Source organism: Rhinopithecus roxellana, chromosome 1, assembly GCF_007565055.1.
Source record: "Rhinopithecus roxellana isolate Shanxi Qingling chromosome 1, ASM756505v1, whole genome shotgun sequence".
NCBI lineage: Eukaryota > Metazoa > Chordata > Mammalia > Primates > Cercopithecidae > Rhinopithecus > Rhinopithecus roxellana.
In genome coordinates, this window is record NC_044549.1 from 123,732,361 (window position 1) to 123,874,317 (window position 141,957).

The following is a 141,957-nucleotide window of genomic DNA, read 5'->3' on the forward strand; positions in this document are numbered from 1 at the left end:
TTCTACTAAAAATACAGAAATTAGCTGGGCGTGGTAGCAGGTGCCTGTAATCCCAGCTAATTGGGAGGCTGAGGCAGGAAACTCACTTGAACCCAGGAGGCAGAGTTTGCAGTCAGTTGATATTGTACCACTGCACTTTAGCCTGGGCAACAAAGCGAGACTGTCTCAAAAAAATATAACATAACAAAACATAACATAAGATGGTTTTTAGTGTCCTGGTAAACAAAATCCTGGAGCGGGGGCGTTATTTTTATTTTTATTTACTTATTTATTTTCAAGTCAAGGTTTCACTGTGTCACCCAGGCTGGAGTACAGTGATGCTATCATGGCTCACTGCAGCCTTGACCTCTTGGGCTCAAGCGATCCTCCTACCTTAGCCTCCCAAGTAGCTGGGACTCCAAGCTTGTGCCATCATGCCCAGCTAATTATATGTTACCTTTTTTTTTTTTTTTTTTTGGTGGAGACGGGGTCTCACTACGTTGCCTGGGCTGCTCTGAACTCCTGGGCTAAAGTGATTAGAGGGAGGGTTTTAGAATGCACACATTTGTATAAAGAACTTAGATGAGGAGAGCGCACATGCTTAGAAAATTGTGGAAACTGCAAAGCTGTGTGTAGGTATAGAGGTGGGTAGGGGAAGAGGGTACAGGAGCAGGGAATATCAGGATCCAAAAATATACTGTAAGGTTGAAATGAAGGCTGAATCTAAGTTTCCCACTTACACAAATATGAGTGGGACAGCTAAAAGTAACTGAGGATAGCTTAGTGAATAGCACAAGTGTAATGTGACTGACAAGAACAAACAAACAAGCTAATTTGACCTCAGGCTGAATTAGAGGAACTTAGGACCTAAGAACTCATTTTCTCTAGAATAAGGGTAGTGGTGATCCACCAACTCTGCACCAGTAGCCTACAGCTGGGTGCTCTGTTCCATGTTAGGGACACATGCTCCAAGGAACACAGACCAGAATGCATTTAGAGGATAGTGGTCAGTGTGATGAAGGCCTTGAACCCTGCCACATGAGAAACAGCTGTAGGAAATGGGACATTGTCCTGAGAAAGAAAAATCTTGGTGGTGATAGCAGTCTTTGGCTATCTGAGGTGATGTCATGTGGAAGAGGAATGAGTTGCCCAGAGAGATTTCTTGCTGTCACTGACAGTGTTCACAATTTTTTTTTTTTTGGATGGGCACTTGCTGAAGCTATTTCAGAGGGAAATTAAATATCAGATGAAAAGTTTGATGAATGACTCTGAGTTCCCTTTTAACTCTGAGATCCTGTGAATCTGGCTGTGTGACCATGAGTTGGTCACTGAACTTGGAACCTTAGTTCTTCATCTGTAAAATAATAGAGTAGACTAAGGATTCTTTAGCGCTGAACACAATCTACTGAGTTGCTGCCCAGAGAAGCTAGGTGGTATTACATATTCCCAATCTTCAGCTGTGACTCCTGCAGTTAGGGTGCTTTGGTTGTAAGCAACAGAAACTGACTGTTTAAAGAAAAAAAAAAAAAAAAGAGTTTGTTGGAAAGAAGTGGGAAATTCATATAATCTATGAAATGACTGAAGAACAAGACTTGAAGAAGGCAGAAACTAGAGCGTCCTCCCCTGGTATGCCATGGGGGTGCATTGGCTGTGATAGATTTTTCCCTTATTCTTAGGTCACTATTCAACATTCAAAGTCCAGATGACAGAGTCAGTCCCTTGGACCTAACTTGGCCTCAAGCCTGCTCCTCGGCAGGAAGGTCAGGACACCTTGATTGTCGGCCCAAGGTCATTCCCCAAGATGAAATCAAAAGCTATTACTAGAACAAGACCAAATAACATGTCCCCTACAACCTCCACCCTTTTCTCTCCCATTTATGATAGCACATCAGACTCAAGAGAGTGAGCAGCATTATGGTGGAAATAATCTTCAATCTATTTCAACTTACCTTTAAAAGCGAAAAATGCACTCATCTGGATGCTCACATTTTTACCAGTAGTAGCCCACGTGACATGTCATAACTGGGTGCTGAAATGCTGACAAGTCTGAGAACACGACTCCCCTAGGAGACAGACACGCTGATGGGCTTGTGCATTCACAAACAGATATCGGATGCCTACTATGTGTCAAGGCCTGTGCTAGACACCGAGACTCATTAAGTCAGTGCAAAAAATGGAAAGGTTAAATGTTTGCCCCCGGGTAAACGCAAAGGGCAAGTGCATTGCATCAGGGTTAAACAGGGTGGGGTTGGCCAAGGAGGGATTCCTTTCAGGCTCGGACCTCGCAGCCCAAACGTGGCCCGCCCTAGCCCCACCCCCGAGTGACCCCACACTCCAGCCGTCCAATCCCGTCGCCACCCTGTCCAGTCTCCACCACGGGAGGCTCCACTCCGGGTTCAGGCCGCCTGGGGCGTTTGCATTCCTCTGTGGGAGATGGCGCCTCCCAGAATGAGAACATTTGTGTCCCGGGCCAGCAGGTGTTACCTGAGTAAGATTGAGATTCTCTCACCAGGCGACAAGGCTTGTTGTGCCCGAGACAGGCACAGCTCAGATTCCCTCCCCGTGGTAATTAACCCAGGGAAAAATGTAACCAATCCCCGAGACTCGGGCCTCCAGCCAGCCGCCCGCTGGCTCCGTCCTTCCCCACGCGAGGGCCAAGCCTGGAAGGATTGCGCGGGGCGGGGGGCGGTGAGGGCGGCGGGGGGCGGTGAGGGCGGCGGGTGGAGGTGGGAGGGCTTGAGATGGATCCCGGCTGGGAGGACGTCCCAGGACCCCTGCCGGGCGGCGGGCTAGAAGCGTGAGGCGAAGGTCATGGAAAGCCCGCGGGCACCCACCGCGGGGGTGCGGCCCGGGCGTCCCGGGCGCCGCGGCGATTTACCGCGCCTGGAGGTCACCGCTCCGCATCCCAGGGCGGGGCAGGAGGCTGGGTCCTGCTGATCCCAGAAGACATAGCAGCACGGAGACACTAATCCGCTGTTTTTACACATAAACACTTCACACGAGAGAGATTACGTACCTCACATTGCAGTCATAGAGGGATCTGTGGGTGTTAGAGGCTTTCAGCTGCTGCTCTCGGGTGCATTGTGGGACAGAGCTTAGCAGGGAGGGAGCAGAAGCCGCGGCAGCCTCGCGGGTTCTAATCTCCCACCTGCCGCTCGCCCTAGATCATGGGGTCTCCCTGGACCTCAGTTTTCTCATCTGCGCAGTGGGTTAAGCTAAAACCTGTGCATCTCTTTGCCTTTTAAGGATAAAACTGAGACTCCAAAGAGTGTTTGGAAAAAACACGTCAGGAGTGTGCAAGGGTTTCTTTGAACTGTGGATCTCATATCCCTGTCTGGCCTGCACATTTGCTCACCAAGGAATGCCAATTTCGTGGTTTTTTTTTTTTAAATGGTGGTAATTGACTTGAAGGAAACCAACCTAATTGCTTGGCTGGATGACTGTAGAGAGGCAGGGGATAACCAGGTGGAAGAGGGCTGCTGCTTTGCAGAGATTCTCTCAGGGAAAGAAGGAATGGGACTAAGGCCTGGAGTGTGATTTTTTTTTTTTTAATTTTTTTGTAAAGATTCCTGTGATCAGAACCACTCTTGAGTCTGCTGAGTAGAGTAGTAGACCGGAAATCATTTTGAACCAAACCTCTCATTTAACAAATAAGGAAAGCGAGGCCCAGATAGGAGAAAGTGACTTACCCAAGGGCACACAGCTGTTGGCCAGAGGCAGCTCTGGGATTACTTTGAGGCTGATTGAAACTACCTTCCCTGACCTGGACTTTAATCTCATCTCCCCCAGGCTCCACTCCATGTGAAACCAGGTTTTAGGATTTGGGCCTTTCCCTCAAAGAATTCATGGAGTTGTTTACTACATCCAAAGCATTTTGAATTCCTCTGGTTAAAGGTACTCTCTATCACTATGTCTCTCAAATGAGGCAAGGCAGGAGGTTTCAGGGGTTAAGGAGTGAGTACTCACTGGTGTGGAATTTAGCAGAGGTGAGATTTTCATGGGCACTGTGTACTTTATCAGTTTACAACTTGCTGTTAATAGAGGCCATTAATCACAGCCAACTGCAGCTGGCTTAGCCTGGGACAGGGACTGTCCAGCCATGATTAGGAGGGGCAGGCGCAGGCAGGAGTGACCAGGGAAGGACCTCCTACATTTACCCTTGAGGCCCGAAAATCAGTCCTAGGAAGAAGACAGTGGAATAAGTGCTCCCAACATGAAGACACTGGCACATATAAATGGTGTCTCACTGTCTCCGGCTGAGTCCTTCCAAATGACCCAAACTGAGTAAAATGCCTAACACAGTGTCTGGCACACATTAGGTGCTTAATGAATACTCTGGAATTTGAAAGGCCTTGCCCCAAACATCAAGATAACATTTTATTCCCACGTTACAAGCATGGAAACAGAGGAATAGAAAGGTTAAATTATTTCACCCAAGTTATAGAGTAAGGAAGTGGCAGAGCTGGGATTCAAACTCAGACCCTCTGGCTCCAGAGTACATCCTCTGAGCCACCCAGCAGGGATGGGCCTGGGAAGAACTTACTAACAGCCTAGTTGTCAGCCTCAGACTCCATCCACCCAAAATATCCTCCCTCCCTCTAGCTGGGTGTGTGCAGCTCTTGCTGGAGAAGGGGTGACCAAGATGACCTCTGGAGGCCCTTGCAGATTTACAATCCTCCAATCCCCCCCTGGAGAATTCCTCCCTCTCAGACTTCACTTGCTTCTCTTTCTGTACTGTCCAACAGGCCGGTCTGGGCCTCCTGACTGAGTTCAGCTGTCACTGTGGGACAGAAGAGGAGTGTGCAAACCCTGTAGGATTAGGGTTGCTGATGAGGCAACCATCAGAAGACATCACTTGACAGGGCCTCTCTATTTCATGAGTCATGAGGGCTGAGCATGGAGCCCTCTTCCTGCTCCTCCAGAAGCCCTGGCCTCCCCGTGACCCAGCCCTTCTTGTTTCCACCTGATGCTTCTCTCACAGCTGCCATGATTTCATAATCTTTTGTTATAACCTTCCACGTCATCCCTCCATCATCTGATCTCAGCTCACACAGAGGGCTAGGAGGTACAAAAGTCCACTTCCTGTTTCTCAGCTGGATGATCCCTCCTCCATGCCCAACTGAGAGCTCTTCTTACAAATCTCCATAGAAGGGGGTTCTTCATGTTTCTTGTCAATGTTTTTCAGTGTTGACAACTTATAAGTCTGGGGCATTTGGTGAAATGGAATTTCTGGGGGAAGGCTTTCAGGGATTTGTTGGGGCATATATAAGGATTTAAAGTATTCAGATAATCTAGCTCAGGGGTCTGCAAACTTTTCCTGTAAAGGCCTAGATAGTGAATAATTTAGGCAGGTTATACAAGTTCTGTGGCAACGACTCAGTTCTGCTGTTAGAACACAAAAGCGGCCACAGGTGATAGGTAAATAAATGAATGTGACTTTTTCCAATAAAACTTTATTTACAAAACTAGACTGTAGACCAGGTTAGGCTTGTGAGCCATATAGTTTGCTGGTCTCTGATAGAAGTGGTTTAAGGTTGGGGACTGGGTGGGCACCCCAGTAGGCAGCAGTGGGCAATTTCTGTGTAATGCCGTTGGCTGGACCTGCACAAGCATGGGACACCTCCCTCACCCCTCCCACCAGAGGTCATCGGTGGACAGAGGCCACTGGGAAGTACTAATCAAGGGTCAAGATTGCTCTTCTGTAATGGAGCTGTGGGGTGCTGTGTCAAAAGGGAGGAGGAGACCCATCGGTCATTTTTTTTTTAGAAGGCGCCTAACTCTGCCACCCAGGCTGGAGTGCAGTGGAGTGATCTCGGTTCACTGCAACCTCCACTTCCTGGGTTCAAGCAATTCTCCTGCCTCAGCCTTCCAAGTAGCTGGATTATGGGCATTTGCCACCATGCCTGGCTAATTTTTGTATTTTTAGTAGAAATAGGGTTTTGCCATGTTGGCCAGGCTGGTCTCGAACCTGTGACTTCAGGTGATCTGCTGGCCTTGGCCTCCCAAAATGCTGGGATTACAGGCTTGAGCCACCACACCTGGCCCCCACAGGTCTTCTGACCACTGTATTCAGTCCTGATCTGCCCAGCCTTCTCCCTAAGGAAGGAGACCCACACAAATCTCAATGACGAATGCGTTTATCTTCTCCGGCTGGAGCAGCAGCAGCAGCTTACTAGGCCTTTTGGATGCACTTCGGAAGAAATCCGGAAGCAGAACCTCATTAGATTGTGTGTGGCTGGTGAGGTGGTTTTTGCTCAGGACAGGGTGCCCAACAGCTCTGAGAGGTCTTTGGTGAGGAGGGGCCTCAAGGAATTACCTCAGATGTAATGGACTTATTTCATTTCCTCTGGGGCATCCCTCTTTCTTCCACCTCTAAGCCTCTGCATATACTGTTTCCTCTGCTGCTTCTTCCATCTTCTCCACTTAGCTAAGTCCTTCTCATCCTGTCGGCTCCTCCAGGAAGCCTCCTCAGATTGCTCTCCTCCCTCAGTTCGGTTGATCTTCCTGTATGTGCTCCCATTGAGCTCTGATTCATAGTCTCCCACTAAAGCCTTTGTTATGCTTCTCTGTGATCACTTGTTTCACCTGTATCTTCCACTAGAATGTAAGTTAGACTGAAAACTCTGTGAGGACAAGGACCCCAGCATCTTGCACAATATCTGGTCTACATAAGTAGCTCAATAAATATGTATTAAATGAATTAATGAATTTCTCTCACGTCAGTGGGCAGAACTTTCCTTTAACTATTGTGAAAATGAATGCGTCCATCACATTCTCTGTAAACTTCTCAAGAAGTTTGAGAGAGTAAAGATCCTTTCCTGTGGTTATAGAACCAACCTTTCCCTTTCAGCTTCTGTTCCTATTAGTATGTGTGCCGCATGTTCCAAGAATTGTTTGAACAGAGGCAGACACCTTGTTTCAGTGGGCCTTCATTTGGAGAGGAAAGTGATGGGAGGAATATTTTCCTGGACTCCTCCTGGCAGGGGAACTTCCTGTCTCCCTTTATTCTTAGGCACCATATTATTTCTCCGTGACTTAGTTCCCCTTCATAAGTATGAAGGTATACCCAGAGCTCTAGGAGGCCAAGGGAGGAGGATCACTTGAGTCCAGGAGTTCGAGGTTGCAGTAAGCGATGATGACTGTGCCACAGCACTCCAGCCTGGGTGACAAAGTGAGACCTTGTCTCTAAAAATAAATACATACATATACACGTACATACATACATACAAAATAAGTACAAAGGTACAGTGTTTTGTGTGCGTGTGTGTGTGTCTGTGTGTGTTGTTGTGTGAAGGAACCCTTGGTAGAGTGAGTATTTACCTTGGGAGTCGTTTGAGGGGTTTTCTTTTGAAGGGGGTGTTCCTGAGCTCATTGTGTTCTTCAGAAAATTCCAACTGTAACTGGGATTAGGATTTTTACACCACTGCAAATTAACTGCAGACCACCCCCAACCCTCCTCTCCCACCAGCTGGGGAACATGGACTGGGCTTGCAGCCTAAGGGTTCTGATAATACCCCTTGGACTCAGCAACTGTCTCCCAAGGAGCAGCAAGAACCTTCCAGATGTCATCATACCAACCTTCCCAATTTCCCCAGAAAGGAGGAGAGGCGCCCAGATGTGTGTTGCAGAGTCAGGGAAACTGAAACACAAGTTGAAGAAAATCAGGTGAAAGGAGCCAGTGAGAATTTGAATTCAAATAGCAGCCCACCCTCCCTTCTGTGCACCGCCTTGCTCTAGCCGCACTGCTGTGTTCCTCAGCGCCCTCAATGGGGCCACTGGAGGTGATAGCTCTGCTGCCCCCAGGCTGGTCAGTGCCCAACTTGTGGGTGGACAGGGGGTGGGGAGAGGAGGAAGGAAAGATGCGTTTCCAGCCTGTTCAGGCATCCTCCATGCCCTTCTCTCCTTATCTCTTTGGAAAACCTGTATTGATCTATTTTCACCCTTTTCTTTGGGGCCAGCCATAAATGGCCCCAATCACAGCCCTTGGGTAGTGTCAGACCTGTGACTCAGGAGTTGTTGATTCTCTTGATTTCAGGATTTTGGGACTTTGGTGGGATAATCTTTGAGGAATTCTTGGGGGGCAGCTGGAATGAGCCTGCTTGGAAGCTCAGCTAGGCCTTGGTTATGAGCAAAGCATGTTTATGGGATATTAAAAATAGATTGCAAGCAAATATATGCATCTCTTTCTATTCCTGGCCCTTTGTCTCTGGTCTCTGGCCTCTCACCTCCTGGGGTGGCCCTCAGTACAGGGGTTTGATTTGCCCAGGTCCCCTTTAGACTGTAGAGCTTCCGCAACCCCCTGCCCTTAAGACTTGCCCTCCTTACCCATAGTTCCAGGTTCTTCTCACCTCCTCTCCTCACCATAGTGTCCCTGGCAGAAAAGCTAACAATTAACTGAAGGTAATTAATAGCCTGGGCAGCTCATTCATTGCTAGAGCTGGAGAGGTACTAAATCTTCTCCAGCCAGTCAAGGGCAACCTCCTGTAGGTCATTTAGTAGGGGAGGTCCGTGTCAAGTTCTGAGACTGGCCTTGCTGGGTGAGAAGCCTCACCCTAGCACCTGTAGTCCTGAGCTGGCCACTCTCTGACTGTCCTGTCCACACCCCTCTCCATTCCTCAGGCAGTCATTCGGTAAACATGTGATATGTTTAGTCTGCTCAGGTCTCTGCCCTTAAAGATCCCATCTCCTGGCAAAACACCCAGGGCTGAGTAATTCCTGGGCAGAACCCAGGCTGAGGTGCTGTGGGGATAACCAGAGGGAGAAGGAGACACCGTCCTCTCCTTAGGGAGCTCACAGGGATTGTGTATTGAGTGTGCGGGGGGGTGGGGTGGGGAGGGGAATGGATAAGACATGCAGGCCTGGTCTCTGGAAGGCATTCATGTGATGCTGGAATGGCAGCAGATGGAGGAGGAGATAGAGAGGAGAGGGCAGGAGGAAACTGAGTCAAGAATAGTTAACCACGGAAGGTTTCTGGCAGAGACAGTTCTTTAATAAGCTTTGAAGAATGGCACTTGACAAAAAGAAAGAGATCCAGATTCAGAGCAGATTAAGTGACTTTAAAATAGGCTCAGAGGCAGCAAAGGGGACCTTCTATTGGAAGGACTACAATAAGGCTCTTGCAGGTATGCTGGGCTAGAATAAAATTCTAGTATCACCAGAATTTTCTCTCTCCAGATTAGACCTAGGAGAAGAATGATGAGGCAAGAAAGGTGTCACATTTCAGGGCAGGACTTACAATCTTAAGACTAAATTGTCTGGTGCCTAGACGTGTGTGTATGTGTCATATGTATGCATGTGTTTACACACATGTTAGACAACCAAATGTGTGAAGTTCTTCTATGGGTGAGGCAGTGGAGAAAGCAAGGAGTGTGTGCACATATATGTCATAGGTAGCAAGGTGAGCTGTGTATGGGGGTGAGCGTAGGCTGTGGCCAGAGCTATGAGACAACCTGTGAACATGTGTGAATCCCTGCTGAAGACAGGGATGGTGTGTGATGGCCTGGTGAGGGAAGATCACTAATTTAAAAAGAAGATGACAAAGCCAGGCACGGTAGTGCACACCTGTAATTCCAGCCCTTTGGATGACTGAGGTAGGCGGATCACATCAGGAGTTCAAGACCAGCTTGACCAACATGGTGAAATCCGTCTCTACTAACAATACAAAAATTAGCCAGTTGTGGTGGCACATATCTATAATCCCAGCTACTCAGGAGGCTGAGGCAGGAGAATTGCTTGAACCCTGGAGGCAGAGGTTGCAGTGAGCTGAGATTATGCCATTGCACTCCAGCCTGGGTGACAGAGTGAGACTGTCTCAAAAAAAAAAAAAAAGAAGAAGATGACATGGGTCAGAAGAGGGGCATCCCTGTATCTCTGTGCCCCCCTTTCTTGTGATCCCCTCTCTTTTTCTCCTTCAGACCCTAGCTATGGTCTGCTCTCTGGTTGTCCCTGAGGTGCATTCATGCCCTGCCATGCACCTCCATGTGCACTATTCTCCTCCTTCAGCTTTGCTCTTACATACACATGCCCCTTGGTATGGTTTGAATGCCCCCTCCAAAACTAATGTTGAAATGTAATTGTCATTGTGGTGGTATTAGGAGGTGGGGCCTTTAAGAGGTGATCAAGTCATGAGGACTCTGCCCTCATGGGAGAATTAATGCCATTATCTTGGGAATGGGTTAGTTATCATGGACGTGGGATCCTGATAGAAAGGATAAGTTTATCCCCCTTTCTCTTTCTGTCTCATGCACTCTTCTGCTTTCTGCCTTCCATCATGAGATGACATTCACCAGATGTTGGCGCCATGCTCTTGGACTTCCCAACCTCCAGAATGACGAACCAAATAAATTTTTATCATTCATAAATTACACAGCCTGTGATGTTCTGTTACAGCAGCATAAAACAGACTTAGACCCTCTTCAAACCCAATATCTCCACCCTCCCTCATCCATTTCTACCCTGTCCCAGAATCACCAGGCTACAAAAGAGGAGGAAGTCAGATATAGACCTTCGATTATTGGTGCCCAGGGAAGAGCACAAGCTAACAACTCCATGGCTCCCAGTATTTCTGATGTGAAGTCCATCCCTACCATGCCAGTGAATCAATGTCATTGGTGGACTGATCTCAGAGGAGCACCTACACTAACATTAGCCACAGAAAAGCCCAGGTTCCATTTCTCTCTTCTTTTGGCCCCAGCCTCCATCTTCCATGTGACTCTCCCATCTCCTCCATGTGACTCTCCCATCTCCTCCCTCTCTTTGGCCCTGTGATTATCCAGGCTGCTGCCTGAGTATGTCCTTCTCATCTCCATATTTCCTTCCCCTCCACCTCCATCACCACTTTTCCACCACTTTCCCACTTTGTCTGTGGCTGCAATTCCTCTCTGGCCTCAGCTGCAACCAACCTGTCACTTTGCTGTGGAGTCAGAGAATTGCTAGAGAGAAGTGGAGAGGGTGGGCGAGAGAGAGTTGGCTTAGGGGGCACAGCAGACACAGCTTCTCAAGATGTTTAGGTTTCATTCCTTCATCAAATATTGCTGAACTGAGCTCAACACAGGAAACTCATCAGTGCATAAAATACACATACAATTCTTGCCCCATAGAGTATTCAGTTTAGTAGATTAGACAAATTCTTAAAAAAATAACTACTCAGTTACATAATGATAAACTGTGACAAGTCAGTAAGTCCTTAGAATCTACCTACAAGTACATCTAGAATCTGACCTGCTCACCATCTCCACTGTGACACCGTTGTCCGAAGTGTCATCCTCTCTCATTTAGATTATTGCAGGGGCTGCATATCTGGGTCTCCGACTTTCCACCCCTTTTTCCCTTCAGTCTATTTTCAACCCAGCAGCCAGGCCAGTCTCTTAAAAACATGAGTTACAAATTGTGATCCCTCTGCTCAAAACATTGCAACTGCTTCCCATCTTATTCAGAGTAAAAGCCAAGGTCATTAGTATGGCCTTATAGCCCAATGTGATCACTGGCCCCTTTGCTCTCTGATAATTCTCCTCCCACTTCCCCTCTGCTCCCTCCACTCCAGGCTCATGGCCTCCAGGTGGTAAAAGTGGAATTTAAACCTGGGTCGATCCGGTTCAAAAGTCCATGCTTCTTCCACTAATAATATTGTCATCCCTTCTTACAAATAAGGAAACAGACATTCAGTGAGTTTAAGACTAGGCTGTAGTCACATGACTAGGAAATGTCAGCATAATTGTAAATCCTGAGATAGTCTCCATGACATTTCTTCCAGAGGATCATAAATGTCCCCCAGTGTGGACCAGGATATGATATTGTTGACAGTTCAGGTCCCTTCCACTGTACCAAATTCCTCATAATTCTCATTTCTACCATAGCTTGTGGTCTTGGTCCTTTTAGCTTATGGTCAGTTTAGAGTGATCTCAGAAAGTCAACCAGGAAATGAAAATTTCTCTTCCTTTACATTCTCATGCTACCAGAATGTAAGGGCAGTGTTTTTCATCCCCACGAGTTTTTAAAATAAAGTAGAGGGTAGCACCTGGGAAGTCTGCTCCCAGCCTCTTGTAGAGAGGGCACTCAGGGCACTCTAGGAGATTCAGGAGATGCCAATGAAAGCTTTCATGGTATCATCAGTGGAGCCATCATGAGAGGACAGCAAAAAGCTCTTTAGACAAGAAAGCCCCAGGAGAGAACCAGCAGGCTCAGGACACCATTTTCCACTCATGTGGGTCAGATCACACCCATGCAATAAGAAGAAACGGGAAAGAAAGTCTCAGAGAATTTTCTTCAGCATGGAGATGAACACCAGTGTTAACTATCTTCAGGATGGACACAAGACTGAACCAAGAATGGATCTCAGGTCTTCAGGTTCTCAGTTCGTGAAGCCACCGTACTGGCGCGCTGTCAAGCGGTTCCTGATCGAGTTCCTCCAGGAACACAAATCATTCACCAGGCAGCAAAGCCCTTTTCCACCCTAGGCATTAGTGAGATCCAGCTGGCTCAGTCAATCTCCCAGGAGCAAGCATCTAACAACCTAGGCTGACAGGTGGCCCCCTGGGATATTGTCTAAGTTAGCCCAGGGACCGCCTGGGACACTTTCCAGAATTAACTGCAGGGAGAGTAGGAGGAATGGGAGTTTCAGAAAAAGGGAAGCTGGGACATAAGAGGGAGAAGCATGCTCTGGCTGCCTGAAATCACTGGTTGATGCTGTCTGGGCATTTGGACAGAACAGCACCAAAGCTTGTCACTGAGCTAAACAAACCAAAGGGTTTGTCGTCTTTTCTCTGACTGGTACTCATGGCATTCCTCCGGTGGAATTCTGTTCTCCTCCTCCTCCTCCTCCTCCTTCTCCTTCTCCTTCTCCTTCTTCTTCCTCTTCTTCTTTACGTTTGTCTTTCTCTCTCTTTCTTCCACATGCTGTCTCTCCTTCCTTCCATCCATCCCTTACTCCCTTCTTTTTTCTTCCATCTTTTCTGGTTCTCTAGAAGGAGGGAGGAACAGAACAGGGTTAGTGTCATGCACATCTCGGTTTCTTGTTTTATAAATGGAGGAGCCCAAATTTTGAGAGGCCAGGAGACTTGTGTGCCAGTTCCATTTCCAGATCCGCCACTGCATTCATCAGTGCTTACTCTGTCACCTAAACTTACTTTACCTCTCATGTCCCAGGTTTCCTATGTGTAAAGCAGGGATAAGAATCCCACCTTACAGGGGGGTTGTGGGATTGAAGGTCTCCATACAAGTAAAAGCCCAGCATGGCACCTGGCACTTAACCAGGGCATAAAGCCCAGGTAAAGGGCTTCACGTTCACCTGAACTCTGTCATTCACTGGATTCTGACAGTGGCACAAAACTTCCAGAACATGGGATTTAATTTTTAGAAAAAAAACTCCAAATTTATTTGGGGCGATGTTTGAGAAATTAAATGAGTAGGGATTAGTTGTGGTAAAAACATTTGGGAAGTCAAAAAAAGATGCAAATTTAAAACAGAAAGACCTCATGGAGCAAGGTTTTCCACATTGCATAGAGCCAAATGCCTTGCGTATCACCAAACATACCCCAAATCCTGGTTCTAACTTTAGAGTGACTGATGTTACTCCAGCACTCAATGGTTATTTCCTTTTGCTGCTCTTTTGTACTTGTGTTTGGAAATATTTAAATATTTGAGGAAGTTTTAACACTTTGCATCGCAAATTCTGATTGAATCCTTGAAGCACCAGTTGTTCTTTTCAAACGAAAGTCAATAGAGAAGTGAGTTTGGCTTTCTACCGTGGAGCCCTTTGAGTCTTCAGTTGTTAACCAATTCTCCATTGCTGTTCAGGAACTGGGAGGGTGGACAACTTTCGTAAGCCATTTCGTGACTGTAAAACACTGTGGTAATGCAAAAGTCAGGACTGAGGAAAGAGAGAGTTTCTTTATTAATCCTACATCATGACCCTACTCTCAGCCCCTAGCTTTAAGGACCAGCCATGGTATTTCTGTTTGTTTGTTTGTTTGTTTGTTTGTTTGTTTGTTTGTTTTAGATGGAGTCTTGCTCTGTCACACAGTGGTGCGATCTAGGCTCACTGCAACCTCCACCTTCCGGGTTCAAGTGATTCTCCTGCCTCAGTCTCCCAAGCAGCTGGGATTACAGGCACCCACCACCATGACTTAGTAATTTTGTATTTTTAGTGGAGACAAGGTTTCACCGTGTTGGCTAGGTTGGTCTCAAACTCCTGGCCTCAGGTGATCCACCCGCCTCGGCCTCCCAAAGTGCTGGGATTACAGGCGTGAGCCACTGAGCCCAGCTCAGCCACATTTCTAACTTGGCTCCTAAAGTGTGTAATTCCATTCTCACTCAGAATCTCATTGTTCTCTTTTATGTGGAACCTCTCTCTTCCGTGTCTTCCAGTTTTATTATACAAAGCCTTAATAGACATCTTCTCCCCTCTCATAGTTACAGTTACAGAAGAGTCTCCAAATATCTCCAGACTTAAAATCAAGTTGTGGTGGTAAAGAATCTATTCTTCCTCACCCTCCCCTACTCCCTCTTAAATCAGAGTCAGGTAAACTATTTGCAGATTCTCTCAGGCCTTGTTCATTTAATAAATGAATGCCAAGCACTATTCTCAAAGTCAGTGAACAAGACAGAACCCCTCTCATGGGGCTTGCAATCTAAGTTGCATTTTACGTGGGGAGAGAGCCCATAAACCAATACATGCCCTAAAGATGGATGAGCTAATTGCAATGACAATAAGTGCTAGTTACTTTGCATTGGACAAAGGTCACGTTAAACCAATCTGAAGATGAGTCAGCTAGGCAGAAGCTATAGCATGCACAAACACCTCTCTACAATCCACAGTGGAAATGGTAAAATGGAGTGAGATAATTAAAGAGAGAATTGCACAGTGCCAAGTGCCTTGCACAGTCACCCGCTGTAGATCCATGATACCTGTGAGCTTCCATTTCTGCTTGTCATAGATAGGACTGGCTGTCGGAGCCAACCATAGCAATGACAGATACACTTAATGGTGACCTGATAGTGGAGATCGTGTCTCCTCAATCAGAGGACTGAGGTTTTGCCTCTGCCATCCTAGGTGGAAGCCTGAGGCTAAGCCTCCTGTGGGCAGGAACTGTCTCCTCACTAGCCCTCAGGGGAGGGTCCTGTCCCCATGTTTCTTAGGCAGGGGAGTGTCAGCCTTTTCCTCCCCATGGCTGGGCTTCCCAAGGACTTGAGGTGCCAAGCAAGTCCCAGCCACTCCCTGCCCAGCCCTCAGCCTGTTCTGCCCATGGTGTTCTGCTTCCACGGCCAAGCCACTGGGCAGGGATGGGGTTTCAGCCTGATCTTTACCACCAGCTGTGTGTGGCTGGGCTGCTGGGAATTTGGGAAATTGGTGCCAGAAAGAGGACAGATGATCCAGGGAAGGAGCCACGCTGGAGTCAGGGGGATTGTGTCACATTGTTGCATCCCCAGGGTCCCTTTCTGGGCTGGCCAGGGAGAATGAGAAAAGTTATGTCCCTGGAGATAAGTTATGTCCCCATCAGCCTCAATTTCCACCTCAGGTAAATCAGTCCCAATTTCCACCTCAGGTAAATCAGTCCACAGGCATTAAGCTTTCCCTGAGCGTGTGCCCCAGGCTTCAGCACAGGGGTTGGGAGTCCCTCTCCCTGCCCTTGGGAGCCCCCAGTCTGATGTAGGAGACATGGCCCCTCACTTGGGAGAGACAGGTCCTGACTTCAGAATTTTTTCTTCTCCAATCCAACCAATGCATACCACCCATGGGCTCTTTCTAGAATACAAATATGTCATTTCTCTGCCTGAGAGCCTCCCATGACTCCTCATCCACTCCAAAATAAATGCCAAACTCCATAGCAAAGTACAAATGACACTTTATGGCTTGCCTGGATGTGGGCGGTCCTGTTGGTAATGGGCTCTTTCCTGGCATGTCAAGAAATTTGACCCGCTTGAAGCTTGTTTTCGGGAATCTGCTAAACACATGTTTAGCCAGGACTCTCTTTTACTTAAAGGGAACTCTTCCTTGCAGGGTGGGGATGGGAAAGGGCCAATACAGCTTCTGAGCATCTCCCAACTCGAGGCTCGGGAGAAACTGCCCTGTCATAAAGCTTCTGTGGTCAGAGCCGTGTCTTGGGGTGTGGTGGGCTGTGGAAAGGTGAAATACAAGGAGAGGCAATTCTGGCTCTTGGGAAATTCCCAGGACTCAGAAGGAGACAGAGTATGTCTGCAAGACAGACTGAGACCTGAAAACGGAGGTGAATTAATGCAGTCACATGGAAATGCCACTTAATATGGTGATCACAGGAGGGCAGGGAGGTCAGCACTCCAGGCAGGAGGGAGAACGCAGTGGGGATGAGAGGGCAGCCTGCCTGAGTTGGAGGGAACACGCTGGGAGGTCAGCGGCGAGGGTGTTGGTTGGTGAAATGCTCTGGATGCCGGGAAGAGTTCAGATTTGTCATAAGCCAGCCTCCATGCATGAGCAGGAGAGTGCCCTCTTCAGCAGGGAAGAGCGACGCCACTCCAAATCCAGCCCAATGGAGTCTGTTTCTAGTATGAGTCTGCGTTAGGCTGTCCAGCTTGGGGCTTCCAGGAGACAGCTTCAGGACTCAGGTCTCCTGGCTCCCTTGCCCCAGTCTGCCTCAGGGTCTCCCAACTCAAGGTGGTTGGCTCCTCCAAACTGCCTCACTGCTACTTATGCAGCATTCTAGCTCCTTCTGGACTCTCTTTCTGCACCAGAAACAGAGTTTTCAGTCCTGGGTTCTCGGATTTGCTCAGGGTGGTGACTTAACTGAGAGCTGAGTAAGGATTCCAGGGGACTGCCCAGGTGGGTTCTGCAGTCCCACCCCTCCTCATCTCCTACCAGCATAAAGCCTCTTGCTGCGAGGCCCAGGGCCACTAGGAGAAGCAGCAGCTGGTGGTTGTCAGAGGCACACGGCACGGCTGCTCTGAGTTGTGGGGCAGCAGCCCCAGGCTCCTCACCACTCTTGGGAGAGATGGGTAGAAGGGCATCTTTTTCCCAGCTACCTCCTTCCTCTCTGCCAGTCACTAGGCCAGTCCTCCAAGCCATTGTGAGCTGGAGCCGCTGTGCGGAGAGAGCCAGGGCCTGGAAGGGGTGAAGCAGAGCCTCCTCTAACCTCCTGCAGACCTGCCTCCCTTGCTGGGCTCCTGCCCTAGACAGGGCCTGTCATGGGAAAGGGGAGGGGGTACTCCTTGAAGAGCCCCAACACTATATACAAATGAGTTATCCACACAGTCATAGATGGAATGAAAGAAGAGAATACTCATTTTATAACTTTAACCACAAATTGTGTTTATTCCTGGTAAACACTATTACCCTACTGGTGGGCATCAGGAATGAACTATTTTAACTCATAGACACAAAATGCCTTGCAATATAATCATGCTTTTCATAGATTATTACAGGATTTGTAAAAGTTTTAAGTGGTTTAATGTAAATATTTTAAATGTACTACCCATTATTTCTAGTCCTATTTTCTTCTTTTAAAAAAAATACTAGAAGTCTCAAAAATTGCAAGTGGCCAGGTCCTTCTCAACTTCTGATAGGCCCTGTTAGATCTTTTGAGGATAACATTGATGATTAAAAGAATATAGCCATGAAGCCTGCAAAATGTGAGACTATGTCTATTTTTAAAGAATCCGATATCTAGGGCAGGAGGCAGAAGTGTAGTACAGTCAGATGGTCTGGTTTACATCTTTACTCAGTCACTTACTAGCTGTGTAACAGTGGAAACATTATTTAGTTGCTCTTAGCTTCAACCTCCTTCTCTTTAAAATGGGGATATGTTTCTACGTCATAGGGTGTTATGTGGGCTAAATGAAATAACCCATGTAGAAAACCTCACACAGTAGGTTGGGGACCAGTGAGTGCTGTGATTTGCTTGATTATATGAAAATAGGCAAGTGTCCCTGCAAAACAAAAATGCAACGTTAGAAAGCTGAGTGGGTTTGCATCTGTTTAGCTGGAGTGGTTTATTTACCTCCTCACCACCTGATGGAGATTTGAAGGGAGCAGCTTTCTGGAATGACTTAGGGTTTGGTGCTTCATTCCCACCAGGAGGCGAATCTGGCTGCAAAGCACTTCACTGTGTGCCTTCCAGGAGGAAATCACTTCTTTCCAGGCCCCAGTGTCCGTATCTGAAAAGAAGGGAGTTGGATTGGATCCATAGGACATTAGTCATTAAGAGAGTAGACTTGGCACTGGACGGCCTTGGTCCACAGCCTGGCTCTGCCACTCACCAGCTGTGTGACCTTGAGCAAGTTACATAATCTCTCTGTATCTCAGTTTCCCCTTCTGTAAAATGGGCTTAGTGATCGATTCTGCCTTTTGGATTTATTGTGAGGGATTAAATGAGTTAATATAGTTAAAGATTCAAAAGAATATCTGGCATGTAGCAAGAACTCTATCAGGTTTAAATACTATTATTGTTATTGCTATAATTTTGTTGTTGTTATTAGATATCCTCAATGGTCCTGTCCAGCTCTGATATTCTGTGAGAGTCTACACTGCCTCAATAGACTGAAGCCTGTTGTGGCTCAACTATTCCTGGAAAGTGGAGTGGGAACTTCTCCCCAGCCTCTCCTTGTTGAGGGTCCAAAGGACCCCCTCCTGTAGCCCTTGGGCTAGCTGAGCCTGCTGGACTAGCCCTTTCCAGATTAGGGATTGGCTCCTGACTCGTTTCTCCGTCACTGAAAGCCAGCTTTGAAAGCATGAAATTGCCCTTGGGGTCTCCAAGGTCTTCTTTCCCATGAGGCTACATGAGATTCATTACACTGCAGGTGGGGTGAGAAAGACATGAACTAAGGCTGACACATGGGCTGGACTGGAGATAGGGAGGAATACTGGCCAGGCAGGCAGCTGGGGGACAGAGTGGATGGTTCAAGGGAGCAGGTGGACTGGAGGGCAGCCATGACAGTGGACAAGGAGGATGGTGGGAAGCACAGGAGGGGTGTCGTTTGTCCACTGGTTCTCCCAGCTCCATCTTCCTGAGTAGGAACTGTGGTGAAATAGAATCTTATGCCCTAGCTCCAGGCCTAGAGAAGGCCCCTAGGCTCTGAAGCCATCTCCACAGGGCAGCTCGTGGTCATCTACCTTTCACAAAGACCCGCTCTGTTGGTGGTGTGTGGTGTATGTGTATGTTTGTGTGTGAGCATGTTTGCATGTCTTTGGTTAGAACCCTCCTCTGCTAACTCATCTACATGGACCCCATCGGGTGTGATAGAGGACACCCTCCTCTGGAGAGCACCCTTAGTGACTCACCCAGCTGGGACAGAATCAGTTTTACACCAAGCCCAGAGGCAATGGATGCCTGTGAATGAATTAAACTCTCTCCTGGGTCACATGGACTGCTCTTCAAGTCCACAGGGCCTTGCCCATTCAGTCAGAGGACTGTGGAAGGTTCAAGTTGGCCAGGATCTCAGAGACTATCTTATCCAACCCATGCCATCAGGAGTAAAAGGGTCCCAAGAGAGGCCTTTATGGGGCCTGAGCCTCTTGGTACCTGCAATATAATGCATTTCATTCTTGTGGGGGCAGGAGAGCATTAATGAATTGTGACCGTATCCCTACCCAAAGTCCCTGAGCCCTTTCCATAAGGCATTGAGGAACAATGAATAATGCACACAAATTCACTGCCCAGAGTTCTTTTGACGTGGATATTCCCCTAATCGATGAAGGTAAGGTCTTGTCTTTTTTTTTTTTTTTTTTTTTTTTTTTTTTTTTTTGAGACAGAGTCCCGCTCTGTTGCCAGGCTGGCGTACAGTGATGCAATCTTGGCTCACTGCAACCTCCGCCTCCTGGGTTCAAGTGATTCTCCTGCCTCAGCCTCCGAAGTAGCTAAGACTACAGGCATGTGCCACCACAACCAGTTGATTTTTGTATCTTTAGTAGAGATGGGGTTTCACCATGTTGGCCAGGATGGTCTCAATCTCCTGACTTTGTAATCCACCCGCCTCATCCTCCCAAAGTGGTGGGATTACAGGCCTGAGTCATTGTGCCTGGCCAGGTCCTGTCTCTTTATCTCCCAAAGGAAAGGAAATGTCTATCAGGAGGTGTAATAAGATTATACCCTGGGAAGTGGTGGTGGTGGTGGATGGCTAGAGATCCAGACATAGCTAAATATTGTTGGACATTACATTTGATGGAGGATAAAGTGGGGAGAGTGGTAAAAACTGTGTAACTCATCTTAGTTCCTTGGAGTCATGAAATTTCCATTTTATTGCAGTGATATGGATCCAAGTATGACAGAGCACAGAGATGAGTGGGTCCCCTAATGTGGGCTGCTGTTAAAACATGGAAAATGGGGTGGATATAGTGGCTCACACTTGCCATTCCAGCACTTTGGGAGGCCGATGAGGGAGGATCATTTGAGCCCAGGAGTTTGAGACCAGCCTGGGCAACATGGCAAGATCTCATCTCTATTTAGAAAACAACAACAACAACAACATGGAAAATGGAGGCCAGGTAGCAGGGCACACCTTGACTCGTGGATCTGCAGGCCGTCGCCAGACTTCAGGGAAGAGCACAGGGGCTATCTACGGGGGCAACAGAGGCACCTGAAATGCTGAAGGGCTCTGCACTGGGCCATGTTCACAGCCTCCTCCTTCCCTTTCCTGGGATGATGCAGCATTGCAGCTCAGGAGGAATCTGGAGCTCAGGGCTCCACCATGAGAAAGAACACCCTGGGGTGTTCTCCTGGGACTGCACTCCTGGACCCTTGCATCTCTGCAGCCAGAATGAGTTCTTTTAAAAGGCAGATTGAATTCTGTCACCTCTCCACCTTAAACAAACCTTAGTAACCCTTACAATAAAAATCAAAACTCTTCAATGGCCCCCAAAGCCTACCTGTCCAAACTCAACTCTCACTGCCACTCTTTCCCTTGCTGTCCAAGGTCCAGCCAACCCCTCACACTTTCCATTGTCTCCTTCAGAGCCCCCACATCTGCCTGCCCCATTAGACTGCAAACTTCATGATGGGAGGGCCCTGTCATTCGCTTACGTTTGTATTCCCAGGGCTTAACACAGTGCCAGAGCCAGGGCTCAACCCAAGGTAGGTGTTCAACACACATTTGTTGAACAAATGAAAGACCAGCCCTGACACTCAGAAACACACAGGGAGGACACACAAATGCATGTGTGTGTGCATGCACGGACACATATACACACACTTGTGCAAAAGAGGTCAAACACGTCCCCTCTAGGAGCACATCCAGAGGTAGCGCCTGTAGAAATCGGCAAGATGCTAATGAATACGTGTAAATATTCAGTGTCCTCCCTTGGAGGACATTCACCCTATTTCCCTTCTACTTCACCTGAATCCTGGGTCAGCCTTGCTTATGGGTGGCAGCAAAGCAGTTCTCTGTCCTTAAGGAGACAGAATGTGGCTCTTTAAAAGCACACCAAGTGGCCTTATCTCCTGGGCCTCACCTACCCTTCACTCTCCCTAAGAAAATCTGTTACCAGCCTTGTATTTCCAATTTCCACTTGCCATCCATCTGCCAACCATCTGCCCTGCCAACTTCAGCCCCCAACCCTGCTGGTCAGGTCACCCCTTCTATTCCTTGAAAAGCTCCTGAGCAAGCTCACCTTCTCCAGCGGGCCTCCTGATTTCACAGTTCCCAGGGTCTCCTCCTTCCTGTTCACTCGGTGGACTCTGTGTCTGTGACTCCATTAGTGACTGCCTTCCCTCCCACTCTCAAAGTTTGCTGCCTCTTTGGTACCACTTTGAGATGTGATTCCCAAGAGGGCAGCGGCTTGATGTATCTGTGTGACTTATGGTGTCAAAGGTCCCAAGGGACCAGCTTAGCTGAAAAGTTAAGGGTTTGGATGATGAAAATGTCCTTGCTAAACAGGGTCATATAAATGAGGCATCATGGGGCAAATTTATACTAAGCCAGTCTGGTTAAGAGCTTAAAGCTCTGCAAAGCGAGGAGTTGGATGGACTGATGTCACAGGACCCTTCCATCTCTGACCTCCTCTGAGCTAGAGTGTTAGCCCTGGGGGGCCTTACCCTGCCAAGCCTGGACTGGAGGAGGAGGAGGAGGAGGCGGGGTGAGTGGGAGGGGCGGAGAGAGCAGAGGCGCCTGCAGCAACTGACACCTGCTCCAGCCCTGCCTGTCTACTACCAGTCGATCCAGAGCCTCCAGCAAGCAGCAGCTGGAAACGGGGAAGAGGGAGCAGACAGGAAGCGGGAGGCCAGCTGCACACCCAGGTAAGTGGGCACTCACACCTGGCTGCCAACCCAGGCCAGGATAGGGCCGGATGGAGACACTAACCTGCTGTCCAGTTTTTCTATGCAGGAAGGGGCAGGCAGTGGGTAGGACATCTGCCTGGTGAACATTCCCTGGCTGGCCGTTCTCACGCTGGAGTGCACCTGTATCCCCTCTAAGCGACTCCAGGATATCTGGAAGAGAGCATTTCAGTGTGTCCTGTCTGGGTGGTTCTGTCCTGGCTCTAATTTTCTGGACACGGCTTGACTTTGAGTGTGATACGATGACCAGATTAAAAATATCACTAGCAGTCCAGAATAAGGACCTCAGGCTGGGACTTGTTATATTTTGGTTAGTAACATGGTCAAAGCAGTTGAGAGAACCCCATTTGGCTCTTCCTGTCTCAATTTCTACCAGTTGAGAGGTAGCAGGGACCAGCTGGAGGTAGCAGGGACCTGGATCTGCAGGATGGATCCGGGGAGGGTAGGGAAAAAGGGTAGGGAGCCATAGATCCTGGAGAGGGGCCAGGGAGACACTGCCCCGGGATCCAGTGCTGAGAGTGTTGCTGGGACAGCTGAAGTGAGGACACAAGCTGCCATTTGCTTTTGGGAATAATTGGACTTCTTAAATGTGGGAATAAATTATGGAGGAGAGAATTAACTTCCTTTCTCATTTCTTCCAACTGAGACCACATCCCTCTAGTCTCCAACTCAACAGATCTCTTCCCCCATGTCATTGACTTTGTACCAAATCTGGCTTATTTTAGAAGATGGTGGAGCACCAGAAGTGGATGGCTTAATGTCACACCCCTAAGATCCCCCAAGGGCTTTGCTTCTTTTGCCCTCCTCAGCTGGGAGCTGTAGGCAGGAGGCTGGAGGGAGAAGAGTGGTATCATTGTTATCCTTCTTCATGTGTGACCAATAGCTGAGTAACAGGATGATAGCTGCTCATGGTGATGATGTGTGTGACGATGGGGATGATGACTCAGATAGCTGTGTTGAACTCAGACTACTCCAGTGTGGGGTCACCGACTGCTGCCAGTGCACTTGCCAGGAGGCTGCACTGAGGGGTGGGTGGGATGGGGGCCCCTACAGCCCTCCCCCTGGCCATGGCCAGCTGGGTCCTCATCCGTTGGTGACTGCCTTCCCTCCCACCCTTCCTCGTGACTCCCTTCGGCGTAGCCCCTGTGGCACCTGTGACCGCTCCAGAACGCAGTTGGCATACCATGGCATTCCAGCACGCTAGGGTGCAGTGGCTGGGCTGGTGAGGGACCGCCAGGGGCCAGAAGTGCCAGTAGGTGGGCCATTGTGAAATGGAACGATCTCCATGGGAGAGAGGAATTCGCTCTGTCATGTGTGATTCTATATTAATGACAGGGCTTTTTGGGCAGAAAATGGAGTCCCCAAAATGGAACCGCTTGGCCGTGAGCCAATCGCACAGAGGGTGGGACTGCTGGAGAACTCTTTCAAGACATCTCCCCACCCCAATTTATGGCTCTCATCCCATCCCAGAGCCAACCCCCTTCTTCTCCTGTGTGGGACTCCCCATTGGCCATAACAGATGTATGCAATTAAGAGGAAATCGGGAGAGATGGTGGTGGTGACAGAATGGAAAATACTCCTGTTCACCTGACACTATAATTCACTGGCTTCAGAGGGGAGCAGATGGATTTATGGGGATCCTATGGGCCTGGGCCAAGAAGAACTTAAGAGCAGCAAAGTTGAGGACTCTCCCCTGCAGACCTTGTGACCGGAAGGATTCTAGATTGGTGGAACGTGGGAGGTAGAGGACTTCGGGGTCCTGCCAGAAAATTTCAGAGTTGGGGAAGGAGCCGGGAGTCCCAAAGAATGTCCTTGGAGAATTCTCATTCCAAAGTCAACGGGGCAAGCTGTTACACAGCTGGAAGGGTCCTGAATGGGTCTGATTTCCTCAGGTTTGGGAAGGTTGTGTCTCACCCTCTGGGCAGGGTCATGCTATCAACTGGGTAGCATCCTACCCACTCCCTGGTCTCTGGGAAACTGGTTTTGCAGGGGACAGGGAATTGCAGGAAACTAATCAGTGCCATTAGTGGGTTAGAAAAGCTCTTGGGGGTGGCAGCTTTTTCTAGCTCCCACCCCAGACATTGGCTTATGCACTGATGGTGTGGGAGGGGTGCGGTGAGACCAGACTGGATCTCTCAAAAGCAATTCCATTTCTGTTCTCAGGAAAATAGAACTTCTACCCTGAGAGGAGTCAAAGAGGAGGTAGAACTATGGCAGGTAAGAGAACAAACCTCCCCTCCCCAACCCTCCCTGGCAATCCTTACCAGGACAGAGAGGAGAGAAGTGGTAGGGATCAGAGATTTCTGGGAATGTGCCCATCTTGTTTGTTGTTGTTGTTGTTGCTGTTGTTTTTGAGACAGAGTCTCACTCTGTTGCCCAAGCTGGAGTGCAGTGGCACAGTCTTGGCTCACTGGAACCTCTGACTCCTGGGTTCAAGTGATTCTCCTGCCTCAGCCTCCTGAGTAGCTGGGATTACAGGCATGTGCCACCATGCCTGGCTAATTTTTGTATTTTTAGTAGAGATGGCATTTTACCATGTTGGCCAGGCTGGTCTCAAACACCTGATCTCAGGCAATCTGCCCGCCTTGGCCTCCCAAAGTGCTGGGATTATAGGCATGAGCCATTGTGCTGGACCTTTTTTTTTTTAAGAGTCTTGGCTTTGGATTTCAATTTGTTTTCCTGAATAAGGGGTGCAGAGCCCCCACATGAGCTCCTGCTTCCTGAAAAGGAGCCCTTTCCCACTCTCTCTTCCAAGCTTTTCTCCAGTGACACACTCAGGGTCTTCCCAGGGTGCCCCACCCACTTCCTAGGGGCTCCATTCACATTGCCTGAGGGGTGCCACCAGATTCCCACTAGAGAATTAAAAAGCACTGTGCCCAGGCGGGAGGTAGGACAAAAATCCTGCCCCAACAGTAGGAGCAAGAAGGGGCTTCTTGCTCCTTGGGTGAGTGGATGGATGCCCATTCTGTTGAAGGGTCACCCAATAGGGAGAAGGCAGAAGGCCCATCTCCCTCTCTCCTGCATTCTCCAGGAAAGTTCCGGAAGTCCCATATCCCTGGGGTGAGCATCTGGCAGCTGGTGGAGGAGATCCCTGAAGGCTGCAGCACACCGGACTTTGAGCAGAAGCCCGTCACCTTGGCTCTGCCAGAGGGTGAGAGCCCAGAGGGCAGCTGTGGAGGGGAAGCAAGATTCCTGCTCTCCTACCTCCCAGGGGAGAGGGCTAGGGCACACACCTTCCTGGACACCCAGGCCCTACATTCAGCACCAGGCCATAGCCTGTCTCCCTCCTATCCTTAAGGGGGTACATGCTTACCTGGAACCCTAGAAGTGACAAGGGGCCTGGGGAAAAGAGTGGATAAAGAGAATGAAGAGACAACACGTTACTCTAGTGTGAGAAATATCTGGGGGGCAAAGATGGAAAAATGCTAAATTGGGGAGCAGGGAGAGGTTGTGGTGTTTTCTGGTCCCTCTCTCCTCTCCTCAAAGCCACTGCTGCAGATAGGCACTGTTAATACAGTTAATGTGATTCCTCCCAATCCTCGCTACCAGGCAGCAGCACCTGCAGTGGCTCACAGGCTGGGCTCAGGAAGGCCCTTCTAGAAGGCCACATAAGAAAGTGCCCAGAAAAGTGGTGGGAACAAAGGCTTATTGGGGAAAAAGTGGGAACTGGTGTTCTTTCCCCAACATACATCCCTGCAATAAATTTTAGTTCATAGCATCCTCATAATAAGAAAAAGAATGGTATTTTATTTTTCTTTTTTCCATTATTATTATTATTATTATTATTATTATTATTATTATTTGAGATGGAGTTTTGCTCTTGTTGCCCAGGCTGGAGTGCAATAGCTCGATCTCAGCTCACTGCAACCTCCGCCTCCTGGGTTTAAGTGATTCTCCTGCCTTGGCCTCCCAAGTAGCTGGGATTACAGGCATGGGCCACCATGCCTGGCTAATTTTTTGGTATTTTTAGTAGAGACAGGGTTTCTCCATGTTGGTCAGGCTGGTCGCAAACTCCCGACCTCAGGTGATCCGCCTGCCTTGGCCTCCCAAAGTGCTGGGATTACAGGCGTGAGCCACCACACCTGGCCAAAGAATGGTATTTTATTTTTCTAAATCTGGAACAAAGTAATGAGAAATTGGGACGGGCCCTTGGGCCTTCGGTCTATATTGCTCTCTACTAAGATGTTCCTGGTGGGAGGCTGAGGGATTCTTTGAGGGCAGGCAGTTCCCAGGCCTCCATGCCAGGCATGGAGCTTGGGGTCTTTTCTGAGGTTGGAACCTATGTCTCAGCACCAGCTCCTTTGGGCACCAAATAGCCATTCCTTCCCGTGGTTGTGATTCCTCCTCCCTCTAGAGAGTAGAAAGGGGAAGGGAACCCACAAAAAATCTCTCTTTTTTTTGAGACGGTGTCTCACTCTGTCACCTAGGCTGGAGTGCAGTGGCGTGATCTCCGCTCACTACAACTTCTGCTTCCAAGGTTCAAGCAATTTTCCTGCCTCAGCCTCCCAAGTAGATGGGATTACAGGCACGCACCACCACGCCTGGCTAATTTTTGTATTTTTAGTAGAGATGGGGTTTCACCATGTTGGCCAGACTGCTCTCGAACTCCTGACTTCAGGCGATTCGCCCACCTTGGCCTCCCAAAGTGCTGGGATTACAGGTGTAAGCCCCTGCGCCCGGCCGGAACTCACAAAATCTCATTCCCTTCCCAGTCTTGGCAGAGCCTTCAGACTCCTTGCTTACCCACTCTCAAGAAAAGCCCCTCTCCCCTAAAGCCCTGCTGGCCTCCCCTTTCACCAGGGCCAGTCCACCTATCTCTTTCCCTCAAGCAGCCCAAGCTTCCACAATACAGAAAGAGGAAGGACTGCCCTCTAGGTGCCTGGAATCTGCTTTCCACCTGCGTGTTCTGACTCCTGAGTCAAGGGGACCAAGGCCTGGCACCCTTTTTGGAAGGGGCTGTTGAAATACCTAGATGAGGAAGATGATGTAAATTAGAATTTAAATAAAGTATACAGTCACCTTCTCCCAACTTGTCAGTCTTCCTGCTCATCTCTTCCTGCTGCAGGGAAAAATGCTATCTTTCGGGCTGTGGTCTGTGGGGAGCCCAGGCCCGAGGTGCATTGGCAGAACTCCAAAGGTGACCTCAGTGACTCCAGCAAGTACAAGATCTCCTCCAGCCCTGGCAGCAAGGAGCACGTGCTGCAGGTAATAACCATAGCTCTTCCCCCGACCAGGGTCTGTTCATCTTTTCCCATCCCCTTGAAGATCTCTTTGGCAGCCTCCAGTCCCTAGAGGAGTAAGACATACTCCTTGTTGAAGTTGAATCCATTCAACTCCATCTTGTGACTCAAAGTTGACTGAGCCAAGAATGGATCTGGCAGGCTCACAGATACCTCTGCTGATAACTGGGGAGGTGGTGTAGTTTGGAGCTTAAGAGCTCAAGCTCTGAAGTCAGACTGCTGGGGTTAGAATCCCAGGCCCACTACCTTGGCTTTGGAAAGTCACTTTACTCTTTCTATTTCTGTCTCCTCATTTGTAAAAATGGGGTAATAACAGGACATGCTTTAAGGAGTTGTTATGAGTTGTTGTTGTTGTTGAGACAGATCTCGCTCTGTTGCCTAGGCTGAAGTGCAATGGCATGATCTCGGCTCACTGCAACCTCCGCCTCCCAGGTTCAAGCGATTCTCCTGCTTCGGCCTCCCAAGTAGCTGGGATTACAGGCATGCACCTTCACACCCAGCTGATTTTTGTATTTTTAGTAGAGATGGGGTTTCACCATGTTGGCGAGGCTAGTCTTGAACTCCTGACCAACGGTGATCCGTCTGCCTCGGCCTCCCAAAGTGCTGGGATTACAGAATGAGCCACTGTGCCAGGCCAGGAGCTGCCATGAGGATGAAAGTTTTATGTAAAGTGTCTAGCTAGTGCCTGGCCTATAGTGAGTACTCAATCAATCTTGGCTAATCTGAGCAATACTATAAATACTAACCATGGGATACCTACTATGTGCCAGGCCCTACTATGTCCCAGGGGCTAAACATTTGACATAGATTATATTTAATTCTAATTATTCACCACTTTTTTGAGGAATTATATTCCCATCTTACAAATGAAGAAACTGAAGTTGAGAGAAGTTAGATAACTTGCCCAAGGTCCCACAGCCAGTAATACAGGACAGAGAGTTTTCAGGCCTAGATCCATCTGACCCCAAAATCACACTCTTTCTACTATGCTACATTGCCTCTGATGGCAAAGAATTGGTACATCCGGCCGGGCGCGGTGGCTAACGCCTGTAATCCCAGCACTTTGGGAGGCCGAGGCGGGCGGATCACAAGGTCAGGAGATCGAGACCACGGTGAAACCCCATCTCTACTAAAAATACAAAAAATTAGCCGGGCGCGGTGGCGGCGGGCGCCTGTAGTCCCAGCTACTAGGGAGGCTGAGGCAGGAGAATGGCGTGAACCCAGGAGGCGGAGCTTGCAGTGAGCCAAGATCGCGCCACTGTACTCCAGCCTGGTGGACAGAGTGAGACTCCGTCTCAAAAAAAAAAAAAAAAGAATTGGTACATCCACCCTCTGTCCCGAACCAGGTTTTTGTTTTGGGATCTGTCTTTCCTGATGAAGACTGTGGGCTCCATAAGGACTAGGACCATGTCTTAATCACTTTATACCCCCAACACATAGCTGTGTCTAGTAAATGGAGGAAGGGGACATGGTAGCCCTGCTCCTCTGCCCTTGGCCTTTCTGCAGATCAGCAAGCTGACAGGTGAGGACACGGATCTGTACCGCTGCACAGCAGTAAATATGTACGGAGAGGCCACGTGCTCAGCGAGACTCACTGTCATTGAAGGTGGGCTTTTCCCTGAGTTTGTCTCATCAGTGCACAGGGCAGAGAGCCCACAGAGGAATCAGAGGCCCCGTGGCTAGTGAGGGAGGGGAGCAGAGGGGAGGGAGGCCCACTGAGGCTGCCGCCGCTGCTGCAGCCCCACCTTGTGCTGGGCCCCCGGCTTCATCCACATGCACACTGAAGTCTGCATGTGTTTAAAAAGGCACACCTTGGCGGATGCTCTGAAGGATATTCTCTTGGCCCAGTAAATGAGCAGGACCTGAAAGCTGGCTTCTAGTCCCAGAGCTTCTGCTAACTCATTGAATGGGCTTTATTTTCCTCTCTGGGTCTCAGTTTCTCCACTGTGCAAAGGATATTTGGATATTTTGGACAGGCCTATGCCAGAGTTAACAAACAGGTCACGCAAAGGCCAAATTCTCCCTCAGATGTGTATTTGGGTGTGTGTGGTGTTTGAAATTTTAAAAATTGTCAACCTGTAGTAATTAAAAGGTAGATATCTCTTGAGGAAGCGGGTCTAGTCTTGCCATTGATTATGCTTACAATTCATCTGCCTACAAGTAACAGAAAATCCTACTAAGAGTAGCCTAAGAAAGATATTTCATTCCTTCACAAAAGAAGTTTTGCAAGTGGTGTCCAGGGCTGATACCACAGCTCAGGGCTGCCATCAGACAGCTGATTCCTTTGGTCCCACTGCTCTGCCATCCTTAGCAGATTGGCTTATCACCTCATGGCCATAAGAGGGCTATGGCAGATCCAAACCTATATTCAAGGTAGGAAGGTGGAAGAGGTGGCCCAGGTCCATCTACCTCTCTTATTTTTATTTTTATATTTTTGAGATGGAGTCTTGCTCCATCACACAGGCTGGAGTGCAGTGGCGCAATCTTGGCTCACTGCAACCTCTGCCTCCCAGGTTCAAGCCACTCTCCAGCCTCAGCCCCCGAGTAGCTGGGATTACAGGTGTGCGCCACCACGCCTGGCTAATTTTTGTGTTTTTAGTTGAAACAGGGTTTCACCATATTGGCCAGGCTGTTCTCAAACTCCTGACCTCAGGTGACCCGCCCGCCTCAGCCTGCCAAAGTGCTGGGATTATAAGCATGAGCCACTGCGCCCGGCCTTTTATTTGTTATTTTTTGAGACCTGTTGCCCAGGCTGGAGTGCAGTGGTGTGATTATGGCTCACTGCAGCCTTGACATCCCAGGCCCAAGTGATCCTCCGACCTCAGCTTCCCAAGTAGCTGGGACTACATCCATGCGTCATCACACCCAGCTAATTTTTTGATTTTTTTTTTTTTTTTTGGAGAGGTGGGATCTCCCTATGTTGCCCACGCTGGTCTGGAACTCTTGGGCTCAAGCTGTCCTCCCACTTTGGCCTCCCAAAGTGCTGGGATTATAGGTGTGAAACACCACGACCAGCCCATCCACTCTTTTTATAGAGGAAACAAAGGCTTTCTCAGGAATTCCTGGAGCTCACTGGTCAGGACGGTGTCACATGAGCACTGCTAGTTGCAAGGGAAGCTGGGAAGGCTAGTGTTTAGCTTTTTCAGCCTCTCTAGTGGAAGCAGATGATGAGGATTACAAATGGCTGCAGGATTAGCCAAACAGCAGTGTCTGACCTATTTGGCAATATTGGGCCTATACCCTGATATGGCAGCTCCCAGGTGGAGTAAAAGAGCAGCTGCCCCTTTAGATATTCTTGAGTTTGTTGTGGTTGCCAATGTCTGCTTCATGCATTTCTGCTGCCTCCCTGGCCCCTGTGGACACATGACTGGGCCTCCCCTGCATGAGATGATGCTTAGGTTGGTCCCCTTGGTCATGGGTAAGGCTCTGGGGTAAAAAAGCTTATGATGGACAGACCGTTTATCCTCCTCCATCCCTCTTGCTGGGATCATCCATGCCTTAGAGGACAGTGGGGAGAGCAGGGCTCTGGGACTCCATCAGTTTCTCAGGAAGACCATCAACGTGTCTTACTTCTCTCCCTGCTTGTCCACATTGACTCCTTCCTCTCCTCCCTGGATGATCCAGTTGGCTTTCGGAAGAATCGGAAGAGGCACAAGGAACCACAGGAAGGTAGGTAGATTTGTCAGAAATCTCCTTGGGGCCTGTGGGGGATAGACTACTCCTTTCCTAGTGTTCCCTGCGTGGTTGAGCCACACCATGCACACCTTGTGGGTCACCACCAGTCTTCAGGAGAGCCCCTTCCAAAGGCTTGGTTGTCAGCATGGGCACACAGAAAAGCCCTGCATCAACCCTCAGGCATCCCACCTAGGACTGAGGCCTCATTCCTGCTCCTTTTCCAGACCTCAGGAAGGAGCTGATGGACTTCCGGAAGTTGCTGAAAAAGAGGTGGGTTTGGGCCTGTCCATGAGGGATTTTGGAGGCTCCCACAGTATTCACTCCCTGCTATTTCCGTAAGTAAGCCGGGCTTGGGCCGCACCTCCACCCAACACAGCAGGGAGCTAGACTGCCTGTAGCAGATGGGAGGATGGGAAGGGGACTGAATTGGGAATTCTGGATCTAGCTCTGCCATTTCAAAGCTCTATATCCTTGAGTTAATCATCTCTCCTCTGATTTCCTCATTTGCAAAATGTGGTGGTCCACTGGAAAAATGATGTAACTTTTTTTTTTTTAAAGCAACAGAACAATGCAACACCCACTTTCCCCAGACATCTTACTCAGAAATCTACAATACAGGTTGTTCGGAGCGTTTCTCCTGAAAGTTGTGGGGTGAGACTGAGGCTCGCCCCACCCATCTCTGAATCCTTCGGGCCCCAACAGTGGTCAGTCCCAGAGATTCCAGGCTCTGTATTTCCTCGAGTGCAGATAGAGCAGCTTCCTAGAACTACTTGGGGCACCAGAGCCAGGTGGCCAACAAAGGAGCAGGGGTTCCTCTGGCCTCTGACCAGCTGGCCTTGCTCCCCAGGGCCCCACCAGCCCCTGAGAAAAAGATAGACCTTGAGCAGGTATGGCAGCTGCTGATGACGGCAGACAGGAAGGACTACGAGCAGATCTGCATGAAGTACGGTATCGTCGACTACCGTGGCATGCTGCGCAGGCTACAGGAGATGAAGAAGGAGCAGGAGGACAAGATGGCACAGGTGCCTCACCCCATGCCCACCCCTCACTCCATGCCCACCCCACACACTCTGGAGCTTTGGAAGAGTTAGGGCCTCTGTATCTTGGTTTCTTCTGTAAAATGGGAATTATAGTCATGCTTACCTCGTAAGGTTATTGGGAAGATAATGAGAGAATGTACTTAAAGTACTTAGCTTAGTGTCTGATACATGGTAAGGGCTTGATTTTTGCTATCATTATCATTGTCACCAAATTGGGGGGCGGTACCTGGTTGGTTTTTTTTTTTATTTTAATTTTTTATTTTTTGAGATGGAGTCTCACTCTGTTGCCCAGGCTGGAGTGCAGTGGCACAATCTCGGCTCACTGCAAGCTCCGCCTCCCAGGCTCACGCCATTCTCCTGCCTCAGCCTTCTGAGTAGCTGGGACTACAGGTGCCTGCTACCACGCCTGGCTAACTTTTTGTATTTTTAGTAGAGATGGGGTTTCACCGTGTTAGCCAGGATGGTCTCGATCTCATGAACTTGTGATCTGTCCGCCTCGGCCTCCCAAAGTGCTGGGATTACAGGCGTGAGCCACCGCGCCCAGCTACCTGGTTTATTTCTAAAGGCTTTCATGGAAGGGAATTTTACAGTTCCCATTAGCACTCTGATCCCAGAATCTTATCAGCTGTACAGGGATTTCTTCCCTGTGTCTAACTTAACTATAGCATAAGTCTAATTTTACTTCTGAAAATGGAAAAGAACTCGTTTTCATTATCCTGAGAATAGTATCTTGTCCCGAAAATAGTATCCTATCCCCTTGAAGGATAAGTTTCCTTAAACCTAAACTCGGGTCTCGGCCTTCTCTCCTCAAAGCTTTCTCATTGGCTTTGACACAGGACCCAGCACAGAGCTTTGCACACAGTAGGTGTTCAACTAATGTTTGTTAGAAGTACAGATGAATGGAAAAGCCCTACTGTGTTCTAGCACCTGGGCACCTGGGGTCTTTTCTTGGTTGTCTTCTTGATCTGATCTCTCATCTTGGAGAATTTCCTTCCTTGAGGGGCTTACTTTTCCCCACTTGTAAAAGGGGCCAATGCATGCTCATCTGGGATGCTGTGGGCCTGGGATGGTACCAGGGCCTATGAGGGTTTGGAGTACCCCAAAGAGAGAGCTTCATGAACTCTCCTGGTGGGTTTGTCTGCTTTGTAGTACATCAATGCCATCTCCAGCTTAAGACACATCAGGGTCACCAAGGATGGGATTGCAAAGTTTGACCTGGAGCTGGATCTCAAGGATTCTCAGAGCAAGATTTACCTGTATAAGGTGAGGCTGGAGGGGTTATGGGTGGGGGGATCTGGCAGGGATGCTGCAGGTCTAGTGGGGAGGGAACTGTGGGTACCCTGGATTCCTCCATGGGAACAACCAGAGCACACAAGTGGTGAGCCCCTCATCCCATGGAGTTCCTAGTTGGAGTTGGGCCAAACCCTGGTGTAGACCATCCATCCACAAGGACTTCTTAGCTCACACTGAGCAACCAGTCTCTCCAGCTGGGCCTGTGACTCTCTGTAAATTGTGTCTAACACCAGAGCATGGGGGTGAAAAGAGGGTTCTGAGAAAGTGCACCCCTTTCCATCTGAGCTTTCTTTCCAGAGGCTTCATACATCCCTACCTGGGCTCTAGGAGTAGTTACCTGCCAACCAGATGGGGGCAGCGGCAGGTGGGGAGGAGCTGGTAAAATTTGGCTAGTTCTATAGCCAGACTCATCCAGCTTCATCACTTATAAGCTGTGTGACCTCAGACAAGATACTTATCTTCCCTGTGCCTCAGTTTCCTCACTTGTGAACTGGGGATAATACAGGACCTGCCTCATGGTGTACTGCAGGGCTAAATGACATCATGCATGACTTGCCCCTCTCCTCACCTCTCTGCTCATTCCTACTTCTCTTCCCCTTGTCCCTCTGTTCCTGCCCCACTGGCCTTGTCCCTGTTCCTTTGCCCCAGCTGTTCCCCAGCTTGGCATGCTCATCCCTGATATCAACAGGGCTAATTCCTTCATGGCAGAGAGACTTCCCTTGGCCACTCCGTGTGATTCCACTATGTCCCTCCAGCCCCGTCCTGGCACTCAGGAGCCCTGGACCCATATCTACCTTTTTGTTCCCTGGTTCTCTCTTCTCTTTCTTTCTCTCTCTCTCTTCCTTCTTTCCTTCCTTCCTTCCTTTTTTTCTTTTCCTTCTTTCTTTCTTTCTTTCTTTTTTTCTTTCTTTCTTTCTTTCTTTCTCTCTCTCTCTCTTTCCCTCCCTCCCTCCCTCCCTCCCTCCCTCCCTCCCTTCCTTCCTTCCTTCCTTCCTTCCTTCCTTCCTTCCTTCCTTCCTTCCTTTCTTCCCTCTCTTTCTCTCTCTTTCTTTCCTTCTACAGAGTCTTACTCTGTTGCCCAGGCTGGAGTGCAGTGGTGCAATCTCAGCTCACTGCAACCTCTCCCTCCCAGGTTCAAGCAATTCTCCTGCCTCGGACTCCCGAGTAGCTGGGATTACAGGTGTTTGTCACCACACCCAGCTAATTTTTTGTATTTTCAGTACAGATGGGGTTTCACCATGTTTTCCAGGCTGGTCTTGAACTCCTGACCTCAAGTGATTCACCCGCCTCAGCCTCCCAAAGTGCTGGGATTACATGCATGAGCCATCATGCCCAGCCAGTTCTATTTCTTTTTTTTTTTTTTTTTTTTTTTTTTTTTTTTTTTTTTTTTTTTTTTTGAGACGGAGTCTTGCTCTGTCACCCAGGCTGGAGTGCTGTGGCCGGATCTCAGCTCACTGCAAGCTCCGCCTCCCGGGTTCACGCCATTCTCCTGCCTCAGCCGCCCGGGTAGCTGGGACTACAGGCGCCGCCACCTCGCCCGGCTAGTTTTTTGTAGTTTTTAGTAGAGACGGGGTTTCACCGTGTTAGCCAGGATGGTTTCGATCTCCTGACCTCGTGATCCGCCCGTCTCGGCCTCCCAAAGTGCTGGGATTACAGGCTTGAGCCACCGCGCCCGGCAGTTCTATTTCTTTCTAACATAAATTATTTACTTATTTATGATATTTATTATTTATATTTTTCCCCCATAGGATTTTAGCTAGTGAGAGCAGGAATCTTTTTTTAGGCATTGATGTCTCCTAAGTACCTAAAACAGTGCCTGACACACAGTGGGCCCCTAATAAGTATTAGCTGTTATTAATATTCAGCAAGTAGCAAACCTGTCTAGGGCTTAAAGTAGGTATGCATATAGATTACTGGGTTTGTAGAGCCTTATGGATATCTGATGGTATTCTCTGCAAGTTCCCGTTGGTGAATAAGTTGAGCTGGCGCCCGTGGGCTATTGGTGTTGTGTCCAACCTCCCCTGCTATCCTCGCAGGGCTGCTGGGGAGTAACTCTACTCACAGCCTGAGCTGGAATGTCAGCAACTTCAGGTGCCCCTTTGTATAACACTTGCAGACTTTTCACTCCATGGACATTCCTAGAGCATGGATTCCCATCCAGCTCACAATCCCTGTTCCCATGTCCTCCAGGCCCTGCTGTCCACCCCATCCCAGCTCCTCTATGGTTCCAGGAATCTGTTGTCTGGTGACTGGGCCTGTGGGAGAAAACTGCTGGTTATAGCCAGAATGGGACTGGGGCAGGAAGCACTGAGGACCTCGCTGAGGCCCGCCTCCTCTTCCTTTTCTGGCCTTAGGATGGTGAGATGATCCCCTATGGCTTCAACAACCAGACTAAGCACTGTCTGCGCCGGCTGGGAAAGCGCTATGAGTTCCAGATCCAAGACCTGAGGCCTGAGGACTCTGGCATTTACCAGGTCAAGGTGGAGGATGCTGTGGTCTTCTCCACAGAACTGGAGGCCAGTGGTGAGTGGTCTACACTGCTGAAGTTGGAGTCGGGGAGATCTGTGAGAAGTGGAGTCCATGTTGGTGCAATGTGTGTGTCGGGGGGTAAATGTGACATGGCGCCAGCTGCAAAGACAATTGGGAGACGGACACATACCTAGATGGCCAAATTTTGATGCTTTCTGTTTTCCAAAGCCTTGGTGCAAGTTATCTCTCCTGGTGCTGAGCTGGGTTCTCCTGAATTACCGTCACAGACGTAGAACACATGTGTCATGCCTCTGCTCAGACCTTCTGCAGCCACCAATTATTTTCAGATCAGATCCAGACTAATTGCACAGCCTCTAGAACTCCTTTCTGTCGCATGTCCTCATCTCCCACAAAGCCCTAGCAAGAATCTCTGGGTTAGGCATCCTCGCGCTCCATACAGACCTTTCCTTTTCTGCTTCCTGTATTCCTTCCCCATCTAGGAACTGCCACTCCTCCTTCATCAAACTCTGTCCCATCCCCATGAGTACCTGTGTCCACATCACTCTCAGAGCACCTGCCAGCTCAAGGGGGTTCTTGAAAGGACAAGGAGAGACCTGGGGAAGGAAGCATGTCATAAGAACACAGCTAAATCAAGGTTGGGGGAGAGAAAAGGGGGTTATGTGTCCCAGCAGCGGGGAGGTGCCCAGATGGGGCTTTGGAAAGCCTGAAAACAGTGCAGTTTGGGAAAAGGAGTGTGGGTTTGGGAGTCAGCCAGACCCGGGTGTGAATCTTGGTTTCTCTTAACTGCATAAGACTGGAGCAAGTTGTTTAACTTTTTAAGCCTCAGTTTGCTCACCTGTAAAAAGAAATTAATAATACTTACCTGGGGGTAAGCAATTATTACTTGGATGAATAAGGTAAAGGATGAATAAGATAAAGTACTGTCACTTAGCATAGTGGTTTCCTTCATGCATTCACCTTGTCCCCAAATATAACTTTTGGCTTTAGAAGTGTGGAATCCCAGAGCTGAAAATAAGCCTCATTGCTCATAATTCTAACCCCTCATTTTATGTGGGGAAATTGATACCTGAGGTCCGGAGGAGACCTATCCCAGGTAACACAGGGAGTCTGCGGCTGAGCTGGTCTAAGCCAGGATTTCTGAACGGCCAGCCTTGCCGCCTCAGGTCACACTGTGTCATACCATGAAGCTGATATCCCCATTCCTGCTTCCCTGACAGCCATACCCCCAAGAGTGGTGGTCCCACTGGCGGAGACCCATTGTGAGGAGCACGGTGACGCAGTCTTCAAATGTACCTTCTCCAGCCCCTGCCCTAGTGCAGCCTGGCATTTCCGGCACCGGCTACTCCACGCCAGTGACAAATATGAAGTGTCTGTGTCCCCCAACGGGCTGACCCACCAGCTGGTGGTGAGGGGGGCCCGTTTCTCAGACATGGGCCCCTACTCGCTGGGCACTGGGCCCTACACTTCCAGCGCCTGGCTGGTGGTTGAAGGTGAGTGTTTCACCTCTGTCTTTCTCTGCCTCCAGGGAAGACCTCGGGACTGCGGAGGCATGAGGAAGGCGAGGCAGTGGGATTTCTTTTGGTCAGCCATTTGCTCTGGAATGATTCCCTTGTTCAGAGAGAATAAGGAAGGCTCCTTAGATTATTCTCCACCCACTGCTGTGCAGACCTTCATGGCCAACCCAACCCTTCTCAGCTGTGCCTGCTCCACTGGGTCTGTTGGAATTACTCTGGGGCACAGATGGCTCTAGGGTCCTAGGCAGCCTTGGGACAGTGGCCCAGGTTCAGTCTGGATGAGAAGCCCCTGCACCAGACCAAAGAGCACTCTCAAACCTCCCTGGAGATTGAAATTTGGGTTCAAGATGTTCCCAGGAAAGTGTAAATTGGACATAAGTAAGGCAGGTGATAGAGCAAGTCGATATTTTAAAAACCATGCACCTGCTGCGGCAGTTTGATAAACAAATGACTTTTGGCTTATACGTTTTCTCCAAAATCCTCATGAAGCCTGTAGCAGGGTGGCCTGTGGATATGGGACTGGGAGAGGTGGTGATGGGATTCACCCATCCATCCCTGGAACACCCTGGCTGCCTTGCCAGGTGGTCAGCTTGCTTCTCTCCTGGGGAAGCCCAGGTCAGGCAAGCAGCTGGGCTCAGGCAGGTGCTTTGGCCGGATTTAACAGGAGTTTTGGTATTTTCTCTTGTCTCTCCATGTGGGCACTGATCTTCCACATGAATAACCCCTCACTGAAGCTGGGAAGGATAAAGACCTTCAGTCCACAAGTGCTGACCACCAACTACAGAGGCGAGGAGCCCAGGCCTCAGGAGCAGAAGAGTCTGGGAGCATCAACAGCCAGGGAGAGAAATTCGGAGAGCAGGACCCCAGTGGGGGCGCCCTTGAGGGGGCAGGGATGTCTTCTGGGTTCCAGCACATAGCCAGCCCAGACAGGGATGGCCGTGGCAGACATGGCTACTCCTTGATGGAGGACAAGGGGGCAGCTGACTCAGCCTGGGGCCCTGGACAGGAAGGCGAAGGCTTTCTAGAAGCAGAGGGAAGCAGAGTCACTCTTCCCAGGGAAAGGCAATCTGGCAGAGAGGGAGGCTGGGCTGAAAGCCTTGCAGAGAGGCCCCATCTACAGGGAGAGAGCTCAGAATCAGGGTTGGGCCTCCCAGAAAAACAACAGCAGGATCGTGGCAGAGACAGCAATGGTGATGAATGCTGGAGAACAGCAGGAGGCTGGGAGGCTGAGTCCAGTCTGCTTCGGGCTGGAGGACTGGGGAGCAGCAGGGAAGGAAAGGAGCACAGAGGGGATAGTGGAAGACAACTGGATAGGCACGCCCCGGAGCAACTGTGGGATGCTCAACTGAGACCTGAGAGAGGAAATAGTGACCTGCAGGGCTACCAGTCTGATCCTGTAGGGTCCTGGCCAAGAGGAAAGCAGATAAAGATTTCACAGGGTGACAGCTTGGCTGAGATGGAGAGAGAGGATGCTCCAAGTAGGGAAAGAGGGAGAGGAGTAGTAGTGTGGGGTAGTGGGACTGGCCTGGGAGAAGCTGGAGACAGCAATGGGGCGGGAGGTCCTGGCACCCTGGAGTTTACTGGAGGAAGAGGTTCTGGCTCCAAGGCAGGTATGGGCCCTGAATCCTGGGGTTCTCAGGGAGGTAGAGATACTGACTATGGGGAAGCCTGGGGCTACTGGGGGTCAGGAGAGTTTCTAGGACAGACATTTGGAGGCAAGGACTTCCAGGAACCATCAATATCAGGTGGTAGAAAATTCCTTCTGGGAGATGGGAGTCCTGAGATCAAAGCTGAAGACTCACTGCAGGAGGCAGATGGTCTGTGCAGGGGGGAATCTGTAGTTGGAGGAAGTGCCTACAAAACTGGCCCTGGAGGCCCAGGAGACCCCAGAGGCTGTGAAGGTGGCCTACAGAAGCTCAGGGGAAGGGATGGCCAGGAACCAACTTGGGCCTCAGGTGAGATAGGGGATGACCCCAGAAGCTTCCAGTCTTCCCAGGAGTGGACAGCAGATCCCAGAGCAGCAGGAGGTGTTGGCAGAATACAACCTAAGGGCACAAGTCCTTGGGAAGACACACCATCTAGCCTCAGAAAAACTGGAGCCCACTATGGGTCTGGAGTGCTGGGACCCAGTGGAGGGCAAGAGGGTATGGGTGGTACCCAGGTGGCTGGACTGACAGAGTCTGGTCAGGGGGTGGATGCCAGAAGCCGTGGGCTAAGTAGGTCTCCAGGCGTGGGTGCTCAGGGATCTGGGGGGATACTAGGAGATACGGAAGTATTAAGAGGTCCTGGGTCAATAGGGTCTGAACCAGATTTCTGGAATGGGTCAGGGAGCTCCAGAGTAAAAGGACCCAGAGGCTATAAGGATGACTTGGAAGGTCCTGGGAGAATGGAATCTAGGTACGAGGGTGGCTTAGGATATTCTAGGGGAATAGGCCCTAAAAGCAGGGCTGGTTATAGCTATGGCTCAGGGGTTCCAGGAGAAATGGGGTCTGGCCACGGTGCTGGTTGTAGAGTTTCCCCTAGGGCACCTGCGGGAATGGAGTCTGAGGAAGGGGGTGCGTACAGGAGTGGCTCCGGAGTGCCTGGGGGAGTGTGGTCAGGAAACGAAGATTCTGGCCCTGCAGGAGGAGGGTCTGGGAGAGTTGCCAGTCTTAAGAATGGCTCAGGTGGTCCTGATGGAGCACCCGTGGGTGACATCAGGAATTGGGCCTCTGCACGCCAGGGCGGCATGGGCCGTAGGGGAGGGCACCATTCAGATGGCGGCCTAGGGAGTCCTGAGATGACGGGGTCTGTGGGTAGAGGTGGTCTCAAGGCCCCTGGAGTGGTGGAGACTGTTGGGATGGGATGTGTGGAAGCAGAACCAGAGAGCTCTGAAAGAATAAGGCCTTGGAGTCAGACTGGCTTCAGAGCCTCAGAGGCCCTGGGGGCCTTTGGAGAAGGAGGCTATGAAGATGGCTCTGGGGGTCCAGAAGCCATGGAACCAAGGTCTCTGAGGGCAGGGAGCAAAGTGGGTGAGGGGGATGGGACAAGATGCCCTGGTGCTAGGGCCTCTGGAGCTGGAACTGGTTACAGGGATGATACCAGGCACCCTGAGGCACTAGCACCTCACACCGGGGCTGCTTCTGAGAGCCAGTGGGCTTATGGGGCTGACAATGTGCTGGGTTATGAAGATGGATCAGAACTTCCAGGGCCTCAGGGAACTGGGGTCAGAACAGCCTATGGAGGAGGGTCAAGGGGCCTTGGGCGTAGGAGTACAGGGCCAGGGGGTGAGGCAGGCTTTAGAGATAGTTCAGGGGACCTCCAAGGAATGGGATCAGCAGATGGGCCGGGTTGTAGGAAGGGTATTGGGAGTTCGGGGGAAATGGGGTCAGTGGATAAGGAAGGTTACAGGGAAGATTTGGGGACTCCTGAGAATATGGGTTCGGGGAGCAAGGCTGCTTATAGGGATGGTGTAGGGGGTTCTGGGGCAATGGGGTCAATGGATGAAGCAGATTATAGGAAAGATTTAGGGGCTCCTGAAGGAATAAGTTCAGGGAGCAAGGCAGATTATAGGGGTGGTTTACAGGGTTCCAGGGAAATGGGTTCAGAGAGCAACGCAGATTATAGGGGTGGTTTAAAGGGTTCCAGGGAAATGGGGCCAATGGATGAAGCAGATTATAGGAAAGATTCGGGGGTTCCTGAGGGAATGGGTGCAGATTATAGGGGTGGTTTAAGGGGTCCTGGGGAGATGGGGTCAGTGGATGAGTCAGGTCATAGGAATGGGATTGGAGGTTATGGGGAGATGGGGTCGGGTTATAGGGAGGATGTGGGGGCTCCTGAGGGAATGGGCACAGGGAGCAAGGCAGGTTATAGCAATGGCTTAAGGGGTTCTGGAGAAATGAGGTCAGTGGATGAGGCAGATTATAGGAAAAATTTGGGAGCTCCTGAGGGAATGGATTCAGGGAGCAAGGCAGGTTACAGGGGTGGTTTAAGGGGTTCTGGGAAAATGGGGTTAATGGACGAGGCAGGCTCTAGGAAAGATTTGGGGGTTTCTGAGGGAGTGGGTTCAGGGAGTAAGGCAGGTTTTAGGGATGGTTTAGGGGGTTCTGGGGAAATGGGGTCAGTGGATGAGGCAGGTTACAGGAAGGATTTGGGGGCTCCTAAGGGAATGGGTTCAGGGAGTAAGGCAGGTTTTAGGGATGGTGTAGGGGGTTCTGGGGAAATGGGGTCAGTGGATGAGGCAGGCTACAGGAAGGATTTGGGGGCTCCTAAGGGAATGGGTTCAGGGAGTAAGGCAGGTTTTAGGGATGGTGTAGGGGGTTCTGGGGAAATGGGGTCAGTGGATGAGGCAGGCTACAGGAAGGATTTGGGGACCCCTAAGGGAATGGGTTCAGGGAGCAAGGCAGTTTTTAGGGATGGTTTAGGGGGTTCTGGGGAAATGGGGTCAGTGGATGAGGCAGGCTACAGGAAGGATTTGGGGACCCCTAAGGGAATGGGTTCAGGGAGCAAGGCAGGTTTCAGGGATGGTTTAGGGGGTTCTGGGGAAATAGGGTCAGTGGATGAGGCAGGCTACACGAAGGATTTGGGGGCTCCTAAGGGAACGGGTTCAGGGAGTAAGGCAGGTTTTAGGGATGGTTTAGGGGGTTCTGGGGAAATGGGGTCAGTGGATGAAGCAGGCTACAGGAAGGATTTGGGGACCCCTAAGGGAATGGGTTCAGGGAGCAAGGCAGGTTTCAGGGATGGTTTAGGGGGTTCTGGGGAAATGGGGTCAGTGGATGAGGCAGGCTACAGGAAGGATTTGGGGGCTCCTAAGGGAATGGGTTCAGGGAGTAAGGCAGGTTTTAGGGATGGTTTAGGGGGTTCTGGGGAAATGGGGTCAGTGGATGAGGCAGGCTACAGGAAGGATTTGGGGGTTCCTAAGGGAACGGGTTCAGGGAGCAAGGCAGGTTTTAGGGATGGTTTAGGGGGTTCTGGGGAAATGGGGTCAGTGGATGAGGCAGGCTATAGGAAGGATTTGGGGGCTCCTAAGGGAATGGGTTCAGGGAGCAAGGCAGGTTTCAGGGATGGTTTAGGGGGTTCTGGGGAAATGGGGTCAGTGGATGAGGCAGGCTACAGGAAGGATTTGGGGGTTCCTAAGGGAACGGGTTCAGGGAGCAAGGCAGGTTTTAGGGATGGTTTAGGGGGTTCTGGGGAAATGGGGTCAGTGGATGAGGCAGGCTATAGGAAGGATTTGGGGGCTCCTAAGGGAATGGGTTCAGGGAGCAAGGCAGGTTTCAGGGATGGTTTAGGGGGTTCTGGGGAAATGGGATCAGTGGATGAGGCAGGCTACAGGAAGGATTTGGGGGCTCCTAAGGGAGTGGGTTCAGGGAGCAAGGCAGGTTTTAGGGATGGTTTAGGGGTTTCTGGGGAAATGGGGTCAGTGGATGAGGCAGGTTATAGGAAGGATTTGGGGGCTCCTAAGGGAATGGATTCAGGGAGTTATATAGATTACAGGAATGGTTTAGGCGGTTCCGGAAAAATTAGTTCAGGTGGGGAGGCAGGTTATAAGAATGTTTTAGGGGGTTCTGGGAGGATTCCATTAGGGAGTGAGGCAGGTTCTAGGGGTAGTTTGGAGGATTCTGGGTACATTTTGTCAAGGAGTGAGGCAGGTTGTGGGCAAGGCTTTGGGGGAACTGGTGGCATGGGGTCAGGGAGTGAGGTCAGTTATAGGGGAGGCTCAGGAGGATCTGGGGAAATGGGGCCAGAGGGTGAGATGGGTTATGGAGATGGTTCAGGGAGGCTTGGAGTACCAGGCTCACTAGCTGGAATGGGACATGAGGCTGGACCCAGAGGCCACAAAGCCATGGGGCACAGGTCAGGATATTGGGTAGCATCAGAGGGTGGCACGAGCTGCAAGGATGGTCCAGAGAGAGCCAGGGAAACAGGGCTTGTGGATGGGGCAGGACCTGGGGTGGAATCTGGGATGGCTGGAATGCTGGGCACTGCAGGTGGCATGGCACACAGAGACAGCTCCAGGGGCCCAGGGGTGCTGGGGTCTCAGGGAGGGCCGCAGACTCTTTCAGATGAGAGAGGCTCCACCAAAGATCTTGGGGGCTATGGAACCTCAGGGATCCCTGAAGCCTTGGAGGCTGCTGGTGCCAAGGGAAAACTAGATGTCAAAGAATGGCAAGATAGTTCTGGGACTCCAGGGTCTTCTAGGGACAGAGGGGCTCCCAGGGCAAAGGATAGGTCTCCAGACCAAGCAGGGATTATGGGGTCTTCTGGGTTTCTTGATGGCAAGGGGGCAGTAGAAGGTGAAACCTGGGCAGGAATGGCTGCTCTGGGGTCTGGACATGAAAAGGACATCTGGAAAGCAGGCCCAGGAATGACAGACAGGGGTAGAGTTGCTGGCCAGGGGAGATTGGCATCTCAGAGAGGCAGGGACTCACTTTTGGGAGGAAGAAGGATAGGCTCAGGGAGCTCAGCAGGGACAGGCCAGGATCTGGACAGCAGCTCTATGCCTGGGGAAAGGGGCAAGTCAACATCAGGGCCTGCTGATGGACTAGGAATGAGCAATGCCTGGGCTCCTGATTGGGAAAACCAGGGGTTTAGCCGAGGCAGCATAGGTGCTGGGAAGCAGCCCGCAGGCTCCAGAGCTTCTGGTTCTCTGCGGGAAAAAGATGCCGCTTTTGGTGGGATCCATGAAGGGCCAGGGGGCTTTAAGGGCAGGGAGGGTGCACCAGGCCAAGAGGCGGCTGGTGGATGCCGAAGCCCATGGTCCCTGGATAGCAAAGGTTCAGGTCCTAGAAGGGGCAGTTCTGGTGGTGCAGAGGACTCAGGTATCCTGGGCAAAGGGAATTCTACTGAGCAGGGAAATGCTGTCATCCCAAAACCTGGGGAGTCAGGACCTCAGGGAGCCTGGAATGGCTTAGATGGTCCCTTTGGCAGAAGAGCCTCTGGAGATAGGTCAGGAGGGACCCAGGACCTGAGCTCTCAGCTAGGCAAGGGACAGAGAGGAGGAAAGATGTCCCTCGGGGGGCAGGGGTCCCTGGAGGCTAAGAATGGTGAGGTCCAGGGTCCTGGGGCCCTAAAGGAGGATGAGGTGCAGGGAGCAGAAGAGACTGGGAGGTCAGACAGGAGCTCACTCAGGAGCAGGTCTCAGGCACAGTCAGGGGCTGAGGTGGGAGGAGGAAAGAGAAGGGGAGCAGATGAGGCTGGAAGCATGGGATGGCAGTCTATGGGGGAGAACCGGGGGTGCCTCGAGGAGATGCTAAATGAAGATCAGAGCCGGGAGCCCCCCGGTCACCTTGGTAGCAGGAGAGGTGGCAAAGATGGCAGGTTGGACATCTATGGAGAGAGGAGAGATGCTACCCGAAGTTCCACATCCAGATACAAGCCTGACACTGGCAGTTTCTCCAAGGAGACCCGAGGTAGGTGCTTCTCTGCTGAGCTGGCTCCCATGGGCTAGAGACAGTGGGGAGCTCCCTGGCCAGTGGGATGCTTGGGTCTGTCCCAGTTCTGCCTCCGGCCCCAGGATTTTGTCCCTGCCAGTACTCCCCATTCTCAGGAACCTTTTGCATAGTTAGGAAGCAACCTCTTCCTCTTTATGAAGATGGGGTCCAGCCTGTGAGAGGCTCAGAGTTCTCCTAGGAGACCTCTTTGCTCTTGAAACCTTATGTCCACAGCACCAGAGTTGTTGACCCAACTCTCTGTGGGTTACCAGACTTCTCACCTGGGTGACTTGCAGCGGCGGGAGGAAGGGGGCCTTCGTATACTTTACACCCCAGGTCTCCTGGACCAGCCTAGGTCCTGCTGAGAAAAGCAGCAATGCATGAGCTCCTGTCTGGGAAGACCAGGGCATTGGCACCAAGGCAGCATAGATGCTGGGAACCAGCCCTGCTGACACCAGCCGTGCCCAGTTGGCAGGACCATGGTGGCCTTGCAGGGCACAGCGCAGGCCATGGCCTGGGAGGCTCAGCTCTGGCGACCCCCTCTGTGTCTCTCCAGGCCCCATAGGCCACTTCTCCCAGGGCTTGGCTGACATGAAGGTGCAGCAGGGGGAGGCTGCCACACTCTCCTGTACCCTCACCAGTGACCTGGGACCTGGCACCTGGTTTAAGGATGGCGTCAAGGTACTGCCTCCCCTCACAGCTTCTCTTTACCAGCAGGAGGGACAGAGGTAAAGCAGAGAACAAGAAGAGGGTAGAGGCTTTGAAAGAAAGATTTTTCATTCTTCATTTTACTAATGTATCTACCTCAGGAGAAGTTTAAATAGCCAATAACTTAGTGTGTTTAAAATAAAATTGGATTTTTAAATGATGTGTATCCTATGCCCTGCAGCACACCCCTTGTTCTTCCACCATCCAAAATGCCTCTTCTATACCCATACCTGCTGAATCCTACCCATCCTTCAAGGGTTTATATAAATGCCATCTCCTCGTCCCTACCAGAAGGGGTCCCTCGTACCCCTGCACAACCTCCCTGTTCTCCATTAAAGCTGTCACCCCAAGAGAAACATCAAAGTGACTCAGGGCGTGGGGCTCAGTATCAGCTGGGTCTGGCTTCAGATCCCGGCTCTGCCACTACCAGTTTTGTGACCTCAAGCAAGCTGGTAAACAGTCTGGCTTCCTCATCTATGAAGTGAGAATAATAATAGCACTTACTTCATAAGGTTGTTACGACAATTAAATAAGGTGCTAAGCACAGAGAGCATTGGCACACAGTAAGCATTCCATTCACACAGCTGTTATCAGGATCCTGGCGTCTGTAAAGGGCTCTGGTTAGCTGGCCTGGAGGAGCTGGGATGGGAATGGGGTGACCTTCTCCTGCTGTGGCCCTGTCTCCAGCTCACCGCCCAGGATGGAGTCATCTTTAAGCAAGATGGTCTCGTGCACAGCCTCTTCATCGCGCGTGTGCAGGGGACCCAAGCCGGGAGGTACACCTTTGTAGCTGGTGACCAGCAGAGCGAGGCCACTCTGACCGTCCAGGGTAAGACCTAGCCCTGCCCTGCCCTGCCCTGTCCCACAGTCTCTTTGTACCAGGTGATATGCCTTGCTTTAAAACACCTGAATTTGTGGCTACTCTGCAGCCAGTATCTAATCTCATCCCCAGAGAAGATGATTTAAAAAGCCGACTCATACTCTGCCTGTTCCAGCATCTTAGCTCTTTCCTTATCAGGAAGTCCTTGATGAGATCTAAGCCTGGTCTCTCCCACTGCAGATGAAGCCCCTTCCCTTTGTGGCAGGGCAGGAGATTCCTTAATCTTCCCCCAGACTTCCTTCTCTGGGTCCTCCTTTCCGCATTCCCCGGTGCCCAGTGCTCTGGTCTTTGACTCTCTTGTTGTATTTCTAGATTCCCCTACCATTGCTCCCGATGTGACAGAGAAACTGAGAGAGCCACTGGTGGTCAAGGCTGGGAAGCCGGTGACAGTGAAGATCCCCTTCCAGAGCCACCTCCCCGTTCAGGCTGCCTGGAGAAAGGACGGGGCCAAGGTGGTGGGCAGTGGTGACAAGGAGGCCCAGGTGGACCTGGGGGACGGCTACACGCGGCTGTGCCTCCCCAGCACAGGCAGGAAGGACAGCGGCCAGTACAGTGTGACGCTGAGGAGTGAGGGAGGCTCTGTGCAGGCTGAGCTCACCCTGCAAGTCATAGGTACGAACCCCGTCTTCCCCCAACCAAGGCCTGAGAGTCCCCAGGGTTCTGGGCCCTCCCTGCCATCAAGGGCAGGCCTGGGGTGTGATCTCTGGTGGCTCTGATCCTCATTTGCATGCTGTTTAAGATCCAGACCTACCCCTAACTCTGCTCAGACTGCTTAGGAAGAAGCAGTTGAGATCAACACAGTGCTGGGCTCCTGCTGGGGGGGAGCCGATTACGCTTCTCTGACCCCAATGCACTGGGCCCTCAGGAAGCTGCTGGGTAGGATGGTGGTCCCCAGCCCTGAGTGGTGCCAGCAAGGTAGGACTGCTGTGAGCCGAGCAGGTGCCCATACCAGCCCCCGGACGGTGGAGCTGGGAGGGGCTGGTGCATTCCATGGCACATCCCTCGGTGCACGTATGTGTTGGGGGTGGGGACATCTGAAGAATGTGTGGCCCTCTGGGTAATGCCCAAGGCTCTCTGGAGGGTCTGCCCCATTGCAGGCTTATCCACTGATGAGTGGCGAAGGGGGGCGGGGGGTGGCGCCGTTCCCATCTAGCTCCTCTGACCCCTCCTCTTCCTCTCCTCTCTGTGGGTCCCCAGACAAGCCTGATCCCCCACAAGGCCCCATGGAGGTTCAGGATTGCCACAGGGCTGGTGTCTGCCTCCGCTGGCGGCCCCCAAGGGATGATGGGGGCCAGCCTGTAGAGTGCTACTTGGTGGAGAGACGGCAGGCTGGCAGGAGCACTTGGCTGAAGGTGGGTGAGGCCCCTGCTGACAGCACCACCTTCACGGATGCCCATGTGGAGCCAGGCAGGAAGTATGCCTTCCGAGTGCGGGCTGTGACCTCGGAGGGGGCTGGCGAGGCCCTGGAGTCTGAGGAGACATTGGTGGCTCCTGAGGGTGAGAGAAAAGGCTGGGGCTGGGGGTAGGGGAAGCTCCTGGGCTCCCCACTGTGCCAAGGAGGGCAGGCTGTCCCAGAGGCTGAATGACACCAGCCTGTGCTCAGGGCTTCGGAGGCCCTTCTATAGCACTGTGGAGACTCCTTCCCTCAGCTGCATTTGGGATCTGGCACCCAGATGAGGAAGTGTTTTAGAGTCTCCGGGAGTGAGGGTATGGGCCAGCAAAGCCTACTGTCTCGGGCCCCAGAGAGAGAGGGGCATCCATCTCCAACATCCTATCAGGGGACCGGAGGCGGAGGGGCCTCAGGGCTGGCTCTAGGCTCCGAGGCCACGGTGCCACGGTGCCTTCTCTGTCTTTTCATTCCTTCCCTTGAATAGCCGGAACACTGACCTAGGGTGGGCTGGCTCAGCCCCGACACTCGCTAGGACAGGGAGGAGTGTGGCCTGCCCCAGATGCCCGTGCCTCCTACCCCCAGGGGCTCCCCGTGAGTCGGCACCTTTCAAGGCCTCTGGCTGACTGGAATCTTCCTTGCTCCTAGCTCTCCCCAAGGCCCCTTCCGCGCCAGCCATCCTGTCAGCCTCCAGCCAGGGCATCACACTGACATGGACGGCACCTAGGGGCCCTGGCAGCGCCCACATCCTGGGCTACCTGATCGAGAGGCGTAAGAAGGGGAGCAACACCTGGACAGCAGTGAACGACCAGCCGGTGCCTGGTGAGCATTGTCCTGGCTTCCAGATCTTCCTTAGACCGCTCCTGGCTCCAGGATGCCAGGAACTTGTCAGTTCAGATTGGTTTAATACAGTGGTTCTCATCTAGGGTGGTTTGGCAGTATCTGGAGATATTTTTCATGGTCACAACTGAGTGGAGGGTAGATGTTACTGGCATCTAGTGCAAAGAGGTCAGGTATGCTGTTAAACGTCCTACAGTACACAGGACAGAACCCACCCCCTCCTCTCAAAAAACCCAAAGAAGTATCTGGCAAAAAAAAAAAAAAAAAAAATGTCAATCATGCTGAGGTCAAGAAGCCCTGATTCAGAAATCCCAGCTGGGAGCCAGAGATGAAGCTGTTAGCCCTGGCCCCTCTACTTCTTGCCTTGACCTTGGACAGTTCACTTCCTCTCTAGATCTGAATTTCCACATCCATGAAGTGGAGAGGAGGGTCCCCTGCCCCACTAAGTAGTTTCCTAAGAAACAAACTGCATTCTGAGATCAGAAAGAACTTGGAAAAGCCAAAGGGCTGGGCAGATGCGAGAGGTCTTCTGGTAACCCTTAGCATTTCTTTGCTCTGCGTGTGTGCTGCAGAACTCCAGGTTTGAGGAGGGAAGAACGGGCTCAGAACAGCTTGCCAGGAGACCTGGGTTCAAGTCATGGCTCTGCTACTTAGAAGCTGAGGCCTGTCAGGGCTTCAGTTTCCTTACCTCTGGAAAGAGAGATGAGCAAAGGGCAGCCTTACAATTTCACTATTTAGTTATCCTGCTTTATTTAAATATAACAGCAACTCTGTGAGGCAGAGACAACCAGGGAGATTAAGGCACTTGCCCAAGAACATCCAGCAAGTTAGTGGTGGAACCAGACAGGGATCTGAGGCCCCTGATGCCCTGAGCAGTGCTCTTTCCACTTTGGAGGGAACTGAGTCACAGCGCATGGAGGGCTGTAGGGAGGAATGTGTTGGGACCCCAGGCTTGGTCTCCTTCAGAACTTGGAGGCACCCAAGCTATCTCCCCATGTCTAGCCCCATCCGGGTGGGACTCACATGAGCGGGCTGTTCACAGAGAGGAGGTGGACGGTGGCGGACGTGCGGCAGGGCTGTCAGTACGAGTTCCGGGTCACAGCTGTAGCTCCCTCAGGCCCTGGAGAGCCTGGACCCCCATCAGATGCCGTCTTTGCTCGGGACCCCATGAGTAAGTAAGGAACCAACCCAGGATGGGGGTGGGGGTGAGCACAGGATAGCCCTGAAGCTGGGTGGGACTTGACGGGAGGTCACAGGTCGGGGCAGTCCTGAAGGACATGGTCAGGAGGGCTGAGATATAAAAATCAAAAGGCCTCTCGGGTGAGCCACATCTTAGGGGCCCTATATTGAGATCAAATAGGCCCAGAAGCCAGGCAGTGGTATTAGAAGATTCCTTCCCTGTCAAGCATAATGGTTCATACTTGTAATCCTAGCACTTTGGGAGGCAGAGGCAGGAGGATTGCTTGAGCCCTCCCAGGAGCTGGAGGCTGTAGTGAACTATGATTGCACCACTGCACTCCAGCCTGCATGACAGAGGGAGACCCTGTCTCAAAAAATAATAATAATAATAAAACAAAATAAAAAGGGGGAGTTCTTTTCAGGATCACTTCACTCACTCTTTGGCCTCTAGGCAGGCCAGCCCCCAATCTGGCCCACCTGCTCCAGTCCCATAAGCATTCACTCACCCCTGTGTGCCCATCAGGCAGGGTGGAGAGCAGGTGACAGGGGAAGCTCAGCATCAATTCTCTATCGAATGAATATTTGCCCATCACCTACTAAATGGCCAGCATTGTGCCAGGAAGTAGGTGAATCAATCCTGGTCTCTGCCCTTGAGAAACTTACAGTCTGAGATAGCGTTTCCTACCTCAGACCTGTGGTCTTGAGAATGTGGAGTGTATCGAGAGATGCCAACAGACATTCTGAGAACAACAGGAACAGCAAAAAATGTCTTTGATCAAAGATGTGTATGATGTGAGCCTATGATGTTTCCAAGTCTTGCAGGGGGAAAAACCTGTCTAACCTTGATCCAAATCTAGCTTTTTCACAAAATACCTATTAAAAGCATCTCTCCAAGGCATACAGCTTAGAAAATGCTGCTCTGTATTTCTCATCCCCTAATGAGCTTGCCTACACCAAGTCCTCTGGGGAGCAGCACATTTCTGGCACTTGCTGGATGGGCCAGGTGGTCAACACCTGGAGAGCATCTCTGTGCCCCACAGAGCCTAGCCCATTGCAGGTGTTCAGGCTGTTTGAATGAACCCAACAAGACCGGAACATTCTGTAAGTTTCATTGTTCAAGTGGTATCTGAGTTTTAGTCCTAGGAAGGGCAGGGTGTGGAATGGAGGGATGGGGGAGGAAAGCTGGCCCATGCAACTTACTCCTTGCAAATGGACCAAGGTTGTCCTGTCTTTTCTCTTTCTTTTCTTTTCTTCTCTGTTCTTTTCTTTTCTTTCTTTCTCTCTTTCTTTCCCTTTCTCTCTCTATCTCTTTCTTTCTTTATCTCTCTCACACTCTCTTTCTCTCTTTCTCTCTCTCACACTCTCTCTTTCTTTCTCTCTTTCTTTCTCTATTTCTTTCTCTCTTTCTTTCTCTCTTTCTTTCTTTCTTTCTTTCTTTCTTTCTTTCTTTCTTTCTTTCTTTCTTTCTTTCTTTCTTTCTTTCTTTCTTTTCTCTCTGACAGGATCTCACTCTTTTACCTAGGCTGGAATGCAGTGATGCAATCTTGGCTCATTGTAGCCTTGAACTCCTGGCCTCAAGCAATCCTCCTGCCTCAGCCTCCTAAGCAGCTGGAACTATGAGCGTGTGCCACCACACCCTGCTAATTTATGTTTTTGTAGAGACAGGGTCTTGCTGGTCTTGAACTCCTGGTCTCAAGCTATCCTCCTGCCTCAGCCTCCTAAAGTGCTGTGATTACAGGCATGAGCCATGGACCCATAGCCTGTTAATCTCTCCTATCAGTGGTGGAAAGTAGAGACAATGGATAGGATAAGCAGTGTCTAACAGCAGCCACAGCAATCACTACATTTGCTGGATTCTTGCTGCTAAGCAAGGCCTATGGCCCAGCAACATCATCTTATTAGAATTTATGAGAAATGCTGAATCTCAGGCCTCACTCCAGACCTACTGAATAAGGGTCTGTAGTTTTACCAAAATCCCCAGGTAACTTCTATACTAATTAAAGTTTGAGAAGCACTGCCCTAGCCTAGTGGTTTTCAAACTTCATTGCATATTTAGAAACACCTGGAAAACTCTTAAAAATGTTGATGCCTAGACTGCACCCCAGACTAATTAAATCAGAATCTCTGAGGTGGCATCTAGGTGCCGGTATTTTTAAGCTCACCAGGCGGTTCCACACTCATTGTGCTTTTTGCTTGTTCTAAAACCTCTGTGGGTAGGTGGGGCTATTATTATTGTTCTCATGTAACAAGTGGAGAACAAGAAGCCTGCACTGAGTACCCAAAAGGCAGAGTCTTGACTCTAAGAGTTTAGAGTTCAGAATAAAAACATGTAGAAGTCCAGTCTTACAGGATAATGGAACCCAAGAGGTCATCAACTAAAATATCGGTTTTCTGGAATTACAGAAGGATAGTTAGGAGAAGGCATTTGGCAGGTTGGTGAATGAATGAGGGAAAGGAGTTGGGGGAGGCTTCCTGGGAGAGGTGGCCTGGGATCTGTGTGCATAACGGAGACAAAGTGCTGGTTACAGTAAGAATTTGGAACAAGGTAGGTGCTTCAGGAAGAATCTAAAGGCAGAATTGCTAAGTGGAAAAACTTCCCAGTCTCCCACAAGGAAGGCTAATCAATATCCACACTGAGTGGCCTCCCTCAGGAGACGCCATTCCTGACGCTCCCATGCTGCCTGGCAGGACCCCCTGGGCCGGTGAGGAATCTCCAAGTCACAGACACATCGAACACCAGCCTCACTCTGAGCTGGGCTGGGCCAGACACCAACGACGGGGACGAAGCCCAGGGGTACGTGGTGGAGCTGTGTGGCTCAGACAGTCTCCAGTGGTTCCCGTGCCATGCGGGCACCGTGCCAGTCACCAGCTACACAGCCAAGGGCCTTCGGCCTGGAGAGGGCTACTTTGTGCGGGTGACAGCAGTTAATGAAGGAGGTCAGAGCCAGCCCACTGCCCTGGACACATTAGTGCAAGCCATGCCTGTTACTGGTGAGTGCTGCCTCCTTCCCCGACCTCTGAGCCCTGCAAGCCCCTCCTGAGAGAGGGCCCCTGAGTAGCCGCCATGCACTTGCTAAGCCAGGATCTCCACCCTCAGTTTCAGGAAGTAACATTTATTGAGCACCTACTAGGTGCTAGGCACTGGGCTAGGCAGTCCCTTCTTAGAAATGTTCTCATTACGACTCATAACTATACTACAACATTAATGTTTCTATTCTGAAGTTACAGAGAAGGAAACTGAGGTTCAAAGTACTTTGCCCACGTTGTCACCAATGGTATGTGGTAGAGCCAGGATTTAAACCTGGAGACTCCAAAGTTGATGTTGTCTGGGAGAGAGAGTGGCTGCTTCCTGCGCATGGCCTTAGAAGGCCTAAGTGCAGCTCAGCTCCCGTGGTTCACGTTCAGAATGGGACATGCCCAGCTCCCTGTTATTATTGAAAAGAGGATTGTCTTTCCCTTTGGGCTTTAACCACTACAAGCACCTGACCTGCCTTTGACCCAAGCTGTCACTGGGCCACCCCAGCTGACCCTAGTCATCACTGTGACAGTAAGGAGACACAAACACAGCACACGGAGTCCAGAGTCCCAGGATCTTGTCCTGGCTTTCTCCCGAACAAGGTGTGACCTCAGGCAAGTCACTTCCTGTCTTAGATTGGTGTCTATTTCATCTGCAAAGCATAAGTGCTCTGCCACATATCAGCATCTTCCTCTTTTCCAGCCTAGTCCACCCCTCTCCCTGCAGGGTCCCTTTCTCAGCTCCTGTCCTTCCCCTGCTAGCATCTCCCCACCAGCCCCTGGGGTCCCCCCTGAAGATTCTGCTCCCTGTTGCACTCCAGTCCTTTAGAGGCCCCAGTGTGTTGGGATCTCAGCATCCCAACTGGCCCAGTCTTCCCCTCCAGCCCTGCCTTGCTGGGGACCTGGGGCTGGGGTCCAACTGCGAGGCAGGAGGGAGGTAACCAGTCCTCTTGTGTGTTTCAGTCTGTCCCAAGTTCCTTGTGGACTCCAGCACCAAGGACTTGCTGACGGTCAAGGTCGGGGACACTGTTCGTGTGCCCATCTCCTTTGAAGTGAGTATACCTACAGGGGTGTGGGGAGGGAAGCCCAGAGAGGCCAAGGGGGCCAGACTCAGCCCTGTGGCTCTCTTTTCTTGCCTGTTCCTTTCTGGCCCCTAGTCAGTGCCCTGGGCTTGTGGAAATCAGGCCAGAGACATGAGGAAGGAAGGATTCAGGTCCTCCTTGAAGGTACCGCCCTCACTTGGCCACTGGGATGGCCATTCTGCTCCAGGCCTGCAAATCCCTCTGGTGGTAGCTTTCTGCTACTGCACCTCCAAATTAAGGCTCTTCCGGTTCTCCACCTCTCCTAGTTCAGGAATTCAGAGAGCCGGCCGTGCCGATGGTCCCCTTTGGCTTCACAATGTATTTTTGTGCAATCACATGACCTACATTTGACTCAGGGTGACCCTTAACCAACACTAACACCACTTGACTTTGTAACAGTAGGGTGGTGGCTAAAAGTACAAACTGCCTGGATTCAAATTTTGACGTCATCACTCACAGCCGTTTGACTTTGGACAAATTTATTTATTTATTTATTTATTTATTTATTTATTTATTTAGAGATGGAGTCTCACTCTGTTGCCCAGGCTGGAGTGCAGTGGCGAGATCTCGGCTTATTGCAACCTCCATCTCCCGGGTTCAAGCGATTCTCCTGCTTCAGCCTCCGGAGTAGCTGGGATTACATGCGCCTGCCGTCACACCTGGCTAATTTTTGTATTTTTAGTAGAGCTGGGTTTCGCCATGTTGGCCAGGCTGGTCTTGAACTCCTGACCTCAGGCGATCCACTCGCCTCGGCCTCCCAAAGTGCTGGGATTACAAGTGTGAGCCACTGTGCCCAGCCAGGACAAATATCTTAATGTCTCTGTGTTTTACCTTCCTCATCTGTCAAAAGAGGATAATAATAGTAACCTATCTCAAAGGTCCGAGGGTTCAAGGAATTAATATATTGAAAGTGTATATGTAGGGCCTGGCATATGGCAGCACCCAATATGTCCTAATATTATTATTGTTTAAAATCATCATCATCTGTGTAGGAAGCTCATAGCACACAGAGCCAGATTCAAACCAGTCTATCTTACTCTAAATGACTTGTTCTTAACCACAATAATGACAGTGATAATGATGACAAAAATATTTAATGCACATTGAGTAATTATCATGTACTGGGTCTTGTTCTCTCTGCTTTCCATGTATTTATTATTAACGCTTTAAATTCTCAGAACAATCCTGTAAGTTCAGTTAGTTACTATCAGTGTCTTCATTTGACTCTGGTACCTACCGTGCCCTGTACTGAGGGCCCCGTAGGGAACTGGCGGCACGGTCACCAAGCAGCTGGGCTGGCCTTCCCACCCTGCTCAGGGTCACCACAGTTCAAGGCCAGGACACCGAAATCTTCCTCCTAGACTTTTGCCAAATTATCTCCTATGTGGGTGCCAGGGTAGTTAACACTCCCCTCCCCACACATCCCTTCTCATTCCCATCCCACCCCCTGCCATGTGACTCCAGAACTCATTATGCTTTCCTGCTCAGAATCTGACAACAGTGGCTCCTGGCTTACAGGATAACATCCAGATGTCTGTATAGGTGTGATGTGGAGGGCACTTTGCATTTTTGCCAAACCTCCTTGTCCAACTTCCTTTCCTGTTCCATTGCCCCCCTACCAACCCCATCTGCCAACCTCACACTTTGTCACCACCCCTCTTTCCCACCTGTGTTTTCTTGTCGACATTCTGTGTTTTCTTGCCAACTTTCTCCTTGTACAAGGCTGTTCTCACCACTTCTACCTTCAGCCTAGCTTAAATGCCATCACCTCCATGAAACTGCCAGCTGCCCTTCTCAACTTTTCCTTCCTCTCCTTTCTCAGGCCGTGCCCATGCCTGAGGTGACCTGGCTGAAGGACGGCTTGCCCTTGCCCAAAAGAAGTGTGACCGTCACTAAGGATGGCCTCACCCAGCTTCTGATCCCTGTGGCTGGCCTCTCGGACAGTGGTCTCTACACTGTAGTGCTGAGGACCCTGCAGGGGAAGGAGGTTGCCCACAGCTTCCGTATCAGGGTGGCAGGTGAGGCAGGCCTGGCTCTGGGCTCTGGACGCTGGCTTGGCCACTCACCAAGGCAAGGAGATGTCCACTGGTCTGGTCATAGGTCTCAGCCACTCTACCAGGGCTAGGTATGCAAGGTGACCATTCTCCACCTTTCCTCTGTGCTTGATGATAGAAAGTAGAAAGGACCCCGGAAGCTCCCCGGGTACTTCCATTGTCCTTCTGCCTCAGGAGCCTAGAGACAGTCATGTCATGTCTCCTCTCCAACCTCAGTTATCCTTCCCTTTGAGTCAGTGAGCAGAGGCAGTCACCACTGTTACATCACTCCAAAGACCCAGGGGACAAAATTGTTTGCAGCCAGTTGCACAGAATAAAGGCTTTCCTCCCCACCTCTGGCTCCAAACAGCTCCTGCCCTGGAGGAGCATCTGGATATCCAGAAATGATCAAATAGACTAACAGTGGGGGCTCTGTAATGCAGCCTCATGAGAGCCCTGCCTCTGTCCAAAAATGCATGTCTTGTCCTGTGTCATTTTACTTAAAAACTGAAGTGAATTATAATTACTCTTTTGGGGAGATTTTCTACCCTCTAGAGATAACTGTGGACCTCTGGCCAAGCTCACTCTGGCCCCAGCTACCTGTGTGGCAAGACTGCATTCCCCAGGACCCTCAGAAGACTTGGGACCTGGAGGGGGCTGGCAGCGGCCCTGCTGGGTCCCCTCCACGTGACCTCCCTCTGCTGTCTGTCTTGAAGCATGTCCGCAGGCACCTGGGCCCATCCACCTACAGGAGAACGTGCCTGGGACGGTGACGGCTGAGTGGGAGCCCTCTCCGGACGAGGCCTGGGGTGTCCCGCTACACTATGCAGTGTTCACGCGCTCCTCAGCACATGGCCCTTGGCGTGAGGCAGCCGACCGCATCCACACCAACCGCTTCACCCTCCTGGGCGTCCTCCCTGGCTACGAGTACCACTTCAGAGTGGTGGCCAAGAATGAGCTGGGGGCCAGCAAACCCTCCTACACCAGCCAGCCCTGGTGCATCCCCCGGCAGCGCGGTAAGCAGCCCCTGAGAGGGAGGAGCAGGCAGGGTGGGGTTGTGCTCTGCAGTGCAGCGGGATGCACCCAAGCATGGCAGGTGCACAAGATAGGGACTGTGGCAGAAATGGCCTGGAGCATGCCAAATAACAGCCAGCATCCCTGAGCTGCTGCTCCTCCCTCTCCTGCCTCACATCTACCTGTACTGACATCCTCTGCACCCCTGACCTCCGTGGGGAGAATGAGATTGGTGTGGGTGTTTGGGTGTCTGAAGTGCCTTTGGGAGGATTTTCAAAAGCAGCCACAGACAATAAGCAAATAGAGGTTAACATTTCTCTGAAAACAAACTATATTTTACAGCAAGGTAGATGTGGACCTTAAGATAAGTCACTTGAAAAGCAGGCTGTAAAATCAAATGAAGGTTTCTTTTTCATAAAATACAGAAATGTCAGGAAAGCTCTACACCAAAATGTCAGCTATGGTCATCTATAGGTAGTGAGATTATGACTGGTTTTTATTCTTTCTCCTTTGATTCTCAGTGTATTCTCATTATCCACAGTGAATGCGTGTTAGCTACAAAAAAAAATCCATACGTAAAGAAAAAAAAAAATCCATAAAGAATTTTAGGAAAAGGATAGAATGAGGCAAGCCTTGGGGTCCAAGTTTGCAGGCAAGGTGCGGCAGGAAATCCCATGTAAGGCCTACATGGTAGCATCTTGAGCTCTCTACCCAGACTCGAGTCTCAGCCAGGCCTTCCTCACTTTCTCACCCTCCTCCCTCTCACCCTGGCTTTCACCACAGACAAGTTCACAGTGAAGGCTCAGAGCTACCGGGAGCCGGACCTGAGCCAGAAGCCCCGGTTCCTGGTGGGCCTGCGGTCCCATCTGCTGCCCCAGGGCTGCGAGTGCTGCATGAGCTGCGCTGTGCAGGGCTCGCCCCGGCCCCACGTCACCTGGTTCAAGAACGACCGCAGCCTGGAAGGAAACCCCGCAGTATACAGCACTGACCTGATGGGCGTGTGCTCCCTCACCATCCCCAGCGTATCCCTGAAGGACAGCGGCGAGTACAAGGCTGTGGCCGAGAACACGCTGGGCCAGGCAGTCAGTACTGCCACCCTCATTGTCATAGGTAATGGTGGCTGCCCTGGCAGTGGGACAGGAAGGAAAGCCAGGAGAGCAGTCACCTGCCTGCCTTCAGGGAGCCTCCGGGGGACGCCTAGAGGGATTCAGTGGGGAGTCAGGAGACCAGGACTCTCTGCCTGACCCTATGGCATAACTTTCAGCTATTTAACCTACCAACACAGGCCCGCATGTGGTCTCGATTTGCCCACTTTAAAAAAAAATTATTATTATTATTATTATTATTATTATTATTATTGAGATGGAGTTTTGTTCTTATTGCCCAGGTTAGAGTGCAATGGTGTGATCTCGGCTCACTTGCAGCCTCCACTTCCTGGGTTCAAAAGATTCTCCTGCCTCAGCCTCCTGAGTAGCTGGGATTACAGGCATCTGCCACCACACCAGGCTAATTTTTTTGTATTTTTAGTAGAAGCAAGTTTTCGCCATGTTGGCCAGGCTGGTCTCAAACTCCTGACCTCAGGTGATCCACCTGTCTCAGCCTCCCAAAGAGCTAGGATTAGAGGCATGAGCCACTGTGCCCGGCCGATTTGCCCACTTTTAAATTGAGGTATTTGAACTTGGTGAGCAACTCTTGATTGAAAGGCTGTGTACTGCCCACCTAAGCTTCCCAGTGGGGCCACACGACACATTGCAGGCTGAGAAATGAACAGGCGTCCGTATTGTTCTTTGTTAAATATGTCGAGATATGGACATTTAGTGCCTAGAAAGCCATGCTTATTCTCCCATTGGTAGTCTCCTTTTCAGTAGTGCAGATAATATATGTTAATAAAGTTTTTCCTTCAATAGCACTTAAAACACCTTATATTTTGAATAGTAATAAAAGGCAAGCCTCAGGTGACCTTTGTGGAAAAATGACCCCTCTGCACTGGAGCGGAGTATCTCTCCTCTCTGTAGCACCTGTGCTTAGGCATTAGGAAGCCACTCTCGAAGCACCCCAGCTTGTGTACACATGTAGTCCTGGAACAAAGCTGGCATTGGGTGTGGCTATTGTTTCCCGAGGGGCCAGCAAAGGGCTTCGCCCAAGCTCAGAGAGCACATGGTGGCTCCGGATTTGAATTCACACCCCCTGACGGCAGAGCCTGTAGCCTAAGCACCATGCTGAGTTTTCTTCACCACTGAACAGGTGCAGGGCAGGATGGCTGCCCCTCTGGACCAACTGGAATATCCTGTGTCTTGCAGAACCCAGCGCCTAGCCTCACCTCACCCTGGGATGGTCCTGGACCCTTGAAGCTTCACTTCCGACACCTGCACTGGCCTGGGAAGCCAATCCCAAGGATGGAGGCTGTGCCCAGAGCCCCAGGAAGACAGGAGTGAGAAGACTCCTGGTGAGGTTTTGGCCAGGAGGACATGAAGTCCTTGGGGAAGAAAAACAAGGGAGGAGGCCATTCTGCCTCCTGGCTCCAAGCTAAGTCACTAAACAGAATGACAGTGAACCTCCTGGATCCTCACCATATGGGTTTCTTTCTTCTTCGCTTCAGGAGATCCAGAGGGCACCTGCCTGCAGGATGGGCCGGCTCCTTATTTTCCTGGGCTGAGCCCCTTGGAGGGAGGGTGGGCACAGCTGGGCCTGCTGTGACCACAGGGAGGGAAGAGGAGAGGAGGTCAGAGGACCTGGGTGAGGACTGGGGCATCAAGGGTGTGTGTGTGGTGGGGACAGGGGTGCGGCATGTGCTTTGTGTACATTTCTTCATTAAAACATTAGGCTAATACGGGCAGATCATTTGCAAATTTACTTGGGGTGGGTGTGTTGGAGGAAAGATTTCCAAAGCAGAGCCTTTATTCCAGGCTTCAGTTGGGAGGATGGGTGGGTTCTGGACGGAGGAGAGAATGGGCTCAGAATTGGACTCTTCTCCTACAGCCCAGGCCTGCATAGTTGATTGCAAGGGTGAGAAAGCCAAGAAAGGTTAGAGGGTAATAGAGATTCTTCTCTTCCTCCTGGCCCGTGTTTCCTGCACTCCTCTGACTGGCAGAAATCCTGTGAGCAGCAGGGCTGGAGGCCTCCCCAGGTGTTATATGTGTGGAGACCACAGGGCTGGGGTTACCTAGGACTGTCCTATGTCTGTCACTCCCTAGGACTAGAAAGAGTCTGAGTTGGGGAGAATCCTACTCCAGGATCTGAGCCCCTGTTAGAAGGGAAGAAAGAGGCCATCAAGTGCATGAGGGTGTGACTCACTCAAGGCTGCATGGGCCTCCTCACCTTCTCCACAGCCCCCACTGCACCATGTCACAGGAGGGATGGGATGGCTCCCTTTCCCAGGTGGGTCACCCCACCACTGCCCCCAGAACCCTTGCACTCCATTATCCTCAAGTCGTGGCCCCCAAACTCTCAGGCTCGCCAGAAGTATTCCAGAGTTTCCAGGAGCCAAAAGAAAGGAAGGAGCCCCGGGGAAGGCTGAGCCCCACTCTCTCCCAGGGCATCAGCTCTGAGGTCACCAGCAGGTGACCCGATGAGCTAGAACACTGTCTGCCCTTCACTCCCTCTGCTCAGATCCTGGCTTCTGCTTCCCTCAGTCTCCCTTTGCCACCAATTGCAGGTCAGATGCATGAAGGAAGGAGGGTGAATCACGGGAGGAGGGGTTAATGCCAAAAATCCGTTTCTGAAGAGTGAGAATATGTGACCAAGGGAAGGTTCTCTGAACTGGAGAGAGAACTGTTCACCCAAAACAGACCAAGAGTGTCCCCCAGAGGCAGGGGCACAGACCAGACGCCTTTTACAGCTCATTCCTTCCCCCACCAAAGAAACCTGCATAAGCTGTTTTCCTTGGAATTTCTCTTGTTATGCTCTACCTTGCTATCACAGCAGGCCAACAGCATGGCCATGGGAAAAGAAGGAGGTGATTAGAAACTGAGAGGCAGCGGCTGGACACCTCAGCCTGTGTGGGGCTATTCTCATGAGTGCTTTCCATGCTGCGCAGTCCTGGAGTTGAAGCAGGGCAGGGCCTCAGGCCAATAGTCTGTGGTTTCAGAGATGCAGGGAAGAAGTCGTTTGCACAGAGAGGGTGACCCAGTGCCTGTGGCTTGCCTAGCTCTGAGCAGACACTCATATTAAGGATGAGAAGAGAGACCTTTCTGCACCTCTAAGGGTGGGGTACAAGGAACTGACCTTTCGAAGCAATATAAGGACAAAAGACTATAACCCATGATGGCTTCATGAGACACTTTCATTTATTTGATGAGCCTGGATCAGGCACTGTGGAGGCAGAGATGAAGGTGACTCAGATATGAGTTCTGTCGCCAAGGGACCCGTGGTAGGGAGGCAAGACTTGTATACCAAGAACCATTATCCAAGGTAGCCGGTGATGCATACTCTAAGAAAGGCACCAATAAAGTCCAGAGGAGTTCAGAGGAGGAGAGATGCTGCAGGCTGAGAACCTCAAGGAGGGCTACCTAAAGTGGTAACATACTTGAGGGAAAAGTAGCAAGTGGACAGGCAGGAATGGGCAAGGGTGTATCGGGGTGAAGAACAACATGAGCAAAGGCAAGGAGGTGTGAAGCAAAAATTGGGTTAAAGGACTGGGAAGTGGTTCAGTTTGGACAACTTAGGGTGACCTATGTAGCTATCACAGCCCTTTGGTCTAATGCCAAAGAGAAACATTCCTGGACCAAATTTACAGGTGTATGTGTGCTCTGGGCACCAACCATGATGGAGGCAGAGTTTCTACTCTCACAGGACTGGGACAATGGAAAGCAGTGGTCTTTTTTGGCAGTGGACAGCAGAATGCCAATATCCTGGGGCAGGCCAGGTTAGGTGTCCCTGGGAGGGGCTAGCATACTTCTGTAACTGGGGTGGGATATGAAGGCAAAAGGAACAGTCATGGCACTTTCATTCATTTCCACACAAAGCCAAAAAAAGTCCTTGCCAATCAAGTATAGAATCTGAGTGTATCTCAAAATATTAAGAGCTATTTATGACAAACCCACAGACAATATCATACTGAATGGGCAAAAACTGGAAGCATTCCCTTTGAAAACCGGCACAAGACAAGGATGCCCTCTCTCACCACTCCTATTCAACATAGTGTTGGAAGTTCTGGCCAGGGCAATCAGGCAAGAGAAAGAAATAAAGGGTATTCAATTAGGAAAAGAAGAAGTCAAATTGTCCCTGTTTGCAGATGACATGATTGTATATTTAGAAAACCCCATTGCCTCAGTCCAAAATCTCCTTAAGCTGATAAGCAACTTCAGCAAAGTCTCAGCATACAAAATCAATGTGCAAAAATCACAAGCATTCCTACACACCAACAATAGAGAGCCAAATCATGAGAGAATTCCCATTCACAATCTCTTCAAAAAGAATAAAATACCTAGGAATCCAATTTGCAAGGGATGTGAAGGACCTCTTCAAGGAGAACTACAAACCACTGCTCAATGAAATAAAAGATGACACAAACTACTCATGGACGTCAAAAGACGACACTGCTCATGGATAGGAAGAGTCAATATTGTGAAGATGACTGTACTGCCCAAGGTAATTTATAAATTCAATGCCATCCCCATCAAGCTACCAATGACTTTCTTCACAGAATTGGAAAAAAATACTTTAAAGTTCATATGGAACCAAAAAAGAGCCCGAATATCCAAGACAATACTAAGCAAAAAGAACAGAGCTGGAAGAATAATGCTACCTGACTTCAAACTATACTACAAGGCTACAGTAACCAAAACAGCATGGTACTGGTACCAAAACAGACATACAGACCAATGGAACAGAACAGAGGCCTCAGAAATAGCACCACACATCTACAACCATCTGATCCTTGACAAACCTGACAAAAACAAGAAATAGGGAAAGGATTCCCTATTTAATAAATGGTGCTGGGAAAACTGGCTAGCCAAATGTAGAAAGCTGAAACTGGATCCCTTCCTTACACCTTATATAAAAATTAATTCAAGATGGATTAAAGACTTAAATGTTAGACCTAAAACCAAGAAACCCTGGAAGAAAACCTAGGCAATACCATTCAGGACATAGGCATGGGCAAATATTTCATGACTAAAACACCAAAAGCAACAGCAACAAAAGCCAAAGTAGACAAATGGGATCTAATTAAACTAAAGAGCTTCTGCACAGCAAAAGAAACTACCATCAGAGTGAAGGGGCAACCTATAGAATGGGAAGAAATTTTTGCAATCTACCCATCTGACAAAGGGCTAATATCCAGAATCTACAAAGAACTTAAACAAATTTACAAGAAAAAAACAAGCAAGCCCATCAAAAAGTGGGCAAAGGATATGAACAGACACTTCTCAAAAGAAGACATTCATGCAGCCAACAGACACGTGAAAAAATGCTCATCATCACTGGTCATCAGAGAAATGCAAATTGAAACCACAATGAGATAACATTTCATACCAGTTAAAATGGCGATAATTAAAAAGTCAGGAAACAACAGATGCTGGACAGGATGTGGATAAATTGAAATGCTTTTACACTGTTGGTGGGAGTGTAAATTAGTTTAGCCATTGTGGAAGACAGTGTGGTGATTCCTCAAATATCTAGAACTAGAAATACCATTTGATCCAGTGATCCCATTACTGGGTATATACCCAAAGGATTATAAGTCATGCTACTATAAAGACACATACACACGTATGTTTATTGCAGCACTGTTCACAATAGCAAAGACTTGGAACCAACCCAAATGTCCATCAATAATAGACTGGATTAAGAAAATGTGGCACATACACACTATGGAATACTATGCAGCCATAAAAAAGGATGAGTACATGTCCTTTGCGGGGACATGGATGAAGCTGGAAACCATCATCCTCAGCAAACTATCACAAGGACACAGAAAACCAAACACTGCATGTTCTCACTCACAGGTAGAAATTGAACAATGAAAACACTTGGACACAGGGTGGGGAACATCACACACTGGGGCCTGTTGGGGAGTGGGGGACCGGGGGAGGGATAGCATTAGGAGAAATACCTAATGTAAATGACGAGTTGATGGGTGCAGCAAACCAACATGGCGCATGTATACCTATGTAACAAACCTGCACGTTGTGCACATGTATCCTAGAACTTAAAGTGTAATTAAAAATAAAAAAGAATCTGACCATATGTTTAAGGGTTTAAAGACTAGTTCCACTGCTAACTAGTTGTGCAAGATCTTTAACCTATTTATGTCTTGTTCCTCATTTGTAAATTAAGAATAGCAGTTGCCTAATCCAAGGTCACAAAGATTTTTCTCCTGTTTTCTTCTAGAAGTGTTATGGTTTTACTTCTTGCATTTCATTCTATGCATTTTAAGTTAATTTTTGTATGTGATGTGAGGTATTAAGAGTCAAGCTGTGTTTTTCTCTTAGAGTTTCTTTTTCTCCATTGAATTACCTTGGAATGCTTGTTGAAAGTCAATTAACCATATATGTGTGGGTCGACTTTTAGACTATTACTTATTCCTCTTCTATTTTCTGGAAAAGTTTGCATAGAGTTGATGTTACATCTTCGTTAAATGTTTGGTAGAATTCACCAATAAAGCCACTGGATGTGGAGTTTTGTTTGTGGGAAGGATTTGACCTCAGACTCAATTTTTTCAGCAAATACATAGGGCTATCCAAGCTACCAATGACTTCCTGAATGACCTTTGATAATTTGCGACTTTTAAAGAATTTGTCAATTTCATCTACATTGTTGAATTTGTTGGTACAAAGTTGTTTATAATATTCCCTTACAGTCATTTTGCTATCTGTAGGCTCTCTAGTGATATCCTCTTTCATTCTTCATGGTAGAAACATGTGTCTTCTTTTTATTCTTAATCTGTTACCTCATTATCTTTTCTCACTTAATTATCTTTTGACTTGTAATTTTTGTTGAAAAGTCTGCTATCATTCTTATCTTTGTTGTTAGGTACAAAGAACGCTTTTCTCTGCTTTTAATATTTTCTCCTTATCAGCAATTTAATTACAATATATCTTGGAGGGATTTTCTTTATGATTATTCAACGTGGGGGGTTGTTGAAAGTCAATTGACCATATGTGTGGGTCTACTTTTAAAATCTTTATTACTTACTCCTCTTCTATTTTCTGGAAAAGTTTGTATAGAGTTGATGTTATATCTTCCTTAAATGCTTGGTAGAATTTACTGATAAACCACTGGGCCTCGAGTTTTCTTTGTGGGAAGGATTTGTGGGTTGTAATTTTCATCAAATTTAGAAATGTTTGGCTATTATTTATCCAAATATTTTTCTGTACCTCTAATTTTGTGGCTCCAATTTCACTTATGTTACAATGCTTGACATTTGAACACAACTCATTAGGGCTGTATTCTTTTTGTTTGTTTTTCATTCTATTTTTCTCCGTGCTTCAATAGCTATGTATTGAAGTTCATTGAATTTTTTTCTTCTGCAGTGTCTAAACTACTGGTGATCCCGTTTTGTATGTTTTTCATTTCAGATATTGTATCCTTTAAATCTCTAGAAGTTCTAGAGTTGGTCTTTGTTCTGGCACATAGTTAAGCTTCTTGGAATCAGTTTATTCCTTTTAAGGCTTATTTCACCAAAGGTCCTATTTCGTGTCCCTCTACCCCTTTCATTAAAATTGATAAATTCGAAAGTGTTGATGATGGCACAACACTCACTTGACACTCAGGATTTGTGCTACCAGTTTATTTTTAGCCTCTGAGGATTTTCCTTTCTTTCTTGTAATCTCAGCTATGCATTTAAAATTATGTTTAAAAATATTTTATCTAGCATTTTTAGGTGTTTTGCAGCACTGGGTTTTCAGGATTTTTTTTTTTTTTCCATTATATTGCTAGAAATAGAAGACTCCTAACCTATCATGTTTGTTAACTTAACCTATGGTGCTTTTTAGTAAACAAGAAACATTAATTTGGATGTAGCAAAATCCATTATTCTTTTCTTTATAGTGTGTGTGTGTGTGTGTGTGTGTGTGTGTGTGTGTGTGTGTGTGTGTGCTGCGGGAGAGTTTTGTTTAAGAAATTCTTCCCAAGCCAAAAGTCACAAAGATATCCCACTACATTTCCTTCAGTTGGCTGTATTACCTTGACATTAAGGTCTTTAATTCATTTGTTCACCTTCATAAATGGATTGAAGTAGAAGCTATCTTTCTTTCTCTCCATTTAGTGATCTAGTTTTCCTAATGCATTCAATAGTCTCTTCTTTTACCACTGGGGAAAGTTCTAGTATATAATTTTGTATGTTTCTGGTCTCTGTATTCTGTTATTTGGTCCATTTCCTGTTTCCACACCAGTAGCATAGTGGTGTAATTTTTAGTATGACTTCATATCTGGTGGATTAGATCCCTCTTTTGGATTTTCTTTTACAAAATTAGCATGGCTATTTGTAGAACTTTATTTTTCAATATAGACTTTAGCATAAGTTTGGGTTTTAAAAAATACTGCTGGAATTTTCATTGAGATTAATCAAAGGGGATAATGGACAAATTTACAATATTCAGTTATTCTACCCATGAGTGAGATTTAACCTTTTCACTTATTCAAGTATTTAAAAAGACTTTATTAAATGTCTTTTATTAAATGTCTTTATTAAATTTTACATTTTCCCTAAGAATGTGATGTGCATCCTTTGTTAGAGTCATTCCTAGCTACTTTGTAGCTTTTGTAACTACTATGAATGACATTCTATTGTCCACTCTATTTTTTAGTTGGTTATTGATGGTGTAAAACAATGACATTGATTTTTTTTAAGTTAATCTTATATTCACCAATTTTGCTGAACTTATTCATTATAATAGTTTGTTAAATCTTTTCAGTGTCTAAATATTTTATCATATCATCTGCAAATAATGCAGTTTTATTTCTTCTCTTCCTGTTTTTTACACCCTAATTTTCTTCACCTGTTGCATTGACTACTGCTTCCAACACTGTAATGAACTGTTGCATGGATAACAGGCATCCCTGTATCGTTTACCATGTTAAAGGAATGCATCTACCGTTTCATTATTTGTCTTTTCTGCATCTTTGTCTGTCTGTCCAACTAGAACATTAGTTCCGTGAGAGTAGGTACTGGATCTTATTTGTTCTTGGCATCTCAACTTTTTGCTCAGTCCCTGGCATACAGTGAGCTCAAATATTTTTATTCCTTCTCAAGATATGATACCTCCCAATCTCTCAAAAGGCCCACATGCAGAGACAGCATTACTCACGTATCTTACCCTCTCTTGGCTCCAATTTATAAAAAGGAGAGAGGGTTTACAGAGAGACTATTAGGCAAATGTACAGAAAGTGAAATAAACGTTTGATGTAAGTGCCATTTTTAGTCGTATTTGGCTGAGGAAATCTACCAAATGCCATATGGATGGAGAGACTTTATTCAAACAAATAAAAAATGAAATGCTTAGTTTAAAGGTAAAATGATGATGGTTTTTGAGTAAGGAGGGAAATGGTATGTGGATAATTGATCAACTAGTTGGGAAAAAATTAATTGGATGCTTACCTCATACCATACACCATAATACATTTCAAACGGATTAAAGAGAGTTATAAAACATACACATATAAAAGTAAAAGAAAAAATGTAAGTTATTATTTATTTCATTTGGTGCTGGGAAAGGGCTTTCTGAGCCCTTTACATCAAAGAGGAAAACTTTTTGTAGAGTTGACTACGTAACAAAATAACTTTTGAATTTTAAAATGATCATAAACAAAGTTAAAAGGGAAATGAAAAATTGGTTTAAAATTTTTACAACATATATAGCAGTCAAATTTTGATAATAAATAAAGAGTTATAAGTCAACAAGAAAAGGACAACAGTGTAATAGACAATTGTACAAAAAGGAATCATGCAGTTTATAAAAATTATGAGCAGTGTATTGCAATTATGTGCCACTTGTCACCCATCAGTTTAGCAAGAGTTAAAGAATTATAATAACTAATTTTTCAGTGTATCACAATATAAACTTTCATATACTGCTGTTCTATAAATTAATAGAATGTTTCTGCACGAAAATTAGTTAATATATACCAAAAGCCTTATCATGTAGAGATCTCTTGGTAATCCAATAATTTAACTTCTCTGAATGTATTATTATGAGGGCAAAATAGAGACTGTTTCAGAAAACAGAGCTGAGAGAATTAACCAATAAACTGAATAATTTTCATTCATTAGCTTCAGATGGAAGGAAAATGATTCTAGCGATAAGCTCTGAGAAACAAGAAAGAATGATCAGTATAGACATTTTAAAATAAAAAAGATATATAAAATGTCCATACATCTGGAAATTCAAAAGCATGCCATTGAACAATTAATTACACAAAGAAAAAATCATAATAAAAAAGAAGAAAATACATAGAACTAAATAATAATGTTTAAAGCTACATATCAAAATTTATAGAATCCAGTGAAAATAAAATGTAGAAGAAAATCTGTAACCTATATGCTTACTCTGAAAAAGAATGGAAAGGTTCAATATTAATAAGATAAGGATCCCCGTCAGAGACAACTGTCCAGACTCCCACAGACTGCTGTGATCATGTGACCGAGCTCTGGTCAAGGGATAAGGGCAGAAGCAATGTGAATAACGCTACTTCCTGTACAAGCATCCATTCTTTCTCTCCTCCTTCAGCTACCAGCTGAATGCAAAGCATCTTTCGTAGGACTCTGCAACCCAGACTACAGCTGGAGCCAATTGATGAAAGTGTCTCCAGTTCCTGAGTGACTTTGGGTGGAGCAAGGTCCTCCATGGCAACCTACACTGGACTGAGAAATGAAAAATAAACTTTAACTGCATTAGGTTACGGAGATTTGGAGGTTGTTACAGCAATTAGCCTATTCTGACTAACATAGAAAATAACTTTTTAAAAATGAAAAAAAGCAAAATAAATTTAAAAGAACTTAGAAGAAAACAATAAAGGGCAGCAATTAATGATTTTTAAACACATTACATAGTGGGTAATCAAACTCAATATTGTCTTTTTGAAGTGGCTATTAGTATTAACAAATGTGTCATGATTAATCAAAGAAAAAAGAGATGTCAAATATTATTAAGAATGAAAAAGAGGACCCTTACAGATTCAGAAGAAATAAAAGATACTATTTAAAACAACAGGTTAATGCAGTTGAAAAGGTCAATGGCATGTGTAAATTTCTAGAAAAAAATCATTTACCAAAACAGATTCAAGAAAAGATAGAAAACCCAAATAGGCCGGGCGCAGTGGCGCAAGCCTGTAATCCCAGCACTTTGGGAGGCCGAGACGGGCGGATCACGAGGTCAGGAGATCGAGACCATCCTGGCTAACCCGGTGAAACCCCGTCTCTACTAAAAAATATATATATACAAAAAATTAGCCGGGCGAGATGGCGGGCGCCTGTAGTCCCAGCTACTCGGAAGGCTGAGGCGAGAGAATGGCGTAAACCCGGGAGGCGGAGCTTGCAGTGAGCTGAGATCCGGCCACTGCACTCCAGCCTGGGCGACAGAGCGAGACTCCGTCTCAAAAAAAAAAAAAGAAAAGAAAAGAAAACCCAAATAATCCTATATTATCAAATAAATCCCATTGGTAGTTAAGCATTTTCTCACAAAGAAAACACAGCCCAAAAATCTGATAGGTGGAAAGTTCTTCCAAATGTTTGAGGAACATTTACAATCTTTACAAACTTTTCCAGTCTATTCAGTTCCTGTTATGGACTGAATGTTTATGTCCTGCCAACATATACATGTTGAAGCCCTAACCCTCAGTGCGATGGTATTTGGAGTTGAGGCCTTTGGGAGGTAATGAGGGTGGGCCCCTCATGTTGGGATTAATGTCCTTATAAGAAGAGACACTAGAGAGCTTTCTCTCCCTCTCCGTGTGCACACACCAAGGAAAAGCCAGGTGAGTACACAGCAGGAAGCGTGCCATCTGCAAGCCAGGAGGGCCTTCACCAGGAGTGGAATCAGCTGGCACCGTGATCTTGGACTTCCTGGCCAAGAACCAAGATAAATTTCTGTTGTTGAAGCCACCCAATCTATAATAGTTTGTTGTGGCACCCTGAGCTGACTAATATACTCCTCAATTTATTAAATGAAATTAGCCTAGTATTGACACTAGAATCACAAGGAGAGCACAAAGGAGGAAATTTACAGGCTATCTAATTTAGTAACATAGATGCAAAATCTTTAACAAAATTCTTAACAAATGTCAGTGAATTGAATTCAGCAAGAAGGAAACATGTTTAACATTACGACCAAGATAGATTTATACCAGAGTTGCAAAATGGGGTTAATATTGGAAAAATGATTAATACAATTCACCACATTGATAAAGGGAAAAAACCATACAATCACCTCAGTAGATGTAGATAAAGGATTCAATAAAATTCAACATTCAGTGAGAGGTAGTAGAGTGTTATAAGAGGGACTCTGGAGCCAAACTGCCTGGTTTTGAATGCTGATTATACTATTAAGAAACTTTATAACCTTCAGCAAGCTATTTAATCTCTCTGAGCTTCAGTTTCGTTTCTTGTCTGTACAGATAAAATTAATAATAACTTCTTCATAGTTATTATCTATGAAGTTGTGAGGATTAAATAATTTACATATGTAAAGCATTTAGAACAATCTTTTCTGGTAATACATGTTTGCGTTTACATTTGTGATTTTTAAAAAGTGTTAGTTAACTAGAAAAAGAAGGAAGCATCCATAACCCTGGAAAGAGCATCTAGAAAGACCTGCAGGAAACATCATAATTAATGTTGGAATGCTGAAAACATTCTCTTTAAAATCAGAAGCAAGACAAATTGTTACTGTCATCATTTACAGAAATTATCATTGTACTGGGGCTACTAGTCAGTGCAGTGAACATGTAAGAATTGGAAAGAGAGAACCAAAGCTGGCGTTACTGCAGATGATATAATTGCCAACATAAAACTGCCAAATAATCTACAAATTATGAAAATTAATAAAAGAATTTAACAAAAGTTCTGAATAAAATAATCTACATTAAAAAATTATTTGTATTTCCATGAACAGCTATGGTCAATTAGAAAATGTTACTTTAAACAAATATCGTTTTGGATAGCAACAAACATATGGAACACCCAGAAACAGATCTAAGAAAAAGTGTGCAAAAACTCCATGAAGAAATTATGAAATTTTATTGAAACAAATTTTAAAAAGGCATAAATAAATGAACATGCTATGTTCCAGGATAGGAAGATAATATTTCAAAGATGTTAATTGAGTCTGTAGATTCAATGCATTTCAATAAAAATCCCAACAGGGTTTTTCATGCAAATTGACAAAGTGATTATAAAATTGATGTGAATGAGCCAAGAATCAAAAACAGGGAAGACATTGCTGAAGAAGAAAAAGGAAGGGAGAAAATGTGCCCTATTAGATATCGAGACTTATTATCTCTATAGTAATTAAAACAGTATGATATTGGTGTATCAATAGACACATAGAATAGTAGAAAACAATAAACCCATGCCTATTTGGAAACTTAATTTATGACACAGTGATTATTACAGGTCAACAGTTTAAGGATAAACTGTTTAATACATTGTTCTGGGACAATTGGTTATCCAAGTGAAATTGAATCGCTACCTTATACCATACACAAAAATGAATTCCAGATGCATTAAACATTTATATGCAGGTGGCAAAACTATAAATCTTAGAAGATGCTATAGGAAAATATCTCTGTTCTTCTCAGGTAGAGAAGGATTTCTGAACAAGATTCCAAAAGCAAAGCCATAAAGGAGATTATAAATTTGACTATATTGAAATTAGACATGTATTTTCATCAAAAGACAATAAAGAATGTCAAAGAATATGCCACAGGGCAGGAGAAATATTTGCCACAGAAATATCTGTCAAATTATTGTACATAATTAATATTCATAAGAAATCCTTCAAATCATTGAGAAAAAAATCTCAAGAGAAAAACTGGCAAAAAATAAAGACATTTCAAACAAGAGATAATACAAATATTGGCCAATAAACTTGTGAAAAGATACTTAGCATCATTTGTAACTCTAGAAGTGCATATTTAAGCCACAATTGTGTAATAGTTCATCTCTATTCCATTGGTAAAACTTAATAGTCTGTTACAAGTTTTGGTAAAACTGAAAAAATGAGAACTCTCACCCACTGATAGGAGTGCTGATAGGAGTGTAAACTGGAGAAAGTCTGCCATTACCTGATCAGGTTGACCATGGGAGTTATGTCTTTTTTTTTCTTTTTTTTTAAACGGAGTCTAGCTCTGTCACCCAGGCTGGAGTGCAGTGGCTCAATCGCTGCCCACTGCAAACTCCACCTACCGGGTTCAAGTGATTCTCCTGCCTTAGCCTCCCGAGTAGCTGGGATTACAGGCGCCCACCACCATGCCCAGCTGATTTCTGTATTTTTAGTAGAGATGGAGTTTCACTGTGTTGGCCAGGCTGTTTTCGAACTCCTGACCTCATGATTCACCCGCCTTGGCCTCCCAAAGTGCTGGAATTACAAGCGTGAGCCACTGTGCCCGGCCAGGAATTATGTCTTTTGACCCAGCAACTCCAATTATATGTCTATATAAGCTAGATGATAAACTTTTGCATATGTGTCTTGTGTAAAAGAATGTTCATAACAGCACTGTGGATAGTCAATAGCCACAAGCTAGACATAACCCAATATCCTCCATGGTAGGATAGATAAAAACATAAAATATAATAAAGTTCTGAAAAAGAATGAGCAACTGCTTTATTCATCAATGTGAATGTATCACAAAAACAACTTGATTGAGAGAAACAAATAACATAAACTACAAACAGTCCAAGCCCATTGTATAAAGGTCAAAACTAAGTAAAACTAAACATAGTAAAACCATGCATGCAGGATGGATGCATGCATAGGCGGTACAGCTATAAAGAAAAGCAAATGAGTAATTAAGGTAGGTGTCAGGATAGTGGTTGCTCCTGAGGGGGAAAGATAGGCAAGGAACTAAGGGGAGGCCTTTAGGGAACTGGCAATGGTCTATTTCTTAATTTCTTAATATGGGTAATGTAACATGGAGTTTATTATCATTCTTTAAGCCAAAAAAATACTTGTTAATAAATTCTCATATGGATGATATATTTAACAATAAAATAAGTAAAAGTAATAAACGATTGCACAAAACATTTCTCTCCCTCCCTCCTTTCTCTCTTCACCTTTCCTGACTCCCCTTAACTGAATTAGATATATAATATATGATAGTTGAAAGAGTGCTGTTGAGTATATTAATTTAGATTCCAAATCTAAATTTACTCGATTTGATTGCAGATGTATTTGAGTCATGTGTTTTCTGTTCCTAATTTTAGACTCTGCACAGGATAAAAGTTGTTACACCTGCACTGACATATAAAAGATAATACTGCATTACTGGGAACCGTCTGCGGTGGTGAACAATGATGACCCTACATCATCCGATGCGCAACGCCTCACTCCCAGCCACGGTGTTCACCTGACGCTCGCCCTCCTGGCTCCGCCCACTCCATCTCTACCCGGAGGGCGCAAGCCCAGCCTTCCCTCTCTTTCCTTTCATTGGCCAGTGGAGCCTGGCAGCAGCTAACCAGAAGCCGGTTGTTCTGACGACCCTCGCGCCTCCTTCTGGGGCTTCGCAGCTTGGGCTCACCAAGGCCGGGTGTGGGGTGCCAGGCCTGTGCCTTAGGTTCCTGGAGCTTGGTGTTGTGGGGAGCACTGAGTGGGGAGGATGTAGTTTCTGGCTCCAGACTAGAGTATCCCTCTGCCCCTGTGCAAACAAGAAAGAGGATCACCGTCATCTCTGTCCTCTCTCTCCCCCACCCTCCAAATCCTAAAGACTCAAAGAACGGATCCTCCTTGTGGGGAAGTCACTATTTTCTTTGGACAAGGAACCGCTCCGGGCCTCAATGTTCTCCTCTTGTAAGATTGAGCCATCCCTCCCTTACCTGCCACTTGCCACGGTTGGGTCGATGAAGTAACTTGGTGGATGTGGAGTGAATGAGAAACCTGGTGTCAAACCACCCACAGCTAGGTAAACTTCTGGGGATTTCAAAGAATTGACATCTTTCATTACGCTTGGGTACTGTATCCAGTCGCATTGTGTTAGGCAAGCTGTTCCTGGCGCGCCTGTACCTCTCTGAGCCCAGCTAGTGGTCTTGGTCACCTTTGTTCCAGCCTCAATGGTCTCCTTATTGTCCCTCTCCCTGGAACCTTCTTCCTCCAGATACCTGCAGGGCTCACTCCCACGCTTCCTTCAGGCCTGTGTCACAAAGCACCTTCTCCATAAGGCCTTTTCTAACCACCTTATCTAAGATGGCAACCTCCCTCCCTGTCATCAATTTCCGTCCATTTTCCTTGCTTTATCTTTCTCCAAAGCACAATATCACTGTATGACACACTGATTTTATTGGTTTGCCTTGTATCTGTACCACTCCTATGAGAATGTAAGATTCCTTACCTGCCACTTGCTTTTTTACAGACTTGGTTTTCTTCTTTTAGGTTCACTGCTCTATTTCCAGGCCTAAAATAGTACCTGGCACAAAACCGATACTCAAAGACTTGATAAATAATGAATAAGGTAGTGTTTTAGTCTGTTTTCTGTTGCTTATAAACGAATGCCTGACACTGGGTAATTTATAAGAAAGAAAACTTATTTCCTACAATTATAGAGGCTGAGAAGCCCATGGTCGAGGGGCTGCATCTGGTGAGGGCCTTATTGCTGGTGGGTGCTCGGTAGAGTCCTGGGCCCAGGGCATCCCATGGCAAGGGGACTGAGCATGCTAGCTCAGGTCTCTCCTCCTCTTCTTATAAAGCCACCAGCCCTGCTCCTGTGATAACGCATTCACCCACCAACCTATGAATGGGCTAACCCATGCATGAGGGCAGAGTCCTCATGACCCGGCCACGTCTCACAGGCCTCACTTCTCCATACTGCCACCTTGGGGATTAAGTTTCAATATAAGTCTTGGAAGGGATGAACATTCAAACCATCGTGGGCTGTAATTCAATTATGGGCTTTGGAGTTCGACTAATGTCTCAACTCAATAAACTGACCAGATATGTGATGTTGAGCAAGTGCCTTGAGCTCTCTGAACCTCGCCTTCCTTATCAGCAAAATGAGGACAAAACAGCACTCCTTTCAGAATTGTGAGAAATAAAGGTATGTAAAATGCCTCCCATCGGGGCAGGCAGGAGAATGTGAGGTGAGCCTGTTGTGACTATAAATGATTAGGAATGCAGCAATGGTGCAGGATGCTTCTCAAGTGGGAGAGTGACCCCTGCTTTGTTGGGCTACGGGGCCCTGGCCTGAGAGTCCTGGAGCAGGAACCGGATGAGCTTTGGATGGTACAGGCCCAGCTGGGGCTGAAGCTCTGAGAAACAGGGGTACCCAAGCAGGCACTGGTCAAAGCCCCTGAGAGAGATTTGCCTAGGCACTGTGGGGCAGGGTGGAGGTGCAGGGCCAGCTGGCCATGCTGCAGGGGAGACAACAGGCTTGCCTGGAGCAGGGACCTGAGGATGCTCAGCCGAGGACTGGACTGGGTCTAGGCATCAGGCTCCTGTCTTGTGTGACTTGTTTAGACCCTGGCCACCAGCCTCCGGGAGACCCAGGAGATGCTCCAAGCCCTGGAGAGAGGAGTATAGGAGGCACAGGAGCCAGCTGGGGCAGAGGCTGGGGGATGTAGCCCAGAGCACCTTGGAGGTGGAGAGGGTGTGGACCAGGTGAGCCGCTCTCCCAAGCTCTGCAGCTACAGCTGGACAGGAACCAGCGGGAGCTGAGGGAGGTGAGAGTATGGCAGAGCTGACAAGTGGAGGCTCTGGGGTGTAGCAGCTAGAGAACATCTGGTGAGAACAGGGGTGGTCAGTCGGACTGCATGGGGAGTCAGAAGGGTAGCCCTGCTCTGCGGGGAGGCCTTGGGCACCTCACTTAGCCACCCTGAGCCCTGGGCTTTCCTTAAATGAGATGAGTTGCTGTCCTGCCTGCTGCGCAAGGTTGTGAGGATGAACTTGTTTCGAGCACTCCTAATACCGGGTGATGTGTAACTGGCTCCCGCTGGATCTCCTTTGTTGTCCTGCTGATACTGGTGAATACCAGCAGGCCCCTGGGTTTTGTAGGGAGGAGTATTGATGTAGTAGAGGAGACCCCACTGTCTCACCTCTTCCCTTGTGGATGTTTTCTGAGCCCCAAAGCCTCAGGGTTTCCCAAGTATTATTCTCATTAATGTATCCATTCCCTCATTCAGTAGTGATGGAGTGCTTACTATGTGCCACGTATCATCTGGGTGCTAAGAGAACACAATATGGCCTAGAGTAGCCCCCAGTTTAGGGGACACTGGCCAGCGGCCAGGCAGTTGCATTATTAGCAGGTCAGTCCTAGCTTAGATAAGCACAGGGTGCCATGGGGGTGCTTCAGTGGGATACCCAACTCAGCCTAGAGGAATCAAGGAAGGATTCATGGAGGAAGTGGCACCTGAGCAGCATCCCCAAGGACAAATCAGAAATTAGAGTGTCATAAAGGCAAGGAGGAAGTTCAAGATAGAGGAGCCATTGAGAAGTGGGTGTTCTGGGAGAGAAGGAGGTAAAGTTCATGGTTCTTTGTGATTGGCTGTCAGCTGAGAAGAGCCACTCCCTGAGAGATGGGAAAGGTAGAGATGAGGTCATTTTAAACACGGCATGTTGACTGGTGGGAAGTTGAGTCGGGGATTGGGGTTGGAGATGTGCATTTGGGAGACATCACCATCCCTTTAGTTAGGAGCACGTGGGAGGGGTTGAGGTCGCCCCAGGATAGGGTGCCAACTGAGAATGGGGTGAGCTGACGGTGGACTCCAAGGTGGACAGAGGGTTCAGAAGCAGCCAGGGACCAAGCAGCAAGGCTGGTGGGAGGGACACCATAGAGTGCCAAGGTGGGAGGATCTGCAGAACTGAGTGAGACGTTCTGGGCAGAGAAGGAGGCGTGAAAGCCAAAGCGTGGGGGAGATGGTACTGCCTCCTCGGAGCACTGGAGACTCTGCCCACAAGGGCAGACCTTGGGAGGAAGTGGCTGCTGGTGGGCCCAGCTCACAGAGCCCCATGCCCTCCAGCTCCCAGGCCCCTGCTACAGAAGCTGTAGGCCAATAAGCTGGCCCGGGAGCAGCAGACACAGCTTGCCCTGCAGGGCCACTGGATGCAGAGTGCAGAGCTGGGCAGCAGGGCCATCATCCTGGAGACCTCTCCAACCACCCTGTGTGGTGCCTGACACAGGTTGGGGGTGCTGCTAGGATGTAGAGACAGGGAAGGGATGGTGAGGAAGCCAGGCAGGGAGAGAAGTCTGAAGGGGCTGCAGGGAGGGAACAGCAGCAAGCAGCCAATTTCTCATGGCCACTTCATCACCCACACCGCATTGTCCTCATCTGTCGAATGAGGTAATAATACCTGTATCTTGGAGTTGTTGGGATTAAATGAGGAAATATGTGTGGGAAGTGCTTAGTATCTAGTAGGCATTCAATTGCCGTCAGGCTACTAACAGGCTACTAGTATCAGGCTATTTATAATAGCAGTAATAACAGGCTTCAATGCCAGGTTGCTAGGAATTTAAATTCCCAAGGGAGCAAGACATTGGTCTTGGAGAACAGAACCCAAGGGGGAGGAGGGCTTTGCTCCTGTCTCTTGCCTGGAGGAATCCAGTCCTTCAGTCCTACCCTACCTGCTAATCGACAACACTGTGTCTCAAAGGACCCAACTATGCTGGGAGGTGGGTCAGGGACTCTCCTGCCTCCATGGGGACCTTTCCTGTAGCACCCAGGACCACAGACAGTGCAAGAACCCTGGGCCAGGACACCTGACCTCCAACCTCAGCTTTGAGAGGCTGGCAAGTCCCCACTTCATCTGTGCCTCTGTTCACTTCTCTGTGCATGAGAAGGCTGGCCTAGGTGACCCCCAGGCTTCCTTCCTGCTTGTTCTGTGCTGCTGATACTCTCTGGCCACAGTGGGGCTGGGCCTCCTCCCTCCTCCTGGCATTCTACATGTGTCCACTCCCCAGGTTTGCGCTCTGCTGCCCAGGAGAGGAGAGCACGGCCTGGGCTGGGGGTGGCAATGTGTCAGGCACCTTCCCAGGATGCCTGTGATGTGGATAACAGCGGGCTGAAGCCAGGGCTGGAGGAGGACCCCAAGCAGCAGCCTCTCCCCTCCTCTATGGGAGGCAGAAGAGGCAGAGCTCCTGTCTTTAGGTGGACGGGGGTGCAGGGGGTACAAAATGGGTGAAAATAAGTGTGGGGCCAGATGCCATGAGCAGGTGGTGATGGACAGTTGTAGCAGGCTGCACACTGAAGTGCTTAAGCATCTGGAGCATCTGCTGCATGCCATGTGCAGCACCGGACCCAGGGTGCGGCAACATGCTCCCCGTGAGGCTTCCCAGAGGACTGACTGTACCAGTCAAAGTAGTGCATGTTCCATAGAAAGTGCTGGGTGCCGTTGGGCCATATAACACAGGGACCCGAGCAGGCCTGGACTGAGGCCTGGCGGGGCAGAGGCTTCCAGGCTAAGTGGTGAGGGGAGAGCATTCCAGGGCAGAAACGCCTCTGCAGTGGGAGGCCCGGGAGAACACCTCTGACAGCCAGAAGGAAGCTCGAGGGGACTGGAGTCCACGGTGCATGGGGAGTGAGAGGAGGGTTTTGAAGGTTACCTTCCAAGGGGGAAGCCAGGGGCCTTCAGGAATTGTCAGAGGTGCTTCCTGGAGGAGGAGAGGTGGGGCACAAAGAGGGTGTCATGGAGCCTTGACCTGCAGTCTGTGAGGGCCCATTTCAGACACCACAGTCAGAACTCAGAGTTTCATTTAATACCTTCCTGTGGGAGCTGCAGCCACCCAGCCAAGCCCAGCCCTGCAGGCAGCAGCCTGGACCTGTGAACCCAGGGCCCAGCTACAGCTCAGGAATGCATGGGATTGCCTGGCGTGACTCCCTCAGGGTAGAGAAGGCCCCCACAGAGAAAGGGCCTTGCCCTGAGTCCCACAGTGAGTTAGTGCCAGATCTGGGTTTAAAACCAAACTCCTAGTTTACATTCTCCCCACTCTCCCCATCCAAGGCTGGCGCTTGTCCTGGGATTGAGGCTGTGGACTCCACTGGCCTCTGCTGTGGGAAGCTCTGGGCTTCCTGGATGTGTGGTTCAGTGCAGTGTCATGTTTACTAGTTGCATAGCCTTGGGCAAGTGACTTAACATCTGAAGGCCAGCTCCTCGTCTGTAACACGGAGATAATAGTAGGCCCTCCCCTAGAGTGCTGTGAGGGTTCAAGGTCACTCCGCATCATGGGGCTGCTGTTATTTCCAGATCTCTTCTCACACCCCAGGTGGAGGTCAGCATGGCGTGGCTCTCCGGCACACCCAATAAGCAGCTGTGAACACTGCGGCTGAATCAGTGGGGCCAGCAACATAAGGGCCAAAAGTCCCAAGGAGAGCAAAGCTGGGGTTGAGTGGTTGGACAGAGATGGAGGGAGCAGGAGAGGCCTGGATCCCTTCCTTCCCAAGTCCCTGGAGTCAGCCTGCCATCCCAGATATGACCACCAGGTGGCACCACAGGCTTTGCGGAGGGGCTGGAGCCTGGGCGAGGACAGTGGGCCCTTTGAGACCTCTGGGGACAACCTGGGGTAGGGAACAGGTGAGTGGGGTGGAAAGTGGGCTGGGGCTGGAGTGGTGGGCGCCGGCAGGCCAGGTCTCTCTGGGGAAGACAGCATGCTGTCCCCAGGAGGCCTGCACCTGGCCCCAAGTGAGGGGTGCCTCCTTCGCCTCCTCACTGTCCTGCATGGTCCTCAGCCTGGGGTCTTCTGGAGGTCAGGACTCAGGCTCTGGGTATCACAGAGGGTCTGCATAGTCGGTGGGGTGGGCCCTGGGAAGCCCCGGGGTGTGTGTGAGGGAGGGGCTAACTGGCCCTCGGTGCCCCAGCCTGGCGCCACCGCTCTCTCCCGTGCCCCTGGCCCGCTTGGCCTCCTTACCCCACTCGCCCTACCCACCGCCGCGCAGCCGCCCCTCTTTCCACTTCCTTCCCTCACGTATGCTGGCAGGATTCTAGACTCCCTCCTCCTCGGCCCCTGCGGGACCCTGGGGACAGAGCGAGTGGAACAGAGGCCGGGCCCACACATCAGGCCTCACCTCTTCTTCCCAGGATGCACAGCTGGGAGTCTCCCTGAGAGTCAAGGAGAGCATGGCAGTTCCCTCAGGACATGGCTCAGATGACCGGGACAGGACTGCAGAGTGTCCAATCAAGGGACAGGGGCTGGAACAGAGGACACTGAGGCCAGGAGCTGGCACTGGGCTCGCTAGCAAGACGCTCCCTGGAAGATGGCGTCGGACCCTTTCCCTCCACCCTGCAGCCCTCGACAGGGGAGCCTCTGGCGGTGGCCAGGAGAGAGGCGAGCGGCCTCAGGGGCGCGGCCTTGGCTGCTGACAGCGCTGTCGCACTACTAGGACATGTGTACTGGGTAAGGCACCTGGAATGTGGGGCAGAGGCTCACTGAGAGGCCCCGAGGGAAGGGACAGGCACTCTCCTAAGCAGTTGGCAGCCGCTCACGCTGCAGAAGCCGCCAGGCTGGAAGAGACCGGCATCCAACTGCTGGGGAGGGCTCCTCCGAACCCTGAGAGATGGAGTGAGATGGAGTGATCAAGGAGTGATGGAGTGAAATGGAATGATGGAGTGAGATGGAGTGATGGAGTGAGATGGAGTGATGGTGTGACGGAGTGAGATGGAATGATGGAGTGATAGAGTGAGATGGAGTGATGGTGTGATGGAGTGAGATGGAATGATGGAGTGATAGAGTGAGATGGAGTGGAGTGATGGGGTGAAATGGAGTGATGGAGTGATGGAGTGAGATGGAGTGATGAAGTGATGTGCGGATGGAGTGAGAGATGGAGTGATGTGGTTGAGAAGTGGCGTGATAGAGGATGGAGATGAGTGATGGAGCTGGCTGGAGTGCTGGAAGCTGGCGTGATGGAGTGACGCTGGGAGGTGGAGTGGCGCTGGCGTTGGTGGGGTGAGCGTGTGGGTGGCTGGAGTGCTGGCGTCGCTGGCGTGCTGGTGCGCTGGCGTGCTGGCGTGCGCTGGCGTGCTGGCGTGCTGGAGCGCGCTGGCGGGCTGGCGTCCGCTGCCGTGCTGGCGTGCGCTGGTGCTGGCGTGCTGGCGTGCGCTGCCGTGCTGGGTGCCCTGCGTGCGGTGCGCTGGCGTGCTGCGTGCGCTGCGTGCTGCTGCTGGCTTGCGCTGGCGTGCTCGCGTGCGCTGGCGTGCTGGTGTGCTGCGTGCGCTGGCTGCTGGCGTGCTCGCGTGCGCTGGCGTGGCGTGCTGGGTGCCCTGGCGTGCTGGGTGCGCTGGCGTGCTGCCGTGCTGGCGTGGCGTGCTGGCGTCCGCTGGCGTGCTGGCGTGCTGGCGTCCGCTGGCGTGCTGGCGTGCGCTGGCGTGCTGGCGTGCTGGCGTCCGCTGGCGTGCTGGCGTGCGCTGGCGTGCTGGCGTGCTGGCGTCCGCTGGCGTGCTGGCGTGCTGGCGTCCGGCGTGCTGGCGTGCTGGCGTCCGCTGGCGTGCTGGCGTGCGCTGGCGTGCTGGCGTGCGCTGGCGTGCTGGCGTCCGCTGGCGTTGGCGTGCGCTGGCGTGCTGGCTGCGCTGGCGTGCGGCGGCGCTGGCGTGCGCTGGCGTGCTGGCGTGCGCTGGCGTGCTGGCGTCCGCTGGCGTGCTGGCGTCCGCTGGCGTGCTGGCGTGCGCTGGCGTGCTGGCGTGCTGGCGTGCGCTGGCGTGCGCTGGCGTGCTGGCGTGCGCTGGCGTGCTGGCGTCCGCTGGCGTGCTGGCGTCCGCTGGCGTGCTGGCGTGCGCTGGCGTGCTGGCGTGCTGGCGTGCGCTGGCGGCTGGCTCCGCTGCCGTGCTGGCGTGCGCTGGCGTGCTGGCGTGCGCTGGCGTGCTGGTGTGCTGGCGTGCGCTGGCGTGCTGGCGTGCGCTGCGCTGGCGTGCTGGCGTGCGCTGCCGTGCTGGGTGCTGGCGTGGCTGCCTGCTGGTGTGCTGGCGTGCTGCCGTGCGCTGGCGTGCTGGCGTGCGCTGGCGTGCTGGTGTGCTGGCGTGCGCTGGCGTGCTGGTGTGCTGGCGTGCGCTGGCGTGCGCTGGCGTGGGGCTGGCGTGCGCTGGCGCGTGCTGCGGGCTGGCGTGGCTGGCGTGCTGGCGTGCGCTGGCGTGCTGGCGTGCTGGTTGGCGTGCTGGCGTCTGGGTGCTGGCGTGCGATGCAGTGCTGGAGTGAGCTGGCGTGATGGCGTGCTGGTGCTGCGTGCTGGCGTGAGATGCATGATGGAGTGATGGCGTGATGGAGTGATGGAGTGATGAGTGATGGAGTGAGATGGTGAGTGGAGTGAGGAGTGTGGAGTGATGGAGTGAGATGCAGTGATGGAGTGAGATGGAGTGATGGAGTGATGGAGTGAGATGGAGTGATGGAGTGAGATGGAGTGATGGAGTGAGATGGAGTGATGGAGTGGATGAGATGGAGTGATGGTGAGATGGAGTGATGGAGTGAGATGGAGTGATGGAGTGATGGAGTGAGATGGAGTGATGGAGTGAGATGGAGTGATGGAGTGAGATGGAGTGATGGAGTGCTGCAGTGAGATGGAGTGATGGAGTGAGATGGAGTGATGGAGTGAGATGGAGTGATGGAGTGCTGCAGTGAGATGGAGTGATGGAGTGAGATGGAGTGATGGAGTGAGATGCAGTGATGGAGTGAGATGGAGTGATGCAGTGATGGAGTGATGGAGTGAGATGGAGTGATGGAGTGAGATGGAGTGATGGAGTGAGATGGAGTGATGGAGTGATGGAGTGATGGAGTGAGATGGAGTGATGGAGTGAGATGGAGTGATGGAGTGCTGCAGTGATGGAGTGATGGAGTGAGATGCAGTGATGGAGTGAGATGGAATGATGGAGTGCTGCAGTGAGATGGAGTGATGGAGTGAGATGGAGTGATGGAGTGAGATGGAGTGATGGAGTGCTGCAGTGAGATGGAGTGATGGAGTGAGATGAAGTGATGGAGTGAGATGGAATGATGGAGTGCTGCAGTGAGATGGAGTGATGGAGTGAGATGGAGTGACGGAGTGAGATGCAGTGATGGAGTGAGATGGAGTGATGCAGTGATGGAGTGATGGAGTGAGATGGAGTGATAGAGCGCTGCAGTGAGATGGAGTGATGGAGTGCTTGTCTCACCCACTCAGGCTGCTGCCTGCTGTCTCCAATCTCCACTTTTGGGGAGTAGGGTGCCCAGCAAAGCCCCGACCCCTACAGCAAAGCCAAGCCTTACCAGCCTGCACTCCCACCCCCAATGGTTCTCTGTGGAGCTGCGGTCCCTGTGTGGACATCCGCCCTCACCCAGGAAGCTCAGCCCTGACCCTCTGTTCCCGTCCTCTTCTCAATCCATGAGTGTTTCACAGCCCCAGGGACCTGTTCCCTAGTCTTAAGGTCTCCAGGGCACCCTCACAGCTCATGGCTGGGCTGTGGAGGAGACAGATCCTAAGGCAGAAGCCCATCCTCCTTGGCTACTTCCCTGTTCTGAGGGCCACTTGTATATTAGCTGAGGAGCAGTTCTACCATCCACAGTGCAGTGGACTTTGGGCGCCTCCACCTGGGGCTGAGTACCCACCACCGCTCTGCTGTCCCATTCGTCTCTGATGTTGTCTTCAGCCGGTGCAGTTTACTCGTAGCCCAAAAGCTGGAAAAATGTGTGTGTTGGCCTGGGAGCAGTGGGCACTGGGCAAGGTGTGGGGGCAGAGCTGGAGGGATGCAGGGCTGCAGTGGGGGGCAGTGGCGGTGGCAGGGCACTGCACAGCACAAAGATGGCCCTAGAGGCTCCAGGCCAACCCTCTCCTCTTTCTAGACTTGCCACTCCCTGACACTGGGAAGAGGAAAGGCCCCCAGTTCTGCTGAGCTTACAGTTTTCAAACTCCTTCCTGACAATTGGAGGAGGGATTTTTTGGTTTTCTTAAATGATTTTTTAAAAAATCAGTGAGTTGGTCTGTGTTGGCTCAACCTGGCAATATCACAGGCACTGCCGAATCCTGAGCAGCCGCAGGAGCTGGGTACTGCCTTGGGCCACTCTGCTCCTTCTCTGGTGGCTTTCCTCATAGAGGTCGACAGCCTGAGCCTCCCTCCTGGAGCTGGGGGAGGCTGGGCTTGGGAACGTTACCAGGACAGCTCAGCAGGGGAAGATGGCAGGGGCCAGTCATGCCTCGTCGTGGCAGTTACAAGGTTAGGGAGGACAGAAGGCGAGTTTGGCCAGGGAGGCCTGGGTGGGGGAGCTCTCACCTGTTATAGGTAAGAGGGGTGTGGCCTGGTTGTTTGGGGGCTGCGGTGGCGGATCCGCCCCTCCCCCAGGCCTGGCCTCGCCCAGACAGCCGCCCTCTTCCGGGAACCTCCTGCTCCGGAGCCAGGAAGGGCTGCCCCTTCCCCAGCAGGAGGCCAGGCACGGGCTCCACCAGGGTGTGGACCCCCAGGGAAAATGTGCCAGATGCGTGGGATGCTTAATGGGGGACTTATTGCCCGACTGAAAGACTGGTGGAGTGGGGGCTGCTGTTTCCCTGGAGCAGCACCTGCCCCCCACCCCCACCTCCCGCGTCAGGGGAGCTGTTGGCGCTTGCACCCGGCTTCCCAAGCGATGAGACACGGCTCCCAGTCAGCCACCCCAAGCCGCTGGCGGCTCACACCCTGTCATCTGGGGCAGCTCCGCAGAGTGCTCCCAGAGCCCCTCTCTGCAAAAGGCCTGTGCCTGCCCCAATTTTCGTCTGCAAGAGGGAGGTCCACTGGTGGACTGGAGGGAAATGAAGCTGCAGGCTGACAGATCCTCCTCCTCCAAGTCAGGGGCAAATTCTCCCAGCCTCTTCCCCAAACCCTGAGGGTGTGGCTGAGGACGGGAAAGGGACCAAGAGCTAACTGGCCTGCCCCCAGCCTGGGGGCAGGTCTTGGTGTGTACTCCACACTGAAGAGAGGCCTGTGCGGAGGGAGGGTTCTGGTAAAAATGTGCACACGCAAATGGGCGCGTCTGACCTGGGCTTCCTGACACAGAACCCATCCGGGCACTCCAGGGGCCCCCTGCTGGGGCGGGCAACCACACCCATCTCTCCGCCGTGTGATGGAGTCCTTTCTTCTCTGGCTTTTGTGCAGGAGGCACATACCTACCTGGTAGTCCCCACTCAAATTTTCCTCCTTCCTAGTGTCTCCCTCAGGTGATTTTTTAAGTCACTGATGTACATTTTACATACAATAAAATGCTCAGACTGTAAGTGTATGTCTTGATGAATTTTGATGAATGTGTAAAAATCAAAATACAGCACACTCCCATACCCTGAAAGTCCTTCTCTGTAAATAATGACTTGTGTTGTGATCACCTTTGCATCTCGCCAGCACCTGGCACCGGGCACCAGTCTGTGCATGGAGACTCTTTTCTTTTTTTTTTTTTTTTTTTTTTTTTTTTTGAGACGGAGTCTTGCTCTGCCGCCCAGGCTGGAGTGCAGTGGCCGGATCTCAGCTCACTGCAAGCTCCGCCTCCCGGGTTCACGCCATTCTCCTGCCTCAGCCTCCCGAGTAGCTGGGACTACAGGCGCCTGCCAGGTCGCCCGGCTAGTTTTTTGTATTTTTAGTAGAGACGGGGTTTCACCATGTTAGCCAGGATGGTCTCGATCTCCTGACCTCGTGATCCGCCCGTCTCGGCCTCCCAAAGTGCTGGGATTACAGGCTTGAGCCACCGCGCCCGGCCAGAGACTCTTTTCTTGATTGGAGGCCAAGAGCCCAAAGAGCAGCTCACACTCTCTTCCTATGAGAGGGGATCTCTGGGTACCCAGGCTTGTGTCCAGAGACTTCCGTGAGTGTAGGACAACCCCACTGCACTAGGAGAGTCCAGGCTGAATCCACTCCCCGTGATCTTGGCTGCTGCCTGCCTCTGAGCTCTATACATACTCACCCTTGACCAAGATGCTTCCCTGTGCCCACAGAATCCGGGAAGGTAAGGAGCTGGGAGCTGAGTGCCCTGCCTGAGCCAGGGGTGTTGATAGCTGAGTCTGAACTCTGCCCAGGGAAGGTGTGGGGCAGTAGTTAGCAGCCCCTTTCCCCCAGTGGTGGAGTGAATCCGCTCATAGCCACAGAGCTCCGGCTCCATTGCTAGGCTCTGCACCTCCTTCTCTCTATGATCTTGGGCAAGGCTTCCATTTCCCCAATCTATAAAATGATGAAGTTAAAAAGAAGTGACCTCAAACTCTCAAGGCATCAGAAATTTCAAACAACACTGTTTGGAACCTGAATACATAAAGCAGACAAAAGTGAAGCCACTCCGAATTAGGCAAGAAGGGTCCAGAACCCCACCACCAGGAGCAACCTTCTCTCTCTTCCCCCAGTAGCTCCAGTGAGATCCTTGGGTTCCACAACGCATACTCTGAAGTTCCTGGTAGTGGAGCCCTGCCTCGGAGAGAGACACATGGATCCTAGGCTCTGCCAGGCACCCCAAAAGACCTGTCCCTGTGAGCAAGGAGGTGATGGCGGTTAGGCTCTCCCCAGCATGGAGCGTTCACCATGTGCCATGAGTCTTTATGACCTAAGTTCATTCTCACAACCATCCCAAAAGCAGGGGTTACTACCCCATTTTACAGATGAGGATGTACAGAGAGAGGAGAGAGGAATGCACCTGGGATTATGCAACTGTCTAGTAGCAGAAACCCTGGGCCCTCTAGGAATGTCAGGTTGCGGTGAGGAGACCAGGAGAGTGGGTGAACCCTGGTCTGGATGGGCGTCTGTGTTGAGTTGGGAGGTTTACATCACCCAACAGTCACTCAGCAAGCATGCCAGGCATGAGGTGAGGAGTCTGTGTCATGGCAGGAAGGGGTAGTCTTTGTCCAGCAGCTGTTGTCACCAGGAAGCCTGACTGTTGTGCTTTGCCACCCTCAGGACAGCAGGAGGGAGCTTATCTTCTTTCAGGAACTCTGTGACCAGGCAGGCCAGCTTTCCTGGCGGGGCCTGAGAGTGGCCGGGAGAGGGGGTGGTGGAGGGGGAGTGGGGATGATGGGCTGTAGTGAAAATGAGGGCATCAGTGGACTGAGGACACCCGGAGTGGCAGGTGGGGAGCAGAGGACTGGGCCCTGAGCAGTTGGGAGCTGTTCTTTGGGTAAGGAGGAGCTCTCCAGGCCTCCCTGAAGGTCTCCAGGTCTCAGGCTCTTTCTAGATGTGTGTGGCGCCTCACGAGCACCAAGGAAGCCTGCCCCACTTTGAAATGGAAGCTCCGTGAGGGCAGGGGCCCGCCTGGTCCACTTGCCACTCCTCCCAAGGCCTGTTGCTGGGCTGCCATCATAAACATGTGTTGAATGAAGTTGTGGGGAGACTTGAAGCTAGATCCCCTGTCCCCAACTCCCCCAGGGCCAGGGACCCAGAGGGACGTTTTCTATTCTGTTCTCTGTCCCTCTTCCCTCCCTTCCCCTCACCTGCCCTTCCCTTTCCTTCTTTTTTCCCAGGTAGGGAACCTGCTGAGAGCAGAGTTGGGAATGAAACCCAATTGGGTAGGGGAGTCACACAGCAAGGGGGGCCTCCTGCAAAGGGCCTGGTAGGGGAAGTGGGAGGAGCTCGTGGCTGCTGGCTGGCTGGACAAATATTTCACCATGCTTCCTTTGTCCACGCCATTCTCCTCGTCATCATACCCTTGGTTTCTGTCTTGAAAATCTTTGCTGTCTAGTATCACATGTGCCTGCAGAGCACAGGTTTCAAACACTTCATAAGAGAAGGATACAAAATAACTCAATTTTTATATTAATTACATGTTGAAATGATAATATGTTGGGGTAAATAAAACATTAAAATTCACTACTGCTTTTTACTTTTCAAAATGCAGTACTAGAAAATTTTAAATTGCACAGGTGGCTCATGTCATGTTCTGTTGGAGAGCTGTGGTTGACAGGTGTCTCTTTCCATTCTCCTTCAGCCCTGGAATCTGAAGGCTCTGTCCAGCATGCAGCCCAGCCCTGCCCTCCTGACTGGCAGAAATCTGACCCAAGGCCAGGACCTATGAACAGGGTCAGGTGATCAGAGGCCAACTAGACCCACAGCCCAGTAGCTGGTGGGGAAACTGATCCCAGAGAGGAAGCCTGACTGTCCAAGGCCGCCAGCCAGCACCCAGTTCTAACAGGCCAGGAGCCACCAACCGCACCCAGCTCTAACAGAGGTCAGGAGCCACCAACCGCACCCAGCTCTAACAGAGGTCAGGAGCCACCAGCCAGCACCCAGCTCTAACAGAGGTCAGGAGCCACCAGCCAGCACCCAGCTCTAACAGAGGTCAGGAGCCACCAGCCAGCACCCAGCTCTAACAGAGGTCAGGAGCCACCAGCCAGCACCCAGCTCTAACAGAGGTCAGGAGCCACCAGCCAGCACCCAGCTCTAACAGAGGTCAGGAGTGTGAAGGAAATCCACGACCATGAGAGTAAGGAATGGGTTCAGCAGAAAGGAGTCGCCCTCGTTGGGCATCTCCCATTTCTCAGCTACCTTATCTGTGCTGTCCCATTTAAGCTCCATGACAGATAGATGGGGTAGATAATAGCTCCATTTTATGTCTGAGGAAACTGGGGCCTGAGAGATTAACAAATTCAGCCTGGGTCACACACCTAGCAAGTGGCAGAGCCATGATTCAAATAAAATTTATTGGACTTACGAGCTCATACTCTTTGCCTCTAGCTTATCCCGTGAGATGGTTTCAGTCTCGGGGGTGGAAGTGGGGCTTGGGAAAATTCCATCCATGGAGAGGGAAGGAATGAGCTTCAAAGGTCAAAGCAAGGATGGGGGCAGGACTGATGTTCTCTGAAAACATTCTGGGCCCTTCTATGCATCTGCATTAGAATCATTCCCTGCCATTTACGGTAGGAAGGGGCTGAGGGGCTTCACTGAGGTTGCCCAGTGGGTAGGTCATGGGTGTGGACTTCAAGGCCAAGTCTGCTGTACCATGACAGTTCTGCCATCCAGGCAAAGACCAGTTTCAAGTGGAATATTGAAGCTCAGATACAGCAAGGCAGCTGGCTCAGAACAGAACCCTTGGGTCATGAGTCCCAAGGCTCTGAACTCTGGGGAAGATGAGGAAGACTGAGACCATTTTATTGTCACTTGCTATATAATTAATGACTTAATGACCTTTTAGGAGGCAAAAGGAGCAGGAGAGTCATTTATGATCTCTGAGAGTGTGACCCCATTTGAGATCTGAGTCTCTGTGCCCTGCAGGTTCAGTTGGGTACAGTCATCACCATGACCTTTGCCTGCTGCTTCGACTTCAGTCTTCCTTTACATCCCCTCTCTTGGGCATGGCATCCCCATAGAGGACCTGCAGCCTTAGCCAGCTGCTGCTCGCCACTGCTGGGAGCTGGTCTCCAGTGCCCAGGATCCTGTCTGTTGTGGCATGGGGGATGGACACCCATCACTGCTCCCTCCCCTGTCTGATCTCATTGCCATCTAGTTCTGAAGACAAGCCTTATTGTTTTCAAACACACAGCTACAAGGTCCCACCTCAGAGCCTTTGTACAGAACCTCCCTCACTCAAACTGGGATATTCTCCTCCCCAGAGTTCTGCTCAACTGCCCTGGGAGGCCAGGTCTGAGCACTGCCCGTCAGAGTTCCCACTGCACTTTCAGTTCCCAGAAGTGCCTGTGCTTTGTGTTTCTGTCTAGCATGTTCTTCCTTACTGTCGCTCTCTGGCCTCAGTTTCCTTATCCTTGAAATGGAGTACATATTTCCTACTCTACAGATCTAGGAAGATTAAGTAAGATAATTCACGAAATGCCTGGCAAAGCAGACGCTCTCCAGCACTCAGCTCCAACTCCATCTCCTCCAAGCAGCTGTCTTCTATATCTGGCCATCCCTGTCGGAGAGGGTCAACAAGTCTCACGGAGGGAGGCCAAAGCCTTCGCCACATACCAGCTGGTGGTGCCCACCCCTTCTGCTCTAGAACTGATTTTGGACTACTCTCACTTTAACCTTTCCTTTAATGTTTCTAAGTAGAGATTTTGAAGATTTTTGTTAAGATGATACATACTTATAAAAATTCAAGCAGCACAAAAATTTGCAATCTCCCCAAATCCAACCACCCAGAAAAAAACAACATAAATATTTGCTAAATATCAGTCCTGACATATTTCAAAATATAAATACAGATACAATGGTCAACAAATAAATAATAGATAAATCATTTTATAAGAATGGTGTCATGTGTTACATTCTCTTATTTATTTTTTACAGAGACAAGAGTCTCACTCTGTCACCCAGGCTGGAGTGCAGTGGTGCAATCATAGCTTATCGCAGACTCAACCTCCTGGGCTCAAGCGATCCTCCTGCCTCAGCCTCCTGAGTAGCTGGGACTAGAGGCGCATGCCACCACATACCACGTGTTTCTAAAATTTTTTGTAGAGATGTGTGTCTCGCTAGGTTGCCCAGGCTGATCTCGAACTCCTGGGCTCAAGTAATCTTCCCACCTTGGCCTCCTAAAATGTTGAAATCACAAGAGTAAGGCACCATGCCTGGACCATACTTTTAAAATATGAAAACGTTAAATGTATTTGTCCTTACATATAATAGAAAAAAATGGAAATTAAGCTGAAGGCATTATTCAATCTTGGATAAATGTTTCATAACTACATGAGACACTTGTACCTATCAGATCCCTCTATGGATAAGAAAAATCATTTTTCAAAATTGTTTTAAGAAACTTCAGTCATTGACTTTTAAAATTATGCTTTCATTTCAGTCTGGCTGACTCCCTGCTATGAAAGATGAAATGGCTAGCACTCTGTACTTCATCTCATCTCCCCTTCCCATCTCCCGATTTTTGTTGTTTACATAATTTTCATTTTGGGAGTTTTACATGTTTTTATTCTGCTCTGCAACAATTGCATATTTAAATGAATACAGTGCTTACCACCAGCCTTTTATTCTCTGGGTTCTCTATTCCCAAGTTGGTTAGCTCAAATAATTCACAGTTTTCTGGCTTGTGTGTTGGATTGAGTGTTCAAGACAGGCTTATCATGTCTGAGATGCCTCTACTGCCTTTAGACCTGATGCAACTTACCTGTTATAGCATTTGTGGGGCATACTTTTTCCCATTCAGTATTTTGTGGACATTGCTTTATTTACTTCTGGCATTCAATGTGATGTCTGAGTCGAACGTGAATTTTCTCTTTTATGATGGCTTTTTTCTTTTCTGCCTGCACTCCTGAAAAATTATTTATGCTTTGAAGTTCAGTAATTTAAACAGGATATGTCAGTGTGGACCATTTTCTACTTTTTTTCTGGTATGTCAGGTGCCTTTTTTTTTTTTTTTTTTCAAATTCAGTCCCTTATTGAAGAAAATTTTTTTCTGTATTATATCCCTGAATATCTTTTCTGTTTCATTTATATGGTTTTCTACTTAGAGATATTAATTATTCTTATGTTGGCTAATCTTTCTTCCCTCCCTCCCTTCTTTCTTTCCTTCCCTCTCTCCTTCATTCTTTCTTTCCTTCCTTCCTTCTTTCCTTCCTTCCTTCCTTCCTTGCTTCTTTCCCCGCTTCCTTCCTCTCTTCCTCCCTTCCTTTCTTTTATCCTCCTAACCTCCCATCTTCTAATTGCTCGAATCTCTGCCTCTTTTTTTCTCTGCATTGATTATAATGGTTTCAAACCTTTCCTTTAGCCATTCTATTTTTGGACTTGTATGTTGTTGTTTCTAACTGGTTTATTACCTATGTAATTGTATCTAGTTGCCAATTGTTTTCCTAACCCTGCAATCTCTTCATCTCATTCAGTTTTAGAATTATCTAGTCTTTGGATTTATATTGTATTATCATACTCTGAAACATGAAACACTGGTGAGGAATTTGTTTCTGTTTTCAGCTCAGAGTTTTCTTCCAGCCTGGACTCTTTCACCTGTTTTTAGGGTATATTCCTTCCTTCCTGTGCCCCTGCCTCCATAGTATATTTTCATAGTTGCTGTGCTATTTCTTTTCATAATGCTTATGCTAACATGAACAGCTCTGTCCACACCCTCTACTTGCTTTGATATAAAGTAGATGAGTCACAGGTGTCTCGTATTGTTCCCTGGATTGCCTCATGCATGTATGTCTTGCCTGAATGCCTGTGGCGTCCTCAGAAACAAGAAGCCTGCTTCATACTCCTCTAGCCTCGGTGCTATTCCCTGGTATGCAGCTGGCTACAGACACACAGAATTGGGTGCCTGGGTTTTGACTCTAATTGTCAGAGATTGGGGGATATATCAGGTTCTTAAATCCTAGAAGGCATTTAGAAAAATAATGACAGGATTCTAAGCAGCAGCTCTGGGAGCTTACTGAGGATAAAACAAGATAAAATATATTTAAATTACTGCAAGAGAAATAGAAATTACCCAGAAAACATCACTTACTGAATTCCAAGAGTTTACCTGCTACTAACTTATACTAATTTACAGTGGCAGAAACCTTAGGGTTATTTCCGTGAGGAGAGGGGATTTTATTTGTCTCATCTTCTGTGAGTGCGGAGTTTGCTTTGCAAAGTGCTACATCTCATATCTACCCTGTCAGGAAAAGCTTTCTGGAAAAATTCCAACAACCACCACTATTTATTAAATACCTGCTCTGTGCCAGAAAATGTATATGGACCTTCCCACTGAATCCTCTCAAATGATCCTACAAGCGTGTTTTCATGTCTCCTTTTACAGATAGGAAAGCTGAAGTTAGAGCAGTTAGGTAAGTAGTCCGAGGATGCAGACGCGTGAGTCTCTGAGACAGGTGCACAAACCCACCGGTCCAGCCCCAGAGCCTGTGCCCTTCCACTGTGCTGCCTCCCAAGCTGGCGTTAAGGAGGTGAGATTTAGATAGGTTTCAATAAGGCAAGGGAAACAGAATGGGGCTTGAAAGATAGAAATCAAGAAGGCATTTTAGGTCACAGGAGTAAAAGGGGTGAAATGGCAGAGGGAGACACGAGAGAAGGGTCTGGGTATATACCCCGAAAATTGAAAACAGGGACTTGAGCAGAGATTTGTCCACCCATGTTCATCGCAGCATTACTCACCATAGCCAAAAGGCGGAAACCACCCTCTGTCCATTGACAGGTGAATGGTGAACAATATGTGGTCTATCCACACAGTAAAAAAGGAAGGAAACTCTGACACGTGCTACACTATGGATGAATCTTGATGGCATTATGCTAAGAGAAATATGCCAGTCACCAGAAGACAAACACTGTATGATTCCACTTATATGAGTTGCCTACAGTGGTCAGATTCATAGAGGATGATGCGTCAGGCGCTAGTGGGAGAAGGAAATGAGAGTTCTTTTTCAATGGCTGCAGAGTTTCAGTCTATGATGAGGAAACAATTCTGGAGAAGGATGACGGTGATGGCAACCCAACAACGTGAATGTACTAATGCCATTCAATTGTGCACTTAAAAATAGTTAAAATGGCGAATTTCATGTTTTGCATATTTTATCACAATAAAAACATGTATAACTATTTAGCTCGACCTGAGTGGTCCTTAAAAGTTCGTATTCCTGTACCCCAGCCTAGACCTGGGTGGCTTCCTGAAATGTCCCTTTTAAAAGAAGTACTGCCAGATGATTCTCACGCTCTGTAGTTTGAGAATCATTGACTGGAACGAAGAAGGCTGACTAGTGACAAGAAACTGGTCTAGAGGAGTATGCGGACATGGCCAGTCTTCTCACAGCAGGGGGCTGTGTCCAGCAGGCTGCAGGGACCCTGCACCACTCCGCTCTGTCTGCTGGCCTTGGGCCCTCGACGTGGCAGCTTGCCCTGTCTGGGATAAGCTTGTCCTTGTCACAGAACCCTGATCCAGCTGCCTCAGCAGCTGCTGCTGCGGGGAGGGAGGGTGGTGGAGAGCTAATCTCCTCTGCTTTGACCCGACACCAAGGCAGAGCCATCCCCCAGAACCAGATCCTATGATAGGAAGAGCCTGACAGGCCATCTGGCTCTTCTTCCCATCACTGCCAGACTCCCTTGTACCATGGCACTCCCACATCTGGGTCCAGGATGAGTCATTATTCACAAAGGCTTTGTCCATAGGGAAGTGTCCACAGGCAGCATCTGGGAGAGGGTGGACATTGGCTGGTGGCCAGGAGGCCATGTCTGATCTTGAGAGCCAGGCTGCATGGAATTACCTGGTAAACGGGGTGCTGTCATTGTTTTTACTCCCCAGGGACCAGACCCCTCCCTTGCTCAAAAAATCTACTATTAGTTCTCATGGGCCCAAACACCAGGATGCTGCAAGGCCACCCGAGTGAGAATCAGGGACTGGACATCTGCCAAGACTCACTTGTCTCTTCTTTTCTCTCTGTGACTCTGCTTCATTCTCTCTTTCTGAAGCAGGGTTCCCTGTATGTCAGACAACATGGTAGACAAATAGGCTCCCCGCTACCCAGAGAGGCTCATTCCCGATTCCATACTCAGGGTTACTGTTTGGAACAGTTTAGGCGAGCTGGACCCCTAAAGGTCCATGTCACTGTCATGGCTCCTGAATACCAGGGTACACGCTTTCTGGAAAGGTGGAGCTAAGAAAGGAGCGGTGCTGGGAAATAAACCAGTCCTTCTGGCTCCAAGTCCCAGCTCGTTCCTCTACCCCAGGTTGCTGGGTTTTCTGTATAATGTAGTTGATGATTTTCAAATCTCTCCTGATGTAATCCAGATTTTTTTCTTCCTTTCCCTGAAGTTTTCTGTGATTAGGGTAAGCCAGGAGGCTTATTGCTAAGAAAGGATATAGAAGAGAGGGAAAGAAGCTTCCACCCAGCAGGAAGAAGGAGAAAACCCTTTCGTAACCTGGGAGAGGGGACAGGAAAGGCTGTGGGGTGAGGATAAAGGGATCAGACATGAGTGTCTTGACCTCCTCCTCTACTACCAGGTTCACAGCAAGAGGAGGAAAGTATTGTTAGGGGTAGAAACACCAAAAGAGGTTTGGTGGGAGACTCAGGTGCAGGGACCTTGCTCCTAGGTTCTAAGGATATAGACCTAGAAAATTGCTAGGCTCTCAGAAAAGTCTAGTGTTCCCCATGAAGCCACTAGACCCCAAAAAGGGACAGGGCAACTGATTACAAATGACCAAGAGAGGTGCTGAGGGAGATGGTCCTGAGCTCTTGTCCCCTGCTGCCTGTGGCCTTCAGGAGGCATGCAGGACATCTAGAAGGTCCAGCTTGCCCCCGAGGAAGCTGCACAAGAGGCTGAAAGTGCTGACTGGCAGATTTGCCAGGGATTCAGTGATGGGGCAGGAAACAGCCAGGAGGCTGCAGGGTGGCACACACAGGCCAGGATAGAGTTCTTGTCACAACAAGGACTCGGGGCATCTTCAGGACCAGCGAGCATGGAGATGGGGTGGGATCTGGCCCAGACTTCAGACATGGCAAAAGGCTCTGAAAACGGAGGGCAGAGGGCAGTGGGCAGACCCCACTCTCCCAAAACTGTGAGTGTGCATTTGGGGCAGGAGACATGGGGGTGGATGAGTGGAGAAGCCCCTTTAGATGGGCAGGGACAATCCTATAGGCAGTTCTGAATTGACTACATCCCCAAATCACTGTGAATGAATCCGAGAGTTTCCTACAAATAATCCCAGTTTCCTACAGTGGGCAAGTTTGGTTTGCTTTCTACTATCAATTCACCACCATCATCAGAAAGGGGGCCTGTGAGTTCAATACAGTTGGGTATAGACAAGAAAGTAATTTTCTTTTTTTTTTTATTTTTGCACATTTAAGTATATTATGTAAACTTTGTGCATTCATAAACCTATGCCATACCTAGAAACCAAGAGATCTTCTAGTCATGGTCAGAGACCCCTAAAGGCCTGGAGTATGGTGCATGGTAGACTTAGGCTCAAACAGGACTTGGCTGGCATCCAAGGGCCATCTGAGCTGCATTCTGGGTCCTCCCTCTCCAGTGGTTTGGGATCTGGCCTGTAGCAGGCTGCTGTTCCTTGGCGAGGTGGGGTGAGTAATGCCTATCTTATCCTCGGACCAATGATGACAATATAATTAGCACAAACAGCAATTAGGGTAATTGTTCTGTTTAGACATAACCAGACTTCACTGCCACCGGTTGGGAGAGAATCTACACTTGAAACCTTCTCCAGAAGGCTGCACACTGCTGCTTCTGGTGTCACAGTGTCCACCCTGCAAGTGGCTCATGCTAAGAGAAAGGGTGGGATGCTGAGACAGGGGTGGGGAAAGGAAAAGCCAGTACTTGGAGGAGTCCCCATTGTTGCCAAGGCCTGGAATGGGGGTGGGAGGCTGCGCCCACAAGCTTACTTCATTGGAGACTGACTGCTCTGCCAAACCCCAAGCACATTCAAGCGGCAGGCAGTTTCCCAAGAAAAAGGAAATGCACATCGCCCCTGACAGGTAGCCTCCCTCCTCACCCAGTCAGGGCATCTTCAGGAGCAGTGAGTGTGGAGATGGGGTGGGAAGATGGCTGTGCTCCCTTGGAGCTGTGTTCACAGATTCTGCAGCAGCTCCAAGTGGAGGACCCAGGCACCATCAGGGCACTTGGGCAGAACGAGCTGCTGGTCCAGCCTCTAGGAAAATAGGAAAGTGGAGGAGCTTGAGGGGGACCGTTGAGGGATCTTGGAGACCAAGTGGCCATTATGTCACAACCCAGCAGGTGAACTCCAGTATTAGAGGGACAAAAGCAGGGTAAAGGCATCCTCTTCCTGCTGATGGGTTCCCATCCTGCATGTGGGACCTTGGTTAAGAGGAAGAATGACCACTGAGTGTCTTCGTGTATAAGATCTGCTGTTCTGTTGTGGCTCTCAATGATCCTGTTTTATTTAGTCCTCATAACAAGCCCATGAGGTCAGTTTTATTACCCCCGTGTCACAGGCTCACCAAGACCAGGCTCTAGAACCAAGTCCTTTGCCACCAAATATCAGGTCTTAATCATATATTGGTGATCTTTTTAAAAAACGTATTTGTACAGGACTTTATGGCTTATGAAGTGCTCTCACCCATATTAGCCCATTTATTTTCCAAACAGCACCCCTGAGGAAGTGGAGACAATGAGACGATGGCATTTTACAGCTCATGGTCGAGTGACCTGTCCTGAGACTTGTTCTAAGTGTGGTCGGAGGACCTGTAGCATCAACAGCGCCTGGAAGCTTGCTGGAAATGCAGAGCCTTAGGCCCCGCCCCAGGACCTGCTGAATCAGAAGGTGCATTTTAACAAGATTCCTAGATGATTCGATGAACATTAAGATTTGAGAAGTACTGACTTAGAGCGTCCAACCCCCTCATTTTACAAGCAAGGAAACTGAAACCAGAGAGGGCAAATGACTTGTCCAAAGCCATACAGCAAGTTGGTAGCCAACTCAGGCCCATAACTCTGCTTTGTCCCAGCTAGAGTGAGGTACGAAGGACTCCTAGTGCAATGCTTTTTCTGCCTCAATACCCACCGTCTGCCCCATCAGTCCTCCACCCCCATCAGGCTGGGCAGGCTCTCTGAGCCCCATTCTGACCATCTCTAAGAAGACACCACAAATACTGAGAACTTTCTGGGGAAAAAAAAAAAAAAAAGCTAAGCTTCCTGTTGAAGCCTAGTGGCCCTGACCATCAAGGGAGCTAGATGGACTCTCAGAATTAAGCTCTTGGTCAGTAGCACTGATTAATAACTTGAACAGAGCCCCGTTCTGGCACTCTTCCTGTGCAGTACCTCAGTTTACGCTTCTGTAAAGGGAGTAACAGGGGGCCTCCCAGGGCTCATAAAACTACCTGAGCTCTCAGAATGAAAGGCCCCATAGAAAGACAAAGTCTCATTATGTTTTCTTGTTATGTTTAATTGTGGCTGTGTTGCCTTTGACTACCTCAAGACATCCCATTAAGTGGGGAAGTATGAAGATGACAGCCGCCAGGGCTGAGAGTCTGGCAGTTGTTAGAGGCTGCCCCCCCACCAACTTCCTGGCAGAGGCGTAACTGGCTTCATAAATTCCTCCTGGAGGAACGGTGACGTCGTCCATGGCCGCTTCACTTTTCCCAGGGCCATTGGGGCATCATTCTTTTCTTGGTGTGGAGTGAAACTAGACGTAAAGATGGGTGCTGTAGGGAGCAGGGCAGAGGAGCAAGATATTGGCCATTCAGGCTGGGCAGGAGCCAGCTGGTCCTCACATGGACCATTGCTGAGGGATGACGTCACTCTGGTACTGCCCCCCAAGCCATTCACGAATCTCACACACCCACCAGGCCACATGCTGAGAGGGTTTGCTGAGAGACTGACAGCTCATGCCACATGACTGGGAGAGTTTCAGGGTTACTGTCGCTATTAATTTCCTAGGACTGCTGCAGAAATTAGCACCAACTTCGTGTCTTAAAACAACAGAAATGTATTCGCTCACAGTTCTGGAAGCCAGTAGTCCAAAATCAAGGTATCTGCCTGGTTAGTTTCTTCTGGAGGCTCTGGGCATTCCTTGGCTGTGGCAGCATAACTCCATAAGACTGCCTCTATCTTCACGTGGCCTTCTTCTCTGTGTCTCCAGTCTCCTACCTTTCTCTTGGAAGGATTCCTGCCATCGGACTGGCGGCCTGCCCTAAATCCAGGATAATCGCAACTCAAGATCCTTCCCTTAATGACATCTGCAAAGACCCTTTTCCCAGTACGGTCATGGTCACAGGTTTTAGGGGTTAGGACGTGGACATATCTTTTTTGGTGAGCACCATTCATATGAATCGAGTGTCCCTGAAGACTGCATTTCACAGCAGCTGTCTCCAGCCTGGAAATGTTTTGTGGCACATACAGTGCCGCATGGAGGAAAAGCAGTGGGTTCAGGGAATAGGAAGCACCTTTGAGGCCCAGTTTTGCCACTAAACAGCGGTGACTTTGGACAAGCCACACACCCTCTCTGAGCCTCAGTCCCCTCATCCTTATTATGGGAAGATAACAGAATGACCACAATTCTCAAGGAATAGATGAGCAGGTTCCAGGAGATAAAGGACCAGAAACCACTTGGTAGACTGTAAAGAACCAGATATATTTGAAGCATTATCAAGGTCCTGTGTCCAAAAAGTTGAAAGTAAAAGCAAAATCATCGAAACCAGCAAGGAACCCTCAAAGTCCTGACTGTTTTGGGGAGTCAGCATATGATTTTCCTTTGCAGCAGTAAAAACAGAACTATTTTCCATGGACTACAAACTCACCTTCCCAATTTCAGTGGTCTCCAGTATTCAAAGCCTCCTAGAAGGCCCCCAGATTCTGTCTCAACTATCACATTACCCCCTCTTCCCAACCCCTGACCCCTGATACTCCCAGCCTGAATTCTGGAGCTGAGAGTGGTAAGGCAGGCATCTTTGGCCTAAGTTAGGGGTCAGATTCATCAGGAGAGCCCTGAGCTGATGAGCTGACCTCTCTTATCAATCCAATCCCAGTGATCCCTGTTTGACCAATCAGCTTCTAAGACAGTGGAGTGTAGTGGGGGACAGAACCGCGCATGATAGAAGTCACCCAGGGTCTTTCCTGGACAAAAGAGACTCTCAGAGCAGGCCAGTCAAGGGCTAGGAATGGCCAACACAAAGCGTTATCACAAGGCCTCTTTGGAAAGCAGGAGAGGGGCTCTTCCCCAGCTCTCCCAGGCTCTGCCCAGGCCTCTGTGCCCCCTACCCTGCTCCCTTGGCAGCTGTGGTGAACCGTGGAGTGCTGAGACTGGAGATGACTGGGAGGTCAGAGTGTCATGGAACCCCCCAATTCCTTGAGGGCTCTTCATCAAAATGGGTCGAAGCTCAGCCCCAACCTAGCAGGGCCTAAAGTCAAGGCCTGGGAGACAGCCTCCAGTAGGATGATACAGCCTGGAAAGAGTGTGGGGGGAGTGGGAAGAGAAAGGTGCCAAGAGAGGCATCTGGTCCCAGTAATGTTAGAATAGAATATGTAACTGGAACGTGGATCGACTGCATAGACAGTTGTTGAGCCATTCTGATATTCAGAGCACTGTGGTGGGTCTGCTGCTGAAGCCAAGAACCCACAGTGCACCTAATCACTTAGCATGATGCGTTAAGTGGCAAAGGAGGCAGAGTTCCCTCTAAGAGCTCAAGGAAGGAGGGGCCACCCCCAGCTGGGGACTTCTGGGAGGATTATGGGGGAGATGAGAGCATTTGATTTGGGCTTCAAAGGGCAGAGCTGTGATGGGATTCAAAGGGGCAGCGATGAAGTCACAGCTGTGTCTGGCAGAGAGGGCCGCAAGTGACCCGTGGCTCCTGACTCAAGCCCGGTCAGAGGGAGACTCCAACCCTTTGGGAGTAGCCTGAAGCCCAGGGCCTTACTGAACACAGATGGGGCAGGTGCCAGGTCCGTTGCTTGTTATTGGCAATGCTAATAAGAAGGCACCTGGCAGAGGCTTTCCGCAGGAGGCCCTGGCCATAGCAATGGGGCAATGCAGACGGGAGGCTCTGCCACTCAGCAGGTTCCTGGCCTGGCCCGAGGCACTGGAGCATCTTGGCTCCCCATCAGTGGCCGTCTGTGGCCTGGCAGGCTGCCTGCCCAGCAGCTCACAGCAGAAACCCTGGCTAGGGTGCCAGGGCCCTGGGTGTGGCTGCCCTGTCTGCAGGCAAGGGCGGGTGACTCATGAAATTATCATCGAGGCTGTACAGGGCTGGGGTTGGGGCTGGGCCCGTGACTGTGAGACCGAAAGAAAGTGAGCACAGGGGCTGCTCAGTGCTCTGCCACACACCCCATGCTGATGCCAGCTCTGCGGCTCCCACGGCCTTTCCCTGTGCTGCTGCTCCACCTCCCAAATACCGGCGATGCCTCCAGCACAGGGCAGCGGGAGCAGCACTTACAAGAACCGCCTCTGGGATGCCTCTCCGGCCTTGACTTCCCTTTCAAGGCTCAAACTTGTCACCAAGCCCCCTCCCCCATCCACCTGCCAAGGAAGGAGGAGGGAACCCGGGTCCCCGTGTGGGGGAGGTAGGACCCAGACACCCAGGACTTGACAAGACCACATCACCATGCCTCTCTGTACTCAGCTGACTCTTCTGACAAATGCAGGGGCTCAAAGGGATGGGCTCTGAGGCCCCTTCCACCTCTGCAGTTCTGAAGTCTCCAAGCGTACTAATGGCAGAGCCACAGTTGGAACTGAATGGGGAGAGAATGAGAGGCAGGGGCTGTAGGAGAGAGGCTGTGAGTGGAACCCGGAGAGGGGTATGGCCCCGCTCCCAGGGGAAGGAGGAATGCTTGCAGACCCTGAGACTAGGAAGGAAGGGCATGAGCTGGGAATCTGGCACTGGAAAATATGTCAAAAGGGGAGAGTGTGGGAGAGAGGGCAGTTAGATAGGAGGCTAGGTGGTGCTGCCAAAGGAAGGAAGAAGTTCTGCATCTTTATTAGGCACCTACAGTATATCAAACACTGTGTTAGGCATTTTATGTATAATACCCATTTAAGGTCATAAGGCTCCTGTGAGGTGGCTGTTACTAATCTAATGTTACAGTGGAGGAAACTGAGATACAGAGAGGCTAGAGCATTTCCGGTCACCCAGCTAGCAGTGGCAAACCTGGGGTGCACAGCTTGGTCTATTGACTCCAAAGCCCCTGTTGTTTTTTGTTTTGTTTTGTTTTGAGACAGAGTCTTGCTCTGTCGCCAGGCTGGAGTGCAGTGGCGCGATCTTGGCTCACTGCAAACTCTGCCTCCCAGATTCAACCATTCTTCCGCCTTGGCCTCCCGAGTAGCTGGGATTACAGGTATGTGCCACCATGCCCAGCTAATTTTTGTACAATTTTTTTAGTAGAGACAGGGTTTCACCATGTTGGCCAGGATGGTTTCAATCTCCTGACCTCGTGATCCACCTGCCTCAGCCTCCCAAAGTACTGGGACTACAGGCGTGAGCCACCAAACCCGGCCCAAAGTCTCTGTTCTTATTTTCCCAGTCTGTGCCATTGGGCACACTTTGGAGTCTATGTGAAATGGCTTTTGGTCCCAGAGAGAGCTGGGGGCTAAGCAGGATCCTGAGGCTGTGGCCAAGGCCTGGGGCCCTCATTCTTTCAGGGGGGCCACAAAACAGCATTGCTGGCCAAGGGGACAGGGTGGATAGAGAGGCAGGCCCCCAGCAAGCCAGTGTTAGGAGACAGAACTAGAATTTGGGTTGGCAGAGGGGCGGGACCCAGGGCAAATCTAGTGCTGACAGCAGCCAGTCAGCACGGGGCTGGGTCCTTGCTGTTATTCATCACCTCCACCCCACCCACCCCACCCAGAGAGACCAGAAGGGCAGCTCTGAGAGTGTTGTGTGTGGAGGAGCCCTAGGTGCACACCCTGGCCTCGCCCCTTAGCTGGCCTAGCCCAGCACGCCTTAGACTCATCCCAACCCTCCTTTCTGGGCCTCTGTAACCAGCCTTTTTGCTGTCTCTCTCCTCCCACTGCCAGCACGTACCCCTCAGCTCCTTCCAGAGCAGAGCTAGGTTAGTGTGAATGGGCACAGGCCAGCCTTTTCGCCCCCGTCCTCATGGATAGGAGACTCATGGTCACATGCCCAGATCCTCTCACTGGGGTGCTTGCCAAAGGGCTGGGAGAGAGGCCCCTACTGTTCCCGCCCCTGCCCCAGTAGCCCCCATTTCCCTGTCCATGGCTGGAAGCCTCTCTGTGCACTTCCAAGCATAATGGCTTGCAGTCTGGTACCTGCAGTGGCATATATCACACCAGGAGTCAGACAGGGAGTCTGGTCCATTCTTGCCCTGGTACTCTGAGGGGGGTGAGGGTCTGGGATTCTGGAAGGAGTCATCACAGGGTTTCTATGAGGCATTGTTTGTCCAGATCCTTGTGAAGATGATTTCCGGGATTGATATTTTTCTGAGATGCCCAGGACAGGGCAGGGGGTTGAATGAATTCTTACATCCTGATGTAAATTTCCCTTGGGAAGTGAGAAGGGCCGGTTTTCTGTGCTCTCATGGAAGCCCAGTGGGATTGTTCCTGAGGGCATCCCTACTGGCAGGAGGTGAAGACAGCGGTCTTAATGGAACAGTTTCCATTAAGAATAGCAAAAGCTTGGCCAGGATGCCCTAAGCCCAGATCACTCCAGAGACCTGGGAAAGTTCTGCAACATGGGCTTGCTCCAGAGCAAGATGGTGGCTTTAGTTTAACAAAAACATTTATTGAGCACCTGATGTGTACCAGTGTGAACAGAGGAAACAGAAATGAAAAGCACACATCCCCTTCCTCAGCCTGCTCCAGGTCTTATGGACATGTGAGTGCGACAAAGTGGCCAAGGGCTATAACACAATTGGCACCGGGCACAAAGGTCCCCAGGAGGGGGGTCTTGAATTTGGTTTGGAGATTCCTCCACACGGATAGATAGGATTGACAAGTGGCAAGAAGGCAGGAGGTGGGAGGCGCTTGTCACCCCCTTGTTTAAGACTTATCAGTGGCCTGTCATTACTCTTAGAATAAAATTCAACCCCCAGACAGAAGTTTCCAAGCTCCAGCATGATCCTGCACTGGCCAATATAGTGGCCACTAGCAACATGTAGCTATCAAGCCCTTAAAATGAGGCTGGTATATTTAAGGAACTGAATGTTTCCTTTACACAATTTGAACTGATTTAAATAATGGGCACAGAGATGGAACATTTTCATAATTGAAGAAAACTTTACAGGACAGCGTTGCCTGCCTGCCCATCTTGCACCCACCTGCCCGGTCTCCCTGGTTTGTCTGTTCTGAAGACATGCCAGGTTCACGGATTGTACACTCACCATTCCCTCTGCTCAGAGCCCCTTCCCCCACTTCTGAGATGGGCAGCTACCTCTCATTCTTCATCTCAGCCTGTCACACTCTGGCCACCATGGCTAAAGCTGTCCCTCTCTGCAGTCTCTAAACCGCTCATTGTTTCTTTCATAGCATTTAATATAATTTGCAATCATTTACAAATCGACTCTTTGTCTACCTCTTTAGAACATATGCCCCATGAGAGCAAGATCTTGTCTTTTTCATCATTGTATCCCCAGGGTTGACATGGTGTCTAGCCCCTTTCGGCACTCAATACATATTTGAGTGACTGATTGACAGTGCTCCACACAGAGGGAAGAGCAAATATGCAAAGGTAAGGGGCAGGTAACTCCATGGGGTGAGTGCTAGGATGAAAACAAAATAATGCAGGAAAAAAGACAAAGGCGATTTAGAGACTAGGGAGGGGGGCAGTGTGAGTTCATCAGGGAATGTTATAAGATTCCTGAGTTGAGCAGCCATTGAGGAGTCTGCTAACTGGCCAAAGGATGTCATCCAGAAAAACTTTCAGAACAGGCAGCTGGTCCCATGGCTGCTGTCCAGGAAGTCCAGTTGCAGAGGCACTGGGCTGAAGAAGACGGGTTCACCCAGCAAGCCCAGGGATCCAGGAAGAAAACCTACCTCTTCCACACCCCTGGGGTGTTTACATCGGTGAGGGGCTCAGCTAGAGGTGGTCCCCTCACCCGGGGGGCTGGAAACGGAGGAGGGAGAAGATTCAGCCCAGACACTCTTAGAGGCTGCAGGAGCCTCAGAGACCTCCTCTCAGCCTTCCTTGGGCCAGCCCCCACCCACCCCTGGCCCAACCTTCTCCTTCTCTCCTGTAGAAAATAAGCTCTAGGCCAGGCACAGTGGCTCACGCCTGCAATTCCAGCACTCTGGGAGGCCGAGGTGGGTGGATCACCTGAAGTCAAGAGTTGGAGACCAGCCTGATCAACACGGTGAAAGCCTGTCTCTACTAAAAATACAAAAATTAGCCTGGCATGCTGGTACACACCTGTAATCCCAGCTACTTGGGAGACTGAGGCAGGAGAATTGCTTGAACCAGGGAGGTGGAGGTTGCAGTGAGTCAAGATCGCACCATTGCACAGAGCGAGAGTGACAGAGTGAGCCTCCGTCTCAAAAAAAAGTAAGTAAGTTCTATAAGAGCAGGAACTTTGCCCTCCTCACCATTGTATCCTTGGTACCTGGGACAGGGTCTGCCACATAACAGACACTTGTTGAATAAATGAACTCATATTTCACTTTTTAATGAACATAGAGATGACAGGATGTGAAGTCTGGGAGCCGGAATGTTGAAAGTGAAATCTGGGTCACACTTAATGCTCTAGGGCAGGCAGCAAAGAGAATTAGAAGCCCATTCATACTCCTTTGAGGATAAAAATATACTCATCTTATTTCAGAATCAAGTCAAAATTAACTTCTTTCAGGAAGCTTCCCCCTGATCACCCCCAACACCTTCTAAGTCGAAATTAACCCATGTCCATTAGAATTTTACCATCTAAATATATGTTCTGACAGTCAACTGAAAGTATGCCATTTCAGAGCTGGGATCATGCGACTGTGCCTCCTTGACATCTTTTCTTCACTTTTCACTTTAGGAGTGTTAGCCTCCTTCCTGGTTGATTTCTGAGACAGGCCCCACATAGGGTGGGGCTCAGGCAGGCAGAAGAGAGAGAGTGATGATGGAAATAGCATTGGCCTGCTGACTCAAAACCATACACCCGAGCCCCAAACCAATCCTCCCAGCCTGAGTATGTCTCCCTCACCGTGGCCCAGAATGCATAACCTGACTGCCCTTTCCTCTCCTCTTCTGTCCGAAGGGCCTGATTCAAGACGTCCTGCTCTACAAATTCCCACAACTGACATCAGAATTATAGAGTGTTAGGGCTAGAGTGGAGTTTAGGAGCCATTAAGTTTACCCCCTCTTTGCAGATTGGTGTGAGGGACAGAGGAAGGCACTTGCCTAACATGAAGCTAGTTAGTGACACAACTAGATCGGGAACCCAGCTGGCCTGACTTTCATGCCCTGTGATGGTAATAGATGCTGTTAAAAGACCCATCCTGAGAAGGATCTGCTTGTCACAGGGAAATCTCAAGGAGGCAGCCTGGCACTACCACTGAGTGTCCAGCTCTGGATTGCGGTTGCCTTGTCTCTGCCCATTACCAGCTGGGTGGTCCTCATGGAGCCTCAGTTTCCTCATCTGAAAAAGAAGGGTGATGGTGCCCACCTCATAAGGTCATTGTAAGGATTCAAATGATGTGGTTCATGTACAGGGCTCAGAATCATGCCCGGTTGGTAGGCATGGTGTTTGGAGGAGCATAGTAAATGTTGGCTATTGCTATCAATATGTCAAAATAATGTCTATTAACATAGTAGAGAAGTAGCTAGAAAAACTGAACTTCACACCTGAAAAAGATCTTACAGATAATCAGTTCAGCTTCCACAGACTTGCCTTTTATAGGAAGATGAGCTACTCTAATCCCCTCCTTCAGGGCCCTTCTGTATCCTAGAATAGGAAAATTATCATTATTTAAAGATGCAATTAACATTTATTATGGCTAGCATATTAGGTTTTAGATAGGCCAAATGTGTGATACAATGGAATTGTATTTTTATATGCTGCCATGTATACTTTACAGTACATTGGGGCCCTTATATAATAGGTGTGCACTGTACTTTAATGTCCATTTTACAGGACTTTTATAAGGGAAGCTGGATGATGTGGTGGAACGAACACTCTGCCAGGAGTCACAAGGCCTGGTTAGGATGCAGGCTTTGCCACAAATTAACTGGGGCATTGTAAGCAAACTGCCTCCTCTCCTCATCACTGAAATGCGGTGCTTGGCTGGATGAAGTCCAAGGCTCTGTCCAGTCCTGGTGGTCTACGGCTGGAAGCAGAATCTTACAATATGAAATGATAATAAAGGTTTACAGGTGTTTTGTACACATCTGTGACATATTTTTGGTCACATCTCTGGTTTACTTGAGGATAAGTTCTTAGGAACAGAGCCCTCAAAAATAAAATTGTTTCTATTGGAAACTATAGTCTGTTTTACAACAATCGCTCTGGAAATTGCTACTAGGGATACCTTCCTTGGGAAAGTTGGGGCTCCCAGCATGTAACACACACATCTCCGGAAGTGCGTGAGTGACCTTCATGTGGTCCCTGAGACAGTTATTCAGTCTTCTTGATCCTTCCTCGACATAAAATTCCCAAAAAGAATAGATTTCTGATTGCCCTTTCCTCCGTAGATTAGAAGAGCAAACTAAAAGTAAAGCATGTGAGCCGTTAACGGCAGCCTCAAATGACAGCAAGAGTGACGGCTGTGATAGCGTCACACAGCCAGTGGAGGCCCCAAAACCAAGAAGCTGACTGGACTGCACGACTACACAGTTCAGTAATGGATGTCCAGAATGTGAAACTCAGGGCATGAAGAAGTACAGCAAATATGTTCAGTGTTGTTTGCTTTAGGAGGCAAAGCAGAATGTGATACCTTTTAGAAAGATTTCCATCAAAGTAAATACTTACAAAAAAAAATGCACTCAGTTCCTGTTACACACCAGATTCACTGATGTGCGCTCGCTCCATGCCTGGGGAGGATGCTACATGAATGAAGCTTCACTGCACATGTGTCCCCAGGGGTGTGAGTGTGCATAGGGGAATGCACACAGTGGTCCCAGAATAGTAAGTCCAGAGTGGAGTTTCAGGATAAAGCAGCTTTTCAATTTTTCAGTAAGGATCTGGTTAGGATCCAAGTTAGATTTAATTTACCTTAAATTAACTAGCATTCATGTATTCACCTATTTAAAAATATTTTTTATTGAGTGCCTAATATTATGTGTGCCAGGCATTGTTTCAGAGGCTGTAGTGGAGTTTCAGAGAGGATCCGCTGTTCACGTGGTGTTTTACCGGGGTATACTCACGAACAACAAATAACCACCAGTTTTACCAAGGCATACCCACTGTGTGGTCTGATATCTCAAGTCTGCTCCTTGATGCGGCCTTCCTGCCCCTACCCCACTTGCTTCAGAGGAAACTGCTTTACAGTAGACTGGGTTGCCCCCATAAGATGGAGCACTCCTTTGGAGCAAGAGCTATGGTTCTGCCATCAGCCCGGGAGCCTCCACCGCCAGGGCTGGTCTCTGCCATGACCGCAGTACAGAGGGAGATGGACGCCTGGCTCTCCTGGGCAGCCTGGTCAAGAAAGACTCCTTTTTTCCTAGAGAGAGGTCTCCCTCGGTTCCTGAGCTGAACACATGCTTTCTCAGTGAGCCGGCAGAACAGGACAGAGGGGCGTCTCCCTGGGGCCTCAAGGCTTACGACGTTTCTTGCTCATGGGGAGAGGAAAGGGAGAGAAAAAAAGAGCGAGCAGGAAGGCGCCCAGTGTCCTACACGGGGGACTCGCAGCCCTGCCCCCAAGAGCGCTGGCTCCGCAGCAGCAGTGCCCTGCAGCTCCGCGTCTGAGCGGCAGCAGCGCGCGGCCAGGTGGAGTGGGTGGTGCAGGGCAGGGGTGGTATATCCTGTCTGACGGAGGGCGGGCCTCGCCACTGCCAGAGAGGGAAGAACCGCGGTGGAAGCGCCAGGAGCAGCTGCCGGGAGCCCTCACGCGGACCACGCACTCTATGGCCGTAGGGAGCTGCTGAGAGCGAGAAGAGCACGCTACCGCCAGCCCGCTGCACCGCACCTCGCCTCGCCTCTCTGCTCTCCCAGGCCCCGGCCGCGCGCCTCCCGCCTCCCGCCACCATGAACCACTCGCCGCTCAAGACCGCCTTGGCGTACGAATGCTTCCAGGACCAGGACAACTCCACGTTGGCTTTGCCGTCGGACCAAAAGATGAAAACAGGCACGTCTGGCAGGCAGCGCGTGCAGGAGCAGGTGATGATGACCGTCAAGCGGCAGAAGTCCAAGTCTTCCCAGTCGTCCACCCTGAGCCACTCTAATCGAGGTAAAGGCTCGGCCCCCGCGTGGTCCGTGTGCCCCTTTTCAGAGCGCCCTGGCCCAGTGGCGGAGACCAAGGGACGCAAGCATCCCAGGGGGTGCGGGGAGGCGAGGGGCTGCTGGCCCCATGCAGGGTCTACGCGCTGAATGCGAGCAGCCGAGCTCCTAGCCGGTTCCAAGCAGGTGGAACAGCGACCCGAGGCTGGCTCGACAGCTCCACAAGCTCGATGGCGCGCTAGTGAGCAAGTATGGGTGGTTCACCGGGACACAGCCGGGAGTATCTCCCAGCGTGCCAGGAGGCTGAGGATCCCCTGCGAGCGGCTCTCCTGTCCCTGAGCCCTGGGTCTGGACGGCTTTCTCTTTCGGGTGCTGCTCTAGGGATCAGCCCTGCATCATGTCTCACCCTGGTTGTCCTGGGGGCCATGGTCCCCGCGCTCTCAAACGGTTGTGGGCCACCCTTCGACCTTCCTGGGCTTGATCTCCTGGCCTTCAGCTGGCGGCCGATGCCCAGCGTTCAGGCCAAGGGGAACCCCAGTCCCTGTGTGCGTGTGTATCCGCGAGCGGGGTGAGGGAGTCACTGAGACAAGAGTGCAACTCAGAAGCGCTGTGGGACGGGGAAGTGGCACAGGGAGCAGGCAGGAGGCCCTGGAACTCCAGGGCACTTTATTGGGAGCCTCCTGAAAGAGGCTAGCCTAGTTGGAAGGCTGCCCCAGGGCCAGTGGGTCCCTTGACAACAGGGAAGGGGGTCAGGATGCCTTCTTTCCCGAAGAGCCAATGCAGAACTCCTCTTTCCCACTGAATTCTTTCTACCTCACCCAGCTTAGGTAGACAAGTGCCTCATGGGGAGAGTAAGGAATGAGCCTGGCAGATTGGAAATCCCCCTAAGTCCCGGGGAGACCTCTAGCTGAGCCCTCACGGCAACTTTTCCAAGCTGGATCCCGGGCCTGGCGCCCCCTCCTCCAGCCTCTGAGAGGCCAGATCCCATGACTGGGGAAGCCTGGGAGAAAGGGGCAGCACCCGCGAAACTCAAGGAGAAAGGGGCAGTACCTGACAGGGGAGAGCTTATAGACCAAATAAATGCTTTAATACAAAGGATGCCTGGTAAGAATTACACACAAGTGAGCAAAGATTCCACTTGTTTATTTATTTACTTATTTTATTTAGCTAAGTTTAGTAAAATACTAATAAAGACTTTACCCACCACTAACCAGTACAGGTAAACCAAGACTTATTTATTAAGATAGGCCTTAGGAGAGAGTGAGGGGCAGAGGGTAACAAGGTGGAAGGAGACAAAAGACACCAACCTTGGCCATTCTCCCACCACACACACACACACACACACCTACCTCACACTTTCTACCTCTGGCTTCTGTCCCCCCACCCACTCCCTAGCCCCCATTCCTGAGTGGCCCCATGTAGAGCCGAGGGAAGGAAAATGGCGGGCAGAGGACTTCCTGGGCCCCAGACCTAAAGGCCTTTGCTGCTCTGTGTGCTCTTTGCCTTTGTCTGGGCCCTGGGCTCCTCTCCTCACATTTTCACTCAAGGTCATGCTGCCTCCAGAGCACAGGCCTCCTTCCCTTTTATTTGGTGCATTGGTAGGTGCCTCCTAGCCTCTTTAGAAGTAGGTTTGGAAGAACAAAGTGCCCCCATTTCTGGCTATAGCCCAGGGCACTGCTCAACCTACTCTCCTCTCTGCCCAAGACTTGGCTGACCCCTTCTCACTTCCACTCCATCCCAGCCTGAGCTCTTGGCTCACAACTCCAGAAAACTCAAGTGGCCCTGGGTGCCCCAAAGACCCCTTCTTCCTCCCACCTATCAGGATATCGGCTGAGTGTCTGTCAGCATGAAGTGCGCTTTCTGGACTTGGTCTTTGTGGGGAACCTCTATCTGATAAGGTCTCCTTTGTTCCCTCTTTGTTTTTCCTCCCAAGGTCCTTCAGGGGACTTCATTCAGGGGAGGGTTGATGCTGATGGCTACCTCTCCAGACACTCCAAAGTCTGGCCCTGTGGGCGTGTCCCCTCTACCCTCAGACTCTGCAGAGGTTCCTAAAGGAGGCTCGTTTCCCCAGAGGCATCCTTGCTGGAAGAGGCGGTTTGGTCACTTGGAGCTGGTGTTTCTGGTTTAGCTAGCTTAGTTTTCATCAGATTTCCTTGTCCTCTCCATCAGAAACGCCCAAGCGTCCCCTATTTGCTCTGCGGCCACCTCTACTCACTCTGCTCCCTCCTTCTCATGCTGGTTTACCTGTCAGGAGCCTGCCTTGGTTCCTGGAATGGAATGAGCTGGTGGCTATGGAAGGACTATGCCCAGACATTTTCCCTCGCCCCCTGGACAGATTCAAATTCTCCTTTAGTCTCTTCCAAGAGCAGAGTCAGTTCACCTCGGGTCTTCTTGAGCCCCTTGAATCCCATCCAAAGTTCCCCTAGTTAAGAAAGGCCAGCCACACCCCACAGGTTGCCTGGAAGAGTAGGCACTGCTCCTTGTACCCCAGGAAGGACAGTCAGGACCAGCCATCCTTGGTCCTGTGATATAAGTGGCTTCTCAGTTCCTTTCCACTAGGGCTCTTTTCTCTCTTGTCACTGAGGGAGTATTGAGCCACTGAGGGCTGGACAAAGGGCCCCTGGAGCCTGTCACCAAATGCCTGTCGCACTCATGCCCTCCCTGAAGTGCTGCAGATCGGACAGGCACCTCACCCTGGTCATGAAGGTCCCAGGCAGGAAGAAGGTGGCCTCTGCGGCCTGGAGACCTTGCAGAAGGAGGTTGCCCTTAACCTGCCTACCCATCTTGAACTGCCCCTGAAGTATTGCTCCCCTGTGTTTTCAGGCTGTCCCTGTGTGCCTCAGGGTGTCTGGCATCCTTTTCTTCCCAGATTGTGTGGGAGGCAAGGGGAAACTGAGGGGGATGTCACCACCCAGCAAAAGATCTTTGCTAGGGAAACGACCTCCCAGAGGATGGGGAAGGAAACACTTATCCACCTTCCAGATCTTTATAACTTCACTTAGAATCTCTTCCTAGAGCTGAACCTGAATCTCATTTGCCCTAACCCAAGTGCTCCCCAACCACTGCGAACACAGATCACACTCAGTTCAGTGAAAGGAACTTCCTTTCACCTGTCACGTCTCCTTCCAGGGAAGTCCTAGCAATACCAGCACCATTGCCTGCTTTGTCTCACTGCCTGCTAAGCCATCCATGATTTTTTATTTCAGCCTTTGGCCTGAAATTGTCTTTCTCCCTTCTTCACAGAAGTACTGTTTCCCATCTAAAATTGCTAAGCCTCTGTTTCTCTCTAATCAGAGATAGGGGCCAGAGGCAATGTCGGGCCAGGGGAGGTATCTGCTCCCTTTCTGTGGTTCCTGTGTCTATTCAGCCCTCGTCAGGGGAGAAGGGGGCACGCTTGCACCAACTCCATAGCCTGCACAGTGAAGGAGCTTGCCTCAGGAGCCCCCACTTTGATGGCTTTTTGTATTTGTGTTTGACTGTGTCTCAGCATGAGCCTCTGCCAGAGTGAATGTTCTGTTCATTAGAGTCTCTTGAAAGTTTCTTTTCCTGACCATAGACATCACTTCTGGGGTTGTTTTCTTGGGACCAAAGCTGAGATTGCAGATGGTAATGGTTATGTGTGCTTTAGCTTGTTCCATTGGTGAAACATACTAATTAAACTTCAAATGAACCAATTCTTGTTTCTTTACAATGCACCTTGGCTTAAAGTTGGAGTTTTAGCCAGAATTTCCGTTGGCCTGTTACAACACATGCAAAAATGCTGGGTATTCTAGGGTGTTTCGCAGCAAATGCTGTTTCTCTGGATCCTGCTCCTTGGCAGAGATTTTTTAAAAGTACAAATTCCTCCCCCTACCCCATATCATTGTAAGTATCAATGTGCCAATTGTTCTAGGTTTAGAAATCTGGGAATCGCTTCTGTGATGAGGCGTGACCCTTAGAAGATGTGTAATGTTTGAACAAAATAAAATGGAAGAATGTTAGAGATCTTCATGTGAAGTCCCTTCTAGGCATACGCTGGACACATGCACACACATGTGTACACACATACATCACACATGCATATACGCATGTATACACAATATACCTCACACATGAATCCACACACCCATACATGCACACACGTACTCACACGTAACATGCACACACATACGTTACGTGTGTGTACACGTGTGTCCTTGCAGCTGTGCTGTGTCAGGAGCCCAGCCTGGCATCTACTGCTGCCTGGTGTGCGATCTTGGACAAGTCGCTGCCTCTCTTTGGATCTCTGCAGCTGTCAGAGGTTGGATTAGATCATCTCCAAAGTGCTTTGCAATGGTAACACTCTTTGGAAATAGATTTTATAACTCTCTAGCTCTGCAAACCATTTGCCCAGACCGCCAGCAGCTGTACTGCCAAAAAGCTCTTCCCCTCAAGGCATGCCACTCATCGTGTCTCTCTTGTAAACATCCTAACATATTAAAAAGTCTTCTCATCCACTCTTCTCAAACTTGGCTACATATTGGAATCACCTGGAAGTTTAAAACAACACGAATGCCTGAGTCCCACCCCCAGAGATTCTGACTTAGTGAGTATGAAGATGACACGGGCATCGGGGCTTCAAAAACTCCCAGGTGATTCTGATGTATAGCCAAGTTGGAGAACCACTGTTCCAGTCCCTGTCCTTCACTCACATAGATCCAGCATGGGTGATCACCCCTATACAGTGACATATACCCATGTCTGTCTCTCATACACACACACACACACACACACACACACTCCTAATGTAGTAGTTGCTGGCAAGATCCTTTTACTCTGAACCCCACCTGAACCCATCGACCCTTGCCCACTCTAACCCACCACCCTGACCCCTTGCGCCCGTCCTGTCCCCACAGGATGTTCCCACGTTCTGCCCAGTCCTCAGGCTTGGTGGTGGCCATGAACAGATCTGCTGAAAGAGCAGCAGGACTGTGGCAGAGCCGGGTCTGAATGCGCCTCAGCAGAGCCTGAGGGAGTCACATGGGCTGCAGAGGGAGAAGAGAGAACACAGGTCACAGCAACCCAGTTTGTTTCAGCATTTCTGTTCAGTACGTACACCCAGGAAAAGGTCAAGAGCCACACAAAAGTGCCCGGTGAGGCTGTGCTGAACTTCTTGCCCTCCCCATCTCCTAGAAGCTGCTGAGTTTGGGAGGCATGGTCATGGTGCTCCCAGCAGCCCAGCAGAGAGGGCAGGAGGCTAGCTGGCCAGTCCTCCCTCCAGGAGCTAGAACCATCCTGCAGACACAGTCCACTCCTGCCCACTCCGAAACACCTCTGAGAATATTGTCTCAGCAGTAACTTCCTGGCAGTTCTTGTTATCTCATTTAAATTCCTGCTGCTGTGGGCCTAGCTTTTCTGGGCACCACAGGTGAAAGAGATTTCAGAGGGTGAAGTAAAGGCATTTTCAAGACTAAAGGAAAATGAGCTTCCTTTCTCAAGCTTTTCATGCTGAAGGACAGGTGGGCTTTATTCAAATGTAGAATATGCTAGAAGAAGCATCAGCCTTAAGGGAGACAGAGTCAGCAAGAATCTGTTCCGAGCAGCTTTCTCTGTGACAAAGAAGAAGGATTTGAGGAGAAAGAGAGTGGAGAAAGCGGGTTTCCTGATGACCTCTGTTTGCAGGGCAGCCTCTCGGTCAGGAAGGCTGATGTTCTGGGATTAGGGGTGTGTAGTGTGGATCTACCAAAGGTGAAGATTCCTTGCTTCAGGGAGCTCCCAGCTTGGCTGGGGAGACCCAGGCCCTACCTTCTGGGAGGAGTGCACACACACACACACACACAAGTGTACAGAAGCCACACTCCAAGGAACCCATAAGCCAGTGCAGAGTCAGCCACTGGATTGAGCGCTGACGTGGTTATGCTGGCAGGTTTGGAGTGCTCAGAGCTGGGTGGGGTCATCTTTAGGGGAAGCTGATTTTTGTGTAAGGTTTTGAATGCAGGGGGAGGGTTGGAGAAGAAGCGAAAGAATGTTTCAGGTGCAGTAAGTGTGACCTATTTGAAAGCTTGGAGGTGGAAGAGGATGAGTCATCCCTGCAAAGGCATGCCTGCCCCTACTGGAGAGAGATTTCCACTCATCCTAAAGAAAAAGCCGCCTCCATTTGCGAAGGTTTTGTAGGTGAGAAAGCTTGAGTTGCACCGATGACACAAGAGAGAATCAGCCCGTCGTTGTCTAAGGCACCAAAGGGAAGCAGTGTGCCAGGACATTGGTGACCCGAGCGGTAGATTTTCTGAGATGGTTTTACACCCTAAAACAGGGACATAAAATCGGACAAGCTATGTGGACAGAGCAGGTTGTGTTGCTTGTATACCTGGGAAAATGGCAGATGCTCTGAGGCACTTGCTCCGTGACCCTGGGGTTCTGTGGGTGGGCAGATGCTTCCTGAGGATGACACGCAGGTTGGGCACACTGTCAGTGTCACCGAGAAGCCACCACATCCCTGCTCATGGTGCATGCGCCCATCTGGGGAGAAGAGGGGGAAAACAGATGCTTATCTGGAGGGTAGGAGTGATTCTGCGGGGTGAGCTGGGAACTAGCCCCTCCCCCATTCCCCAGGAACTAAGAGTCCTCCTCAAGGAGGTGGCCTTGAGTATTTGAGAGCTACAGCAGCCCTCCTCTCTTCCTGGTTTACCCCACTCACCAGGGACCTCTTTGAGTGGGAGGAGAGCCTGACCCCATTCTGAGCCTCTAAGCACCAGGCATCAGAGCACGTTCACCACAAGGGTTGGGCAAGGGAGACGAGGTCATTGACACAAAGAGCCAGTTCAGGCCAGTCAGGCCCGGACCCAGCTGTGGCAGTGCCCTGAGCTCAAGGTCCCAAGGAAAGAAGAGTCGTGGTTCGCACTTCAGAGAGCATCCAAAGTACATGGTGGTGGACACTGGTATGGGCATGAGATGGAGATGGGAGTAGGTGTCATTCATCAGGAAAGGCTTCCTAGAATTGTGTTCTAGAGACATTGGGGACCAAGTGGAAGAGTGAGCTAACACCATTACATTCATTAGAAGCCCATGCTCTTGCTGTTGAACTTGACTTTTAGGGGGCATTGCTTACCAGCCAGACACCCCAGGGTCAAGAGCACGGAAAATCACTTTTGTTGTGGGAACAGCACTCCTGCAGAGAGAGCACACCTGCCCCCAGTCCTCCTTGGTTATCTGGCACACTGCAAGCTGTGATTTCAGGTGTGTGACAACTATGGACACCTCCCCTCTCTCACCACCTCCGCCCCAAATACTGTCAACTTTTGCCAGATTAGCAGTGTAGGCAGGTGTGATGTTACCCTCATTCTCACCAGAGCCAAGCAGACCCCAACTACAGAAAGGTCTTAGGAGACACCTTCAGGAACTGCCTGGAAGGGCCTGCAGGCCTTGGCCCAACCACAAGTGAGTGACAGTCACACCTGCCTTTACCAACGTTCACACTGGACATGGGGACTGGCTTTGGGAACTGTAGGGCATTCTGGCCTCTTCCTCCATGTGTCTGTGTGTCCACTGCCACCTCCATGGCAGAGAGGCCTCTACCTTCACACAGAGAAGAGTGTATGAGAGGGAGGCAGGCAGGTGCAGGGTGTGGTGGGAGAAGATGGTTCATCTGATGACCCAGGAGGACAGCAGCATCATGCTGACAGGTTCTCTCCCAGAAGATGGGCAAGGAGGCCCTGGTGCAAGATCCCTGGGGCTGCTTCTCATAGCAGGAGGCCTCCTCAGTGCTCCGTAGAGTTCTGTCTGTCACCACCCCAAATTTTCCATCCAGAAGCAGCTGGCTGACCCACACCTGACCTTTAGTGAGAAATACCTGCTCACAGGGCTGGAGCCAAGTGAACTCTATCGTATCAAACCTTGGAAGAATGATTGAAGTGGGCTGGGTGGAAGGAAGGCAGACAAGACCTGGCAGTTGGCCACCTAGGGTCCTGACTGTGAGTGTGCCTGGCTGCGGCTCCCTTCCCTGGGAGTACCAGTCCTGAGTGACTGAGCCCACGAGATTACCTCCAGCCTCTTCCTGATAAGGACAGTCTTGCCAGAGGAGCAGTTGCTGGGGAAAGGTGGAGGAAGAGCTGTGTGCACTCCACCGGAGCTTGGAGGAAACCAGAGGTTCAATGCGCCACACAGCAGAGTCTCAGGATGTCACTCAAAGGCGGATGGCCCTTCCGGAGTCAGGGCTGGGCCTAGGGTATAGGGGAGGCCTCTCAGAGGACTCTGAGGCAGGTGGCAAACGAGGCAGTAGTGTGGCCTTTGATGTCTGCCCTTCTTCCTCGTAAGCCGAGCTGTATCTCTGGAGAGGAGGAGTTGGCTCCTCTGAATGCAGTCAGTCATGTGTTACTGTCATCACACCACCACTGGAACTGTACGGGGCCTATGGGATGTAAGAGGCCAGCCCTCTCTTTTGACAGAAGAGGACACTGAGGCTCAGAGAGAGCAGATGACTTGCCCAGGCACCAGAACCAGGACCAATATCAATACCGCTAGGCCCCAGGGCAAGCTGTGTCTGCCACAGCTCGAGACCCCTAATGTCCATGATGGAGGGATGCAGGGAATCGGGCAGCACCCTCTGCTGTGGGCTATGGGTGGTTTACCTGGCCCTGGACAGGGGAGGTGGCACCAGGTGGGGATCCCTGCCTCATTCCTAAGCTGCCCCATGGCTATTCCCTCTACTCCCAGCTCAGATATTCCAGCCCTGCTCCCCCAGGCAATGGCTGGGGAGCCTAAGTGGGTGTGGCAGATGGGGAGTAGCTAACTTGGCCAGGCGAGATCACTGCCCAACTCTCTTACCCCTAGACAGGGTTTCTGATGGGGGGAATCTGACCATCACTTTAGAGAAAAGGAGTGCATATCCCTCTTAGGAGGCTCTCACTGGATCTCACTTGCCTTCATCCCCCAAGGCTATCACTTAACAAGAGTGTGGGGCAGGCCACGGAGCCATGGCTTACTCCTCGTAGAGCTCCCAGTATAGTTGAGGGAATGAGACGCAGGGCAGAATGAGACCTGGGCTATCAAGAGCAGGACAGTATGTGTTTAGAGGCAGGAGAGATTGCCTTGTGCAGCGCTGGTCAGAAAGGGCTTCCTGAAGTGGGTGAGGTCTTGAGCTTGGCTTCAAGAGACAAGCAAGATTAGAAGGTAGTGGCAGAGGAGGGAAGGCAGGTTTGGCATGGAAGGAGATGTGAGTAAAGTGGTGAGCCTGTCACCATTGGCCATATTTCAAGGACAGCAGGACGGTGAACAGACCAGCTTGTGCGGAGTCAAGGCTGTCCCATGGGGTCTCCCTGCTGGCCAGTGAAAGGGAGAAAAGGGGGTGGCCCCACTAGGAGCCCCAAACTCAGTTCTGTTTTCTGTGATGCAAAGCCACTTTGCCACTAATAACTCTAATGACACTCTGTCCTCCTGCGGAGCCTGTCATTTGTGGGTCTCCAAGCACTCCGAAAACATTAATTAATCCTCACTGGACCTTTGAGGTTGATCGCCGCTCCCCCTTCACCAGCCAGAGTATGCTGGAGGTGAAAGAAGAGGAGGAAGTTTGTCTGGTCACTGGTAGGGGCTGGGCTGAGATTTGAATCCAGAGTCCTCCCCCGAATCAGTCTTTAATCAGCTGTTGCTGCTGGACTGGGAATGTTGGGATCCTGCCTGTCTCCCCCGAGTGGGAATCTTATCCTTGTGGAACATGGAGTGATGATTCCCTGGACTGGAATGGCCATGCTCCAAGGCCCTCCAGACCAAGTCCTGACCTGTAGGTGTTAACCTACCCAAGCAGCAGCAGAGCCACTGGGCTCCCGGGAAGGGGACAGATGAGAGTTTTAGAGCTGTCCCTGCGGGGGTCTATGGTAGCCCTTCTCTTGGTCCTGGCTGCGGAGGATGTGGAAATAGATGGAGATGACATTCCCCACCTTCTCCTCCAGGAGCTCAGACCTGGTCTTCTCCATGGGCATAGTGGATCTGGATGCAGAAATGATGCCCTGAGGAAGAGGGGTGGATGAAGATCACAGCCATCCCTGTCCTAATCCCCTTCTTTCTCCTCTAGGTTCCATGTATGATGGCTTGGCTGACAATTACAACTATGGGACCACCAGCAGAAGCAGCTACTACTCCAAGTTCCAGGCAGGGAATGGCTCATGGGGATATCCGGTAAGGAACTGCTTCCATCCTAAAAGACCTGGAGTACTTGTGGGGACGGTTTTGGGTTTACAGTGGAGAAAATCTGCACCAGTTGCTAAAAAGAGTGATGTAGGCTTTGGTCCGTGAGTTGAGGCTCATTAACTCTGACTAGGTCTGTTGACTTGGCCATTGTTTCATAGGTGGTTCTTGTTTGGGCTGACTGGACATTTTTGAATGTCTCAAATGAGAACATTTTGGGAAAAACATTTTAAAAAGACATTTTAAAAAATGTCTATTTCCCAGTAGGTCTGATTTGATCATGGATTTGGGAAATGTTTGCATTCTTGAGGTCTATTCATGGACCAGTTTAGATGTTTCTAGGAAAATCCTGAAGGGTCATCTCTCTTCATTCTATGCTTATGGTCAAAGATCCAAGAGAACATGTCCACTGCATTGACTCCTGCATATGACGCTGCATGCTAGAATGGAGCCTGCCTGACAACCCAGACACATTTGGGTTCAGATTTTAACTCTACTACTCACTGAGCATGTGGCTTTGGGCAAGTTACTTCAAACTTTGGGACTCAGCTTCTTCACATGGAAAGTGGATATAACAAAGTACTTCAAGCGGTTATTTTCAGGATTAAATGAACTAATGTACATGAAAAAAGATTACAATAATTCTTAAGATTATTTGTTAAATTAACATGGATAGAGGTTATTTTAGATCCCGTAATCCTGACTTTGTCTGCTTTCTAAGTGATCTCAATCCACTATACTTCATCTATCCATTTACTGAACAAATATTTTATTAAGACCTAATTCTGTGGCAAGCACTGCAGTAGATGCTCAGGATACAACCATACCAGCCAGTGCAGGAATTTTCTGCTGCTCTAAAATCAGGGGTATTGGGCTAGATGGCACCCAAGGTTTCTCCTAGCCTCCAAATTCTATGACTTTCATTTACTTTCGCTAATGCAACATTAGCCTGCATTATTCTTGGGAATTCTTTTGTAAGGCCATCAAGACATTGTCGGATGGGGAATAAAGGCTGTTTTTCTGTGGGAATCTGGGGCTCTGTCTTGGTGGGGCCTTAGGATTCAGCAGCATTTGCTTTAAGACACAGACATCTCACAGATATCACTCCTGATTGATTGTCAAAGGTCCTGGGTCCTGGGGAGAGGAGAGGGTGGGGAGTTTATGAGTTTGGTGTTCTTTTGTCATGTGCTTGATTCTTCCATTCCTGAGTTCTTTTTGGGGCTAATCTTGGAGGCTATGTCTTTCTTACATATTACAGTTTGAGGACGAAAGGGGACAATTAACCAGGTTTGCTGCGAATTTACTTCCCTCACTTTTTTCCTGATTCTTGATGGCAAATGACACTCTTAGTGCAAAATAAACCCAGCAGACTGAACCCAGTAAGCTGACAGATCAAGCATAGATGTGAATAAAAGGGCTTTGACACAAAGGGTGATGACCAAATTGAGAAAATGGCTTAGGAATGCAGCATAAAGGGATTAGATGAAACCCAAGGAAGGCAGATCACTCCACCAGCAGCCAGAATGGATGATTATGCTGACAGTACAGGTGGTACATGTCTTTACTTAAATGACGTTACCTGATCAGAGCTTAGGAGGCGTAGGTTCTAGTCCTAGTTCTGCCCCTCTCTGGCTCTATGACTTTAGATAGTTTAATTTTTCTGGACTTCAGTTTTCTCATCCATAAAAAGGGAATGATGATACTCATGTGTCTACTTCACTCATGGGTTGATATCAGATGACATTAACTGTGAAGTATTATCAAATGGGTAATGTAACCATGGAAATGTGTAATCCGGGAAGGTATTTCTAAAAAGAAAGAAAGAAAGAAAGAAAGAAAGAAAGAAAGAAAGAAAGAAAGAAAGAAAGAAAGAAAGAAAGAAAGAAAGAAAGAAAGAAAGAAAGAAAGAAAGAAAGAAAGAAAGAAAGAAAGGGAGAGAAAGAGGGAGGGAGGGAGGGAGGGAGGGAGGGAAGAAAGGAAGGAAGGAAGGAAGGAAAGAAAAAGAAAATCTTTATTTTGCCCATGTTGAACATTTCACTTCTGGTTAATTAACTCAGTCCTCAGTCATCTCACTAGCTTTTAATGTTCCCAAACTGTCCCCACCCCACCCTGTGCCCATTTTCTGACAACCAGTGAAAATCTCTTTCCTTCTCCACACCCTAAGACCCAACCCTCCTTGCTCCTTCGCTGGCAGGACTGCAGACATGACTCATGGCAGGGTAGCTGCTGAGGCACGTCCCATCTCCTCTCAGTTCGGGAGAGGCTATGGGAAGAGGGAAGAGCTGAGCACACATGAAGATTTGGCAGAGGAAGGAGGCCAAGTAGGGAGGAAGTGGAATAATTGATACTGGAGCCAGACATATAATCAGATGAAACCTGGGCAAAACCAAACGGGGTCCAGACATAGGGAGAAGGAGAGCAGGCAAAAAGGCAATAGAGATCTGCGGCATGAGATAATCCTATGTCTGTGGGATTTTCCCATGGATGGTACAACTGGCACAGGACAATGTTATTCCTCCCCTCTGGTGAAACCAATATGGCGGCAGAAGGCACGGAGGGTGGGGAGGAGGGTGTAGTTTATCTGCACAAGCATCATCAGCATATTTTCAGGAGCTTTTGAGAGCTGATGAAGGGTCATTTGCTGCAGATACTTTATATTCACTTGGTCAGCCAACTTGTATTGAGCAATTGCTGAGGCACAGCAGTGAGTGAGGCACGCTACAGAAACACAGTTGAAAAGAATCCGACTTTGCCCTCAATGAACTTGCAGTCAAGTTAGAAGCACAGAGGTCAACAGACAAATAGGATAAAGGCATTAGTTTCTGTACTGGAGCATGACACCAATTCTGCCATTGCTCAGAATGTTTCTAGAACCCCTAAAATTTTAGAACTGTCTTCAGCATCATTTCAGGAGCCAGATAAGAAAACCAGTCTCATTTCTTTATTGTCATGACCTGGGTTTGACCAGAAACAATATTACTCACTTGGAGCACCTCACTCCTCAGATCTGACTCTAGTTTTAAATATCAAACCATCCTCAAATAGCAAAGCTTTGTCACCTCCTGTACATATCTCATTTAAATATGTAAAGGATCTGTAGGCAATTCCAAAAAGAAGGCTCTAAAAATGTTTAAAAAGCAATGGTCCTACCTTATAGTTTTACCTTATAGTCTGTATCAATAATAGCCTTGTAATTAAAAAACAATCATCATATTATTTTTAATTTTATGATTATTCACTTCACAAATTGAATGTAGAGAGGCTTTCTTATAATAAAATAAAAGTTGGAACAAAGATAGTGTGACACACAAAAAGCATCTAAGGGCTTAAGGAAAATAAAAGACTGCTCCAAAGAAAGTCATTGGCCCAGTCCATGTCCTGCTCTCTGCTGGCCACGCCAGCCTCCTCCTCCTTCAGGCAGAAAGATCTGCTGAAGGACAACGTTGGAACCTCAGAGTCCCACAGACCTCAGGGAGAGGAAGCAGATGGTGAGATGGAGCAGAAGATGGGGCAGGTTTTCGCCTTGCTGCCTGATTTCTCAGCTGCATACTCAGTTATGCTGTTCTGATTCTCAGCACCAGACCTGTGAAATATTAGAGCCCAACACTGTTTGCATTTTACAGTTGAGGAAATGCAGGCCCAGAGAGGAGAAATTACTCCTTGAAGGCAACACCGCTGGTTACTGATACAGCAGACTAGATCTCTGACCTCTTAACTCCTCACCTAGTGGTGTTTGTTTTCATTACCCCAGACATTTGCACTTCTTATGACTGCTGTTCTGCGGGTTTCCACATTCTCAATATTTGAACATTACAACTAAACACTAAATACTAAAATTTAGGGATCTGCAAGACACTCGTGAATCTGAGTCCCTTCATTTCTTCCCTTCCCAACCCCTCCAACCAGGCCTACTCTCCCCATGGGGAGTCAGCCTAGCTCAAAAGAGGCAGGAGAGAGGCTCTGTTTTTCCCTTCCTAGACTCAAGCTGGGTTCACTTGGCTATAAACATTAATGGGTTTCCGGGCCGGGTTACCAGACAAAATACAACAAAATACAATAATTGGGACATGCCTTAACTTAGAAATTATTTGTTGTTTATGTAAAATTCAAATATAACTATATGCGCTGTCTATCTATTTGTTAAATCTGGCAACCGTCCATCACGATGTCTCCCCACTCATTCCTGTAATAAAAACAACACTCCTTTACATGCTCCTCTCCTAGGCTAGGGACCCAGCAGAAGCAGAATTACTTTAGGCTGCAGCATTTCTGGTAAGAAAAGGAGGATTTTTGTCCCATCTTAGTTGTCCTTGTAATATGTCCCTTGAATATCTTCCTCTGGGTCAGCAAAGACCAGGATGCAGGCAATAGAGAGCTGGAGCCATGGAAAGGCACAGCCTTTCTACTCCAAAGCTGAAAATAGGCCTTGATCACATGGGTTTGTCCTCAATGAAGCTGAGGTGTGTGGGCAATTTTGATTTCCAGGGAATGGTTCTGGATTAAGATGACAATCCTTTTGTCTATCATCTTCAGCTCCAAAGGGTTTACTTATTTTCAAATCAAGAAGTGCACCCTGAGCATTCAGTTCTTCTGGGAGTCCTACCAAGTAAAAAGTTCTTAGGTAGTGGATTGTACTGCACCACCCTGCTCAGGATCTAATCAGTAGAGAGGAAAACCGTTCAGGCATCACCAGCGGAAGGTCTGGAACAGGGTGACCATGGTGACTGCCACATTGAATCACTCAGTTAAATCCAGCCTGGCATACCTGAAAGTGAGAATTCCCAGAATATAACAAGCGAGAATTCTGCCTTTGTCTTGGCATCGTCCTATTCATTGACCCCATTTCTCCACTTTAACCCAGGACTTACTAGCAAATCTTTCTCCCAGCTTCTTCTCAGTTGTACTTGCCTAACTGATATGTCTGTGTTTGACGATCCCATTGTGACAGAATCTTGTGGACAATGTACTAGGGACCCTTACCCTAAGGAGAACTGATCTTGGCCACCCTAGACCTGAAGAAATGTGGATGAAGCCTCTGTTACAGATGAGAGGACTGGGGTTGCACCACACTCCAGTAGGGGATGGGGAAGCCAAGCACAGTGCTCCCCAGATTGGTGGTTCACCCTCAGTCACAGCCATGCTAATCCAGTGTCCACAAGGGCAGAGCCATGGGCCAGGTACTGCAGAGGGGCTGCCAGGGAGAAACACGGCAGGACTCCTACCCTAGCAGCAGCAGAAACAGACTGTCCTTACCAATCCACAGGCAACAGAGGCCATGCCCAGAGACAGCCTAGTGTGGAGGAGCACCTGACCCTGGACTTTGGCCAGGAACTTCACTAGCTGTGTGACTCTTAGTGAAGTCTGCTCCTTAACTAGCTGTGTGACTGTAGTCAAGTTCTTAATCTAGCTGAACCTCAGCTTGCTTATCTCGGAAATGGGTGAAAATTCCTATCTCAAAGAGCAGTATGAAGTTTAGGGATGTGACGTACCACATCAGCAGTGGGAGGCATGGATTCCAGTCTCAGCTGGGCTGCTACAAACTGAGGGATCTGGAGTGGCCTTCACCTCTCTAGACCTTGGCTTTCTCAACTATGGAGCAAGGCAATTGGACTAAATCATAGCCAAGGACTCACTTAGGGATGCATGTGGCTTGAGAGCTGACTCTGAGTGGCTACAGGGCCCCATAGCTAAAACCTGTGTGGTGGTCCCTCCAGGGTCAGAGGCAGTGTTAATTCCTCCAGCCCAGATTTTTGCTTCAAGCCTACAGATGCATAAAAGCTTCTTAATTTCCTCCTTGCTTTCATCTGAGCACTCCAGGCACCAGGAAAACAGCAGTTAATTAGCCCTTGCAATAGGATGGAGAGATGGTAGGACTTCATTTACTTTAGCTTCTCAGACAGGGAAACTGAGGCACAACAAGTAGCTCTGCTGAATAACTACCCTGACTTAGACCCAACTCCCTCTTTCCAAACCGTGTGTCTCAGCTCCAAATGCCACTTTCCAGGTGTGTGAGCTGGGTTCCCTCGGCAGTGCCTGCCGGGCCTCTCGTCTTTTCTTGAAAAGTCCAGGTGAGGGACTGATAGTAGACCAAAGCCTCCTACTCCCAGGCAGGTACGGATCCTGCTCCGAGAGGGAGCAATTGATGTGTCTGCCAACTCAGTGTCCCCGCTGCCAGCTTGTGACTCACCCTCACCCAGCCCTGGGAGATAGGAGGGTCCTAGAAGGGCCCCAGGCTCTCACCCCAACATGAAGAGGCAATGATCCTACTTGCCAAGGGACAGAATGTGCCTCTGAGAGAAAATGGAGGTGAGTGAGCAGGGGCGGGCGGGCCGGCTCCAGGGGCACCTCTCCCTGTGGAAGGAGCACGCTGTGTGCTTTCACAGACACACTGCTGCCACTGGGACACTCCTTGTATTAAACTGAAGGAGAAGCCTATGGCAAACGTTGGTGTCTGGGTACTCCTTGGGAGGGGCCCTCCTTTCCAAGCCACAGTCCATCAGAGTGGCTCTGCTTCCCGTAAGGAGCTTCTGTTGCCTTTAGGGTTGGGCAGCTCCTTTCTGGGCTTGCTCTCTCCTCCATGGCAGGTGAGTTGAGGCTCTGCCTCCTGACTGAGGACTGGGCAAGCCAGCGAGGCTCCTTTAGAGTCCAGAGAGAATGTGGAGAAAAGGAAGAAACACTGGTCTGAGGGCTGGTTCCCCGTGACTGTGTCGGGGAATCCTCTTCTGCTGGACCTCAGGCTTATCATCAGCAAGACTAGCCGGTGGCTCAGACCACCTCCTTGTAACTCTGATGTCTGGCTTCTGTGTCGCTCTTTTGGGAAGATAAGTCAGAGAATGGCCCCATGTCAGCAGCATGGGCTTGCAAAGGGAGGAGGACACGGTTCCAGTGAACAAATGCAAGTGGTGTCCTCCAAGGGCAAGCTCCAGGTGCAGGAAGTCGGGATCGGCTCCTGGAGGAGCTGAGCTTTGAACTGAGTATGAGAGGAGAGAGGGCTGCCCTTAGCAGACAGGATGGAGGGCAGAGCAGGAATGCCCCTAGGTCTGGGCTGCGGTCTGAGAGTGGCTTGCTGACTGTTCACAAAGAATAGGCATCCCCCCAAGGAGGGCAACTGGTTTCACGTTGCCAGCTCCTGAGGTCTCGTAAGCCTGCCAGGCCTTCATCACAACCTCACAACAATGTTCCTAGGGTCTGAGTGAGCATGCTGGCCCCTCCAGCCTCCTGCCCCAGGGAGGAGCACCTGACCCAGGAGAGGGCAGACTCCCAACAGTCACTGTCCTGACAGTGTGGATCCTTGTAGTGGGGTGGAGAGGGAAGGCCAGGGCATTTTGGTTAGGATGTGCAGGGAGACTCGTCACTGCCAAGGGACTCAATGTGGCAGCTGCTTAGCAAGTGGGGAGCACCAAGCTTTGGCAGCCCAGGATGCGGTCAGCAGTGGGTCCTTCTCAGGATGTCTGCAGGAAGGAACTCCACTCTTCCCAGAGACAACAGAAGCCAGTTCTTCTTCCTTTAGCTTCACTAATCAACAAGTCTTCCTCAATCATTTCCATTCATGTTGTGTAGCACTCTGAGTTGATGGCCAGGCTGGGAACACTTATGCTTGGATGGGCCTGGGGCTCGATTTCCTCCATTCTGATGAGATATTGTGAGGCAGACAATTCCCCGGCCACAGAGGATGGAATTCTGTCTTCTCCAGAGAAGGAAGCTTCTGGATGAGTCGGCTGTTGCTCTCTCTCCTTCTCCTCTAATATGAAACTTTAGAGAGAAGATTTGAAGAATCAAGGATAATTCTAAACTTTTTTATTTTGCTCCAGCAGAAATTGGTGGAGTTTCATTTTGGGCTTTTCTTTTTTTTTTCTTTTTTGGCCCTGACAAAAACTAATCTACTCAACCAACAAGTCTTTAAAGTCCTTACATTATAGTGGAAAACAAATGACAGACAAAACAACAGCATAAGAAGATATAATTAAAAGCTAAATTTTGCAGCACATGCTAACTTAAACCTCTCCAGGCCTCAGTTTCCTCATCTGTCATTGAAGGCGTGGGACCGGATGACCTCCAAGCCTTGCTTCCCCAGCTTAAGTTCTGAGTCTTGGACATCTGGGGAGGGGGTCTTGGGTTCTGAATGAGCCACAGGTGGTGGCTTTCAAGGCTGTTTCATCTGTGCTGTGTTCTCAGTCAGCTCTTAAGGGGGAAGTGCTCCAACCCGCGGCACCCCGGTTATTTAATAATCCCTTGAATTATTGAAGCATTTTGAACTTGTACAAACTGCTTGTGTTTTCATCTCCTGACTTGATCCTTCAGTCTTTGTGAGCTCAGTAGGTGGACCAGGCTTTGTTATTCTCATTTTATTTGCAGGGAAATCAAACCACAGAAAAGTGCAGGGACTTGCCTGTGACCTCACAGATAAATCTGGCAGAACTGAGTCTGGACCCCAGTGGACTTTGCAGGGGGTATGAAGAGCAAGAGGAGGGAAGGACTAGAAGGGCAGGGGGAGAAGTGGGCCAAGCCTCTCCTGCTGGCCAAGTTTCGAAGCCAGCAAGGCATGGGATTAAGTCATCAAAATACAGTCCTGGGGGGATCTTCTGGTGCCTTTTTTCTGGTTTGAGCGTTTTCCTTTTGTCACTAGGCTCAGCGAGACAAATGCAGCAGAATTTCCCAAGCGAGTGGAAGAGCCATCCCTACCCTTTGCAAGGGTGAGGCTCTACTTTCTCCCCCAGGGCCCTGGCATGTCTCTACGGAGGCCTGCCTGCCCCAGGAGAGCAAACTCAGCTGAAAACAAAATCAGCTCAGGCACGGGGAGGGGACAGGGGATCTGTAGAGACACAGGTGGGGAGAAAAGCAGCTCTAGACCCGGAGCCCCTCCCCTCCCGCCCCCACAGGGCGCCCAAGGGCGAGGCCTGGAAGGGGATGAAGACAGGCTGGGAAGGAGGCTGCTTGTGACTTCAGCAAGGGGTGAATCGCAGACTGCTGAACTGCCTTCCTTCAGAAGAAGCCTTACAGGGCATGCTGTAGTTGGGAAAACTGAGGTTCAGAGAGGTGAGGCGACGGCCTGAGGCTGCACAGCTAGGCAGGGGAGACCAAGAATGGAACATGGTCTCCTGACTCCTGACTCAGGGCTCCTGGTCACACTGTCACATCATGGTATTTTTGCCACTATGAGCAATCATGTTTCCCAGACCTCTGTCATTTGCGTTCTGCTGTCACAATTTTTGCAAAATCATACCAACTATTATTTACTTAAAGTAATTACTTAAAATTTAAAGAATTACTTATCAGTTCCAGTGCATTTGTTTATTTATTCATGCATTTATTTTAGAGACGGGGTCTCACTATGTTGCCCAGGTTGGTCTTGACTCCTGGGTTCAAGCAATCCTCCCGCCTCAGACTTCCAAGTAGCTGGAACTACAGGCACGTGCCACCATACCCAGCTATTCCAATGTATTTATTTTGAAAGGAAACTTTATATCACTCACCCAAATGATAGAAACCGGTATCTTTTGCCACAAATGAAGACTAACCACAACTTTGGTAATCAATTATAGTAAATAGAATAAAAACATAACATTATTTAATTCTAGCTAGGTACTTTTACCTGACAGAAAAATTTTTGTTTGTTTGTTTGTTTGTTTTTGTTTGTTTGGTTTTGTTTTTGCTTAAAAAGGGAGGTTGGCAAATATTAAAGAAACATATTGACACCCAGCTAGACTTTCTCCTTGTAGTAATCAAAATGGCAAAAAGAAGTCCTTTCTATGAGTTTCAATGTTAGTTATTGCTGTGTCCTTGACTTCCCTGGAGTCACCCCACAGCCACCAGTAGTGCGTGGCCAGCACTTGGGGGAGATTCCGGATCATATGCTAATGGCTCAGGATAATTTTCCCAAAGCAGGCAAGGTAGGAGAGCTGAGGCCCGAAGAGAAGAGCCATGAAGTACAGCCTTCCCTCACCGAGGTGACCAGCCCCACGCCTGGCTGAACACTTTTTTAACTGGCACATTTAAGGTGGATGTTTCTGACTGAGAACCTATAGTTCTCTGGACTCACCAGGGCCTGCTGGGTGCTGAGCCCTGTGGGAGGATTGCCTTCTGTGGCCAACCTGGAGAGGGCCCCCAGGAAGTCCCCAAGCTTCTTTCATATCTACCTGGGGTCCTAATCAGCTCTCAGGAGGTCCCACAGTGCTGGGAGCAGAGTTGGGGTGCTCAGGGGTAGCCAGGGAACCTTCCCTCCTTCCTCCTCCTTCCTGACCACACCAGTAGCTCAGCAAGACTGGAGGAGTTCCAGAAGATCAGGTGCCAGCTTTAACACAAGTCCCTGTTTTCTCAGCCCCAATTGTGTGTGCTCAGTGGTGCGTTTAGAGCAAAAGATGGATGGAGAGGAACCAAACAGTCACACTCCCATTACTCACTGCACCTTCATTCTCACTGTCCTGGCCAGGACAGAACAGTTGTCATGACCACAAGATCTCCTTGCCACAGGCATGGCATCCCTTGGCACAGATGGTCTTCCAGCCCAGGTCTTTGGGCATTAGAATCGTGACACACGGCTAAGTAACTACACACTTCTTAAATGTCTTCAAGAACCTCCCACAGTTGGCTCAAAGAAGAAGGGCTGGCACCTCCTGTGTCTAGAACCACTGGGGATGGGGTCTTCCAGGAGTCAGGGCCAGCAACTGGCCAGAGATGCTAGAATTTCTGTAGAGGGCCCCCTTAGCTACAGAAACTTTTTGCCCTGTAGGCTTTGTTTGTGTCACCAGACTCTGGTAGCAGAGTGGCTGGAGGATAATCACTGTAAGAGACACCAAAGACCTGAGTCCTGGCTTAGGGTCTGCCCCATCTTAGCTGTGTGGCCTTGGACCAGTCTAAAGTTCTCTGAGCTTAATATGCTCACAAACAGAACAAAGCTACTGCTCTCTGCCCTGCTACCTCATTGGCCAGGTGGGAGATAATCACAAGGTGATGAACAGGGAAGCCCTTTGCACACTGGGAAGCGCCACACCAGCGATGGTGTTCAAGATATGCTCAAGCAACTTCCAAAGACCTTCCCTACCTGAGTCCACTTTTGGCATGGGATGTCTGTCCCATGTGAGCAGGTGGGGACTGCATATAGAAGTGTATGTGTCCATGTGTGAGCGTGCATGCACACATGCTCCTCTTCCAAAAGTGAGATCTGTTACCCGAGCACTGAGGGGCCCAGCCAAGTGTCTCTCCCTTCATGTAAAATTCTTGACTAACAGGCCAGGCACAGTGGCTCACACCTGTAATCCCAGCACTCTGGGAGACTGAGGTAGGAGGATAACTTGAGGCCAGAAGTTTGAGATCAGCCTGGGCAACACAGGGAGACCCTGTCTCACAGAAAAATTTAAAAATCAGCTGCGCATGGTGGTGTGCACCTGTGGTCCCATCTGCTTGAGAGGCTGAGTTGGGAGGATTGCTTGAGCCCAGGAGGTTGAGGCTGCAGTGAGCCATGATGGCACCACTCCACTCCAGCCTGGGCTACAGAGCTGTCTCAAACAGCAGGAGTGGTTTCTTTCCACTGTTGGGTCTCCAGGGAGCTCTTTTCTGGGCCAGGTAAGCACCTGCCCTTCAGGATGCTGCCACCTCCTAGCCTTTGGCTCTCTTCTTCCCAGGACTGGAAAGCACCTCCTGGTTCAGTGCCTGGGGTGGCTCTGGGGCCGGCCAGCCTCTCCCTCCAACTTCCCAGTATAGGATGGGGGGCATCTGGCCCAGTGGAATCTTCCTGACCCTCAAGGGTGCTCTTCCGGGGTGCTGGCCCATCATCCAGGACTCCAGGAGATATTTCATATCAGGATGGCCCCCTCAGCTTTCCCTCTTCATGACGAACCATCTCTGGTACAGTTGAACCAGCCTCTGGGTTTGAAAGCCAGAAGCTATGACCTCAGAACACGGGGCTCCTGGAGGGCAGAATGACCATGCCTTCCACTTGTCTGGGGCCATGGAAGGGAGATGCTGAGGGCCAGGGGTCCTCCACCACTCGGGCTGTGAGAGCTGCGTTTGAAGTGGCAAACGCCTGCCAGGGATTTCCCTTCCGAAAGGAAACAGACATATCTGTGTATGAAAACTTAGGTTCTTGTTTGCAAACCCATCCTAGCAGTGTTAGGAGCTGAGAAAAAACCTATTTCTCAGGTATAGAGGGGGAAAGGTAAAAGAGAAGCATTTCGGAAAACCTGCTTTTTCCCCACAGTGCAGTAAATAGGCAGGGAGCAGGAAGCGGAGATGGAGCTGGTGCAGGAGCTGGCATAGCTGCGTGTTCGTGTTGATGGAGCACCAGGTGTCATCTAGGCACTGGGCTGTACAGCGCATGTTGCCCCCACACCAGGCTTGGAACTGCCATGGACCTGACCTTTGCAGGCAGGCGTAGAGCCTGGAGCCCCAGAGGCTAAGATGCCTTCTTTATCCCAGAATCGGGGCCTCACTGGAGAAAGCAGCATCTTCCCAAAAGACCCACAAGCTACACAGTTTTATAGGATGTTTTCTGCTTAGAAAAGTTGTCCTCAGTTATCCGTAGACATTTGTTAATACTGGCGTGATTGAAGTATGCTCACTGTTTCTGCTTTTCAAAGCTTATAAGGGACACTGACCATTATTAACCAGATCTCTGGGGAAGTCTCTACTCTGAGGACAGGCACCAAAACTTTTACATTTTTTTTTACATTTTAAAACTTCAGGTGGCAACATGTGCCTGCACTGGGCATCAGGGTGTTTGTGGCTTCTGCTGTGCCTTCTCTCAGTGGACACTTAGCGACTTCAGTTCAGTAGCACTTAGCAAGTGCCTTCTGGAGTTCTCACCTGGGTGGGCACTGCTGGTCTCGGGGTGCTGGCGGTGGCATTGTGGGTGCAGCTCCCTCTGCCTTTGAGGACCCACAGTGAGGTACACCCACCACACCTCCTCGAAGGCCAAATGGTATTGTTCTGTGTCCAGACGTCAGGGCTTCTGAGCATTGGGGCTACTCTGCCCAAAGCAGTGTGCCAGGAAAAGAAAGGAGGGCCAGCCCAGGGTGGAACCTACTGCTTCTCAGAGAAGGAGCCATGCCCAGAGGAGTCAGGAGGCAGGGATCAACACTTCCCCTGCTGAAGTCCCATCTGTTGTGACTCAGGCCCCAGTGGTTCCCATGCTGACTCAGACTGCTGAATAAGCAGCCACCCCTACCCCTTTGGGAAGATTCTCAACCTCCTGGAGCCCTGTGTGCCCCAATCTTGGCAGCTTTGCTGGGAGATCACCTGCACTCTCCAAACCCCTAGAGAGGGTGAGAGCAGCGCCACTAAGCCACATGCGAGGTGCTCCTTGTGACAGGTCAGCTCTACCCAATCCCCCGGTCCTGACTGAAATCCCAGCAAGATGAACAAGGGTCACTACATGCCTAGTACATGAGAGCCCCTTACCTGGGCACTGAGTGGGGAGTGGCAGGTACTAGGCAAGTGGCAAATGGAACCTGTCCTTGAAAGGCATCTAATCAAGGTTCTTTCTCCAGCAAGCCCTCACCAGGCCTGAGAGGCACGAGGACTCCATGAAACTGTGCATGCACTCCCTTTCATGAAAAGGGCCTTGGGAGATCACGCTGCTGAAGATGGCCCTGTTGGACACTGCTGGGTGTGTGACTCGGCAGGCAGACCAGGGTGTGTCTCGCTGGAGAACAGGTTTGGCCGGCCCCACCCTGCTGGCAGAAGCTTGGTTTCAAAATGGGCTAATAGCTGGGGACACAGACACTCTTTTCATCTTGTCCTGCCAGGCACATACCCAGCTCCCAAGGAGCCCGGCAGCTTCTGTCTGTCCAGCTAGATCTGGATAAAATTCTCTGGGTTCAACCACCCAGCTGCTTTGCTCAGGTCAAGGGGTAAAGGGAAGCATTCTGGACATCACAGCTAGACCCCATGCCGTGCACCAGCACAGGCTGCCTCACCCTGCCTAGAACGGCCCTACCTCCTGCCAGCCCACTTTACTCATGGTGCCTCCTCTCTCTTCTCTGCCCTGGAGACTGTGGGAATTCCAGTGCCATCAGCATCCTGAATCTCCATCCCTAGCACAAATTCTCACAGTCACAGTTCACCTTTCCCTGAGCTCTTGCTGTGAGCTCAGCCCTGTTTTAGGCACAATTAAGGGCATCTTCGCCCTGGAGAGCTCAGGGAAAAGACAGAAACCTACATTAGCAACTAGAAAACAAACAAGACCAGAGGCCCCTGGCTGTAAGGGCAAATAATTCCAATTCTGGTTGTTATGGAGACACGGCTGGGTTAGAACAGGCCTTCTGGAGATGACAGGTTGAGAAGAGGCCTTAGAGAAATACAGCATTTAGGAGGCGGCAGGTGAGGAAAAGCTGTTCAGGGTGGAGGAGCATCTGAACAGAAGCAGGGAGCCCGGGATGTGGCTGAGGTCATGGGGCAGCTTAGTGTGCTGGGGAGGGGAAGAGATGGCTGGACAGGCAGGGTGGGGCTGGGCTGAGAAGTTTGTCTTGTAAGGAGCAGACGCTGTAGGTTCTCCAGTGTGGCAAGGGCTGATGAAAGCTTTCCCTGAGGAAGGTGGAGTGATGGCATCACAAGGCAGGGACCAGAGCCCTGGGGGCTGGGCAGGGGCCGTGTGGGGGCACTGGAGTGGCCTGGTGGTAAGCTGATGGGAGCCAGAGCCAGAGCCTGGGCAGTAGGGGTGTAAAAGAGGAGGGTCAATAAGGACTCTCTAATGGAAGGACAGGAGGATGCCATCTCTTTTTGAATGGCTACTACCCTATCTGATGATTTGGGCAATCAGGAGCTTTTCCAGCTTTGGGGGCCACTCCACACTGAATGGCTCCCTCAAGGGGCAACTGGTCATGTTCAGTTCTTTGAGGCCCTGGATCTGGGGCTTGTATTGCTTCACTGGGACTGTCTCCTTGCCTATAAAGGAGGGGTTGGCCTCTGAGAGCTTCCTGACTTAATGAGGGACAGGAATAGAGGGGAGCTTTCAGTGTGGGGTTAAAACATCCCACTTCTCCAAGAAGGAAGGGGAGAAGGGGAATTATACAAGCAGACGGCAGAGCAGGGACTGGCTGGGGGCTCCTAGCTAAAAGCAGCTTTTCCTGGCTCACCTTGGACTGTGAGAACCCTCCAAAGCCCCACTGGTCTCCAGTGAAGAAACATGTCTCTCGGAATACTCTGGATTTCTGTCTGGCTGTCCAGTCTAGCCTGTTGTCTGGCAGAGTAATCAACTCTGCTCCCAGGAAATTGAGTTTCCAGCCTCTGGAATGTTCTGATCCATGGGATAACCAGACAAGAGGTTGTATGTGTGTCACTGTCCTTTGTATTCAAAGAGCCAGGCACTGCCGGCAGATTGCCATCTGAATGTGGGGGTGTGGCTGGGAGAGCTGGCCTTGGCAGTGAAGCTCTCCCACCTGCAACAGGCACACGTGCACTGTCCGTGCATCCTCTTCTGGCTGCAGCTCCTCGCCCGGGACCTGGAAGACAGTGTTTGGAAATGTGTGGAGGCATTTTGCAATGCACATTTTGAAATGTTTGGCGGCATTTTGCAATGACTGTGAGGCATTACTGGCATTTAGAGCCTGGAGGATGGGGCACTAAACATCCTGGGATGCTTGGGACAGCCTATACAAAGAACTGTTCTGCCTCAGGTGCCGACAGCACCCACGTAAAGAAACACTGCACCATTTGTGATAAAGCCTGGCTTCACTCGAGGTGCTCCATCTGGGCAGACCATGCTCCTCCACTTTTCTGAGACATATTTAGAACTGTTTTGTGTCTGTGGGGTGAGACTAGCATGGGGCTCTGATACTGGTGCACATACCTTTCCTGGACTGTCTTGGCTTCCTGGGTTCATCCTCCCTCTTATGACACCTGGCAGCTCCCTTAGGTATGTCACGGGTGACATACAATCTCTCCTTTAGGAACCAAGTCCTAAGGCAGCCAACCTGTGCCCAGTCTGAGAGTCAGAGGGATACGATGTCCCTACTGAGCAAACACTCATGTCATGGACCGTCCTGAGTGCTTTCCTAACATTAGTTCATTGGATTCTCCCAACAATCCTCTATGTTGGGTATAATTATACTAGTTTTACAGATGGAAAAACTGAGGCACTGGGCAACAGACAAGGCCAGGGCAGGCTGGCTCCAGAGTCTGTGTTCTTGACCCTGGGTCTTCCTCCACTTTGTAGGTCTCAGCCCAGTGAACTGGAGGAAGCACCTCGATTCCCAGGCAGTTGCTGCCATTTCAGTCTTCAAGGCTACAGGCTTCATCCAGGTCCCAGGCCATTTGTGCAGGGAGAGCTGGTAGCAGTTCACCTCCTTGTGCCTTGGAGGGAATCCAGGCCCTCTCATGGTACTTGGGGAGGATGGGGTCTAACTGAGAGGAGACTTTACTCCTGCTTGTCAAAGTGACAGCAAAAGGCCATGATGATTGGAGAGAGTCATACCCAGCTGTCCTCAGGCAGCACAGCCCACCAGCACCATGACACTAGGAGCTGGGGTGGAATTCCCAGGAATGGGTGATGCCACTGGGGTGTGGCTGACGGTGGGAGGCTGGGAAATGCAGTCCTATGGGGACGTCCCTGCCTTCCCCACCTTGCCCGCTCCCCTGTGGGTGCAGCCAGTGTGCATTCCCTGTGGGCAGCCCACCCTGGCTGAGACTTGGCAAGGCTGCCAGCTGCTCCTTTTCCCAGCACAGGAAAGCAAAGCCTTCTGAGAGGCTCAATCAGCATGATCACATCTTTGCTGGGTTTGGGCCAGGATGAGTGTTTGGGCTTCTCATCAGGTGTCTGAGATGACGTCCAGGCGTGTCATTTACGGAGAACAAGGGTACTCCTTGTTGTGTTTCCATTTAAGGCTTAGCTGGCTCTTCGCCCTTTGGCAATGCTGGGCTTCCCCCTCCATGTTGTCATCTGCCACCTTCCTTCCCCTGAGAGGAGAATGGAGGGTGTGGCCATTTATAAAGGCTTTCATGGCATATTTTGCCTGTAATCTGCAGGACACGCTTTCCATACCCAGATGCTCAGAAAATTGCCCAGCTCCTCTCCCCATGCCTTGTGATTGTCCATCTATGCCTCTCCCAACAACCAGACACCAGTTCTCTTTGGGGTAGGTTGGTTTGACCCAGTTTGGGGAAGAAAATTGTGCCTGCCTGAGTGCACAGCTGGGTGTGTGGGTGAAGGGGATGAGCAGGCCATTGCCAAGGTTAACAGTCTGTGGCTTCTGAGTTTTGGATGCAACTTCTGACTGGTGGTTTGACACCCAGTCTTTCTGGGAGCTCAAACCATGGGAGTTTCCTGCTGTCTGTGACTCCCTGCAGAGATGAAAAAGGACCAAGTTGAGTGCCAGCCTCTCCCCAGCCTTGTGTGGCTAGATCTGGTGTGGAAGGGAATTACCCAGTTGCCTAACGACCTCCCCTACACACACATATACTCTCTCTCTCTCTCTCTCTCTCTCTCTCTCTCTCTCTCAGGGAGGGGCAGGGGTGGGCAGGCAGGCCCTGGGTTGCTGGGTTTGGCCCTGGCCCATCCCAGCAAAGGTGAGTCCCAAGTCAGCACCTGTGTGAAGACATTTTTTATCAGACTCGATGTTGATCCTCTACTCTGAGAACAAGTTGGAGCAGGTCAGACCCACCAGCTTGTGAGCTCCTGGGAAAGTCCTCCTCGGAGAGTTCTGTTCCAGAGCTAATTCCCGCCAAGTCTCCAACCTCACAGGCTCGTCCCAAGGAGGCCAACTCCCCGCTTGGGCTCACACAGAGCCCCTGGGGCACCTCATTGTCTGTTGTATGTTTTCATGCTGGATTGAGCTTCTGCCCGGCTTCTCCCCATTGCCAGCCTAACAACAAAGCCCAGGAGGCCCTCCCTGTACCCCACCCTGCAGCCCCAGCCTGCCTCCATGTGTGCAAGCAGGCCCGTAGCTCACGGTCCCTTGTGAAAGAGCCCAGGGAGCAGGAATATCATCCCTGTTTGGCATTTGAGGTGATCTGTTACCCTTTGCTTCTTGCCCTGGAAGAAGGGAGGCAAGATGAAGAGTCTAGCAGAAAAGAACACTAGAAAACAGTCCTGGCCAGAATAGAAGTTTCTGTGTGCTGAGTATAAGGGGCCAAAGAAGGCTGGCTATGTGAGAAGCTGCTGGTGTCTGGGAATGGCATAGGGCTTGGAGACCCAGGCTCAAGTCTGAGTTTTGTCCTTTTCTCACTGAGTGACTACTAGAAGGTCACTTTCCTCTGGGGCTCCAACTCCCCCTCCTGGACTGTACCATGTGGGATTAGATCAGAGGTTGTCAAACTTTATTGACAGCAATTCACAGTAATAAATGCATTGTATGTTGCAATCCAGTACCCATACACTGTTTCACAAAACAATGTGTGACTTTACTACCTGCACTGCACTCTGATATTTTATATTCCAGGATATATTATTCTATTCCATCTTTTTAAAAATGATGGTCACAGTCTTCTAAATTGACTTTATAATCCGTAATGTGTCACAGTTTGCAGTTAGAAAAGTAATATATCAGATGATGGCTCAGGTTCCTTCCACGCCAAACATTCTGGGATTCTCTGAGCGTTATTACGGGGGCTGGGGAGGGCTGTATCTCATGCCCCGCTGGATCCAGGACCCCCATTTAGGAACCTTGACTGAGCTTTTCTCCCTTTCCCTGGCCAGATTTACAATGGAACCCTCAAGCGGGAGCCTGACAACAGGCGCTTCAGCTCCTACAGCCAGATGGAGAACTGGAGCCGACACTATCCCCGGGGCAGCTGTAACACCACTGGAGCAGGCAGCGACATCTGCTTCATGCAGAAAATCAAGGCGAGCCGCAGTGAGCCCGACCTCTACTGTGACCCACGGGGCACCCTGCGCAAGGGCACGCTGGGCAGCAAGGGCCACAAGACCACCCAGAACCGCTACAGCTTCTACAGCACCTGCAGTGGTCAGAAGGCCGTGAAGAAGTGCCCTGTGCGCCCACCCTCCTGTGCCTCCAAGCAGGACCCCGTGTATGTCCCGCCCATCTCCTGCAACAAGGACCTGTCCTTCAGCCACTCCAGGGCCAGCTCCAAGTGAGTGCTGCTGGGCTGGGTTGCGGAGCCAGGAGGGCCAGTGGGGAGACACACCCTTAGCCTGACTGCACCCTGCAAAGGGCTCCTGGGATGACAGGAGAGACATAGCTTCTGTCCCTGGGGAGTTCATTGTCCCTGATGTGATGGACTCCCTGATGGGGAGAACCTGGCCCGATGGGCCCTTGACCTCAAGAAGTTCTTAGAGTGAAGCTGAAACAGACATTGACTGTGTCGGTTTTCAAGGTCACAGTTTATGAACAGAGGGAGGTTAATGGTTCTCAAAGTGTGTTCCTCCAACCAGCAACATCAGCATCACCCAGGAATTTGTTAGAAATGCTCATTTGGGGACCCACCTAACACTGGGAAAGGGGCCTGGCAATGCATTTTTTTTTTTTTTTTTTTTTTTTTTTTTTTTTTTTTGAGACGGAGTCTTGCTCTGTCGCCCGGGCTGGAGTGCAGTGGCCAGATCTCAGCTCACTGCAAGCTCCGCCTCCCGGGTTCACGCCATTCTCCTGCCTCAGCCTCCCGAGTAGCTGGGACTACAGGCGCCCGCCAGGTCGCCCGGCTAGTTTTTTGTATTTTTAGTAGAGACAGGGTTTCACCGTGTTAGCCAGGATGGTCTTGATCTCCTGACCTCGTGATCCGCCCGTCTCGGCCTCCCAAAGTGCTGGGATTACAGGCTTGAGCCACCGCGCCCGGCCCGGCAATGCATATTTTAACAAGCTCTTCAGTGATTCTGATTTACACTAGAGTTTGAGAACCTCTGATCTTAGGCATGTAAATCTCTATCCATGTTCTGAAAGAGCAAAGGAATATGCCCCTGTACGGACGATGGGAAAAGAATGGGTTTTAGGTTACGTTATAACATAACCTAAAACATAACCTGTAAATCCAAAAGACAAATAAGATGAATAGACATAAAAACTGAGGGACATGGCCTGGGTGTGGTGGCTCACACCTATAATCCCAGCACTTTGGGAGGCTGAGGCAGGAGTGGGTAGAGGGTGCTTGAGCTCAGGAGTTTGAGACCAGCCTGAACAACATGATGAAACCCTATGTCTACAAACAAATACAAAAATTAGCCAAGCATGGTGGTGGGCGCCTGTCGTCCCAGCTACTCAGAAGGCTGAGGCAAGAGAATCACTTAAGCCCAGGAGGTGGAGGTGGCAGTGAGCTGAGATAGTGCCACTGCACTCCAGCCCAGGCAACAGAGTGAGACTCTGTCTCAAACAAACAAACAAACAACAACAACAACAACAACAAAAACCCTGAGGGACTTCATGGGGCTTCATGATCTAGTGCTACAGAACAGAGCACAACTCCTGTGCATAGATGTTGACGGCCATCACCCAGAGGGAATAAAGGACACCGAATGGGGTGCGCCGTTAGGAACCGTAGATGCAGAGGTGTTGTGAGTGACATTGAGCCTGCCCTTCAGTGCTGGAGGCTCCCTGAACCTTTGAACTGTCCTTCATCACCACCTACTGCTCATTGTTATGTGTTTGGCAAACGTTTGCCGAGCATCCAGTACATGCCAGACTCTTTGGCAAGTGCAGGGGACAGCAGCCACGATAGGGACAACCCAGAGCTGTTCTGGAGCTACACAATTAACTCCTTTTCAGAGAGCCTCAGGAACTTTGCATTCTTCATCTTTAATCCTCACACCCCTCGCCAGGCAGGCATGAGTATTCCTGAGGAGAAAACAAGGCACAGAGATGTTAAGCAGCTTGTCCAAGGCCACACAGCTGGCTCTCCATCCTGTGCTCTTCCCTGTCAATACCACACTGTTCTGAAAATAAGCAGGACCCCATTGTAGAGCTAGACCTTTCCTAACTACTTGAAGGCTGTAAGGCGTATTTAGGATGATCTGGAGAAGAACTTAGAAACCGCTCTCTCTTAGAGGCTGATCAGGGCAACCTCTGGCTTCAGCTCATTGCCCCAACCAGAGACCCTGAGTGGAGGTTCTAGGTGAGATATGGAAGGGATGAGTGTCAAGCCATTTTACTGATGAATGCAGTGACCTTCTCTCAATGCAGGCAGCAGTACTACTAACCCAGTGCCAGAGAGCTCTGCGACTCGGGTGGTTTTCTTAGAAATGAGGTTGGGTTGCTGTAGCTAAAACCATGAGTATTTATTGACCACTAGGTATGTCAAAGCATGAGGAGAGGGCTCCCTCTCTGAATGCTGGACATAGCCAGTCACCACCCTGTGACTCTACACCAGGGGAGCTGGAGAGGTTCTTAGAAGAGAGGTTTCCCTTCCCTAGGAATGCTTTACAAAGGTGGGGCTTGAGCAGGGCCAGTGATGTACCTTGAGGCAAGCCTGAGACCTGGCCAGAGTCCAGTGAAGGGGATAGTCTTGCTGGAGCAGACCCTGGATAGGGGCTGGGGAATGTTTTCATAGTGCAGCTGGGTTATTAGGTTAAAACATGAAATGTCTGGTTTTATGGCTCAAAAAAGGTTAACTACAGACATTTCCTATGATTCAACCTAATACCTGCCCCTGGATATCAGACTAAGCTGTTTAAACTTGAACCTGAAGTATGGAGAAGCCACTGATGGCTTCTGAGCTAGAGAACAACACAGTGAACAGGGTTTTAGGACCACTTATCTAGTAAAAAGGGTATGAATTTTAGATGGGGGAGCTTGAGGAAGAAAGCCAAATATAGCAGTCCCTTGCTGCCATTAAAGTGATCAAAATCAGGAAATTGGTGGCTATAATTTGGGAAGAAAGGGTAGATGTGAAAATTTTTGTGTAAGCCCAGCTGGACTTGGGGATGGATAGATGGACGGACGGATGGATGGATGGATCGATGGGTGGTTGGATGGATGGATGAATGGATGGATGTAAGGACAGATGGGTGGATAGATGGATGCATGGACGGATGGATGGATAGACGGATGGATGGATAGATGGATGGATAGACAGATGAATGGATGGATGGATGGATGGATGGATGGATGGATGGATGGATGGATGGATGGGATCATGTCCATTGTCTTCCATATTCCTAATACCAGGCACAAACAAGAGAGATGGCAAGGTGGGTGGGAAGCTTCCCCTCAGGGAATAGGGAGGAGTTTTTCCTCAGTGCAGAGATAACATACCTGCTTGGACATTAACTGTGACCAGGGATTCACTATTCTCACATGGGGAAAATCCAGTGGGTGTAGCTTTCCCTTCTCTGGAAGAGAGGAACCGTTCCCAGGGGTATTCTCCAGGTGGGCCCAGACTGCCTTGTTCTGGCTCTCCAGAGGCAGATTAGGCTGTGGCAGCTTAGTGTACCAGGAGGAATTCTGAGCTCCCTCAACAGGGCTCCCAGCCCACCCTGTAACCACCCCCACTGCCCATTCTTCACAGGATCTGCAGTGAGGACATTGAGTGCAGTGGGCTGACCATCCCCAAGGCTGTGCAGTACCTGAGCTCCCAGGATGAGAAGTACCAGGCCATTGGGGCCTATTACATCCAGCATACCTGCTTCCAGGATGAATCTGCCAAGCAACAGGTAGCTGGCTGCATACCTTCCTCATTGGTGGGCCTGCGCAGGGCCTGGGTGTGTCAGCCTGACTCTGCTCTTAGAGATGGGTGGGGGCATCTGCAGTTGGCTTCTTCTTGCCCTGCCCAGCTGCCAGGGGCCTTCACATTGCCCAAGGTTAGAGCTGGGCATCTTAACTTTCTGCAGAGCAAAGCCCTCTGTTTAAGTGGACATTAGGCATGTATACTTCCTCCACTGGTTGTGGAAGAGATACTTCAATGCCAGCCATGGGTTCAACAGAAACCCCCTTTCTCAAATCCCACTAAAGAACATGACTGCTCCCCACCTCTCAACTCCTGCCCTCCTACCCGCTTCCTCTCTCCCACTCCCCTTCTCTCTCCAGGCATTTTATGGTAGAAAATAGGCCCTGTTGACGCTTCCAAAGCTTTGCTGGCAGGAAGGACACTACAGGGCTCTTCAGTTCGGCCCAAGGATGTAGTGTCAGAAATGTGTTTCCCAGAGTCCCGGATAAGTTTGTATCCGTTTCTATGTCTGTATTCTGCTTTAGGATTTTGAAATGTATTTATATCCACTTTCTTATCAGGTCCTCACCATCATTCTCCAGAGGAAGAAAGCAGGACTCAGGAAAGAGGAGG

The 141,957-nt window shown here is 49.8% G+C and overlaps 2 protein-coding genes across 4 annotated transcripts in view; both read left to right on the forward strand.

The window, feature by feature from the left end:
- Window positions 1-22,090: 22,090 nt before the first annotated feature.
- On the forward strand, window positions 22,091-59,790 carry IGFN1 (immunoglobulin like and fibronectin type III domain containing 1). 2 transcript variants are annotated; one of them, XM_030929905.1, is made up of 25 exons: window positions 22,091-22,175; window positions 24,378-24,431; window positions 25,246-25,365; window positions 27,280-27,419; window positions 28,961-29,060; window positions 31,079-31,123; window positions 31,354-31,399; window positions 31,977-32,151; window positions 33,319-33,432; window positions 35,817-35,985; window positions 37,170-37,442; window positions 38,201-38,252; window positions 44,739-44,854; window positions 45,432-45,556; window positions 46,271-46,412; window positions 46,776-47,075; window positions 47,661-47,960; window positions 48,499-48,672; window positions 49,733-49,861; window positions 52,558-52,860; window positions 53,848-53,936; window positions 55,789-55,984; window positions 56,716-57,015; window positions 57,797-58,123; window positions 59,314-59,790. In XM_030929905.1, exons 2-25 carry the CDS (start codon window positions 24,425-24,427, stop codon window positions 59,325-59,327), a joined length of 3,756 nt encoding a protein of 1,251 aa, XP_030785765.1. In that variant the 5' UTR covers window positions 22,091-22,175; window positions 24,378-24,424; the 3' UTR covers window positions 59,328-59,790. The 2 variants fall into 2 exon arrangements, with proteins under 2 accessions (XP_030785765.1, XP_030785760.1); XM_030929900.1 differs by lacking the exons at window positions 22,091-22,175; window positions 24,378-24,431; window positions 25,246-25,365; ... (7 more) ...; window positions 37,170-37,442; window positions 38,201-38,252 and having other exon boundaries at window positions 41,790-44,854.
- Window positions 59,791-108,223: 48,433 nt separating this feature from the next.
- Window positions 108,224-141,957, forward strand: part of PKP1 (plakophilin 1) — a 49,290-nt gene continuing 15,556 nt past the window's right edge. For both annotated transcript variants that reach the window (XR_747904.2, XM_010362688.2), the window contains exons 1-4: window positions 108,224-108,676; window positions 118,691-118,794; window positions 137,432-137,826; window positions 141,187-141,331. Coding sequence is in view for 1 of the 2 variants with exons in the window: in XM_010362688.2 (XP_010360990.1) it covers window positions 108,475-108,676; window positions 118,691-118,794; window positions 137,432-137,826; window positions 141,187-141,331 (846 nt within the window). In the remaining variant the exon portion in view is untranslated. The remainder of the gene's footprint in view (window positions 108,677-118,690; window positions 118,795-137,431; window positions 137,827-141,186; window positions 141,332-141,957) is intronic.

Coding starts and splice junctions, on each gene's coding strand:
- IGFN1 (XM_030929900.1), top strand. CDS start 41,830: ATGGGTTCAGGGAGCAAGGCAGTTTTTAGGGATGGTTTAGGGGGTTCT. Junction 52,861..53,847: donor GCAAGCCATGCCTGTTACTG/GTGAGTGCTGCC, acceptor TGTGTGTTTCAG/TCTGTCCCAAGTTCCTTGTG. Junction 57,016..57,796: donor GTGCATCCCCCGGCAGCGCG/GTAAGCAGCCCC, acceptor CTTTCACCACAG/ACAAGTTCACAGTGAAGGCT.